At 38.1% G+C, this 125,177-nt stretch overlaps 2 protein-coding genes across 6 annotated transcripts; one reads left to right on the plus strand and one right to left on the minus strand.

The window, feature by feature from the left end:
• Positions 1–7,873: 7,873 nt before the first annotated feature.
• Positions 7,874–115,877, plus strand: RALGPS1 (Ral GEF with PH domain and SH3 binding motif 1; the record flags this gene model as incomplete). 5 transcript variants are annotated; one of them, XM_082008919.1, is made up of 19 exons in its annotated part: positions 7,874–7,939; positions 11,046–11,153; positions 14,699–14,749; positions 19,663–19,746; positions 20,247–20,336; positions 21,962–22,054; positions 24,152–24,278; positions 79,408–79,545; positions 81,263–81,356; positions 92,902–92,969; positions 106,452–106,578; positions 107,454–107,605; positions 108,856–108,907; positions 109,197–109,289; positions 112,537–112,642; positions 113,453–113,545; positions 113,710–113,815; positions 114,965–115,056; positions 115,848–115,877. In XM_082008919.1, 19 exons carry the CDS (start codon positions 7,883–7,885, stop codon positions 115,875–115,877), a joined length of 1,761 nt encoding a protein of 586 aa, XP_081865045.1. The 5 variants fall into 5 exon arrangements, with proteins under 5 accessions (XP_081865045.1, XP_081865041.1, XP_081865042.1 ...); XM_082008915.1 differs by having other exon boundaries at positions 7,883–7,939; positions 109,197–109,277; XM_082008916.1 differs by having other exon boundaries at positions 7,883–7,939; positions 109,197–109,277; positions 113,734–113,815.
• Positions 35,117–45,978, minus strand: ANGPTL2 (angiopoietin like 2; the record flags this gene model as incomplete). The annotated part of the gene is made up of 4 exons (XM_082009204.1): positions 35,117–35,316; positions 35,833–36,103; positions 36,342–36,535; positions 45,171–45,978. The coding sequence occupies 4 exons, from the start codon at positions 45,976–45,978 to the stop codon at positions 35,117–35,119; spliced, it is 1,473 nt and encodes a 490-aa protein (XP_081865330.1).
• Positions 115,878–125,177: the final 9,300 nt, after the last annotated feature.

Raw genomic sequence — 125,177 nt, forward strand, 5'->3', positions numbered from 1 at the left:
ATTTGGACTGTTGTAGGGCAACCTGGCTATGACAGAGGAATCTGTGGCAGTCTGGTGTAACATGTGACTAGTCAAGTACAGCATGTCATAGAAGTGTGACCTGAGCTTCAGATGTTGTTGTTAACCTGCTGTTAGGTATAATTCAAAACAGTTGTGTGTTCATAAAACCCGAAGACTTTGGGATCTGGATTCTTAAGCTGTTTCTTAAACTCATCACAGCAGCTGCTTCTCTCCTCATGATAGAACTCATTCGAGTGTACATGTTCTAGAGGGGTGGAAGTAGCAGAGTTGAGACAATTTTAGTAAGAGAAGTCAACTTTGAATCTGCTTTTTCATGAGCTAGTCTTGATTCATTGGCATCTGTTGGGAGGTGCTGCAAAAATCAGTTTTTCAGCCCCTTTGCTCAGGAATCATAGAATCATTAAGGTTTGAAAAGATGTCCAAGATCATCAGATCCAACTGTCAACACAATACCACCATGCCCACTAAACCATGTCCCGAAGTGCCACATCTACATGTTTTTTGAACACCTTCAGTGATGGTGACTCCACTACTTCCTTGGGCAGCCTGTTCCAGTGCTTGAATGAGCACTTCAGTGATTTCAGTTTGTAGTCAGCTAAATCAGTGGTGTTAACACACAGTTAATCCACAGATCCTTAATAATATTTATAGTGCTTTTGGTTAAAATTCTATTTAAATCTATTGAAGATTGACAGGTCTAGTGATCCTAAATCAGGGACACACTTATGTTGCTATTTCTGCTCAACTTCTGTATTTGTGCTGGTAGTATAACAATGACTGGTATAAGTTGCTGCACTAAACTTTGGAGTGCTGTTTCCCTTCAAAAGGTGTATCGTTATTAGATCTTGTCATAGCCCAATATAGGGATTTGTATACTAAATTATAAATATTATTTATGTTATATTTTCATTATTATTCTTTATCTATAGTAAGAAGTTTCTCATGAAACTACTAAATTGATCATAGCATATTTTATCTATAGGTGGTAGTGTTGCCTAAAGCATTATGAAATATATTAGGGACTTTGCCGTGAAATGGATACTGAAAATAAACAAGACAGTTTTTGCTTAGGAGGATCTTTAGTCATATAAATGTAATGACTTTTAAATTTTCTATAGCATAATTGCTTTTTTCTTACTTAAACTGTTAGCAAGCAATTATTATTTAAGTCCTTTTGAATACTTCAGAATTTTTCATGTTGTTCAGAATGGCCACCAAGGTCTAATGTTGAATAATTTCAAAAGGACCTTTGAAATTAAAAGAGCTTTTTCATATAAAGCATTGGGACTACGTAGACAACGCAACTGTCCAGTCTTATATGTGTGTTTGTGCATGCATTGTATGCCATGAAAGGGCTCAGAATGGCATGCAAAAGATTGCTGTTTTCTGAAGGAAATGGGGTTCACATGGACCATTCCTGCTTTTACTATAGGAGATGTGGTCCTTTTCTTCTCCACTTTGCAGAAATCCTATGTGAGGGGTTGAGAAACGGGGTTTGAGAGGTGATACTGAAACAGGACAGCAGCACTCAGGAAAGTGAAGATGTGATGTAGTGTTTGAATGTACTAAACTTTTGGGAGGGGATGCTGCCAGTCAAAAATTATTTTACACCAGTGTTGTTCAGTGCTTCTGAGGTTTGTGCATTAACTCTTCTCTAGATTAGCAAGTATCCACATAGCACTCAGCAGCTGCTCCTTCAAAAGATTTAAATAAATTCTCTAAAAATCCGTCCAGACTGGCTCGCTCTGTCACTGCAATGACAAAACAGCTGTAAATTGCTGAGACTCAGAAGAAATCTGAAAAGTTCCTTTTTTTTCTTCTTTTTTTAATATTAAAATTATGATACTAAACAAAAGAAGCTTAACAGTGGGGAAAAAAGGTATGTAAATAGATATGGAGAACAAGCAACACATGGTTTTAGATACCTTGATGCTAATTGTGTTTTTCTCTCTATTTAGCAATAACACAACAAGATGAGACTTTCTCTCCCCTTTTAGGAGCCCCTGGGCTGTAGCTGGATGTGATGTAGATGGTGATACAAGTTTCACATCAGGGGCTGAATGCAATAACCACATTATTGTTTCATCCTGTTTTTATAAAACGGTCCCATTTTCCTCTTCCAGTACGTTAACTGTGCTAACATATTCTCATTTGTACTCTACGCCCACAGTATCTGAGTATGACTTTGTTCATGGTTCATCAAGGAAAGAAACATTCTAATGGTGAACATCTGGAGGAATAGTTTTGGAATGAAGAAAGAGGAAAATGAGTGCAATGATGAAAAACAATTCAGAATTGAATACGGAGTTCTATATGGTCTATTGTAAATGTACCTTAGGTTGTGGCAATTGCCAGTGAAGTGGAATAGTATATTTTTGATCTTGCTGGAGGTCGAAAGCAAGATGCTTTCAGTATTCTTCAGTCCCTTATCTTGGTCGATGACAGCTAACCATTCTTATATTTGATACCAAATTCTGGAAGGCATGTCCTCTGAGGAATGGCTGAGGACTCTGGGTTTGTCTAGTTTGGAGAAAAGGAGGCTGAGGGGTGACCTTATTGGTCTCTACAGCTTCCTGAGGAGAGGATGTGGAGATGGAGGTCCTGATCGCTTGTCCCTGGTATCCAAGGACAGGATGCATGGGAATGACTCAATGTTGAGTCAAGGGAGGTTCAGACTAGATATTCGGAAATGTTTCTTTGCCAAGAGGGTGATCAAACAGTGGAACAGCCTTCCTAGAGAGGTGGTCAATACCCCAAGCCTTCAGTGTTGAAGAGGCTTTTAGACAACGCCCTTAATAGCATGCTTTAACTTTCGGTCGTCCCTGAAATGGTCAGGCAGTTGCACTAGATGATCATTGTAGGTCCCTTCCAACTGGAACTATTCGATTCTAAATTTGTTAGAAAGAGCCCAAACAGGGCCCTAGTGCTCTTTGTCTTCTCTGAACCAGTTGTGCAGCTAACTTAAGCTTAAGAAAGACCAGTTATGTTCTTAAAAGCATGCTACAGCTGTCAGCTCAAGACTCGGTGATATGGGGAAACCCATAATGAACTAATGAAAGCAGTTGGTAAATGGGATTTGAAATTAGCTAGGATAGTTAACTTTTGGAGCCCAGAATGGCTGTACCAACTCTGATCAAAAGCCTGTCTAGCTGAATATTTTTTCCTCCAACAAGAAAATGAGTAAGAACGATGGTCATCAGTGGTTGCTTACATCATTATTCTCATATTTGCTGAGAGCAGTGTGAACAGTTAGTAACTTCCCCAGATAGCTCTGCTAGCACTCAGAAATTAGGGCACAGGGGCTTCTTTGGCCAGAGGTGGTTATCTGTGCTTAAGAGCCTTTTAGTGACTTTCTTGTGACTTGGATAACCAGTAATGAGAATGCACTTTGGGTTATTGTAACTGGATCACATGTGTATTAGTAACAGAAATGTAAAGTTTGCATTTCTGCTTTCAGAGAATGTCAGTTCTGTGTCGTAGATGACAAAACTTAACAAATGCTGGTAAAATAATGGCTATAGGGGTTACTTTCGTGCTCAGTTTTGATGGTGGTGTGTTGGGTTTTGTTTTTGTTTTTTCCAGTTTAGTTGTTCTTGCACTGTCTTCACTTTTGCTTCAGAGAGAACTACACATCTAAATGGGTTTGTTAAGTTGGCAAAGAAGAATACAAAACCTCTGGTGGTATGTATGTTTGCTTTGGTATCCAGTTTGCTTCTGGCAATCTATGAATGAGATCTACTGCAATGAATCTATGAACCTTCCGTACAAACAGATAAGGGGTTTTCTTTGTTTTGTTTTTTTTAGCACTGTTTGTATAATGCATCATTTTAATGATTAACCTGAGCAAGTTGAAAGAATTTTTAAGAAGCAAAAGCTATGAAAAGAAGTTATATGTAATTTTAGTGACTTTTTACCTTTTAATGCCAACATATCGGACCTTTGATAATTTTCAGAATTTCAGAAATTTCTTTTTAATCTTGTTGGAGTGAAATATTTTAAGTATGGGGGAGCAGCTTTTATATCCATTATTTTTAATGTCTTTGTATGTCATTTGACAACCTTTTGTTACAGTAGGCTTAGTAGTAACTCCAGTGTTACTTAATTTGCAGAGTAATACCTTTTTGTGATAGCAGGTGTAGAAACACTTCAGATTTCATAATAATAGTATATTACTATAAGGTGATTTCATAAGAATAAAAACTTTTTTGGATTTATCTTTAAAAGATAACTGCTTTCTGACTTTTCTCAAGGCAGCAAAATAAATGAGAATGTAGAGAAGCCTTTTTTTTTCATAGGAGATGTGAGTTTTGGAGAAACCTGTGCACACAAGGAAGAACAGTGCGTTTTTAATGCTTGTGTTTATGTTTGAAACCTTCAGGGGGGAAAAAAAATCTATTTTGGTCCTTTTTAGAATGGAAGTATCTAACCTTGCAAGCTTTTTCTATGTACTAAATGTTGAAAGGCAAAAGTATGTTAGTGCTTTTGGTTTCAGATATTAAAGCACTTCTTGTCTCTTTTTGGTTAATGAACATTAAAACTTGGAGTAAAACTGAGCTTGGACAGGATACAAGATCACATATGGGATTTTTCTTTCCCCTTTCAGAGCATTTTTGAGCCCCCGCACACTGGAAAGCCTAGTCAGAAAGGCGGAGGAGACAAGAATATTTTTGTGACCTTGATGTAAATGCCACGTTTTAAAGAAATTACATAATGAAAATTGCTTTCCACTTCAGTATCTCTAAGGACTATTAACAGGAGCAGCTCCAGACCTAGAAATAGTTTGCAGTCTGTTAGTGCTCAAAATATGAGCTAACTTTATCAGGACACAAGATAAAGGAAATTGCTTCTTGACTAGTTTAACTGAGGAGATTTTGCCATCATTTGCAACACAGTTACTGATTTGTTTTCCATGATGCCCGTGAGATCGTGGGGCGAGTTGTTTGTCATGGAAGGGCTCGTAGGGATGACAGGTGGGGTGAAGACCTCATCTTTCTCAGGGAAGTAAAATGAGAGGTTATTTTTATTCTCATCTGTTTGCTTTTCCACTGTTTTCCTGGTTTTGTAATCAGTGTTGTGGGAAAGAGTGAGGACACAAAGGGAGATTGTGGCAGTATCGCTAGTTGCATCCTTGAGCAACTGCAGATTTTGCTAAAAGAGTACACGTGAAGCAGTCTGTGGCAGTGGTTGCCATGGGCTTCATCTGTGTGTGCTGTGGGGAGTGATGAAACAACCACACTGTTCTCTTCATTCAGACTGAATCAGAGCTTCAGCTGACTTCATAATTCTGTAAGCAGTTCTTGGTTTTTGTGTGTGCACATGCTTATACATGTGCAGAGACACACATGAATAGTTCTGCTTTTAGTAAGTATGTGCATGCTGTATCCGAAAAATTTTTACTAGCTGTCTCCTAGCAGCATGTTTAAATTGTGTGTAAACTTTCTGCAACATTGGCAGTTCTTTGCACAGTGACATAGGGCCACATGGTGTCTGTATTTTAACCTGTCCCTAGCAGCCTACTTAGGTTTAATAATTAGAAATAGTCAGGCAGTTAGTTTTCACCCCATGGGTGAAAAAGAAAAGAAGTTCTTTCTTTTGATGAGACAGGTTTTTGGGTTCAGCAGTCTCTCCTGCGCAACCCTGCAGATCTGAACTGCATTAGCTTTTTTTTATACCCATCTTAGCAAGCTTTCATTAAAGGTTCCATTTGGATTATTGGATCTGAATCTTGCAAAGCATTGCTTACCTGACAAAGCGAGAGGCAGACCCCATACTAAGACCTTCTCTATAAAGGATGTTAGCAGTGGGTCATGTTGAATGCTGTAACCTCAGTAAGGCTTGTAAACATTCATGGCTGTGCCCTTGTTCGCTTAATCAGCCATTTCATTGTAGTTCTAACAGTTTGTTAATGTATTTCTGTAAGATTATTTACGACTAAGTCTTAGATTTGAGACTATGTGGACTTTGGTTCATGAGTGAATGAACTTCAAATATATCATTATAATATATCATTAACTGACAAAATTTTCAGTTATTAAGATAAAAGCGTAACGTGAATGTTTGAAGGACTGTGGCAGGTACTGTGTCATTGTGCTAATTGTCATTGGACCATTAAGGAAGCTTTAACCTGTTAAGCTAGTAGTTAATATGGATGCCCAAAGTATGCCAAATACGGCCTGTGAAGCCTGTTTTTGCTGTGTTTGAGAGTAGAATTTGAATTTTGGTTTTGGATTTTACTTCCATTTCAGATACAGAGAATGCTTGTCCCCAGACAGTATCTTCTAGAGGAACAATGAATTAATTCTTAAGTTCTGCAGCAATCATCAGAGGTCCAGTGTGAGGGAGGAACCAGTCATATCCATCGGTGACAATTTTTTAAGTGACATGGAAAAGCCTTCTGAGCAATTTTTTGAATTGGCCAGCCTTACGGTCAAATTTTTCTTTGCTGTGTAGATTTGAAAACAAAATTGCTTAGGATTCCCTTCACTTCCTTTTACATAAAATTTTGACCAAAAGGAATGTTTTTGTGCCTGGAAGTATTTGTTGTCATTGGGTAAGTGATTTTGTTTAAAAATACATGTGTAATTCTTCTATGAGTAATCTTGGTATCTGAATTAAGTCTATAATCATGTCAGTTGTTCTCATTTTAGTTGTGCCTATTTATGTACAATTTTTATTTTTTCTGAATGAGATGCAATTTAATTAGATTTGTGGAATTATATATCCACCTATGTCCATATGGTGCATATTCTTTAGTGTATAATAATTAACATATATCGAGATAAATATTTATAAATACTTAATACTTAAGTTTGTTGAATACGCATGAATATGGTGTCTTGTAATTATTTGTGCTTTATTTCAAGATCGATGGTTTTCTTAGATATGCGTATTAACTGTTGTGATCAATGACTGTTATTTCAGAAGTGCAAATTTTTTTTAAATTTTATTTTTAGTTTTCATTAAACACTTTGTAAATCTGGGACAGATTATTTGATCCAAGTGGGTAGAGGCAGCTTCTTTGTGGTACCACATACTCAGATTTTTTACGGTTCAGTCTCTTGGTTTCTGGAGGAAGCTTAAGGTATATTACATATGTGAAGTCCTAAACCAGTTTTGAACTGCATCTGTCTGCTTAACCCAGTTTGGAAAAACTCTCATTTCAGACAGTGCTGTTGCTGGATTAGCCAAGATTTTTGAGATTCATCCTTCCAACTAAGAAGGATGATGTTGGCTGGTTCTCTTCTCTGGAAAACTTCAGTTATTTGGGGCCTGACATAAAATGCTTTCAGGCTCACCTGATTGTATAGATATTAGTGGAGGCCTAAGCAGCTGCAAATAGGAGTTGCGCGTTGGAAAGAGACAATGGGACTTGAATTAGTCTCATAACCGGTGATTTAAGTGATGAGCAGGGAAAAGTGAGGAAGCACCATTTTTTCAGTCAGTTAATAGCTAGGATTTCTTACTTTAATATACGTTATCGTAACCCGCAGTTTCTGGATGAATACTGCATAGCATGGACTTCATATAAAATGTAATTCAACATAAATGACAAATAATACACTTCCCCTCCTCCCCCCGCCTTTCTTGAGTCGATTGGAATTGGGGATAAGGCTTTAGTGATACTCAGTTGTACTCCTTCACACTTGGTAGCTGAAAGAGAAAAGAGAATCTATCTTCTAAGATCACCTTGTTTCTGAAGTTCTTTTCTCTGAGAAAGAACAATGAAATCTCTTGTATTGTTGTTTTTTCTTTTTAAATTTATTTATTTGCACAAAAACATTTGCTTTGCAGGAATTCTGTTTTCATAATGCTGTCTCAGCAGTGCTGGATGAGCTGAAACTTCCTGTGTCTTGAGGAGAGCATGTATAAAAGGAATGACCTCATGGCCAATGTTATGGTCACCTCCGCCACTCCAGAGGTACAGTTCCTTGTTTTTTGTTAGCTCCTGTATCAAAATGGAAATTTTAGCTTGTTTCAACTTTTGCAGAAGCCCTTTCCACTACCAGTCATGTCAGTCCTTCTTACAAATGGTGTAGTATTTGACAACAGAGTAATTTTAGAACACTACATGGTTTTGAGTGTTCACAGCCTACTTTTGTATTGTTGCTCAAAATGATGGTTACTCATTTAGGTTATTTCTAAATAGCATTTTTGACCTGTAACTCCATAACTTAGAGCAGCTGTTTATTATTAACGAGTTAAGAGCAATGTAACATACCATCTAAATGGAGCCAGTCATAATCCAGTTGAATTTTTTTGGAATTTACTAGTCTATTAGTAAGAAAGTGCTCTATAAGATTTCTGTTAATTTTAACCCTTTGGAGACCAGGCAGCTCTGTCATGCTGTTTTGAAAAACTGCCTTGTTCTGTTTTGAGCTGCTGTGCACAGCTAACAGCCTGTGTTTGTAGGTCCAGTACAGCCAACTGAGGACTGTTTGGGAATTAGTTAACTTACTGAGTTTTTCTGGGTTTTTTTGCATTCATGTAATATTATGACAAAATATTATAAATCAGCTACAGTAAAGCTTGACCAGTAAAGCACACGTTTTAAATGTATGATTGAAGGTACTTTTTGCTTTTTAAAAAGGTAACATTTTGATGAAATCCTCCCCTGGGTGAAAAATTCCACTTCTTCATGTCTTGAGACAGCTGAAGATCTGTGTGAAGCAAGTTTTTTCCGTTGTAGTGGTGCTTTTTGCACATATAACTTGATCCTATCAAAGTAGTTGTCCTGATTTTCATGAAACAAATCATCTGTGAGCTGATCTTTAAAAATCTTATAACAAAAAAAAAAGTAATATAGCTGTGCCATGCAGAAGATCATTTTCTCAAACATAGCATAAATACCCTCAGCCTAACAAAAATAAGTTTTTCATTCTCTCAGGATGAGGGACATTTTGAACTGGGTATGCAAACACACAATTTTGAAATTCCTCTTCAAAATAATTAAAGAAGACTTTCACATACCATTTTCTCAGAACAGAAATACCTGTCATAGATCAGAGAATAAGAAGTCTCCAGGATCAAACCAAAGATTCTTCTAATCCATTATTCTGCCTCTGATATTGGCCAACAGCAAATGCCTGAAGAAGAGCGTAAGACCAGTGCAAGCACAGGAAACATCCCTCTGGTACCATCGTGGCCACAGATGTTTGCAAAACAGGGACTTCCTAAGGAGAAGGTCCTGTTAGCTATCTCGCAATGTATTTGTCTTCCATAAATTTACCTAGTCCCCTGTTGGAATCTGTGTAATCTTTTACTTTATACAGAATCCCGTAACAAGCTGGTTTTCAGCTTAACTGGATGCTGTGTGAAGACCTGTATCCTTTCATTCATTTAAAACCCATCTCTGATTTTAACTGATAGCCCCTTTCCCTGGTATTAGATGAGGCAAAGAGAGAACGTTCCCATCTTTCCTCTTGCTCACTTGGTTGATTATTGTACTTCCTCCCCACAACCCACTGCCTCTCTTCCAGGTTGAAGATGTCTAGCATAGCCAGTCTTCCTTTGTAAAGAAGCCATTCCATATCTGTGATCATCCTTGTTGTCTTGTTCTGAAACTTTTCCAGTTCATTGATATACCTTCTAAGATGGAGTCTAATACTGCATATGTATTCCAAGTTTGGGTGCACCATGGATTTATAAAGGAGCGTATTTATACTTTGTTATGTATTTTTATCTTTTCCTTTTCCAGACTTACCAAATCTTGTGAAATCCCTTCTCAGTTTTCCATTGCCAGGTTTTGGTTTTTTACCACATTGAAAAATAAAATGAAGATCCATAGTTGTCAACAAATTGTCACCTTATTGCTCAGTCTTTTCCAGGTTGCTGAACATATAATAATCATCACTTATCCATGCACAATTCTCTGCTGATTCACATATTCTCAGTGCTTGTAACTACTGTCTTGTAACTACTTATTTGTCATTGCAAGCATAGTCTCTATGATAGGGCTGCATAGTTTCCTTAATGTCTTTGGAGTGAGGAACCCTGTCAAAAATCTTTTGGAAGTCCAGCAAGACTGTGTTAATCATGTTCCTTTACCCACATGTCTGTAGATACTGAGGCAGTGCTTCTACTTGTAGATAGTAACTTGGCAATTTCCTGATACAGCATACTTATCTGTGTTTCTACTAATTCCCCTTTATTCTCTTCTTGGGTTTGCCCAGGACAAATGTCAGGCTTCCTAATTGGTAGTTCCCCAGATACTTTGCAGAGGTGGGGAGTGTGTGGAATCAGCATCTCATTTACCACCTTCTAGTTCTTTGCTGCTAAGTCAGTTTTAGGTGAGAATTACATGTCACAGTTAGTTAAGATGCCAAAACATCTTGTTTTGACAAGTGTTCTTCTATCAAACAAATAACCTCAGTGAGGTAAGGGCTTAAGATTTTACATGCATATATTTTTATTCAGAATGTCATTTTAAGATAAGAGATAGAAAAAATAATGCTGTTAATCACATTATTCCTGAAGAAAGGAAAATAAGCCTGCATCCGAGCCCAAGGACAGAAACTTCAAAAGGAAGGCAAGGCACTAATTTTTTAAGCAAGACACAGTATTATTCCACAGTACCTTGGAGCTAACATTGGGTTAAATTTCAGGATGTGTCAGTTTTTCCTTTTTTATTTTGTTATGTTATGGATAGAGCAATGTGATTTGGATCTGCCCACTCTTTACCTTTCATATCTGATTGAAAAATTTCCATTGAATAAGAATCTTCAAAATCCCGACACATTTCCTGTTGTGGGACAGCTCTTTTATCTAGTCTATAATTTAAAAAATTTCTTTCTAGAGCTGGAAATTTCATAGAGCTAAAATTGTATGTCACTATAGCTTTTGTAGAAGCAAGTTAGTTGGAAACATTCCTGAACAGTGCTAAATTAAATTTTATAATTCAGTGTCTGAAGCTTTTTGAAGTTCATACATTTTCTTATAATTTCTTAATGTTTTTGCACATACTTATTTCCTGAATTTGACGTGAAATTCATCATTCTGCAGATAAGCCTACTGTTTTTTCTTTGTAGGGTAGTAGCAGCTCAGATTCTCTGGAAGGGCGAAGTTCAGATTATGCCAATAAAAGCTACGATGCAGTTGTATTTGATGTGTTGAAAGTAACTCCTGAGGAGTTTGCTGTAAGTAGAAATGTTATTTTTGCATTTAAGCGTGCATACTATTCAGGGCTTGCAGGACATTAAATAATACGTAAAACTTTTTTCTTAAAATATTTTAAATGAACTTCCAATGTTCTTGAAAACAAATTTCTGATTATATAAACTTTAACAAAATAAACATGTCTTGGGATTTCATCATTCAGTACTGACGTGACACAGCATATTTGTTTTTCTGTGTAAAGCCATTGGAAATTTTCTAGTGTTTTAGAAGACCCTAGCATAGGTTTCAAGATGTTAGCTATCCACAGTTGGATTAATTTTTTTATATTGAAGCCACATATACTCATCTTCTCTGCTAAAACATCAGTTTCTCAGAAAAATCAGTTTCTTAAAAGCAGGAAAGAAGCTTGTAGAGAGGAAGCAATTTGCATTCCTTAATAACAGATTTTCAGTACTAAAAAGAAAGCAGAACTGCAGTTTTGGCAGAAGTTCAATCCAGTTCTTGTGCTTGGTCCCTTGTTTTTAATTTATATCTTTATGTGCTGGGGAACATGAAGGAGTGAGGTTGAAAGCTATTGAACCTAGTTCAATGTTTTCATTAATATTCTGGGCATCAAAATTATGTTTTCCTCATTTGGTGTAAGACCGTTCAATACCCATTCACAAAAAAAGTCCTAGAGGTATGCCTACATTGTTCCTTTAAGTTTGTAACTTTGGAACAAATTCTGATTAGTCTTTTTTAACACTAATACAGAGTATACAAATGAGAGCTGTTAGGTGAAAATATAAAAATACTTGGTTGGCAAATCTGCATCAGCTCAGTTAAAAAATGGCCTTGATGCTTTTGCTTTTATTCATCCAAGTTCAGATGATCCATGGCCAAGGACTACCTTCAGAAATGAACAGGGCCACAATTTAGACAGGCCTGTAAAATCACACAAAAATAGAGATGTCTAATTCATCAGAGGAGACTGAATATTAAGTCCAAAGAGAGCCCAGAACATAGTGTGTAGTCTGCACCAGCAGAAAGGAATTTGTGGTGATCTCAGAACTGATAAACGATAAAAACTGAAACATAAAATGATCAAGTCAAGGTAAGGTTGCTTGTAACTTACAACTCATCAGTTTTCTCTTATGTTCATAATTCCTACTGCTGTTGGTTTGAGACGGAAGTTGTGGATGAGGGTCTTGATTTAATGGTGCACTTTAAAAACGCACACATATGCACACGCACACACACCCTTATGTCATTGTAACATATCTTTCAACTCTGAAGTCCAAACTTCCATAAGTTGCTTTTCTCTTTCCAGTTCCACCCGTAGCCATGAACCAACCAACCAAATGAACAAAACACCCACCAATCCCCAAAGAAACAAAAAATTGAAATGCGTATCTGTAGGACTGACAGTGAGGCTTGTAAAAGAACATATGTAAACCCTAGTGGTAGGGCTGTTTGGAGTTGGTTGGTTTGTTGGTGTTGATTTTAATATGGTCACACAAACTTTTAACACCAAGGCTTTCTTAGCTAGAGTAGCTATTCTCCTTGTGCCACATTAAAACCTTTTCACTGGTTTACCCTGATCCTCTTTTTTTAACAGCTCAAGTAATGTTTACTGCTTCTGTTCTGTCCAGAGAAGCAGGTAATTTCTTTTTCTGGTAAATAATAGCAACTAGTAAATTTTACATACCATTCCTCGTTACTGAAGACTGTAGTTGAAACAGTTCACTTGGGGAGAATGAAAAAGCCACAGGTTTGTGTTTACTGTAGTCAGTACAATTTGGTTACTGGACATTAGGGCAGAGATCTATAGAAGATGGGATTGCTGTATTGAATATAAATGTTTGGAGAAGGGGAATGGAGCCAAGTTAAGGTCACTTCCAAACGTAGTGTGTTGTATTCCTTTATAAAATTCAGAAGCAGCAGAGGAGAACTTACCTGGTGGTAATCACATGTAGAAGGAAAAGACCAGCAGCTTGACAATACTGCTGAATTTTATTTTAACCTTTTTGGTGATTTTTATTGAACCTGTGTATTGTTGAAACAGTTACTAATTCTTGCTGAAAAGTTCTTTATTAATGTCACTTAATATGGCTTATAGCCAGCTTTTGGGAGGCTCTGCTGTGCATCTTATTACAAGATGGTCAAGAAGTTGCAAAAAGTCATTTGTGACTCTAGTTTTTCTAGGAGCAGGATGAGATCTTAGTGAACATTTGAGTTTGTAAATACCCAAACATTATGCAGAAGTATAAATAGCAAAATTGAGTGCTGCTAAGTGTTCAACTAGGGCTTTGTGGCAAAATCTTTAAATTAGCATAGTATAAAAGCAAGAGAGAGTCAGAGAGTGTAAATTAACCATTTATGGAAGGAAATTTTTTTTCATGTCTGTCAAATTTTATGGGTATCTAACTTTTCTAAGCTCATGTCTGAGGAATCATACTGATAGTAGAAACCTTATTAAAATTATATTAAAATAGATAGGACAAGGAGTAATGGTTTTAAACTAACAGAGGGCAGATTTCGACTAGGTATAAGGAAGAATTTTTTCCCAGTGAGGGTGGTAAAACACTGGAACAGGTTGCCCAGAGAGGTGGTAGACACCCCATCGCTGGAAACATTCAAGGTCAGGTTGGACAGGGTTCTGTGCAACCTGATCCGGTTGAAGGTGTCCCTGCTCACTGCAGGGGGGTTGGACTAGATGACCTTTGAAAGTCCCTTACAACCCAAACGATTCTATGATTCTTAATCGGTGTAATCAAGTGAGCACTTTGAGAGAGAGGATTAGCAAGTTTTTGCTATTTTGGGTTTAGCATAACAAAATGGCCATCAGAAGAAGAAAGTGTCAAAAGAATGCTTTTACACATTAAATCATGTAAGTTACAAAGTTCAAAGCTCTGTAGGTTTATACACTCACAGTATAATTGAAGTACCTATTGGTTAAGCATAATTGACGTAACTTAGAAATATATAATGTCATCCGATCACTGAAGCAATTCAAGTACCTTATCACTCAGATACTAAAAGTGTTCTACAAATGCTTTTTTTCAAAATCATTGTCTTTGAAACCGTGTTACAATGTCTTAGCAGGGCATAGTCATCAGTGACTGAAAATCTGTCTATGACCCCTTTAAAGCATATTCCAATCATAACTAATTAACACATCATAATGCTTTACTGTATTTCAACCTAGTGAATATAAAATATATGCTGCTTTCTGTGTAAAAGGTAAGTAATTCTTCCTGCTGTTTCTGTTACGCCAATAAAAGGCCCAAACATTAAGACTCTCAAACACAGGTTTTTCCTCTTAGACTGCTGCAAGTACTGAAAACCTTCACTTAGGTACAGCTGGCAAAATGTAAGAGAATATCATGACATGTTACCACTCAGGATGGTAGAGTTTCTGCTTGTGGTGTGCCAAACTGGATAGGGGAAGCCCAATTCAGGACTGGTCACTTCTGGTCTATGGAGAAAATGTGACTCTGTGGTTTGTAGTTACTAAAGGGCAGATGTAAATACATGATTGTTAGCTCTTCATATTACATTTTTTCAAATTTTATCTTTATTGCAGAGCCAGATTACATTAATGGATATGCCAGTATTTAAAGCTATACAGCCTGAGGTAGGTTTTCTTAAACTATCTGTTTACGTCTTTGGAATTCAGTGCCTGAGGAAATGTAACCATTTAAATAATGCTTTTTTGTTCAGAAATACTCAGCTTCTTGCACTGCACTAATATTTTTCTAGGCTTATTCCTTGTTAGCACTGTGAATCTGTAACCCAGCCCGATTTACTTTGATTTGTCATCTATTACCGAAAGAGATGACTCTGCTTTTCTGGAAGCCTTCCTGTCCTGCTTTGTATTGAGTGTTTCTTCAGGGTAGATTTATCAGATGTTAAAATTATCTACTCTTTCTTCTACTCCTATTTTTCAGTTCACATCTGATTTCAGAGTTTGACTTATGCCTTTAATCATAACCTGTGTTTTAGGCTGCACCTGCCACTTGGTAAACTTTTTATTTGGTACTATCATGTTTAAGATTCAATTTTGAGGGAATAAATCATCCCAAACCCTTAAAAGTCAATGTATTAGTGTCCTTTAATTTTTTTAACCTTTTAAGAAAGAAACTTGAGGCCTGTTGAGAAAAAGCAATCAAACTTAACATAGACATTTGAAAATCAGAACTAAGAACTTCAAAAATAAAGAATGAAGGTAGTTATTAGAACATGTTAAATTTGTGTAAAAGTGATATGTTATCTCGGTATTTTGAGGGTTTATTTTCTGCAAAAGGTCCAAGAACTGTGTGCTTCCAGCTTCAAGTTCTTTAATATAAGAACGTCTCCTTAGATCCATTATGGTTTATTGTCTTCATGTGCCTAGGTGGAATATCATGAATACATGAAGGGGAAGACCTCCTGTAATACTATCAAAAGTGAATTTTTGATAACATCAGAAAGGGCAGTCCAGTTTAGAAGGTTCTTAGTATAAGATAAATCCATCTAATTTGGTCACTAACAAAACAACTCATTGTATATTACAGTGGTTCAGAGAGATTATCATCCTTCTATTTTGAGAAAGTATAGGAAGGAAAATAAAAATTAATCTATCTGGTGTCTGGCCTTCCTGTCAGATAAATGAATTTTGTTTCAAGAACACCAAGACAGTTTTGTGGCTGAAAACTCTTTCATGCATCTGAAATTTTATGTGTTCTCCACGCAGTCGGGAGTCTTTACTGTGGGGGGGAAAAAAAAAGACAAATGAACAATGCAATAAGAAACCAGCAATACCTGTAGAAAAATCCATTAACCCAAAAATATCAGTATTTACAAATAGATATATAGATACTTTTTCAAGAGAAAATTTTGCTAAGAAAAAACATCAGTTAGATGGCGGTTTCACCAAAATGGAGATTTAACCAAAAGCAGAGGTAATGTGATACTCTGAAGAGATGAATGAATACAAAATAGAGTAGAGTAGATGTTCATATTTAAAGTGAATTTCATTTGCTTTAATTGCTATGAAACATTTGTGCCATAGAATTTTGTAGTAGAACAAAATACTGATTTGCCATTCTTTTCCTTTGTCATTCCTTCATTTCGCCTTTTGGAAATAAAATTTCCTGAAGTGCTACTCTGATTGGCAGATATATGTAACTTAGTGAGAAATGATCAGAAAAAACCCTAACAGTATTTTCAGCGTCTGCTAGAATACAGGTCTGTGTATAAGTAGCACTTCCCATAAACTATTAGTTTTTAATTGTATTTTCTGACTTTCATCTTATTGGAATTACCAATACATAATTTAATTGTTTGTTTGCCAAAAATAAACAACTGTTTCTGTCCTGAAATTCTGCCATCTGTAGGACTAGGTTTCAAAGCAAGATACAGTCTGTGTCTTTGTCATCTACCTGTCTCTTGTTATTAGGTAAGTTATTAGACCAAGAAGGTTAAAATTATCTGGTCGGATCAAATATCAATGTATACTCTGTCTGCATTTGTTTGAGGCCTGGTATCCTTTTAAATTAAGTTGGTGTATTCGTTCTTCTGTGTCCATAAGCTTGGATACGCTTTGATAAACTACTCCTTTTGAGACCTGCAGGGTTTCACCTAGGTGACTGGCTCTTGCATTGTTGATGGGCAAATGGTTGTCTGCCTGCCGTTTTACACCAGAACTCTACCTTGTCAGAGTCTTGCTTTGGTGTCCTTGGAGGAAGGAAAGGACCAATATTCTGACTGAAACCTGTGCTTCATGATGTACTCATTTTATTACGTCACTGGGTATGATGAAGGCAGAGCTATGGTCCCTACTTTTCCTTTCATTCTTGCTGGTGCAATGTGGTCGTGATTGCCCTGCAAAATCAGCTTTTGTACGCAGGAAGTGGTGGTAAATACACTGGTATGTGAATAAGAGTGAATACTTCCAGTTTCTTGTGCTGGAGAGGGGGCGTGAAGAAAGCATGGAGAGGTTGAAATGGTTTGCTGGATGTTTCATAGCTAAGTTCCAGGGCAGAACTGTGTGCAGAGAGGGTTTCCTTAGTCAGCAACCATTGGACTAGCTGCCTTAGTGAGTTATCTATTGCTGAATTTTGTGTTTGGCGGAATAGCGTTGTATTTTCTTTGGGTTTTAGTCTTTAGCATAAGCTTATACGTGGATGGTAAGACATAAGATTTTAGAGTTCTGGTTGCCAAGCCTTATCTTAAACACGCAAACGTCCTTTAAACCTAGCATTTGCTGAGGCTTTTTTCTTCTTTTCAGTTGATCCATTACTGAAAAACATATCTGCATGTTATTTTGCAAGAGTTCAGTAAGAAGATGTCTGATTAACAATTCTTTGTTCTTCAGCAGGAGTAACTATGCTTACATTCTAGATTTCTATGTAACTTCATTTAGTCTTTTTGTCAAAGTCCTGGAAACTGCAATCTCCACAAATTTCAGCATTTTCTTGCACACTTGAAAGTTTCTTGTGACTGTGTGCACTGAGGAAATTGCCTGCATCCTTCCATACAAAAAGATGAAGTGTAATACTAGAACACAGTACGCTTTAGCCGTATAAAAAAATTCAGCAGGGGCACGTGGGACCACTTACTCTTATCAACCTTCCTATTCAGTCCAAATTTTAAACCTAGGCAAATGATTTTACCATGCGCAGGATTTTCCATTGTTGCTCACTAGGCCTCTGGCAACTGCTTAATATCCTTAGGTTACTGACCTCTTCCTTTTCTGATAAATGTAAATTTTGCTGTCACTAGTAGAGTGACTGAGATTTTTCCACATAAACATGTAATTTCCAGACTCTTAAGACAAGACGTGCACCAATCATGTGGAGAATCTGTGTCTTGACACATGCAAATTGGCATTTTTATTTGCAGAAGGCTTAAATGCTGGAAGATTGGGATACAAAATGCGTTTGGAACTGGAAATGCTTTTCCTGGTGCTCACACAGGAACATGCAGACCTCTACATCTCGAGAGCATTCAGTTTATCAGAATGTACAAAATGCTTTTCAGAGGCAGAATTCTCTTTTGCTGACTCTGCCTTTTCATGTGAAGGCATCTAAAGTTGATAGCATATATTTGGGAAGTTGAGCAACATTTTGATTGAAACTGAAATTTGTGGTTCTAAAAACATGAGTGATTTAGAACTGGTGTTACGGAGAAGTCATTCCCAATATGTATGTATCTACCACTTGTTAGATCTGAATATAGACTGTATAGATATGTGATAACTTTGAATCTGTAATTAAAATCAGGCTGTCTAAATATATTTGGAACTACTTGAAATAACTATTGGAAAATGGACACTTTCTGGCTAAATAAAATTTGTAATTGTACTTTCAAATTTCTTTTGATGCATAATTTAATACAGTTTATGTAGAAAATAATTAATCTGCTTTTTAGCTCTTTTTTACTTTATACTTCCCACATAGGAATTTCTACTATTTATTTTGCAGCTTAGGTGAAAGATTTTTTTTTGCCATAGAACACTGGTATTTTATTATGCATTGAAATGGATGAGTTGTGGTAACGGGTATACTACAGAATTTGTCATTTTTTTCTTATTATTTCGAACTGGGTTGACTTTGAAGTAATCCCTGTAATGAAAGAGCACTCAAAAATTCTTTTCATTTACTATGACTGAACTATGCAGCCTACTGGCAACGTTTTGCTTTATTAGCACCAAAATACTAATCTCAGTGTTTAAGTACATGCTACACTCAGCCAAGTCTGGCTAAACTCTTGTGGCTTAAAAAACAGCCAAAAGAAAAAATCAAACCCCAAAAGAAAACAAAGACTTCAAACCCCAACCTTCTGAGCGGAAGACCTTCCCATTTAACACTGTTGCTGTCCAGCCTTTTCAAATGATAGATTCTCTCAGTCTGAGTATCATGTACGGAGATTTCAGGGTTTTTTTAAGTTAGTTTGTAACTACTGTAAACAATAACATTACCGTTCCAAAATTGTGTTCTTCAAATGCTTTAGCTCTCACATTTTAATAAAAAATAATTAAAGAATGAATATGCCAAACTGTGGTGTATTCATGGAAGTTTTACTAACTGTAATAATGAGGATGACATTCAGGAATAAGAGCTAGGTTACCACCTCTAGTTGCACAACTGAATTTTGTGGTCTTTAAGTGCTTCTAATATTGCTTATTGATATGTTTAGCTTCAGTTCTGAACCAGGTGAGATTATATAAGCCTGTCTTGCTCATACTAGGGAATCCTGGACTGAAATAATCAATGCAGAATGCAACTTGAGACATCAATTGTGGCTAATTGCTTGGTCTCTCTGTACCTGAATATTAATAATGATGTCTGTTTTTTTCCTAGTATCGGGAGAATATATGAATCACATCATTCATGTACATCAGGAAAACACAGAAGTGTTTGGTTAGCCTAGCTGTCATCGAATAGGTTTCTTGGATTGGTTTTAGTAGTTATCCAATAGATGCTTCTATCATGTATCAGTTTTTACACTTTTAAATGTTTTTAAACATTACTGATTTTTAAGGCAATTCTTAATTGTGTTTCCTAGGAACTAGCCAGCTGTGGATGGAATAAGAAAGAAAAACATATCCTCGCTCCAAATATTGTTGCCTTTACTAGGAGGTTTAACCAGGTAAATGATTTGATTACTGGGATGAACAAGTACTGTTTGATAGTTGTCTTTGAGTATAAAGTTAAATAGAACTACTCCTATGAATTAAAACTTAATCACATTTTTCTAAATTATTAAGATTTTAAAATGGCAGTTCCTGTTTTCAATTGCTTTGTCCACATTTTTGGTTTGTTCCTCTAGACCATTGGTTCCTGATCATTAGTTCCTATTAATTTTTGCTGATGTGTCATGGTATAACATTAGCAACTCTTTCCTTCTTTTTCTGTGTTTCACATGCTCATTCAGTTATCTTAGTGATGCCTCACTTGTCTACCTAATTCATCTATCGAGTGGTAATGCTTTTGGGTAACTGCAGCTGTACAGATGAGAATTCATGGCATCAGAACTCTTATCTTCCTTTACCCTGTTTTCTCCCTGGAGCATCATGAAAGTTTACCAATACTTCATATAAGAAAGTCCTTTTTTGTAAATAAATTCAGTTGTATGTGTTTACTTTATAGGTCAGTTTTTGGGTTGTACGAGAAATACTAACAGCACAGACCTTAAAAATAAGAGCAGAAATATTGAGCCATTTTGTGAAAATAGCTAAAGTAAGTGCAAATTTCTTGTACTATCATTCAAAATCTTACTTCCTTTTTGTTTGTTTCTGCACTACTTCTATGAACCATTATTGGATTGCAGAGGGTAATGTTCACTTTTAGCATATCCACTATGTTGTACCACGTGAATAAGGTATGACATCTATTGTTTTTACTTGGTTAAATGAAACTACTCAGTTCAGTGTGACTCGTCTTGCACCTTCGCCTAACGAATTTAAATGTAGTTTGTCCTGTTGGTGGCCAGCTATGTGTTGTCAACACTGAACATGGTTGTAAACTCTTCTGTTTTTTGTCCTCCCCTATTCAAACTTATCTTTTATGAGAAAAAATTTCTTGCTTCTAAAAACAGCTATTGTGAGACTTACTCTCTTATTCTGTATTCCTACTTTTAACATGTAGTTGCTGGTATAAAGTACAACCATTAAAGCTCAGTTATTTTAATCAATTTGAGTACTGCATTTTACAAATAATTCTTTACTTTAAAAAAAAGTATTTGTTTTAAAAAATACATTTCTGCTTCATGACCTGTGGTCATTCTGTTTGTATGACCCTGTGTGACACTTAGTAATGTTAGTAAGAAGACAGCCCTTGGATCAAAGCCCTGAGTGCTAATCTTGTACATGCAAAATTGCTTGTTTGTGTAGGTAATTAGAATAACATTTTCGATGGAATACAAAATAATTTTTTTGGTACTGTGAATATTTCCAGTCAGTTTACTTAGCAGTTTTGTGCTTATGCAGAAGAGAATGTGTCTGAATATGTTCCTGCCACAAATGAATAGTCCAAGTATTAGGAGAATGGTCAACTTAGAGGTGCTAGGTTGTTCTTAGAAATGAGTTTGTTTTCTTTTCCCCCCGCAAAAAGGAAAACACTGTCTTCTCTTTTTTTTTTTTTTCTTTTTCCTTTCCTCTTTTCCTTCAGTAAAATCCAGATCTTCCTTAAATGCTCTGGAGCAATGAGTAAATTGATCATTCAAGGATGAACCCAGCCTCTTTTTAAGATTTACAAGGAAGCTACATGACAGTAGTTCTCACTTTTCTATCTTTCTGGAACTGTCTTGTAGGAAACTTTATGAGACAGGTTTATTCCTAAGTATTACGTCTTTTGAGATCAATATGTTCTGAGTAATTGCCAATACAGGATAAATTTAAAGTGCGTTGAAGTGAGGAAAATTTGTCCTGTAAAATGGATTACAAAATTAAAAGGTATATTAATTCTGAAACAGTCATCAGCATCTTTGGTTGATGTTTTTGGTTTGATTAAATGTTTCATTTCCAAAATACAGTCATTTTCAAGAACAATGCGTCAAATAATTTTTTTTCCTTTTTTCTGTTCCTGAAGGAACAGCCTTAGAAAATAACAAATTCAAACAAAACACAGTTTGTATTCTCATAACTGAAATGCCTATTGTTTTGAGGGGTATATTTGGAAAATTTTCAACTTTTAAAGTGGTCTTAAGAATTTTGCATATTGACAGTGTTGGATAATGTTGTCTGCAATCATTGATGAAAACTTTGTATTTTATTATTGAAAAAATTCACATTAATGCAATTTTGAGATTAATTAATTCTGTTTCCCGTTTCGATGTGCTAAAAGTTATTATTCCCTTTTTTCAGAAGCTTCTAGAACTCAATAACCTTCATTCTCTTATGTCTGTGGTGTCAGCACTGCAAAGTGCGCCTATCTTCAGACTGACCAAAACCTGGGCTGTAAGTTATTCCTTGATCGTTGTCTTTTCTGTCTCATTTGAATTCAGAGGTTTTCTGAACTCTTCTGAACTGTCAAATTGCATGCTTGATAAGAAGATTCTTCATATTCTTGTTTTTGTGATACCATCAGAGCAGAAGTAGTGATCTGTTACATGTTTTGTGAAAGCAGAGATTAAATGGCGTATTTTTAAACAGTCATTTTTCCTGTGAGAGTTTCCTGTTTTCCTGTCTGTTCTAGAAGCCATTGATTATATGCTCAAGACTACTTTAGTTGATAAATAATCTTAGAAGACCCTTGTATAGAGTGCGTATCAGTATCCCATTATCCAAATCATTGTGTGTGTCATTAATACGTTGCCTAAAAGGAAAGGAAGAAAAAAGACCTATTACAAATATAGAAACATTAAGTGGTTATTGTACAATGCATTTCAGTTTTCATTTATTTTAGAAATTAAAAGCATTGATAATTCAATTTTCAGAAATTCAGTCTCTTGAAAGCGGGATTTCTCATTTAAATTTACTGTAAGTTTTGCTATTTAAGTGGAATACACAATTATAATGTAGTGCTGCTGTATGTAATCTTTAAATATACAAAGGCTTAGGTAATTCTCATTAAGTTAGTATTCCACCCAATGTGGATCACTTTAAGTGTTCAGAACTGATAAATAAAGATGGCTATAATTAACTCTTTTACCCAAGTTTATTATCTCTTTAAAATGCCTGTAACTTTTTTTATGGTTTGACTGCTCAGACTTAGGCTATAGTCTAATAAAAATGTAAGTGGCTCCTGTTTTGAGCAGCTTCATGAAGTTCGAACTTAAATAGGGCAGTCGCTCATGTGTGAAACGGAGTGTGTGAATAGTTCGTTGCAGGACTTGGACCTAAAGAGGTATAAGACTCTTGGTAGGCACTGTAGTTCAAAAATACAGTGCAGTGCAGAGTTAGGGCCTCAAGGAATTCTCAATGCTGTTTAGAAAGAAAACAGCAAAATGATTCTGAAATCTTTTCACTCTTGCACCTTTTATGTTACTTTTTATTAACAGCTGTTATTTAACTATGATGTGGTTAGCACTGTTCCAGAGTTGCAAAGGGCCTCAGGGCTTTCATTTACTATGCTGTTTTAATGATGACTCCTGTAAAGCCCATCCTGTTCTGAGCAAGACTGAAGCAAGCAGTTAGCTTATGCATATCCATTGCAGTATTTTTTATAACAATGGGCAGACTCACAGTTCTCTCAAAACAGAACAGCTAGGCTTATGAGCTCTGTAGTACAAGAACTGGAATTTTACAGAGGAAGAGGTGTATTAAGAAATCTGCTATGGAATAGTTGCCTATTGTCAGAATCAAGAAAGTCCAAGCCGGGATACAGTGGCATAATTCTCCACTCATTCTGACTCAGCTGGCTTTCAAAATAATTTTTAAAATATTGCTGGTGTGTCTAAAAACAGCTGAAATAGGGAATGTGTTTTTATAGCTGCAGTTGCATATTTTGTATTTACTTTCCAATCTTCTGTCACTTTAGGATCTTTTGCATTGCTAAATATTTTTCTGATTGTCTGTATTAAGTCCAGTAATAGAAAACAGAGATTTAAGTATCATGATGATTTACTTTCCTTATACTTTTTTCCAAAAAGTTTTTTCATGCTTTTAATAAGACACTGTTGAAATAGCACAATTTGCATTTATTTAGAGCATTTTCCATTGATATTTCTACTTTCAAATTCAAAAGGATTTTTGGCAATTCTGATAAACTATGTGAATGTTGGTGACTGTACAGTAACGTATACTTTTCCTGTAAAACTTTAATATTGCTGAGGTTATTTAAAACTCTGAGGTAGTGGTATGTGGATCCTTGATAAACTATTCAGAAATAATAATTGTATTTGTTCATAGCTTAAGACTTATAGTGAATTGCTTTTTTTTCTTTACAGGTAGCATGTTTTCAAACATTGTGCTGGTTTGGGTGATGATGATGAATTTAATCTTAACTTGACTATGCTTGCCTTTACTGTGGCTGATTCAACAAATTATTATTTGTTGTCGTCTTTGTGCGGATTAGCCTTTTAAAATTTTATGTTCTTTTTTTTCCCTGTATAGCTTTTGAGTCGCAAAGACAAGACCACCTTTGAGAAGTTAGACTATTTGCTGTCTAAGGAAGATAATTATAAAAGAACACGAGAGTACATCAGAAGCTTAAAAATGGTTCCTACTATTCCATATTTAGGTGAGTGTGACCAATTACCTTATTTATCTGTAGCTCGTTTTGACTGACAAGCACTAATGTAGCATGTTGTGCACCTGAAGAACACTACATATAGAAGGTATGGTTCACTTCATATTTAGAAAAATTAGGTCTGGTGGAGATTTTTAAGCTATACACTGTCTAGGATCTCAAACTTATAGAAGTTTTGTGCATTACTGACATCTGAAACTACAAGTATGTCTTTATTCACTGTCCTTTTGATGTCTTCAGAATTTACAAGAGCATGGGGTTTCAGAAGTGCCTCCAGGTACAGCATGATTTAAGACCTTGTTCCTGTAGCTTACATTTTTGCTGGACTGTGTTTTCAGTCTCTAAACTGTAGGTATTAGTTTATGTCAGTTTCTTGTAAATACTCTGAAAAGAGGTACAAACTGAATAGTCAATTGAGTTGATTAACTTGTCTTTTCAGTATTCCCTTGTATTACTGATGTAGACACACTATATCATTATTTCCCCAACAGCTCTTCAACTCACAATTCCCGCTCATTACTGAACTGTGCTAGCATTCCTGAGGAACACTGCACAAACCAGGTTCCTGTTAAACAAGGCCATTCAGATACTGGAATGTCTTTCTAGTGATGGGTTTTTAAAAGAAAAGAGTTAATCTAAGAAGTATTTAAGTTTGGAATTTCCATCACAGATATTCAGCACAAGTCACTAGTGTTTGACAAAGTTACAAGCAACAGAATACACCATAAAGAGATGTCTTAAGCATTTTAAAGTATTGGTATAACCACAAACTCCACTTCTAATGCAACTTTTTTCCTCATCTAACATCGTTCTGCCTTGTGCTTCAGCCACATGAACTCCACAAAATCAAATGTGAAACACACCTTTACCTAAGATACTAGGAATGGCTGTTATTCCTGACATAGGAATTCCAGTTAATGATCTACAGTTACAGCCACACATATGAGAAGAAAATTGTAAGTATTCTAGGAGTGATACATAACAGTTCTTAGAGAACCATGTTGTATTCCAGAAAGCTTCTCATCGTTGTGATAATTCTCACTTAGCATGAGCAAACCAGACGTATTCATAGAATTTCAAAAATATATATGAGTAAAACTCTTGACTTTTTGCATAGGCTTTTTAGCACCATGAGCTTATTTGTAGTCTTAAAGTATTCAGGGACTACAAAAAAAACCCGTTTATGTGGATGTGTAAGCACTCAAAATAATCAGTAGCTTAATGCAATAGGTTTTTTAGAATCTTCATCCCTTTGGCTTTTTTTGCTGCTTATTCTGTTGATTTAGTGCATATACTTCAGCAGAAATCCATGATACCTCGTACTGTGTTTATTTTAAATGGTTTGGAGATAGGGTTTTTTTGGGTGTTCTTTTGTTCACCTACTGTCCCCATTCCCCAAGCAAGGGGTAGAGATCCATAAAGGAAAGACCCTTTCCAAATTGTCATTTGCAGACCTGCTTTCATTCTTCACCAGGAGACTGTTAGAGAAGAAAACAGATGCACCAAGCCTTGTTGTCAAATATATTGTCATGGAAAACCTAATTTAGAAGCTGAAAAGGCAGTTAATTAGTTTAGGATGTAAAGGATATGAACAGTTGCTGGGACTATTTTACTTACTGTGTGTGTATTTATGAAGTGGAAGACTAAAATTTTCATGCATTTTTGTACTATTTGTATACAACTGTCCTGCCAGTTAGTCTATTAAGCTGTTTTCATCCTTCTTTGAAGGAATGGTTTGATCCTGGTCAAGATTAAAATCATAAAATGCTATATGTTTTCTCCTAATCTTCTCTTAAAGGTGGTTTGCACAGGTCCAAAAAGGCTATGTCTACATGATATACCAGAGCTTACCGCCATTCATTTCAAGCATATTCAAAATTGTCATCTGGACGGACTTCTCATATCATGCAACCTCTTTGCATTAAGCCTTTCTGCGTGACAGCTGTTTTGTTAGTGCTTACTACTAAGATGGTTGCTTTTGTATTGGTTTTGTGTTTATGCTGCTTTTTGTCTGTTTCTGTTTTGGCTGAAGAATAGAAGTCTTGGTAGCCTTAAAGATCACTGAAAGTAGAATTTTGTTTCTTCCTTGTGGGACTTTCTTGTTAGATGTGCATGAAATATACCTTATTCTTTATCTGCATCTGTAGTGAACTGTAATTATCTGTGATGCATAGGTCTGGAGAGCATTTCTAGATGGAAGTTTAAGGGGAAACAAGGTCCTGTTTTTTCTGATGATCCTTAATGATTTTTTGTAAGGATAGGGACTGTATGTTCTGCATGGATGAGATACATGCCTGATAAGAATTGTCCCAGGTACCCCCCTATATTCTTGTACTCCAGCATCAACTGTAGTGCTGCTATAGCATTCTAATAGTTTCTTAATGTAACTCATTTTCTGTTTATGTTGTGCAATTGAGGTACATTGGCAAGCCCTGTAAGGTTCTAACTCTTGGATCCCTGAGGATTCCTGGACCCAGATTAGGTGCTGCTGTGGCCTAGAGGGAAGATTTTATAAAACTTCAATGGTAGCTGAGCTAGGTCTTAAGCCCCAGAGTTTATTACACAACATGAACGTGCAGTAGGAGAACTTTAAACAATTTTCATGCAGAAAGTTGGAATAATTGCTTAAAATTTGTACTTAGTTTACAAGAAGTATATAAGAATTAAAAAAAAAAAGTATTTGTTTTATAAAGTAGAAATAATAGGGTCTATTTAAGTTGCTTTCTTTTAATCTCAGAAACAATTTTTGGTGATATTAGCAAGTATGAGATGTGTGAAGACTATATGCTGGATTCTAGAGAAAAAGTTTTTGAAAACTTTGGTGTATGGCCACAACAAAACCAGAAGTCTGAACAGGAGACCATATCTTCACAGGCATATAGGTATTTAACAGTCTTCAGAAAGTATCAGAGAGTAAGACACATGATGTATTTCTGAGGACCTGCCTGAATGTTGCTTTTACTCATACTTTTTCTTCTCTACTGTCCTAAAGCATTAGATTATCTACTACATTAAGAAGGTGTGCAAATCATTTAAAAGTAAGACTTTCAGCAAAGACAAAAAATGATGTTCTGTCATTGGTAATAATGTGCAGATTTTGAAAAATCTGTCCAATTTGCATTACCAAACAGAACTTGTAGAAAAATAAAAAACAGGAAAGGGTTTTCATGAACACTGTTTTTGTACACATCTTTTATTCTCTGACGGAAACGAGTATTTCTCTCAGATGCTAAATAAATATATGTGTAGCTTAAATTGAAGATGTATTAAAAGAGACCTATGGTTAAAACGCTGTCCATACTCTCCTTTTTCTTTTGTGACATATTTGACAAACTGGTTTTTTGTCTGTATTTCACCTGGGAATATTCTTGCATGTAGGTTGTCATTGGTGAGTGTGGTCCAAGTGGTTTTGAGACTTTCTGCATTCTCTGGCCTGCTTAGTCTCCACAGGGAGCACCAGACCTCTCCTGTCAGAGTGAGCCATTTGTGACTAAGGTTTATCAGTGGGAAAACTGAGGTTTTGTTTCTGTTAAATCCTTCACTTTGCTACTAAGATGGTAAACAAAGTACTCTAAAAGTAGAAAAATCTTTTCAGAGTTTTTCTTTTATCACAGAAGGTCTGATTCAGATTCAATTTGAATTCAGAAAAAAAATCAGGGGGGAAAAAAAATCAGAATTCAGAAAAGATTAAAAAAAGCAGATGGCCTCAAGAAGTTTTTAGTTTATTTTGTGAAGAAACTACATTATATATTCATACAATGAAATATTTTCTGGCTTTATTAGTAATTTATGATGATGCTAAGCTGGAGCTAAAAAGGATAAATGTTTTTAAATCACTGAACCTGGGTAACTAGAGCTCAAGAATTCTGCATAGGCTTCCTGGGCCAGAATTTCTGTCTTTATATTGTTGACCCTCAGTGCCTCAATGGACTTCTCTTCAATGGAGTCATGCACTCTCTCTTTAAACACATGTAAACTGCTTGCATCCTCAGCACCCAGCTGGGAAAGATTTCCTCAGCTCTGTCCAGTATCACATGCCAGTGCTTGATTTGAACATGGCATTTTCTGCCTTCACTAGATAAACCCTACCTTGTTCTTTGTGCAATTTCTTGAGGCTACATCTGACATTGTGGACTTCAGTCATTATCTCTGTTGTCCTAACACTAAATCTTCAGTTACCTCTCTTCCAAAAGGAAGAGTTCTCAGATTACTTGGCTCATGGCTTAGATAGGTGTACTCTTCACTGGGTAAAAAACTAGCTGGATGGCCGAGCCCAGAGAGTTTTTGTGAACAGAGTTAAGTCCAGTTGGCGGCTGGTCACAAGGGGTGTTCCCCAGGGCTCAGTTTTGGGGCCAGTCTTCTTTAATATCTTTATCAATGATGTGGATGAGGGAATTGAGTGCTCTCTCAGTAAGTTTGCAGATGACACCAAATTGCGTGGGAGTGTTGATCTGCTCAAGGATAAGAAGGCTCTGCAGAGGGATCCGGACAGGCTGGATCGATGGGCCAAGGTCAATTGTATGAGGTATTAACAAGGCCACATGCCGGGTCCTTGCACTTCGGTATCAACAACCCCATGCAATGCTGTTTCCCTGTGCCTGGGGAAAAGTGGCTGGAGAGCTGCCCAGCGGAAAAGGTCCTGGGGGGGTGCTGGTCGACAGCCGGCTGAACATGAGCCAGCATTGTGGCCAGGTGGCCAAGATGACCAACAGCGTCTTGGCCTGTATGAGAAACAGTGTGGCCAGCAGCAGTAGGGCAGTGATTGTGCCCCCGTACTCGGCACTGGTGAAGCCACACCTTGAATACTGTGTTCAGTTTTGGGTCCCTCGCTACAAGAAGGACATTGAGTTGCTGGAGTGTCCAGAGAAGGGCAATGAACATGATGAGGGGTCTGGAGAACAAGTCTTATGAGGAGTGCCTGAGGGAACTGGGATTGTTTAGTGTGGAGGAGGCTGAGGGGAGACGTTATCGCTCTCTACAACTACCTGAAAGCGGGTTGTAGTGTGGTGGGTGTTGGTCTCTTTTCCCATGTAACTAGCAATAGGACAAGAGAAAATGGCCTCAAGTTGCACCATGAGAGGTTTAGACTGGGTATTAGGAAAAATTTCTTTACTGAGTTGTCAAGCATTGGAACAGGCTGCCCAGGGAAGTGGTGGAGTCACCATCACTGGAGGTGTTCAAAAAACGTGTGGATGTGGCACTTCGGGACATGGTTTGGTGGGCATGGTGGTGTTGGGTTGCAGGTTGGACTTGATGATCTTAAAGGTCTTTTCCAACCTTAATGATTCTATGATTCTACTTGATCATGCCTTGTACAGATGCCACTTGGCATCCTTGAGAACCTTCTGTGTCGACATTTCAGTTCTGTGTCTCTTTTTTTTTAGGGGAAGAGTGTGCACATGGACTGCATACAAAATTCAAGATAAAAGTGCATGTTAGATTTAGACGGTGACTTCAGAAAGTTTTTTGAGTTCTGCTTAATTCCTAACATTCTGTTAGCTCAAAGTTTAGTAGCAATCAAAAAAGCAAGTTGTTTTCAGGAACTGTTTATTGTAGTCCCAAGATCTTGCTGTTGTTGGCAATTATTTGCTCTTTTTGTTTTATATGGAAAATCAGGACTTCTTTTTTCCCTGTATGTATCGCTGTCTCTAGATTTTTCATCTTCTGTCTTACTGTCCTAGCAGTCTGTCTCATAAATCCTTCTCCAGTTCTTCTCAGACAGCCCTTCTCTTTTCTCCCCTCAATTAGTTAGTATCATCAGCAGATATTTTTCCATTGTTTACTCCCTTTTTCAGGTCACTTATGAATATGTTGAACAGCATGAGTCTCAGCACAAATTCCTATGGATAACAGTCAGCACTTATGTAAATATTTCTTATTAAATAAATTTGACAGCCATACCTAAAAAAATGTGTTGAAAAATTGGTATGAGTTATTGAAACTTCTTTGAAAATAATTTCAGGTTTGAAGGAATGCTGAGCTTAGCAAAAGAGAATATTCAAATGGAACTTGTTTCAGTGAATAAGTATCTTCTCAGGGGAGACAATATTAGGTATGTAAAATCTTCTTTCATCTGTCCGCTTAATAGAACAAGTAGACTAATAGATCTATGTTAGGAGTAAATAGTGAACACTGAGAGTGATGAAGCCTCTGAAGATTTGCAGAGTTCATGGGGCTCCTGTTTCATGCTGTAAAGACTATTGTCTCTCACTGCAAGACAGTTAGTTAGTTATGGGATATCAGTTCTCATTCCATCTGGGGCAGTCTAAGATTATGTCTGAGATGCGCTGGAGAATGTGCTTGTGAGTAAACAACTGCTTAAGCTGACCACATACCCTGGATTATAGAATTGGCTCACAGCCTTGTGTAAGAAACGCTTTAGTAGTATCCAGTTATTGGAATATCACTCCAAGTTTTAATTAAATTTAAAATTAAAATATTTCTGAAATGAACAAAAATGTTACAAGCCTAATAAAAGACGTAGGTAATGGAAGTGAAGGGAAAAAATCTGCATGTTACTGAGTTACAGGATTGAATCTGAAATTCTTGATAGTGTCTAGCCCAACCTTTTTTAGACTTCCTAGCCTCCTGCATGTGTTGTACCTCAGGTTTCGTACATGACAGAGGGCCTCTTCCTGGTGATTGCAGAGACTAAGCAGTGTTGCTGCTTTCCCCGATTCCTAAGAGATGCAGTTGAACCTTTGTGTAACCAGATCAATACAGGAGACAACAACTGGTGTGTTTACAACCTCAAGCTATAACACGAGAGATTAATATATTCCTTACTATGTTTAAAACTGCTATGTTAAAACATCCAACAAGTTGTTTTCTTTTCAGACAGATCTTCCAAGTTTAAAAAAAAGAAATAGAAGAGAGAGAGAAAGGAAAAAAATAATGAGATTGGCAATGCTGTGGTCTGGACTGTTACAAGCATTTAGCCACAGTGTGATCCAAGAAAAAATAGCAGTCAGATTGTTTTGAAAATTAATGGGTGCAGTGATTAGCTACAGCTTTTTGCAGTCTTCACTGTAGGTGATCTTAGGTTGTATCTGTATGTTACAGAAAAGACAGATGGGTATGTTCTCTTAAAATGTGCACATTTCACTGAGTTGTGATGTTTTGTTTTGTTGTTTTTTTCCTTGGAATGTAACAGTGGGGATAATGCTGACAACTTTGATAATAGAACAGTTTCAGGGAAGAACTCTTATGATATATGTGTATAAGAGAATAGCAAGTTGTCTGCTGAAGTAACTTAAATCTTGTGAGATAGCCTTTTGTCTAAATGCTATAGATGGAGCCCCACTATTTAGTTCCTGATACACAGGTAATGTATTAGTTAACAGCATTTTCTTTACTGCTCTGAAAAAGGTAGAGGTATTTCAAAAAGTCAAAAGAGCAACCTAAGTTTTTAGGAGGTTTGTAGTTGCAGGACTATTTATACAGTACTTCTTGAAATGAAGGAGAATTGAAGCTGTTAGAACTTTTCTCCATTGTGCTGCAGTTCCCTCCTTGTGCATAAACTTGCCTGATATGCTTTTGCATATGATGGGAAAATGTTTTGTATGTGGTTTTTACAGTGTAGTGTTGTCAGAGATGTACTTCTGGGAAGTGATGAAACAAGAATGCTACTGAAAAAATTGTAAATAATTAGAGAAACGGGGAAAAAACTAAGACCTTTCACAGTTTATAGTAGTGAAATGGTAGATCTAGTGCAAACTGAGTTCAGTAGTGTGAATTTGAAAAAAAAATAGGTATAGTGAAATTTTGCAGATCTGTGATTCTGCCAGTGTACTTGCCAATAACTTTCTTCACTGTATAAGTTCCAAATTCCATATGTTTAATTGTTTTTGATGTGTCAGCCTCTGGGTTTGTTTAAGATTATTTTATGCAATTTTATGCAAAAAAAGCTACATTAAACATTGGGATGTGGGGGCTTTGTGTGGGGTTTTTGTTTGGTTTTTTGTTTGTTTTTTTTTGTAGAGAGCTGATCTGTCAAAGCCTTAGCTAAATTATGAAATAATGATATGGTCCTTATTGTTGTCCTACTTTGATGGTCCGCACTGAGCTAAGCAGAGTTCCAGTTGGTAAATGCCTTTCTTGAATAGAATCTGTGTAGTAACATAAACAGCTTTTTCCAATGCCTTTAATTTCAGTAAATGTGTACGCTTAAAACGTTGCCCTACAACACTTCTGTGAAGTATATTATTATGATGTAAATATGACTTTTTAGATATGATAGGAAATGAATTGTTAGGTACAATTGGATGTATATTCTTGTCCATTTGGATCTTTTCTGCATCCTTTCCTCTCCCTCCTTCCCACCCCCAGTTGGTATGAATATGTCAGGTATCCTCAGTTCTTCTTTGTCAGCCAGCTGAGCCACAGTTCTTGTTGTGAACATCACTCTTGGCCAATGATAGAACAGCACAATATGCACAATGGATGCCTGAGGTTCTCTGTATCCCTCCGCTAAGCCAAGCATGGAGTAGCACTTGGAACAGTATCTTGAAGTTGCTATCTTCATAAAGCTTCTGATGGTCCTTTTCATGCAACCTGTGAGTGCAGGGAGGTAATGTTCATAGTGGGCATGTTTTAAGAGTGGGCAAATGCTCCAGAGTAGTAGCATGAAGTTCTTCCAAACTAATATAAATATGGCTAATGCATCGTTTGTTTTTCTGCACCTGTATCTTAGTCCATGGGTTATGTGTGTGCTCTACCTGGATATGCTGTTGGAAGCATGTTACAGAAGGAGCGCAAGAAGAGGATGGATTTTGAACGTGACCTAAGGATATTGTTATGCTAAAGTATTTTTGCAAAAGTTTGATTATCTAGCTACAGACATAGAAGAAGCTGAATGTGCATACACACCATGCCCATTGAAGAAGCCATAAGTGACTCTTCTAAGGTAGGCATCAGTCTACCAGTATGTGATTACTTCTGACAAAATTAGTGGTTAGTTGTAGATATCAGCAGGAATTTTACTGCCTTAATGCTACAATCCTAATTGTTAGAGCACTATGGCCAGGCTGTAGAGCCAGTAGATGCGTTTAATATTTCTTACGTAAAAATTGTTTTCCAGAGTCTGGTAGATAAACCAGTGGAAGATAAAGCTTGAATACTGTTCAAAAATTTTGTGGCTTTCATATGACCTACAAAAAGTTCTTCCTCCTTGGGATGTGTGGAAATTTAGCATTTTTCTCAGCTGAAAATTGCTTTGCTTTTGATGTTGCAATATTTAGACACTTCACACATGTTAATAGTAGTTGTGTATCAGAGCTGATTTGAGTCATGAGGCAGAGTGGGTGAAATGAAGTAATTATCTATTCTTTGCTATGAGTAATCTGAACTAAAACCGTATGAAATCTGAACATGTCAAAATAACGTTGCTTTATTAAAGGATTACAATATTACGAGAGTAATCGAATATATTAAAAACCCTACTTTCAGTTATATACAACACATGCTACGTGACACGTCAGTTTAATGCACATCATATTGTAAAGAAGTGATGAGGTAATAAGGAGAAAAGTGTGCGAGCACACGCACGCAAATGCACAGTAAATATCTTACAGGCTTACTGAAAAATATATTGAACTTCTAGAGGCTGCTGCTCTCCCTCTTATATGCATTCTTTAACTTATACTTTTCGTAGTAGTTGCTGTTTTGAAATGGGTGTTACAACAATCTGTTCTAGAAACCTACCTCAGAAGAATATTAGAATTATCCCAGTCAGTATTTCATAGTTGTGACTGACCTCTAAACATAGATGAGTAAATCTATTTAATAATTTTACAGTAATATAGTATAATTGTGAAATATGGTAAATATAACTTCTCTTGGCTACAGGTAACTTCTTTATATAATTTTCATCTACTGGATAAGGATATTAAATAGCTTATATAGTGGTATCCATCATTTGCCTGCAAAGTTGGATAGTCCCTTTAATTTTTATCCAGCCATTTCTGATATGGAGGCTACACAGCACGTTATGACTGGAGTCAGGTACAAAATACTGTGACAATTGTTGTGTAGTATAACATGTTGGCTATACAGCACATTATATCTGTTGTAAATCTGGATTAATTTCCATATGCAGGTAGCTACTTAATTTTGGTAAGAAAAATCATTAGTGTTTCTAATCTAAATTATTTGAATCAAATGTGAATTCTGATTTATAGGAGCAGATTATTAAAATGCTCAAAGTGAAGGGGAAAGACAGGATTTATCACGACAATAATGGTTTGAGTATCTGCTCTCAAAATCAAATTACATAGTACTAACTTTATTCATTGCAGTTAACAAAGATTAAATTAGAATAATCACACTAATGTACATATACCAGCTACACAGTTCAAAGGATATGATTTCCTGTGTCAAATGATTGATCATAATAATAATAATAATAATAAAAACCTCTTGCTGTACAGTTTGTAGTATTTCCTGTATTTGATAATATTTATACATAATGTAACATAAAAAATATTTAAATGTTGTGGCAGTATTTTTGCCATCCAAATTTAATTTACAGGGAATAAAACCCAGAAGTTTATCTACAGTCCATCTAAACTGCCAGTTGTAAAAGGCTTAATATAACTACTACTAGTACTAAGAGGTGTTCTGAATGTTACGTCATTTCAGTTCCTTTTTTCCTTCAGCTCTTTTTTTTCCTGGAATGATTCTTGGAAATATAATATACAAGCCCTCACATCTTAGCAATAAATGTACAATATGTTACATTCCTCGTTTCTGAAAAGATAATTTCATATAACAATATTATAGTTTTACATGTTTTTTTCAGAACAAGAAAACAAACCAAGAGAAGAATTGTTTCAGTGGAATGTGTTGGGGTTAGGTCTTATCATCATAACAACTTTCTTTAGTGAATATGATCCCCCCCGGAATTCAGCCCAGTAAACACCATCCTGGTACCGACTGCGGTAGTGTCCTCCACGGTACCAAACTCCATTGAGATTTGAATGAGCACATGCATTGTACCACCATCCTCCTTTCTGGTAATGAGCACAATTACCTGTAAGAGAAAATTCCTATTCAGTCTTAGGAGCAAATGAAGAATCTTACAGCAAGCAAGCCAAGTACAAAACTTTTTTTTTTTTTTAAACTACATGTTTAACATGTAGATACCATGTGGTACAAGGTGAATTTAGGCTTTTTCAGGACCCAGCTCTGTAGTTAGGTTCTATAGATAGGCTCATTTAGTGTTACTCTCCCTTGCTGGATTATTTGTTAGCATATTTTACAGACCTTTGTTTAGTATAAATGATAAATATTTCAATGAGAATTTTTGTTTCAGTGTTAGTATGTATAAGGCTTGACGCATTAGTTTTTGCTTCATAAATTACTAATTGACAAATCTGAAAACGCTTTGTTTTGTTTGGGGTTTTTTTTTGGTGTGTATCACCATAAGTACTTTTCTTTTTTTTTTTTAAAAAAGGGAGGAATAAAAGCCGGGGTGGGGGGAACGGACGACGGGATGACAGACACGGGACAGGACTGTGAAGCAAGGCAACTGAAAGGGACTTTGTACCTGTGTATACATCATGGTCCCGATCCAGTGTGGTGAACTGTTTACCATTGTGCCAAGTGAAAGAATCTCCTGCATTGCCATTGTAGCGTCCTAATCTCAACTTGTAATATTCGCTTTCTGGCTCCAGTCTGAAGCTAGCATACTCAGCAAATACTTTTCGACCTGACCAGTCTTCCATTGTTATGAGCAGTTTGTAGTTGCCTTGATTTGTTAACCAATAAATATTTTCTAATCCGAGCCAATATTCTCCATCTATGTTACCAAATCCTTGCTGTAAAGGAAGCAGGAGAAGCATGTTAATATTGTGCATCTGTTTTAGTGGTAAATCTGAGTGTATTCTTAAGTAGAAAACCACAGTAACTTATTTTATAGAGACTGCCTTCTGGAAGGGTAACACAGAAGTTCCTTTTCAAGTAAGCTCTTGGCCAGACTCTAAAATCACCCTTTAAATTAACTTTACCAATGATTTTTAGAGCATAGAAAACATTAAACTGCTCACTTGTCCTAACCTTGTATGTCTCCCAGTTCCTGAAAAAGTTGACAGACCCATCCAGCCGTCTCTGAATGACTGTCCAGCCACCAGGGTCATGCCGTTGATCACACCAGACCTGCATAAGCCGATTTGTGTTTTCTGGTTTTACAAGATAGATGGAGCTTGTATCATGGCCATCTTCTAATGCTTGTAGACAGTCTCTCCAGGGCCCTGTGTCAAAACAGAAGGACTCCGCATCAAAATGCAGTTGAGCATATTTTTAATGCAGAGCGGTATTTGAATTGGTAGCTTTTTACAGTAGATTTGTTTCTGCTCAGTAGTGCATTTGTCTTTCCTCTTATTGAATGTACAGTGTCTACTAAGTGTTTTCAAGCAGGATTTGTTTTTTATAACTTTATTTCTGGAATATTTTGCAATGAATTACTGACAAAGGTAAATTTAAAAAAAAATTTATTTAAGGCAACTGCACTTATTGATTATACCTTCAAAGAAACAAAATATGAATGACTCAATAGATATATTAGTATTAATATATTTCCTTTAGAAAACAAAATGGTAAGTTTGACTTTGTCTGTCTCTGAGAAATTCATCTTAGATCCTAAAAAATGTAATTGACACAGACATTAACAATGGAACTGGCAATATAAATTAAGAAATCTAGGTGTTACTGTTGTTACCCTAACAAATGATAAGACAAAATAGAAATTGAGATCTGTAACATGGAGTGCCCACTCCATGGGTGGGTGAGTGAAATTGTAGATAAATGCGAAGACTTTTAAAATAGTTCGCATTCACAGAAATTAAAAATAATTACAGCTCTCCTATTTTCAGAAGGAGAATGCATTTTTTTTTCTTTGAGTTTAGCAGAGTCCATAAAGAGCTTACTCTTTTTGAAAGTATCTTACATTCATGATTTTTGAAGAAATTTTTCTCCAGTGGGAAGATAGTTAGATTCCATTTTAATGAGGCTGATAAACTTAGATATAAATTATTAGAAGTCTGTGATGATATCTGCAGATAAGACTCCCCCAGCTGCTTTGCTGCTAATCCTCATGTTGCCGAAGTGGAGTGAAGCCAACAAGAATCCTCAGGATTAGAGACCTTTGACTGATTTCCCTCCTGCCCCACCCCAAAGAGGAAGGCTTGTCAGATCTTCTCGTGAGGAGTCTTATTGAAGGATATGTTGCTATCAAGAGTACTTTCTCTTTTAAATTGTTTCAGTTCATCTACCCTTTTTCATAATTCTCTGTCCAACACTGGTAATTGGTAGAGCTACCCTTGTACCCAGTAAATGAGTTAGCAATAAATTAGTTTTATAGAACCAACCTCAGCGTTTTGAGGGGTTGGCATTGTTTTGGTCTTTTTTAACTAGTTAACCAAAAGTGATTGTACCAGGAGGCAATCTTAGTTTTTGGCCTACACTGTGGTGTTCTTGTTTCCTTAGTCATAATCACAGACTGTACCTAGAGTGCTGCCTATAAGTCCTTTCTCTGTTTATTTATGTGAGGCTCTTTGTACTCTGTAGCAGCTTAATTTCAGTGCTTTCTGTAAATACATATGGACTGTATATCAACCAGAACTCTATCTGCATAGGCACTGAGCCCTTCACAGATCTCTGAGTGATACAAAATTGGTATTTCAAAGGCCAACTTGATTCTTATTCAAGGTGATTAGATGATAATATGTGATTCAGATTTATTTACTGCTTGTTCTACTGTTCTTAGTGCATTTTCTATCAATTAGTGGACTTTTTTTTTTCCCAATGTCACATTTGCCACCTTCCATTCCTTACATACTAAAGCAATTTTGGGGGAGAGATTACACAGTAGTTAACTGTTTCGTATTCAGTTTCCTTTAGAACTCTTGGGGAATGTGCTTTACTCTTTGCAGTTAGTATTCGCTTCTTTCATTGGCTTTATAACCTCTTCTACCGACATTTCAGTTTGAGATAAATCCTGCAGAGTATCCTCCTTGTCACTAACTTAGTTAACACAGGAACCTCAAAGTGTCCCCTCAGTGAATACTCATGTCAAAATTAATTTAGATTTTCTGTTGCCTTAATTGTTCCGAGTACATATTTTTATCTTTCCCGATAAACTTTTTAGTCAGGCTTCCTGTTCCTGATGTGTTTGAAATCATATTTATTATGCCCTTTTTTCCTTTTGCAAGTCGTTCTTAACATTTTAATGTGTATTTAAACCTGGCAGAAAGTATGTTCTTTTCTTATTTCCTCATTTGGACATGACCTTAGTGCTTTGAATGATGTCGTCTGTCTTACAATACTGCTCTCTTACCAAGCTGCTTAACCATGACAAGATTTCCTGGTCCTCTCAAAGTCTTTTTTTTTTTTTTTTTTTTTTTTTTTTTATGGATGGTTCTGAATTTCCAATAGGGTGTCTTTAGATAGTCTCTACAGTGCTTGAAAACATTCTACCTTTTCAGTTAACACTGAAACACTTCTAGTTTGTATGTTGGTGTTAGAATATTCTGTTCTTTTGTGTCATTTGTGTCTCCAAGTTTCTGGTAAACCGTTATATCAACTCTTGCTAAAACTCCAACTTTCTAGTTCTTCTATCTTTTTTCATGTTTCGTTTGGTTTTTTTTAAGTGGTAGTAATTGTTTAGAAGCATATATATGTTTGGCTTGGCCCCGCATATATATATAGGCCTAATATTTCTGTGCCCTGTTTAAACAATCTGTTTTTCAGATTATATTTCAGCATTTCTTACTTGAATTTTGTCCACTGCTCCTATCTAAAGATTTTACTTGATGGTACAAAAACTGCATTGCTTCACCTAAAGGATGTATCAGTTTGAACCATCTGATTCATTAAGCCATAATTATCAGTATGAATATATGTTGTCTGTCATGTTATTATGTATGTTTATTTTTGTATACAACTAATGCCTTTTTTGAAAAAGTGTGTGACCACATAAAATTAGCATATACTATGTTAATATTGCATTAACCTTAGCATTACTGTTTGCTGTTTATTATTTAACTATTTAACTGTATTTTTTATAATGCAGCATGGGGTTAAAATATTTACCAGCAAGTTTTATCTGGTAGAGTATAAAAAAACTGGTTTGTGTGCATGTTTCTCTAGGAATAATGTCTTCTATAGCAATTGCACAAGAAAACCTACATTTCATAAATGGTATAACTAGCTACTAAATGTTTTGTTCCTAGAAAAATATTTGTTGATTTGTTGGATAAGGATGATGAATCATATTCATTCAGTTTTCATGTTCAGCTTTCATTTGTCTTGAGTCTAGTCATCTTCCAACGTTGCACTGGCAAATTTATACAAAGCAGAATATTTTGATAAGGTATTCATGTAAGTCTGTTTTGTACAGAAGATGTAGCGGTGTTTTACCTAATAGTGTTTGTCCTGTTGTGTGCAGAATTCTATGCTCTAATAAATTGTTGTTTCTGATCTGCTTGAATTATTGACCCTGTGGACTAAACTTTTTGATGTTATAAACTAAATCCCATTGTAGATAAACCACATCTGCTTTTTCCATTGGCATATTAAAGCTTGTAGTTGTTAAGCATTAATGTATGCAAAGTTGTTGGGGTTTGGTGTGTCATGGCCCGACATCCCACCCCAAACCTCTGGGTAATAACTCCAAGAAAGGAGGAGTTGTTAGTGTCACGGATAAACCATTTCATCCTGAAGTCTTTTATTAGGCTTTTAGCTCTTTCAAGCAAGTCTAAGGAGCAATGCTCCTAAATAGGACTGTAGAAATTTTACTTGGAATTCATATTTTGCTTAGTAAAATGGAGTAAAATACAATTATAGTTATTTTGAACAGCAATTGTGTACACTTTCTCAATAGCATACGTGCCGCTGTTGGGAGAAAAGATCTATCCTTTTACTAGATCCGTCCTGTAATTAGTGTTTTTGTAATAATAAGGTGTAAATCTTCCTTCTGATGTATTAGCATGCTTCACCAACAAGGGTCATCTTATCTTCCCTTGAAAAAGTGAGAGCATCCTGTCTTTCGGATAGGTAGTTTTGATAAAATCACCTCTAGGGAGTCAAGCAGACCTTTGAGGAGTAGTACCTTTGTAATCTGAACAATGCCTGTTCACTGGCACAAACACATCAAAAATACTTTTGTAGTACTGGATGTATAGGATGGAGGCACAGCTCTGTAATGAAGAGACCGCACATTTATGTCGCATAAAGAGCAGAATAGGTTTTGATAACTGATTGTGAGAGGTGTATTGTATTGCTTTGGACTTGCACCCATCTGTGCCAAGTTGAAGATTGCAAAATAAGTTTTTAAAATTGTGTCTGTAATTTTGCTAACCCAAACCACACGATTACTCTTCCCAGCCCTGTTTCTTTGTCTTGTATCTCCTTAATTTCTGACTTCCACAGCCATTAATTCCGTTTGGATTCTTAAAAAATTTTTCTAACCATATTTTATTTCTTGACGTTAACCTCAACAATTAAGTTGTACTAAAAATACTTTCTCAATTTTTTTTTTAACATGTAATTAAAAAAAAGGGGGGGAGGGAAAGGGTCTGGGATTATGATAGAATAATAGAATCTTTGGGTTGGAAGAGACCTTTGAAGGCCATCTAGTCTAACCCCCCTGCAGTGAGCAGGGACATCTTCAACTCAATCAAGTTGCTCAGAGCCCTGTCCAACCTGACCTGGGATGTTTCCAGGGATGGGGCATCGACCACCTCTCTGGGCAACCTGTTCCAGTGTTTCACCACCCTCATTGTGAAAAATTTCTTCCTTATATCTAGTCTAAATCTACCCTCTTTTAGTTTAAAACTATTACCCCTTGACCTTTCACTACAGGTCCTGCTAAAAAGTCTGTCCCCGTCTTTCTTACAGGCTCCCTTTAATTCCTGGCCGGCTGCAGTAAGGTCTCCCCAGAGCCTTCTCTGCTCCAGGCTGAACACCTCCAGCTCTCCCAGCCTGTCCTCACAGCAGAGCTGTTCCAGCCCTCTGATTGTTTTTGTGGCCTCCTCTGGCCCCACTCCAACAGGTCCATGTAATTGCTCTTATGAATTAGAGATTCACCTAATTTTGCTTTGCACTGGTATTTTCACACTGCATTATGTTTTACAGAAACGAGACGTCGTTATTTCAAGCTCTTACATTTGATGAGATTCAGTAATCGTACATAGTGCTTCATGGGGAACTGGAAGTTTGGCTCCAAGTCACTTTTAATTAATTTAAAATCATTAACGCAAATAAAAGGGAAATATAAGATTTGTTTTTAAAAAGTGAAGTAACTTAGGTCTCACTTTTTACACAGATTATGTGCATAATTAACTTAAATGTTGTTTGGTTTTTTGACACTTGTTGCCTACCTCTGACAGTGATTTACCATCTTCCAGATATCTGTTTGGAGAAGAACACAGCAGATAAAAAATATATAGCAAGTTTTTGGAATTTGTTAAGGATAGGTTTTTCATACATACCTAAAATAGAGAAAGCCAAAAACCACAGGATATATTGTGTTTGAACCTAGTAAGTATGGAAGAACTGACTGAAAACGTGAAATGGAAAGCAGTGTAGGCGATCTTGATCGTGAAATAATGGAGGCCACAATTCTTAAGAAAGGAAAGTGGAAAGCAAAATAAAGACAATGAACTTCAACATAACGGACTTCAGCAAATTCAGACAGCATGCAAAGAAATGCTTTAGACAATTAGTCCAAGCAAAGAGTTTAGAAGTTAAAGAGTCTCTGAGGACGCTGCAATGGATTTTGCTGTTGTAGAAGATGGATAGGGAAAATGATAAGAAACTGACCTGGCTAAATCATGACCTTTCCTGTAGCTTTAAAACATGAAGAAAGCTCATACAAAGTAGATGCTAGCTCAAAGTATTAGGCATGGCTGGTTGTTTCTGGGGTGTGTTTGTTTTTATCAAAACAGTAACCACCACCACCCCCCCAACCCAACAGCGTGGACAAAATGTACAAAATCAAACAAAGCTACTGACAGTAGTAAGAATCTCTAGGTCTCAGTAAGTGTAGGATCAAGGGAAAATATTGATCTGCTACTTTGTGAGGAAGGAGAGCTGTTGACAGATTAAACTGAGAAGGCATTTAATATTTTTTCTTCCATTTGCTTCAGTTTTCATTGCACAGGATCAGATGGTTAGTACAGCCAGGAGCTTTGGCAAAGGTTGAGAACTGAAGGATTGGATAAAATATAGGTGAATTTTTTTTTTTCTAGTGTCTGGGCAGTTGTGGTGGGTTTTGTTTGTTTGGTGGGGTGTTGGTTGTGGGTATGGGGAGTGGGGGTGTATTTTTGTGGGTTTTTCCTAGTTCATTCCAGACACATTGCTGAAGCATGATTTATGGCATTGATTGTGAGGAGGGATTTAGTTTGAGATGTGCTTTGTGAGTGGAGAACATTTTGGAGGATGAGGAAAAGGTATTAGTGTTCCTTGCCCAAAAAGAAAGGTGGGGAGAGGGGAGGAGGATACCCTGGAAAGGAAAGGTTAAATAGCTTAACTTCAGTTGCCAGAAACTTGCTTGAGCAAATCAAACTGCTGCAAACAAGAAAATAAGGAGAGGAATTAATATTATAATGGATTTGTGCAGAAGAAATGTGAAACTTCTTTTTCTGATAAGTTATGTAGATAAAGGAGAAGTAGCAGATGTCAAATCTGATCTTAGAATCATGGACTTTGGAAGGGACCTTTGGAGATCAAAATGAAAAATAGCTGTATAAGCATTATTTCCTCAGGTGAGGATCTAGGGCTTCTACAGGGTTGCAAGCTGGTCATGAGTCAATGTTTTTCTTTGGAAAAAAAGAAAATGTTTTATGAGGATAGATCAACGAAAGTACTATGCACATGAAGTAACTTTTCTATTCTACTGTGTGATCGTAAAGCCTTAGCTCCAGTTTGGGTACTTGCAAGCACAAGGAGGATGTTGACCAATTACTGAGTTTTCAGAAGAGTGTAACAGGAAGGGGAAAGGTCTTAAAGGAATGCTTGAAAGATATTTCACTTACAGAAAGATGGGAAATACTGTATGAAGCTTGAACCAATTTTGAGTTCAAAGTTAAAATGTAATTATTAAAGAGGTCGCCCTGTAGTTAGTGTATTGCTTTAAAGAAATTGTAATAGACCTGATTTTCTCCTGATTTTTTTTTTTTTTTTTTTACCTAGAACATTAGAGTCATGGTATTTTTGACTGAGGTTATCCATGCCACAATGCAAGCTTTGGTGAGTTCATCTCTGGCAATACTGTGAAGTAACTGCTTTGTAGCAAAGTGTTAGAGATGGAGACTGTGTTTTAGAGAAACACCTCTTAAGTTTCTTTCATTGTGGGTATTTCCATGGAGAAAGAAGTTGTGGGGTTTTTTGGTTTTGTTTTTTTAAAATGTGGCAGTTGCATTATTTGATAATTCTAAAGAGTTTGACGATGTCATTTACAATATGTTGCAAATAGCCTTGAAATGCTATTGCACCTGAGTGCAGGTCATGTGCCTTACTGTGTTTAATCTTCATTTCAGATGTCTCTGGGTCCCCTATCTTTTTTTCTGAAGCAAGTATATGTTGCCCACACACTGAAGGACAGATTTCTCTTGTATGGGACTCATAATACTTGAACTATTTTTTGAACTTTATGGGACCATAGGTGAAACTGGATTCTTTACCTGTTATTTCTTTATCATATAGATCAATTGATCTCTAATGCAATTTCGGATGCCTCTAATCTTGCTTATGGCAGAACTCCTAAGACTCTTAATGAGGGCTGTGTAATATCCGCTACTATTCCACCACTTGCTTCCCTTTGCTCCTGTCTTAGAGCACAAGTGCCCTGTGTGAGGTACAGAGCAGATACATAATTCATTTTTAAGTTGCACAGCACAAAAATTACCATATGCTAGATCACCAAACTTGTAATAACTTCATAAACGTTTACACAAAAAGTGTCAAACCCCATCAGATGTCCTGGAGACCTCAGCACAGGGAAGACATGAACCTGTTGGAGAGGGTCCATAGGAGGCCACAAAAACAATCAGAGGGATGGAACACCTCTTCTATGAGGAATGGCTGAGAGAGTTGGGGTTGTTCAGCCTGGAGAAGAGAAAGCTCCGGGGAGACCTTACTGCAGCCTTCCAGTACTTGAAAGGGGCTTATAAGAAAGACGGGGACAGACATTTTAGCAGGGCCTGTTGCGATAGGACAAGGGGTAATGGTTTTAAACTGAAAGAGGATAGACTTAGACTAGGTATAAGGAAGAATTTTTTTATGATGAGGGTGGTGAAACACTGGAACAGGTTGCCCAGAGAGCTGGTAGACACCTTATCCCTGGAAACACTCCAGATCAGGTTGGATGAGGCTCTCTGCAACCTGATCGAGTTGAAGATGTCCCTGCTCACTGCAGGGGGGTTGGACTAGATGACCTTTGAAGGTCCTTTCCAACCCAAAGATTCTATGAATTCTAGCAGTTTGGTCTTGGGCACAGGTAAATAAATTTTAGACGATTGACTGTTGATTAGTAAGATTTTTCTGCAGCTCCTTTATCTCATATATCTCCTATAAATGGTGGGTTTGTCTTGGCAAAGTAACATGAGAAAAATCTGTGGGGCTAGTGTGTCTGAATCTGCTAGACATTCAGAATTCTTTTTTTTTTGCTTTCTTTCTGTGCTTGTACTACAACACGTATATTAAAAATACACAAGATAGATACACAGACAACGTCAGATCTAAAAAATTTCAATTAGTTCAAAATAATTAATTTGGATTTATTTTGCTGAATAAATAATTCTGTGTGCATATTCGATACTACAATTAAAACATTGCCCGCTGCATGTTAGTATAAACTAATGTAGACATATCAATAATACTACTTACCAGATGGTTTATCAGTTGAAGTCGGAATACTAGTAACTGCAGGCATGGTTGGTAAGGTAGGTGGCAGAATCTTTAAGTTCTGATCACTCTGAATCTCATTAGTAGATATCTGGTTAATAATGCGATTGTAAGTAGGAGGCTGGTACACTTTATTTGGTGGCTGTGGAGTTTGTGGCAGTGGCTTTATAGATGGCATTCTTTGACAGTGTTCTTCCAGTTGGGCAATTATTATTGACTGATTATTGGCAATTGACATCAAATGTTGGTACTTGTGCTCTAAGTCTTTGTATTTGTTTGCAAGCTGCAACATATCTGCAGTTTGGTTCAAAATCTTATTCTCAAGTTGAGAAAGTTCTAAGGCGTTGTCACGTTTTCGGATAATTTCATGTAGTAACTGCATATAGAGTTGTGTGACACGAGAATTCATATTTCTGCTCTCTTTTCTTAAGAGTTTAACCTCATTAACAATCCCACCGTCCACCTCTACCAGTTGCTGGAGAGTTTCTATTTGTCTCTTTTGTTTAAGTAGTTCACTGTTAAGTAACTGTAATTCTTGTTTATTTACCCTGTTTTCAAGTAGAACTTCAGGTTCCTTAGAATTAACACAAATGGCACCTGTCACTCTCTGTTGAGGTACAATAAAAGTGTAAGTGCATCTGTCCTGTGTGTCACTGGAACGCTTATATCTGTTCATATAAATGAATTCTTGTTCTGTATCCTCATCATTGCCTTCAAATTCCTGTGCTTTGCTTGCAGTAGCTCCCACAACAGCTGTTAGCATTAAACAGATGAATGTTGTTGTCATCATGATACTCTAGTTCTGGTCAAATATTCTTCCACAAAGAACTTTTAAAAATCTGTTTTAAAATAAATTTAACAGTAAGTAACAAATAGGAAATCAATGCAAATTTAAAACCGATAATCTGTTCTAAAACTTACAAAATATTACATAGTAACTAGTATGTCTATGTACAAATGAGCTATTTTTCTTGTCTGGTATGAACTTACGTTGGCTAAAGGGGACATCGTGGGGAATAGTTGTATCGTTCTATGGCCAGAACTGTAGTTGCTAGTTTTATCTAAAGCCTGTCAGGAACCACAAGAAACTAAGTAATAAATACTAGGATGTGAAGAATCCTTTCTTCCAGGCAAGTACTACAAAAGTTCCAAGATTGGTGTTTTCATTTAAATATTAATCACGTTTTCATTTCTTACCGTTAGACATAGAACTTTTAAATGTAAACAGAATGTAAGTTAATATGTGCTGCTAAAAGTTCTAAAAATATCAAACAGCTCATTTGCAGTATTTTATAACTACATGTGTATTGCAGGAGATATAGCTTAGATGAAATGTAACAATTTTAATTTAGTCTTTAAGAATTATAAATTAAAAACTCTAGTTCCCAATATCATAGACAGTAAAACCTGTTGTTCTTCCTGACTAATAAAGTTTACAACTAAAATATTTATTGTGATTCTCACTGGAGACATTGTCTTTTACACTCAGCCTTGTCATTCCACTGCATAGTCTCTTCTTGGAAGGGATAAAACACATGCATATGTGCATGGTGGACAAAGATGACTCCCAACTATTAAGTTTATTGACATACTGCAGCAGTACCCTTTTGGTGAAATTACACTAAATTAGTTCTCAGAGCAGATTCATATTCAAGGTGGACATCTGAGGCCATCACAATCTCTTAAAAAATAAGTCAAAACCGGAACTTTATAGGCAAGTCATCTTGGAAACATGAGCTTAGCATTGTCACTACTGCCAGGAATGCCCTTGTCATAAACCACTCTTATCAGCTGGTTGAACACCACTTTGATATTGTGTATTTCTAACAGCTTTTTGTTTTTGAATTTTAATAGGCATGTGTATATATAACCTAGATTTCTTAAAATAAATACAATGGGAGGAAAGAATATAGTATGGAGCTTTTTCAGTCTATAAAGCCTGCTTGATACTTTTTAAAACCAAGGTGGAATTACCATCATATTTTTCTTTGCTCGTAAAACATTTCACATGGAATAACCATTCAGTGTTTAAATAACTGTCACCTCACTGCTTGGTCGCCATTAGTGCAACGAAATTTTTTCAATTACATGAAATGATGATAGTAACAACTGTGAGAAACTGGAATGAGTGCAGCTGAGTGCAACTAACATGGAGAGCCAGAGGCTGGCAGACATGATGTATGAGGAGCAGCAGAAAGAACTAGGTTTCTTTAGCCTCCAGAAGAAAAGGTGAAGGAGACATCTTACTGCTGTCTTCAACTACTTAATGAGGTTTTTGTAGAGAAGACGGATTCTTGGAAGTGCACAGTGAAAGAAAGTATAATGGTCAACGGATACAAATTGCCTCAGGAAAAATTCATTTTGGGTTTTAGAAAAAAAGAATTTCATAATGAGGGTGACCAAGGACTGAAGCAGCCACCCAAAGAGGTAGTGGAATCTCATTCCTGGAAATACAGAAAGTTTTGATTTAGGCAAAGCTCTGAGCAGTCTGATCTAATGTTGAAATTAACCTTGCTTTGTGAGAAGAGGGTGGGGTCCCATCCAGTCTGAATTCTTCTATGATTCTAGGTCGCTGCTGACTTTTAAGAAATTTTTTTAGACTTTCAAAATAATCATGCATATGCATGCTTAAATAATTATTCATAGTGAGAAGAGATACAGTTGTCAGTCACATTTTTCTGTTGGTTTGAAATAAACCATAGAAGTGTCTGTAAATGCTTCTGTAAATTATTCAAACAGAAGTGACCAGGACTTAATCCTTCTTTCAGTTTTTGGATACATATTTTTGCCTCAGTCTCTTATTTGGAATAAACTCATTTTCATTTTGCAAATGGAAAGGAATTGTGCTGTACAGAACTTGCCAAGAATCTTGAAAACTTGTCAGATAAAAGTTTTGAGTTTGACATGGTTTCTGTGAGGAAAGGAATGTTACTTGGAGCCCTGAAAAACAGGGAACATAAATTCACCCCAGACAGCTTTAACTTGCATGATCAGCATTTGCACAGCAGGTCACATTTGGAAACTCTGGCAGTTTTCCAGGTCTCACATTTCTGCACAGATGGACTCTTTTGGCAACTGTGTCTCACATATAGGTGTAAAATGGGTTTTATTTCACTGTTTGAATTGAAATATCTTTTTTTTCCCCCTAAATAACTGTAATTATTGTGACCACTAAAAAGAAACTAATTTTTTCCTCAGAGTTCACTTATGTCTTTGTTACAGCATCTCATGTCTTTAACTGAGCACACAATTTGGGATGCACATTCTTTTCCAGACTGAAGAAATAGAGAGCAACATATCACAGTTTGATTTTTCTCCAATTTTTTTAATAACGGTTTAAGAAAAAAATGAAACAGTTATCAGCCTCATCTTAACATATCAGTTGATATGTTGACATCTTTCAAAATAGACTAGACTGTTTCAGTTGGAAGGGACCTACAATGATCATCTCCTCCAACTGCCTGACCAATTCAGGGCTAACCAAGTTCAAGCATGCTATTAAAGGCATTGTCCAAATGCCTCTGAAACACTGACAGGCGTGGGGCATCGACTACCTCTCTAGGAAGCCTATTCCAGTGTTTGACCACTGTTTGCAGAAGGTAAGCCATCAGTGAATGGCATCAGCATGATTAGACTGTGCTGAAATGCTTCTGTCTCATGATCTTGCCTGCATGTCACCTTTTCTAAGGTGTTCTTCCTATAAGAAAAAACATTGGAAGGAAAAGACCATTGGTAAGAGAAAGCTCCTTGACAAACAGAAACAAGAACCGTACTGTCTTCAGATGTCCTTCTTCTTGCAGAGTCTGTTTATGACGGGATCTCTTAAGTCTTTTATTGCCTTCCTTACTTTTAACTTGTTCAGTTAAAAAAAAAACAGTGTTCAGAACGAGGCCTATTTGTTGCATATTGTGATGGACTGCATAACATAGAAAGCATTTCTTCCTTTCTGCAGTTGGATTCAAATGAAGTTCATTACCAACATGCTTGTTTGAACAACCCTCAATGATTAATCTTTCAGGGAGAAAAAAGCTTCATGGAGGATAGTGGGAAGGGAAACCAGAGAAACAATTTTAAGGAAGGATTTATTTAATGCTTTTTAATATCTGCCTCTTCTTCTTTAGTAGGAGAACATCAGATTCTTAGGACATCAGAATTCCTTCCCGTGGGAGAGGAAGATCTTATTTATTTGATGTCTAGCACACTAGTTTTCAGTTTTCTTCTGTTGTACTTTTGCCAAATAATTGCTCATACTCTTTGTACTTAACTAGTGCCGTTGCTTGCTGATAACTCAGTTCTTCCTATTTCTCTGGCTCAACCCCCTCTTCCTTTCTCCCTCTCCCAGTAGCTCTTCTGGAGTAGTCTGGGAGGGAACAATGTTACTGGGGCCATATTTGTCCACAGAGCAAAATTCCGCTTGGTTAGCTGTAGATTTTTCAACATCACCATTGCACAAAACTACATATAAGCATAAAACACATACAAAAGCATGTGTGCAGGTTTGGCACAAATTTTCTTAATTACTAGAAATACAGTGTGTCTGTCTTTTATCCTTGTGCACATTGACAAAACTTAAACAAGCAAGCATACAAACAAAAACCAGAGGTGAAAGAAGCATGCCTAAAAAGAAAGATATGTGTCATTTTAATTAAATATGAAATAGAATTTCTAATTAGAAAAAGTATGGAAGTTTGAATTAATTTCATTTCTAGATTCTGGCTGTTCAAGACTTGTGTACTCATAAAGGCACTTTTAATGGGAGTTGAGTTGGGACAAAGTTGCCCTAGTGCAGATGCACCTAAAACCAATTTTGTGTATTTTTGCCCTACTTGGCAGTATACATTATTCAGGCAAAATAATTCTTTTTTTTCCTGTTTGTCTTGTACCAGTATAACTGCATCTGTATGAAAACTTTTCTTGGCATTTTTGTGTGGTTTATAATCATAGTATTTTTCATACTCCTAGCCAGCATAAACACTTTGGTTAGAATTTCAGTTTGTAGACTAAATGTTGGCCTATCTCTGTATATAAATGGAAGTAGGTAATAATAATTTGGCTTTTTTGCTCATTCATTGTTTGACCAACTGAGGATGTTCCCATGATCTTGTAAAAAAAAAAACTTTCTGAAAGGGATATGAGATGTTTCATCATTTGACTGTTTTTTCCTTTTCCTTAAAGGGAAAAAGGAAATAAAATCTTTCTTTGGCTTTGCTTTGAAATATTTTTCTGTCTTGTACACTGTCTTGCTTATATGGGACTTTTGGTTAGTCAAAATATTTTGTTATGAGTATCTTGAAATTTGTATGTGATAATTCAAAAAGGTTAAAGCATTTTACCATCTAAAATTATACAGGTGTTTCACATCCTATAGTTTAATCACTGTCGTGATCCTGAAATGATAAAGGTAAAAATATCTCTATGTGCAAAGTATTACTGTTTGGCAAATGTTAACTTTTTTACATCAGCTTACCTTAAGAGGAAACATTAAAGGTAGCAGCATCAGCACTATGGCCTTTTTTTTTTTTTAGCTACTTATAACAGAAAACACATTTAATTGTGGCCATTCCAACATGTATACATTTTTTCTTTATTTATTGGTTCTGATGCTATGCTTCAGAGGATCTCATTTTTACAAAATAGACTGGTTAACTATTTCTTTCAGATTTTTGTGAAATATTTAACGTATTCTTGGGATTTTTGTGTACAAAAGAGAACAAAGGTATGTTTGCATCAGGTGAAAAGTATTACTTGTGATAACATAAAAGTATCATTAAGCTTATCTGAAAATACTACCAGTATCCTTTCAATGATATTGCTGGGTTTTGTTGGATGACATTTGTTCATAATTTAGGCATTTGCAGTATTACTCTGGAAAGAAAAGTATTTATGAAAGCCTGAGTATATATTGTCAACACTGTTGCGTCTACGTCTAAAATGATTTTGCAATGTTGAGTCTTTCAACCATTGAGAGACTGGCATCTTGCCTCTGGGAGTTTATATTATGTTCTTTTTACACCCACACTTCCTCAGTGTTCTGCAGAAAAAAGAGCTGAGACCATAGGAAGACCACTAGATGGTGGCTGAGGACTGAACTTTATTATGCTTTACTTTGGATTGCAAGTCAGTTTAAAGAGGAAATGTTTTTGGCATCACCTGTACTATAGCATTTTGAAGAACTACAAAAGCAAAATAATGATCTGTGTAAATCTTGTGTGGAAAACCATAACTAAGACGAACGTGGAAAATAATGGCCTGGATTTCATACCAGAATATAAATTTTGTATATTAAATTGCATGGTATGGGTTACTCCTACAGCTACAGAATATAAAAGAACCCAGTAGGTACAAGCAGTAGAATTGCCTCCTGCTGCTGCTGCTCTTGTTTTTCTGTATGTAGTAAACTGTTATTAAGCCAGAGGACTTGTAGGTATGAAAGTGTGATGCACTGAGCTATATAAATGCAGCTTTTGTACAAGTGATACGTGACACTGTGTCTACCCTTGGAGCCTGCTTTACAGAGAAGGCAATTTTCTGTGCTAAAACTAGGATGTTACAGAAGAGGATTTCTGGGGACTTCAGTAACTATTTGAGTCATAAAATCATTCAGGTTGGAAAAGACCTTTAAGATTGAGTCCAACTGTAAACCTAGCACTGCCAAGTCCACCACTAAACCCTGTCCTTAAGCACCACATCTACACATCTTTTAAATACTTCCAGGGATGGTGACTCAACCACTTCCCTGGGCAGCCTGTTCCAATGCTTAACAACCCTTCGGTGAAGACATTTTTCTCAATATCCAATCTAAACCTTTCCTGCCAACTTGAGGCCATATTGATTGTTACCTGGGAGAAGAGACTGATACCCACCTTGCTACAACCTCCTTTCACGTAGTTGTGGAGAACAATAAGGTCTCCCCTCGGCCTCCTTTTCTCCAGGCTAAACAACCCCAGTTTCTTCAGCTGCCCCTCACAAGACTTGTGTACTGGACCCTTCACCAGCTTTGTTGCCCTTCTTTGGACACATTCCAGCACCTCAATGTCTTTCTTGTAGTGAGAGGCCCAACACTGAACACAGTATTTGAGGTGTGGCCTTGCCAGTGCCATGTACAGGGGCATGATCACTTTCCTAGTCCTGCTGGCTAAACTATTTCTGATACAGGCCAGGATGCTGTTGGCCACCTGGGCACACTGCTGGCTCATATTCAGATGTCTGTCAACTAGCACCCCCAGGTCCTTTTCTGCCAGGCAGCTCTCCAGCCACTCTTCCCCCAAGCCTCTAGCATTTCGTGGGGTGGTTGTGACCGAAGCGTAGGACCTGGCTCTGAGCCTTATTGAAACTCATGCAGTTGGCTGTGGCCCATCAATCCAGCCTGTCCAGATCCCTCTGCAGAGCCTTCCTAGCCTCGAGCAGATCAACACTCCCACCCAACTTGGCGTCATCTGCATACTTACTGGGGAGCACTCGATCCCCTCATCCAGATCATCGACAAAAATATTAAACAGAACTGGCCCCAATACCGAGCCCTGGGGAACACCACTTGTGACTGGCTGCCAGCTGGATTTAAATCCATTCACCACAACTCTCTGGCCCAGCCAGCCAGTTTTTTACCCAGCAAAGAGTACACCCTTCCAAGCCATGAGCAGCCAGTTTCTCCAGGAGTATACTGTGGGAAACGGTGTCAAAGGCTTTACTAAAGTCCAGGTAAACAACATCCACAGCCTTTCCCTCATCCACTAAGTGGGTCACCTTGTCACAGAAGGAGATCAGGCCAGTCAAGCAGGACCTGCCTTTCATATACCCATGCTGACTGGGGCCTGATCACCTGGGCCTGGTTACCTGGGTGTACTGTATGTGCTGCGTGATGATGATCTGTTCCATGACCTTCCCTGGCACTGAGGTCAGACTGACAGGCCTGTAGTTCCCTGGATCCTCCTTACAGCCCTTCTGGTAGATGGGTGTTCAAATTTGCCAACATCTAGTCAACTGGGACCTCCTAGTTAGCCAGGACTGCTGATAAATGATTGAAAGTGGCTTGGTGAGCAGTTCCAACAGCTCCCTCAACACTGAATTGCAGCATAATTGAATTTATTGCAAAGATAATCTAATTAAGAAAAAACACTACCAACTTGGTTTGAGGAGCTAATAAATCAGAACCTGGTATAGGATGAAGATACAGCAATTCTCACTTCAGAAAGTTAGATTTTTAGTGGCTTGTATGTTGCAGCGTGGGAAATAAGGAGACATTTTTAGTTTATTTAGCTTCAGTTATGATAATAATTGTAAACAAGGTGAAGAAGTAGGTTTCCTATGTGACTTTTTACACTTAAGCAGCAGTACTCAGTAAGCTGTCAAAACAAAATCAGATTCTCCATTTATATTACTGTATCTTTGGGACAACTGTTGTTTTTACAAAAAACTGCTACCATTTTCTGTCATTGTCACTCAGCCTCCCTAAAAAGGCTCCCAGAGTATTGCATCCCTTAGAAAGTTAGTTCCAGAATTTGGGGGCTTATTTTTTATTATTTCACTCTATTTTCTGTCCATAGTTTTATGTATGTGTTTTGGTTTTTTGTAATAGGTGACTTCCATTAAAGAGTGGATAGGCAAGGTCCAACACTCACAATTTATTCCCATCCTTGTAAATTGCTCTGACTGAAGGACTTGTAGTCTAGAGGCTGAATTGTTAAGAGTGTGTGTAGTTCTTACATGCCAGAATTGAATGCACCATAATTAAATTGATCTTTCGGAGACTTTAAGAAATACCCAGATATATGAAAAATCATAGAAGGATGAGATACACACTTTTTGCATGATACTGATATTTTCCAACATTTCCCTGTACGGTTGTTTTGACTTAGAAGAAAAATGTAGCAGTGATATCCTATATACAGATGAGTTTATTTTGCTGCGCTAAATTGCTCTGTTACAAAATTCAGTTCTGTAAGTTAATCACTTGTGTGCTGGTCATATTTAATATAATGAGGCTAGCAGTCATTTGATTGGCTGGCTTTTCCTACATACCTTTTGTGCTATGGTACCTTTTGTGCAGATTCCTTGAGCATTTAGACGTATAAATGAAGGCACGTTCACAGAAGGCACAGTGTTAGCCATTACAGCATTTATTCTTGAAGAGATGCGCTATTTTATTTGATTGTGAATTCACACATAATTTGATAATTGTTCATTCTAAAGAAGAAACATGAAAAACTAGCAGCAAATCTTCACTGCTTTAGTACTTTCATCTTTGATATTAAAATGGGTTTTTAGATTAGTGCAGTTTTACATTTTAATTGGATTATAAAAGCAGTTGGAGCAAGAGTGTCAAAAATGTAAAATCCTACTTTAAAAAGATCTGAGGGTTTGGTTTTGGGTTTTGTTAACAAACGTTAGTTTTTGCTTCTGCAGAGTCCTTTGATAGTCGATGTTTGTGGACTTACAGTTAGCTGGCATGTTCCAGGCACCAGGCCAGTAATATGATCTGGATTTCACAACACTATTGTGATAAGGGAGAGATGCATGAATTTTCTGAAGCTTCTTTCTTTCTTACTTACTCCCTGCACCTTTTCTCAGAGCTCATGCTCTGTTCTTGTTCCTTCTCCCAAGCATTCTCTTGCACGGAATTCTATTAATCCATCCTCTCAATTTTTCAGGTAGTCTTCATATTTAATACGCTTTATTAATTTTTGCTCTTTTCTAAGGAGTGGGACTGCCCCTGGTACAGGTTGTCTTTTAGAATTAACTCATGTAGTTTGATTTATAGATGAAGAGTACTGCTGTGACAAATGTGAACACTGATTTTTTCAGTTTTGTAAAAGGAAACAGCAATTCACAGTGAAAATACAGTACAGTAGTATGCATGCCACATGTATTAGGAAAAGCTTTAAAGTTTTGTTTGAAGTTTTAAGTAAATATAATAGGGGATAGGGAAAGGCTGACACATGCAGTTTCAGTTATGAAAACATGATGTAAAACTAAGTTGAAAAATTTGACTCCAAACTTATGGGGGGAATGATTTTCACAGAATCATTAAGGTTGGAAAAGACCTTTAATATCGTCAAGTCCAACCATTAACCCAACACCACCATGCCCACTAAACCACGTCTCTAATTGCCTTTCAGTTTTTTGCCACTAGTTACTTGATTCCATTGTTAGCAGTGCCACACTGACAGGAATTAATTGCTTTAGATACTTTTTTTATAATGAATTCTATATTCAGCTTTTCTGTCCACTTAAAATTGTGGTGAAATTTTGGTTCAAGCACTAGTTTGTTCTTCTTAAAAGGAAATACTTTTTTCACTGAGGGGAATGGATGATTAAAGCAACACTTCAGCATGAGAGTATCTTAATTAGCTCTTGGAGAACTTTTGTTGTGAAATACTATTAAGTGCTGCAAGAAACTTCAAAAGATATATATATATATATCTTTTGCTACTATGTAAGTTTTTTTCAAGTTTTGGCAAAAGGTAGCTTTTTTAATTACAAGAACTACAAATTTTTCATTCTGGATTACCAAGAATTTTAGTCATGTTGTTTGTGGATTGTTCTTTGTGTTTTACTAAAGTTCTGTCATAGATGTGGAATGTAATTGTTGAAAAAGAGCACTGCTTTTGTTTTTACTTCCCTTAACAGCAGCCTCACCTGATTTTTACTTAATCCAGTCACTACCAAAAAGTTCTCATACTGTGTGTGCTTATATGTGTGCATGCACATTGTACATAATAACCTTAAACAGATCCTCATTCAATAAGTGCCTCATTTTGCCCAGGAAAAATAGTAGTTAGATCATATAGTAAATACTTAATGCTTACACAAAGGTACTTATAAATGCAGGAATCTTTTTTAAATTACATTTTTTTGCAAGATCTTACAATTACTTATTTTATAGACTATTAAAGTTCCAGGAACTTTTATATCTTCTTGATCAGACATGAATGTAAGAAAGACTGAATGGAGATTTCATAATTTTTAATACAGGTAGTCCTTTCAAAAAGTTATCATAGTAATTAGTATGTTCTAGAAAGTTTGTTGAAAGGCATATGCATTTTCAGCAAGTTTGAGGAAGCATGAAGCCCAAAGTTACATGCAGAATTAAATAAAATAAAGATTGCATATTCTTGAAAATAGCAGCAAGAAGGCTTTTCACTGCCTGGCATCACAAAATCTCTCAACTATCTTTACAACTATATTTTAGTATTTGGTTTTGGGGGTTTTTTGTGTTGGTTGGGTGTTTTTGGTGTGGGATTTTTTTAAAATTTATTTTTTTAAAAAGGAAAAACCAGGTTTGCTGCTTTATGTTAAGGAGCAGTAATATCTTTGACAAGCTTACAGTCACTCCTATGATAGTCCGGCTGGCTGGCTTTGCAAACCAGTCAGTCTTTGGAGCCCGGACATACAAAAACAGCTGCATTCTTTAAACGCAATCCATCTGTACTATCCATTCTTACCCCGTCTCCTTTGGCTTCTTTCTTCAGTCCTTAGCGTGCTTTCGTCAAAGGCTTTCAGAACAGCTCGTCCAGAGGAGTTGTGACATCTCATTTAGCTGATGGTATCGAAAGCGTAACTCTTCGGTGACCTGCAGCCTACCGCTGAAAAGCTTTGTATGCTGTACTGAAGTTAAGACAAGGAAATAACTAGGTGATCTGCAAAATTCTTTCTTCTTCGTTTTTCTTCCTCAAGACTTTTCACAGCTTGAGTACCCAGGCTAAGCCACACATCCGCACCGTGCTGCTGTGGAGGCGCAGGAAGACTTTCTCTTGGTGGAAGGGGAGAACGCGGCGTTCCGGTTTTAAAGCTTGGAATCCGTCATTTCATGCGAGGCTGAGCAGCCTTACTTGAACTTCAGCTCCTTTGTGGTAGGCTTACATCCTGGTCGGAAAAAAAAAAGGCAAGCCTGCAACCAGCTGACAAGTTCTGGTTGGGTAGGCTCGCTGCGCCCTCCCACAAGCACCGGGGATCCACCAGCGGCGGCCGCCCTCGGGCCCCGCCGCCGGCGGCGGGGCTGGCCGGGCCCGCCCGCGCGCCGTGACCTCACGGCTGGCGGAGCGGGGTGGCCGCTGCGCGGGCGGCGCGCGAGGGAGCTGGGGGTTACCCTCGGCGTTTCGTAACGGATTTACTGTTTTTGAGGTGCGGGTTTGTACGCTGGTTTCTCTAACTGAAACTTTGTCGTGAGTCGTGAGCTCTTGTTCGTTGTACTACAAAGGAGTAAAAACGACGCAGCGAAGCAGCTGCGCTGCTGTTGGTTCGGTCGTTGGTGGTAGTCCGAGAGGAAAGCTGCGCATCTGCTGCGTGTAAAGCCGGCGATCTTTAGAGTGAGGAAGAAATTCTGGTGACTCTGTTAGAGGAATGTGGCTTTGATCTTTTAGATCAAATGAGATGTCAGAATGCGTAACTGCATGGGATTCGTCCCCAAAATGTCGGGGGCGCAGGGAGGAGGGCTACTTCCTGCTTAGGGATCTTTTCACACTGTGCTTGCTGATGTAGAGAGGTGAATTATTTTTCGTCCGAGGCACTGGTCTCTACTGGCTTTTACTGAATGGTCCTCTTTAAAGTTAAAAGAGAGAAATACAGTAAGGCAGCTTTATTCAGAGTAACGCTTATATTCTCCGTTTTCACCACTTCCTATGTCGTTTCTGGAAAAATGCCTAGGAAACGGCATGTTCCCAGAAGTAAAGGAAAATAAAATGGTCCAAATACAAGCAAGCTCTTAAAATAATCTAATCAGATTGAAAATCCATAGTTTGGCAGACCACCAGTTCATTTTTTAATGTTTACTTCTTGCTTGTGTTAATAATGTAAAGCATGTTTCTCATTTGATTGCTGTGAAATATTATTTCCCTAGAACCTTTCTAAAAATTTACTTTTACAGAACTTCCTGTGTGTAGAATACTTTTGGTTATTAGCTATTACCTCTGGTTTTAAAAAAGATTTTTTGAATTGATGTAAAATTTGTCTTTAGGATGTTGTTATAATTTGCTGGGAATCTTGCAAAGAAATTGATCAAAATTAAAAGTGAAACTTCACTATATAAAAGTGTTCAATTTTTTAGCTACTTTTTATCAACAATTAGCAAACCAAACTTATTTCACTGTCATTATATGTCATAGCCATATTTATAAATCATCTATAACCACTTTTAAGTTCTTTAGAAAGCTATACCATATTGAAAGAATGTATTTGTTCATAGTTCTTCCAGCAGTTTTAAAGATCTTTGGCTTTTGAAGGAACTGAGGAAACCTGTAGGAGAACACTTAGATTAATCAAAGGACAAATAAAGAGCTTTGAAGATACTGGATTAAAACAAACTCTGTTTCTGTTCAAGTTAAAACATGGACAAATAGTGGCTATTTTAATAATACGTTACTCCCATCATAAAAATGAATGTCTACTACGTCAGAAAAAAACAAGTCTAAATATATTACAGCAGTAATTCAGTATGCCTTAGACTTTTAAAGTTTCTTCTACCTTTACTGTATGGCCTGGGATTCCTGCAGGGAATATTAGCACCTCTTACTAGGTACTGTCGTTATGTTATCATTATTTTCTAATTTAATTCAAAAACTTACTCCTTTCTATATCTAAAGAGAGAGGACACAAAACCAGGGACTGATGTGGTCACTTCAGTGCTATTAAAGTAGTGTAGACTGGATACTCGTGATTAAAGTGGTCCAAAGCTTTTCCAATACACTAGTTTTATACTGAAAAATCTGGTTTAATTGAAACCAGAATGTGATAATTCTATTCATTTTTGACAGATTTAGCAATAGGCCCATTAAATTTTGTTCCAGCTTGCCTATGATTCACACTCTGATTTCCAAGGGGCCTTTTCAGCCTACAAATATAGAGAGCTCCTCAAAGGAGGGGAGCGGGGCATAGGAAGAGTGAAGGGGGCGGGTTGCCATGAGTGTTTGCCAAGCTAGGGAGGTGGCTATTTCCTGTGCTGATCAATTTCTCAAATTGGTGACTACTTACAGACTTAGGAAGGTGGTTCGCGACCTAGATTATTACTTGAGTTGGGTACTTCATTTTCATTTAAAAATAAGCATTTTCAGGTTCTGTGCTTTGTAAAAAAATACAGGTTTCTAACCTGCTCTGATGCCCTGGAGCACCAGAGTTCTTGGAAACATAAGATTACCCAAGGATCAAGTTCTTTATTTAGGAACATACTTATATATCATCTATAACCACTTTTAAGTTCTTTAACATATACTTAAGCTCCATTGATTTTAGGGCACTTAAATAAGTGCAGTTAAACACCTAAAAATTTTATCCAATGAAGGAGACTAAATAGAGACTTCTCTTGTGGTGTGTTAATGTTCTCTCACAGGTAATCGTGTTAGAAATAAAAGTATTTGAAAGATCAAAAATAAGGGAAAATAGCCAAACCCTCCTTCTTTGATTGGCATCTTTTGTGAATAAGAAACAACATATTATTTCACAGGTCAACCTTCTGATTAAGTGCTGAGTGCTTTTTTTTTTTCTTTTTAAAGCTGTTTAAATAGCCTGTTCCTGGAAGCTTTTGTATACGGGTCATTCCAAATTGTGAATGACAAAGCTTTCTTATTTCTTCAGTCTGTTGCAGTTTTGTCTACTGGGAAAAATAAAGTTGTGACAACTAGATAGGATACAGGGAGCTTTTACTAGGCTGTGCCAGGTGTTCAAAGGATACCTGAATTGTTTGGATAACCCTAGGTGAGAAAAATGGGATTAGCCTTCATGTGGGCATTCTGCTTGGACCAAACGGTAATGCCTTTTCCTTGGATTTGTAATGCGTGGAGGTCATTGCTTTTGTTAAAGGCTTTAGGTGGAATGGTGTTACTTTCAAAACATTTCATTGTTGTTCATCATGCTTTTCATACTGAGAATCTCAGAGATCAGCTTATATTTAAATCCATGACTGTAGAATAACAGATCCTACTAATAGTAGGATACTAATAGCCAGTTATTTCTGGCTGTGAAAACTGACAGTTGTCTTCACCAGAGTAATTCAATCAGCAAGGAGTGATCTAATGTTAGACTTGGCTTTGACCACTAGTGAAAATACTGTAAAACAGCTGGTCATAGAAGTTAACTCTGAGTCAGTGATCAGAAGCTCAAGTTAAACAAAGTAGATAAGAACGTGCCAATCTTAAAAAGGCAAACTTTGAGAAATCAAACTTACTAGTTTTTCAGACGGTGTGCAGTTCAATTGCTGAATTAATTTGCCAAAAGATCTTTTGAAACCAAAAATGAAAAAAAAAAGCGTGCGTGTGTAGGAATAGCAGGAAAAAAAGATGGACAGATTCAGAGAAGAAACATTGTAGAGAAAAAATACCACCCAGACTTAAACACCAAAGTGTTTATACAAGATCTATCTCAGGAAGTCCTTAAACCATGGCTCACTGCTGATAGGAAGCTACATCTGGGAAACAGCTATTGTACCTTTGCCTTTTTCCAGTATTCTTTTTTGAAGCATCCTCTGTTTTCTGACACCAGATAACATAATTTTAAAAATGTTTAAATGAATCACTATTACAATATTTAACCTTCTATAATACATTTTTCTTGATTCATGGGAAAAGCATTAGGAAATAGTTGGGTTTTGGGGGAAAATGAAAAAAAAAAAACAACTGGCAGTACTCGAGAGAGAATCTGATTTGTTCAGAGGGAAAGGTTTGCAAAGGAAGCTCCAGAGAGCTTCAGAATTTTTTGGACTGTTTCAGTGGATAAGAGAATGATTTCCACCAGTCAGAGGTGATGGGCATAAATTCCTGAACGTAATTGCAGCTGAATTACTGATAACATTTTCTTTCGCAAACTGTTTTTTTTAAAAGTTGCTTGGTTTATGCTGATCTTACTTGTCTGTTTTTCTATATTAGGCTTCATTGCTACAGTGACAAAGTTGGAATGATTAATTCCAGTGGTCCCTTAGGGTGAGGTTATTCAGGAAATACCATGGGATTGCTTCCTCCTTTTAGTTTTGGGATGGCTAAGTTTGAAGCAGTAATAATGCTTTATTTCTTCCATTAGGCGTAGATGAGAGGAATGGCTGAAAGTGAGTTAGTAGTTGTGTTAAACAGGTTCTTTGATGTTCCAGGTGATAATGACTTTCTGAGCAGTCTCAAATGTTTACAGATGCTCTTGAGTGGCCTTTTGCATTAGCAGCCTTGCTTCGAAAAGATTTTCTTTTGAGGCTACCAGTGTGCTTGAGTGAAGAAGAGCAAAATTTGCCTGATATATAAGGAAAGGCTGAGAGAACTGGGTTTGTTCGGCCTTGAGAAAAGAAGTATTATGAGCATGTTTTGGTATTTAAAGGGTGGCTGCAAAGATGGAGACTCTGTTTTTACAAGGAGTCACATGGAAAAGACTAGGGTTAATGGGTACAAATTACTCCCGGGGAGATTGGACGGGAGAGGAAAATTTTTCACAGTGAGAACGATCAGCCATTGGAATAGTCTCCCCAGGGAAGTGGTGGATTCCCCAACATTGGACACTTTTTAAGATTCAGCTGGATGGGCTGCTGGGCCATCTTGTCATTGTATTACTTTCATTTCCTTTAAAACTTGTGAATTTTTAACCATGCTGAAATGTCACTATAGAAGCACTAGTATTTCTGGCTGTCTCTGCCAAACATTAGTAGAAAATGCTTGTCATACTGAGTCACTATTAAATTCCTTGTATTCCTAACAAGACTGATGTTACATTAGTTTAGTTTAATTTAAAGTCTTTTTGGAGAACAGGACTCTATACAAAATTAACACTTCCATGGCAGACCTGAGAAACCATGGGAAGGTTAATGAAGTTTGAAAAGTCTGTATCTGTATTGCTCACAGAACTAATACCACTGCAATTAAAAGCATTGGCACTTTTCTTAGTGACATGTCTTCTTCCACAGAAAGATTCTTTCTTTTCCTTTATTTCTAGAAAAAAAAATCAAAACTGTATAGAACAATGTTAAATATGAAAAATGAAGTGCAATTTAATGGTTTAAGTTAGCAGACTGCTCTGCATGAGGTAAATGTTTTAGTGTTGAACTTTTGATTAAAGAAGCAAATTACAATTGTTATTCTGCTTAGCGGATGAAACTCAGGAAAAGAAAAACTTCCATCCAAAACTACTCAGTGGATTAAACTTAATTCACAAATAGTCGGGGGAAGACTAAAGCCACATTTTTTACTACTTTATTATTTGGTGAAAAGTAATTAATTAACTTCAAACTTACTCTCTCTTTAATAGTTGTTAATATTTAAAAGAATTGAGGAGTTAGATTGAATAGTTTGAGACACATGTACTCATGTTGTTCTTTGGCTTTGTTCTTTTTTTCTTATGACTCAGGACACAAAATAGATATGACTGAGAAAGAAAAGCATAAGCATTACACAATAACATTTGTGGATAGAGCTATAATAAGGAACAGGCCGTTGTCACACACTTGGACCAGGGAAAAGGCTGATTATTTCTAAACTTATCCAAGAACTAAAATGCTCACAGCGTCCAGTTTACCAGTGTTCTCAGAGAAAACTTCAGTGAAAAAAAGTCAGTTTTTTCTGTTTTATACATCCAGTGAATCTTCAGTAAGCTGCCTTATATTTATTTTCCCTTCTTCTGTTTGTTTATTGTAATCTTTCTCTTTTAACATATCATGACACTGCAGTATAGCATCTAGTATAAGATACTTTTGAACATCTCAGAATAATTAAAGATCTGCATTTCATCACGAACAAATGTATGCAGGTTGTTAGGGTAGAGTGAATGAGCAAAAATGCTTAGTAGAATGGAAGCAAGCTATTATACGGCTAATAGAGTTTTCTAAAGACTAATTTACTTTTTAAAAATATTCCATTATAGAGGTAATAGACAAGAAAGCAGCTGCTCTTGTATGTATGAAACAGATGTGGGCTTCAGGCTTAAATATCAGGTGGCTGTATGAATATTTCCTTATTTCTTACAGATCTCATTAATGGGAGAGCTCTAACTCAAGAACTAAGTCGGGTCTAGATACATGATACACTTTGTGTGGCCATAGTAAGGCCAGAAACAATTTGATGAACGGCCCAAGTAGTATTATTGATTTGATGCATCTTTTTTGTTTATGTAGGTCTCTGTTAAATGTTATTTTTTGGCTTTTCAGCTGATTACAGCTTTTCTGTAACAAAACACATGCACTTTATTACAAGATGCATATTTTCTATTCTTTGACTCTGAGAACGGAGAGGGAAGTTTAGTGTGGGATTGGATTTTGACTAACCTAGACCTGTAGAGCAAAAGGGGTAGACTAGTATTTAATTTCCTACTTAGATTCTTTTTAGTGCTGTTCTTGCAGATTTTGTGAAAAGAATTTTGATTCCTTTTCAATGCACACATCAAAAGTAGAATTAATGTCATTGTGTTAAGAAAGAGTATGTTCTTGTACTGTGCAGTTATTTTGTTTGCATGTGCTGAAATGATTTCCCATGGCATACTTAGGTTTTACCTAAATATACATTTTACAAATAGCATTTTTCACCTTCATATTACTGTAAAAAATTACCGTATTTAGTAAGGGTATAATCTGCTAAAACGTCTGTTGCAATTGATATTCTCTGTCTAGATTTCTGTGAGGATGCATGTAGTACAGTACGCAGGCCAGTTCCATAGCCACACCAGCAAGTTACAGGGGATAGGAAAAAAATGATAGAAAATGGGGCCTCTGGAGGTCATCTGGTTCAATCTCCAACTCAATGCAGGGCTAACTTAAGAACTGGATTAGGTTACTCAAGACCTTGTGCAGCTGAGTTTTGTAAACCTCCAGAGATGGGGATTTACAGCCTTTCTGGACAATGGTGTAGTGCTTGACCCCTTTTAAAGTGATTTTTCTGGGGAGTGGTTGTTTTCTGTTGTTGCTTTTTTTTTTCTTTTCCCTGTTCTAATTGGAATTTCCATTGCTGCAGCTTGTGTTAGTTGCTTCTTGTCCTGTCACAGTGCATCTCTGAGAAAAATCTGTCTCTGTTCTCTACAAGTCTCCCCCACACCCCTTTTTGTCAGGGAAATAACCACAGTTACATTGCGCGCCTCTGGCCCCGTCTCTTCTCCAGCCTACACAAGCCCAGTTCCTTAGGCCTGTTCTCATCCGTCAAGTGTTCCTGCTCCCAGGCCGTCTTTGTGGTCCCGTGCTGGCCTCTCTGCAGTCTAACGTCTGCCCTGCGCCGGGGTGCGGCAGGACTGTACCGCAGCATTCCGGATGCAGCCTCATCGCTGCCGAGGGGATACAAAAAACCTGTCTTTAAAACCTTTTTGAAAATCGACTCTATTCTGTTTTGTTGCCACCTCTGTGCAGATAGTAACATTGCATTTGATAAGAAGGCACACTACTAAGCAACATTTCCTGCAAATGGCATGTTATAATCTACCTTAAAAATAAAGTTAAAATTGTAATGTTGCTTTCTTAAAAGTCATAGGTGGCTAGAGAGTTACTTTTCTCCTTATAGGTCAGATCAGGGATATCTAAACAGTTGATATACTCAATTCAGCAGCAAGGGCTTAAATAGGTGTGGCAGCTTCTGAGAAGGCAGTGTGATCTGAACCCTTCTCTTCTTCTGGAGCTGGTGAACATTACTTCTTTTTTTAGGCATAGAAGGAGCCAAAAGAAACAGGGCAGTATAGGAGATGCTCTTGGCAGAGGGTGGAATTAAAAGTTGTATCAGTGCTGGAATTCTGTTCTGTTTTTTGTTGAATGAATGCTTGATTTTAAAGACAGTCATGCTTTTCAAGGGACTTGTTTAGGAATAATGTAGTTGCTCATTATCTACCGTTGTTGAAGCTATTGCACATACTATAATAATGACAGTGTAGGTTCCATTACTATTGTTGTCCATTTTTAAAAATACATTTGCCATTACTGTAACTGTTGGTTGGAACAAATCTTCTAATACTTTATGGAAGTATTGTCTTTTTTAAAAACATAGTTATAAACTGATTTTAGATTGTGTTCTGACAGATAACAGACTACAAGTACTTTTTTTTGAACTAATTGTACGTAATACCATTTGTTGTTTGCAATTGCATCTTCTTGTTTGCCATGAAATAATTTTCAGAACATTCGCTCCAGTTATTGAATTAGTTGGAGTTTTATGTTGGATTAATGGAGGTAGAGTTGTATATTAGAATTATGCTATGCACAGATGTTAACATTGACACAGTTTTTGAACCCATGAAGTACATTTGCCTGAATGATCCCTAAGTTTTATTCAGGTAAATGCAGTCTACACTGAAAACTTACTGAAGTAGTTACTCCAGTGAATGTCTCAATTAGGATGTGATCATTCTTGAAGAATGCTGGGCCTGTAATACACTATCTGTTCCAGAGTAAATATTGCAAAGTAGTTTGTCTATGCTTTCCAGGTATAGACAAGCCCAGAGTGGTAATGTGGCCGTCCAATACTGTTTTCTGGTTCTGAAAAGAGGGAAGAATGATGTTTGTATAGCAAGCATATGCATGATTATTGGTATGAGAACTTAGTTTGATTCAATTAAGAAATTACATATGATCTAGAAAACAGCCTGGTACCTAACATCTTCGGGGTTTTGTTTGATACATTGCTATTTCAAGTCAAAAAATATTGCATGCCTATATGCTATGCATACTGTGCTTTTTGCTCAGCATAAGATGTAACACTTTCAGGTACAATGTTGGTGTTAATTATCTCTAATTAAAACAGTTATTAACACATTCTTACTTATTCACCAGACTAGCTTTACAATTTATTTAAAAGTGTATCCTACCAACATCAAATTTGAATTTTGTTAGTTGATGTTGCAAAGGTTAATTGAGCCAAAATAAGTTGCTCTCTCTAGTTGTACATTTTTGCTCAATTTTGCTTATATCTCATTATAAAAGAGATTGCTTGAAAAACTTGTGTTATTCACAGTTAAAATCAGTGTCGGTTGTCTGCTTGTACATGCATAGCCTTGCTACAACAAATTAGTCCGTATAACTGCTGTACTCCAAACTGTCCTACAATAATAGGTGTATAGGAATTTATCACATTTATCATAGAATAATAGAGTTGTAGCTGGAAGGGGTCCCTGGAGATGATGTGATCCAACCTTCTGTTGAAAGCGGGGCCATAGGTTAGGTTATCCAAGGTCTTATCAAGACATATCTTGAATATTTCCAGCAAGGGAAGTTGCACTCCTCCTCTGGGGAACCTATGCCAATATTTAATTGTTCTCACAGTGATGAATTTTCACTTACATGCAGACAGAATTTCCCCCATCACCTCTTGTCCTGTTGCTGTGTATCACGCTGAAAAGATTATTTCCATCTTCTCTATAACTGCCTTTTAGGTACTGGAAGACTGGTTAGATCCCCTTCCTGCACCTTCACTTCTCCAGCCTGAACAAACCCAATTTCTTTAACCTTTCTTCCTATACAAGTTTTCCAACCCTGTAGTCATCTTGATGGCCATCCATGGGACCATCTCGTAATTGTTTAATGTCTCTCTTGAGACATTTTGTCATGAATGCATTTCTGTGTGCTAACATAAACAATAAATAAGATACTCACTTCAGTTAGTGTTTGTAGTATTAGTGTGGATTTTGCCGAGCAGCTTTGCTGTTTTTACAAGAAAATGTAGACAGAGACTATATTCTAAATCCTGTCCAATGAAGGCACACCAGGGAGCAGTGTTGAGATTCTGATTTAAATACACATGTGCAAACTTGCATCTGCCTCCCTATTGAAAGTGTAAATAGTAAGCAGAGGTTCTCAAGCCTATCAAGAGCTGAAAAGTTAATTAATTGTATAGTTTACAGTTTCAACATGAAAACATTTGAGGTCCATATTTTCATGTCAGACTGTTTCTGTCAACTCTCATTGTAGCTTTAAAGCAATTTAAATAACTATTTAAAACTCTAAGTAATATATTTGTAATTTATTTAAGAAAGGCATTTATTTTTAAAGTTTCCCTTTTTCCTTTGCTTATATGAGTATTGGTATAAGGAAAATTCTCTTCTTTATATGTTTTTTTAAGGTGCTTCTCATTACTTACTCTCTTCAAAAGACAGAAGTCATGTGGTTTGAAGACATAGTTGTTCTCCCTTTCATGTAGATGAATGTTCACAAAACAACAACAGTGACACAAACAACCAAAAAAAAGATTGTCAAATACAGAAAATGTACTTTCAATTCATCCTTGTGTTGAAGATACAATGTTCCAGAAAGCAATCATATTAGATACTTCCCCTCTTAGTACCTTACTAGCAACATCATTACAAGCATTGCTTTTACCTGTGTTTTTGGAAAAAAGTTTTTGTGGTATTGTGAGTATTCACACTCTCATTAGACTGATGATATGCAGTGGAAGATGCCAGAGAATGGCAGCAATAGCTGTTTTGGAACTTGGAACTGTATAAGTAAAAATTATACAAATCTTTTTAATTGAGAACGTTTTTTGTCTTTTTGACTCAGCCTCATTATAGTTCTGCATTTGTGCATGTGTGTGATACTGATGCTATGTTCTGGCTAGCTGGCATCAGATAGAAGTGATAAACCTGGTTGTATTCCCACCTTTACTTTCCCGTGAGTGATCCCATTCACTTGGCCACTGTGCTGGCTATGTGTATTACAAATCACATGTTGTTGCCTTGGCACAGATTTGTCTCCAGTTGTTTTTAGACTACTCCAAGTCCTACCAAGGTTAACCAGTATATACATTTGGTTTTGTAGAAAAATTTTCCAGGCCTTAGTCCATGGAAAATATCCAGTCTTCTTGCAACCAATGATACCACAAAACTGTTGGCTTTTCTGACTATGAGCTAATCTCCTAAGAATGGTGGTTTTGGTTTTACAGACTGCTGACTATAGTGATTTGGACTTTCTACCACTTAGTTAATTGATAAGTTGCTTTCTCTCTGTCCTCTGCTTTATTTAGTATGATACAACCACACTTCTGTACATGGGAAAAGGCTTTCATAAATATAGCTGACTACAAATTGGAAACATATTTTTGTCTCTTACGGTTTTCCTATCAAACCAGTGTCATTATTCAACTTTTGGCGAGAAAAAAGGGAAAATAATTACTTTCTGTACGTTCCCTTTTGTTATGCATGCCAGTTACTGCGTGTCTTGTAGACACTGCTTCCTGTTACTAAAAGAGTGCTCTATACCCAGACATCCATGTTACACTGCAGCATATGTGTGTTCAGGGACGTCTGGGCTGGGAATATCTTTAGAAAGTGTATGTGATGATAAGTAGGGAACTATATTTGTTCATTAAAACATGTAGCTTTTTTTTTTTCCTCCTCTTAATAGCATGTGTTTGTCGTCGTCACAGTAACAGTACAATTTACCAAACAAATGTGGAATATTATTATAGTCCTTGACCAAAATGCTAAGAACAACAAATTGAAGTCCCCAGGCTAATGCAAAATACTTCCCTGTTAGCTAATCATTCTTTGTTGCAAAGTAGTGAATGTCTTGACTAACAAAAATACCATACAGCAGCTGTTTCCGAACTTATTTGCATTTTTAGAATTGCACAGACCCTTAGCAGAGCATTATGCACTAAAGTATTTGAAGTATACAGTAGTAGTGTGCTTTAACCACTTAATTTTGTGTTTGTTAGCCCTACTATTTCACAGGATAGTTTTATATCCATTATAAAAAAGAGTAAAAAATGAAAAAAAGACCCCAGAAAAAGACACAATTGAGAATGGTGTTTTGAATCTTTATCTGCACTGTTTTTTTACGATCAGTTTTGCAGCTGTGTATTTGTCAGACAATTTTAGGTACTGTAAGTTTTTTATTATTCCTTGTGCCTGCAAATTGTCGTAAACCTCCAAAAGTGATTTGAAATTCTTAATTGTTAAGAATAAATGGTGCTGCTACTTCTACAGGCTGCACATCGTTACATATTTTCGATAAGGACTGTAACCACTACTTTTGTTAAGTCTTCCTGGTCATAATATTTATATTTCATGAGGTCTTTCTGACACGGAAGTACTATCTCTGTTACTGAACTTGTGGAAAATAGAGCGTAACAATAACTTGCCCAGGTCAAAGAAATCTGTGACAGAACAGAAAATTTGAACACAGATTTTCTGACTTCCAGGCAAATGCTTTAAAAAACAGAGTTCCATTTGTTTCTGCTACTGCGGTTTAAAGTAATACCATCCCAGCTTTTCTCACTGGTATAACTTTGTACATGTGATTTATTGGGCTGAAAGTATTTTGTCTTTCATAGCATGTTACGTCAGTCTTTCTTAATGAGGAACAAGTCACACACTATAGCTGTTTGTGAAAATTTTAAAGCTTACATGCTTGAGCTGAGGTTCATCAGAACTGGGTGAGGCTGCCATTGATTTTGGAAGGTTTGGGATTATTTTTCTAAAGAGCACTTTGTTAGTACCCATCAACTCAAAGTATGCTTATTTGTTATCTGCTTCAGTGCTATTTTCTCTTTCTCAGAAGCCTTGAGTATTGAATAAAGAAATAATAGGAGAAGCTTAACTGTGAATCAAGATGCAAATATACAGACTTAAGCTTGCAACCTGCTGAACACTGCAGTTCTCCATAAATACTTTTTCAATAAAATTTAGCCTTAGAAGTTGTTGTCTGGTGGATGAGCACTCAAAATGCACGATCTGGGTGGCATTGACTACTACATTTCAAGGTCACTTTTTTTGTTGTACTTCATTTTCCCTGCCTTTAAACTGTCAGTAATATTACTGCTTTGTTTGAGCTCTGCAATAAAAATTTAAGAGCTAGGTATTATAGTTCATTTTGCTAATTTTAAAATACTCAGCCCCCTTTACACAGTGTGATTTCCATTGATAAATTTAGTTCTGGATTATTAGGTTATGCTTTTTCCTTAGTCTGTGTTATTATTTCCATGATACCATAAACTAATGAATACTGTGTTGTCTGCATACAATGCCCAGCTGCAAAATTAGTTCTAGTAACAATGGAGAAAAGTCAGTATCACTGGAAAATGTTTTGCTTGAGGAAGCAGCTGCCCATGAGCTCACCCTCTGGATAATATCCTGATGGCTTCACATCTTAGAGAGCTTTTTTCAGTGCACAGTAGCACGAATCTAAGCCAAGGTTTGAAAAGCTAGTGCTGTGTGTTTTCTTTGGCATATGGCAACCCTGAGCCTTTCGTTTGAGAAGGTCTTAGTCTTTTGCTGAAGGGAGTAATTTGTGGTTCCTCTGAGCAAAATAAACTCATTCTCATCATTGCTATTATCACGTCATATATGTGGAAGAGTGCAAAATGCCACTGCCCAGATGAAGGCTGGTAACACTAAAAAAAAAAAAATCATAAAAACCTAATCATCCTTCCTGCTTTAAAAGGAGGGATGGAGAGGTACACCATTGAAAATGTGTAGCTTGATGTGTATTTACAAAGAGTATGTTCTCTTACATTCCAGCATGTTACATTCAGTTTGATTTTGTATTGGCATCCATCAGTTTGGTTTCTTTCTTCCTGTACTCCACTATCCACAGAAAGCCCATTTCTGTACCCTTTTATTTGGCATTTATAGGACCTATGCTAACGCCCGCATCCTTTTTGTTGCTCATGTGTCTCACTGGTCCTCATCTGTGTATTTTCCTGGAAATTTTACAGTTTGTCCTGAGGAAATGCTTACAACTACTGATACAGATCAAGAGGGTGTTGATATCAACGAGAAGAGCTGCAAACTTGCTCAAAATTGCTAGAAAGTAGCCTCGAACCAGGCTGCCATATGGCATGTTGCAGTGTAGAGGCTCTGAGCAAATAGAAGTTTTACACCCTTTAACTGCATTTTGATGTGCCACTTGACAAGAGCAGACAGTGAAGAGCTGTGATGTGGAATCTAATTCTAGGTAGGATCTCCAGGTCATGGAGAAGTCTTGGTGACTCAGTCTGGTTTTACTCCACATCAGACTGCTACAGAGCCATTCCAATACTGGGGAAATTTGGGTTCATTCCTTCATTCTGATGTGTAAGGAGGCTGGTCCATGTTGGCAGTGCGTAAAGGTTAGTAATTCTCGTGTGTTGGATGATAGCTGAAGCAGCTCCCAGTATGTTTGGACCCTCCTTTAATAGGTAAGAGCTGAAAGTAGGAATTGGGGTTTGGGTGGTTGGTTTTTCCCCCCCCTAAAATGTAAGTAAGACTGGGATATGGAAGTAAAGCAGATATAAGCAGGGCTTACGTGTACCCATAACTTTCAAAGGACAAAGGAAAAGCTGGTGTTGCTGATCTTGACAAACCTGTAGGAAATTGTCTTCTAAACAGATGAAGATTTTTTTCCTTTTTTTTTCATTTTTTTCTTTTTTTCACTTTTTTTTCCCTCTGCTTTTGTATACACTTTGTTAATCCAAGCATTCTTATAAACAGCAAAGACCAGTCAGATCCAAACCAAGAAACCAGAAAGGAGAGTCAGAGAATGGAATGAGCATACAGGAGAGGCTTGTGCTGTGTTCAGGCCACACTGGGGAAAACCTTGTGCCCAAAGGAGAGATGGTTTCTTCTAGGTTATTTTTTTAACAGTCAAGCTCAGATCATTCAGTGGGTTACTTACGGCGTGGATGTATATGCGGTTCACTCACTGACTTGGCAGAGACTGCTAGTCTTCCTGCAAAGCTGAGGAAATATGGGGATGTGGGAACTAGGCAGCATGTAAGGTATAATAAGTGGAAAGAATAATGATGTAGGATTTTTAACATAAAGGTGGCAGCAAGCACCAGCAACCACTAGAAAGAACTCTTGTTATAGTTATCAGTAGGCAATCTATTGGGGAATTTACTGTAATCTCTTAGATTTAAAATGTTGTCTACAACAATGTATAAATGTACAAAACTAACCATGCTGTCCTTTTCAGCTAATATTCTTAAGTTAAATTCTGATTTTCCAGGCGTGTGCACAGAGACAAAAGTATACTACCACAGGTAAGTTAACAGAGCTGTACTCAAAGCATACAGAGAAAGCAAACTCAATCACTCCCTCTTTCTTTAAATGTCACTCACCTTTTGGCTTGGGATATTATTGTAGTTGAGAGAAGTAGAAGCATATCAGCATACTTAATCCATAGGTCCAGAACCCCAAACTACTAATAGAGATTACAAAATTGGAGGGTATTTTTGTTAGAAAATAGAACAAATAAAACAGTTATTGAAAACATACATAACTTTTAATTATACACAGTTATGTCTTTCTAGAGATAGAAACATGTAGAGATGGAAATGAAGACAATTCAGAATAGTTTTTAGAAGATACGTTTTGGGAGAATAGCAACTAGAATTGGAGGGGGGAGGGGCTAAAACCGGGCTCACTAGAGTTGAACCTAGGGGTAGGTTCAACATGCCAGAGTTGAAATCTATAGCCCGGCTCAGGTGCATCTACACCAATGCACGCAGCATGGGCACCAAACAGGAGGAGCTGGAAGCCATTGTGCAGCGCGACAGCTATGACGTAGTTGCCATCACAGAAACATGGTGGGATGCTTCTCATGACTGGAGTGCTGCAATGGATGGCTATAAGCTCTTCCGAAGGGATAGAATGGGAAGGAGAGGCGGTGGGGTGGCTCTGTATGTTAGGGAGTGTTTTGATTGCATAGAAATCGAAGATTGTGAAGACCAAGTAGAGTGCTTGTGGGTAAGGATGAGGGGGAAGGCCAATGAGGCAGACATCCTGCTGGGAGTCTGTTACAGGCCACCCAACCAGGATGAAGAGACGGATGAGACATTCTATAAGCGACTGGCGGAGGTCTCGCATTCGCTGGCCCTTGTTCTTGTGGGGGACTTCAACCTACCGGACATCTGCTGGAAGTATAACACGGCAGAGAGGAAACAGTCTAGGAGGTTCCTGGAGTGTGTGGAGGATAACTTCCTGATGCAGCTGGTGAGTGAGCCCACCAGGGGAGGTGCCTTGCTGGACCTGCTGTTTACAAACAGAGAAGGACTGGTGAGAGATGTGGTGGTCGGAGGCCATCTTGGGCTTAGCGACCATGACATGATAGAATTCTCAGTTGTGAGTGAAGTAAGGAGACGACTCAGCAAAACTGCTATCATGGACTTCCGGAGGGCAGACTTTGGCCTGTTCAGGTCACTGGTTGAGAGAGTCCCTTGGGAGACAGTCCTGAAGGACAAAGGGGTCCAGGAAGGCTGGACAGTCTTCAAGAAGGAAATCTTAAAGGTGCAGGAGCAGGCGGTCCCCATGTGCTGTAAGAAGAGCTGGCGGGGAAGGCGACCGGCCTGGCTGAACAGGGAGATTTTGCTGGGACTCAGGGAAAAGAGGAGAGTTTATCACCTCTGGAAGAAGGGGAAGGCAACTCATGAAGAGTACAAAGATCTCGTTAGGTCAAGCAGGGACAAAATTAGAAAGGCAAAAGCCCAGCTAGAGCTCAGTCTGGCCACAGTCGTAAAGGATAATAAAAAATGTTTTTACAAATATATTAACAACAAAAAGAGAGGCAAGGAGAATCTCCATCCCCTACTGGATATGGCGGGGAACATTGTCTCCAAGGACGAGGACAAGGCTGAGGTACTTAATGCCTTCTTCGCCTCAGTCTTTAATAGCCAGTCCAGGTATCCACAGGATATTCAGCCCCCTGAGCTGGAAGACGGGGATGGAGAGCACAATGTACTCCTCATAATCCAGGAGGAAGCAGTCAAGGACATGCTAAGCCACCTGGACACCCACAAGTCTATGGGGCCTGATGGGATCCACCCGAGAGTACTGAGAGAGCTGGCGGAGGAGCTTGCCAAGCCACTCTCCATCGTTTATCAGCAGTCCTGGTTAACAGGGGAGGTCCCAGAAGACTGGAGGCTTGCCAATGTGACACCCGTCTACAAGAAAGGCCGGAAGGAGGATCGTGGGAACTACAGGCCTGTCAGCCTGACCTCTGTTCCAGGGAAGATTATGGAGCGGTTGGTTTTGAGAGTGCTCACAGGGCATCTGCAGGACAGCCAAAGGATCAGGCCCAGCCAGCATGGGTTCATGAAAGGCAGGTCCTGCTTGACCAACCTGATCTCCTTCTATGACCAGGTGACCCGCCTAGTGGATGAGGGAAAGGCTGTGGACGTTGTCTACCTGGACTTTAGTAAAGCCTTTGACAGCGTCTCCCACAGCATTCTCCTGGAGAAACTGGCGGCTCGAGGCTTAGACGGGTTTACTCTTCGCTGGGTGAGGAACTGGCTGGATGGCCGAGCCCAGAGAGTTGTGGTGAATGGCGTTAAATCCGGCTGGCGGCCGGTCACAAGCGGTGTTCCCCAGGGCTCGGTTCTGGGACCAGTCTTGTTCAATATCTTTATAGATGATCTGGATGAGGGAATTGAGTGCTCCCTCAGTAAGTTTGCAGATGACACCAAGCTGAGTGGGAGTGTTGATCTGCTGGAGGGTAGGAGGGCTCTGCAGAGGGATCTGGACAGGCTGGATCGATGGGCAGAGGCCAACTGTATGAGGTTTAATAAGGCCAAGTGCAGGGTCCTGCACTTTGGCCACAACAACCCCATGCAATGCTACAGGCTTGGGGAGGAGTGGCTGGAGAGCAGCCCGGCGGAAGGGGACCTGGGGGTGCTGGTTGACAGCCGGCTGAATATGAGCCGGCAGTGTGCCCAGGTGGCCAAGAAGGCCAACAGCGTCCTGGCCTGTATCAGGAATAGTGTGGCCAGCAGGAGTAGGGAAGTGATTGTGCCCCTGTACTCGGCACTGGTGAGGCCGCACCTTGAATACTGTGTTCAGTTTTGGGGCCCTCACTACAAGAAGGATGTTGAGGTGCTGGAGCTCATCCAGAGAAGGGCAACGAAGCTGGTGAGGGGTCTGGAGCACATGTCTTATGAGGAGCGGCTGAGGGAACTGGGGTTGTTTAGTCTGGAGAAGAGGAGGCTGAGGGGAGACCTTATCGCTCTCTACAACTACCTGAAAGGGGGTTGTGGCGATGAGGGTGTTGGTCTCTTCTCCCAAGTAACTAGTGATAGGACAAGAGGAAATGGCCTCAAGTTGCGCCAGGGGAGGTTTAGATTGGATATTAGGAAAAATTTCTTCACTGAGAGGGTGGTCAGGCATTGGAACAGGCTGCCCAGGGAGGTGGTGGAGTCGCCATCCCTGGAAGTGTTCAAAAAACGTGTGGATGTGGCACTTCAGGACATGGTTTAGGGGACATGGTGGTTCTGGATTAATGGTTGGACTTGATGATCTTAAAGGTCCTTTCCAACCTAGTGATTCTGTGATTCTGTGATTCTGTGAATAAATACCTCAGGTTGCTCTTAAACTGAAAGCGTTAAGATAGCTTGAGTCATGAACCTCTCCTTTATGAACTACACACATATCTATGAGATACATTACTTCAAGAGAGAGCATTTTTAATATGTGAAGAAAATTTTTAAAGGACTGGTCTGGGCCATTGGAGGAAGTTAAAATAGACTGTAAAACTTGACCTGATTTCTAAGCATCTTTTGTTTTGTTTTGTTTTCACTCCACTGTGACTGGAAATCCCAGTTGATTTATATGTTCTGTAGTTAATCCAACTCTATTCCACTCATTTACAAGGACTAAGCATCCTTTTTTGTTCTGATAGGGTCATCAAATTACCTTTGGCCACTTGGAGCACTCTTATTAATCGTGTGAGTGGGCCTGACAGGGATATAGTTCATTCTTAGTCCAAATTCAGAGATTGGTAGGGGCTTGAGAGAGAGTTTAGTCATGACCTTATGGTTTCCTAGCAAAGCACTAACAGTTCTTAGTGAACTCAGTTTGTTCTTGCTTATCACTGCCTGTTTGTTTCTTCATTTTCAATGGCAGTTCATATAACTTATTCACACATTCCTCCCTAAGCAGTGGAAGAATTTTGCAGAATGTGTGAATGAAGACTAAAAACTAAAAAATTAGGTAGGCACTTGCAGCCTGGCTAATGCTGGACATAATCCCCTGTGACCCAATGAGCCACTTATTTCTCAAGGTGGCAGAGATCTGAAGAAGGAGATATGTAGCAAGCACAGCATTAGTGAGAAGTCTTGCAAGGGATTTCCATAAAGTATTCCTAAGTCTCAGAGCAGAAACATTAATGGAGATGTGCAAAATTCCATGGGAATGGAATCTGAGCTATAAAACAATGTAATAGTGAAGTATGGGCTGTATTCAACATATGAATGAGATTTTGCTCATGCAGTTACTCAGTACTTAGTAGAATCCTACAAAATTGCCAGGTCTGTCTCTTTTTTCATAAACTATAAAGAAGAAAACCCTAGTAAGCCACATGGCTTTTCCTCAATGTGCTAGACTATTGCTGGTGGTCTGTAACTTATAGCTCTACGTAATATTAATGAGGCATTACTAGAAAACCCATAAGAACATTTTAATTTCAGGAAAGAATTTCTGTTTTCCCAGAAGGAAATCTTATTTCCAAGGTTTTGGTTTTTTGGGGTTTTTTTTGTCAGAGTAAATTTGAGGCAGTTGCTACCAGGAGATTACATGGAAATTATTTGTTTTCACTGCGTAAACTTAATACACTTCCAAAGATTTGATTATTATCAGTATTTAGTGCAAGCATACTGAAATTCTTCCTGGAGTGTGTTGCTTATGTGTGCTCCATGCATTTCATTGTAGTGGCTTTCTTTCCCTTTTAAAAAATTGTGCTTCACTAGCATAGTTGCATTTCCTGTTGTTTTAATAGCTGGAATTTATTGAAAAAAATTAATGTTCTAAAGCTAGAACAGTGAAAGTGAGCCAGATAGCTATTTTCTTGACACTAAGAGTGCTCTTTCAAGGCAGGACAAGAAAATGTGGCATGGAGGGGGAGTCATTAATTATAAACATGCTCAAAAAAAACCAGTATGAAAAATCTAATGTGCAGCATAAAAATTACCATATTTCCACAAGTTATTTTCCTGCTGAAAAGAATGTTCCTTTCTTTGCAACAAAGAAGCACTAACTTCCCTGCACAGCTTGTAGAATAGTTTAGGAATATATTAAATGAAAGTCTGCCTTATAGCTGACCCTAAACGTTTGAGCAATCCTTTAAAGAGAAATCAGACTGAGATAATGTTTTTGACGTACTGTAGCAATGGCTGCAGTGATCCCTGAACAGAGCACATACAGTGATTTCTGTTCAGTCTATGTGAATACAGTGTTCACAGCAGACTCAGTACATTTTGTACAGCATTTTCTCCCTGCATTCATAAAGGGTTTCCCTTCCAGGTCCACTGAGGTCAGTAAGAGTTTTGTGAATGACATCTGAGACCGGAAGATTATGCTCTCTGTCTTTTTAACTAAATTACAGAACTAAAAACTAGCAGCCCTTAACCAGGCAAAGACCTGTGTGATACTTGTTTTTTCTACTGCATATCATCTTACAGAGAATTTTCTGAATACTGACTTATGAAAAATATTTAATCTGTATATCATGCGTGCTTTCAAAAGATTCTGCATTTACGTAACCCTCCTTGTGAAGCTTTGGAAGTAAGAATATCTCTTTCAAGGAAAGAATTTGGGATTTATATATTAGGATCTTCATGCTGGCTCCAACAGAGGTGGAAGAGCAAATAACACGGGATTATCAAGTCTTTTAGACCTCTTGGCAATCGGGTACTGGGAATATGAGTCCCAAGACTTGGACAATCTAGAATAACTTGCAGTCTGAGCAAAATAGGCTCACACAAACATTTTTTCTCTAATGGTTATTTTATTTTGGGCTGCTTGCCAACTTAAGAGTAACTAAAACCATCTTTTGTGTGTATCTTCTGAACTAGTGTAACAGCTATAAAATTGCAATGCTTTTGTAGTCATCACTTAAATAAATGGTAAAAAGATATTCCTGCAAAGCTATGGTTGTTTTTGGAAAGGATAAAATGTGCCAGGTTCCATCCTCCCTGTAGAGCTTCACAGGCAGATTCTGTCTGAGACCGTCCTGCACATGTCTATGAGATGGACTGAAATGCTGTGCTGTTGTTACAGATTACAACACAGTTTTCCTACAGAACTGAAATTTTATCATGCGTTGCTGAGGAAGTTCTCAGCTGAGTTTGATGGAATGGATCTCATTGGGTGGAATAGAAAACAACAGTGAGCAATCAGGAGGTTACCAATGCCTTGAGACCAAAGTCATTTACTTATGCCAGAGAATTTTGATAGTGGGTTGCCTGTGTTCATCTTTTAACAGATTTGCTGAAAAGCCAGAAATGTTAGTGTGTGTCAAGTTCTCAGGCCGACTTACTTTTTTCTTCTTGAAAAGGTTTTGTGAAACTGATTAAATCTTCTACTTTATGTTGTTTTTTAGAAGATGCAATTTTTCTCTTTTTACTTAGTTTTTTAAACTGGTAATTTTAATGCTGTAGAAGAACCTGTGTCAGGTTCTAGATTTCACCCATTAATCAGATGAGAAATTTTTGTTCTGTGCATCAGAGTGTGTTAGTGCATTTACTTTTGTGCAATAGAATTTCCCATTTCTTAGTCTCCTAATTTTATTTGGTAGCAAAATGAAGGACAGTTATCTAGCCCTGTGGGTCAAATTCATTATTTTTTCCTACACATTTTGTTGTCGGGGAGGGGAGGCTTATAAAGCAGACAGGCCATATTCTGCGCAGAGGTGCCCAGCAAAAGCACAAGAGGCAACAGTCAGAAGTTGTAACGTGGGAAATTACAACTAGATATTTAAAAAAAGAAAAAAATATTATTAGAATGGTTAAGGAGCACTGGATTAAGTTGATCAGACAGTCTCGATCCGTAAACTTTATTCTTGTTTAAGTCATCACATAATCAAAACCTAAATAGCAATAGAAACCTGCGTCTTCTAGCAAACACAGCCTGGAGCCTCAGCCAAAACATGCAGTAAAATCTTAATGCAGTAAAATCTTAATGTAGTAAATAGCGGCAGACCCAGAAGGCACTACAGTGCAGTGCTAAACTCTATTCATTGTGGCTAGAGGCTGTTGTGCTTGTTGTCAGCTCCATGCAGACTGCCTGGACCATCATCAGTGGTTTGTGGCAGCTGTCACTCTTTCTTTTTTTAGTGTCCTTGTTGTGGTCCTGCAAATTACTTTACAGTAGACTTTAGCCTATATAAGTATACATGAGCAAAATCTTTTCTGTCCTTTCTTTAAGAGGTGTCATAGAATGCAAGCGTGAATTATGGAATTTTTCAACACGCAAATCCCAAGCTCTCCTTTTTTTAATGGGCCCAGATCACAATAGGGGTAAATAGTTGCTGGCGGTCATATTCATTAAAAATTGTGCAACTATTTCTTTTTGAAACATTAAATCAATTGGTTGATTGATTTGTTTGTTTCAGGAATTTATCTCTTGGATTTAATCTACATTGATTCTGCATATCCCGCTTCAGGCAGCATTATGGAGAATGAACAAAGATCCAATCAAATGAACAATATTCTCCGAATAATAGCTGATCTGCAAGTCTCCTGTAACTATGGTTGGTAAACTTTGTTATACCTATTAAGCCTTAACTAAAATTTCTTTAGTGAAAACATTGTGAAAGCACATTTGGCCCTGTGTAAAGGCAACACAAGAGGCTAACATTGGTAGAGTTGAACACTAGTAACTTATGTAGCTTCCAGTTCTGTGCAGTTTCAATCTTACCAGTAAATTAGGCAAATAAATAAGTTAGGCAACTAATAAATTGTAAGAGCTATAACAGAAGTTGTGCAGAGTTTACTGCTGCATGTGGGCTACAAATGACATGCTCTCAAGTACAGCTATTGCATTTGTGTTATATTCTGTTTCCACCAGAGGCAGTCAGAAAGAATTATCTTACTATCTTTCCTTTCCTTTGCAGTAGATATGATGTCTTTGGAGCATGGAGTGTGTTAATTGCATTGTCATTTTATTGTTAGTATCCTGATGATATGTTTACAAAACGAAATACAAAACGAAATACAAATTTTAACAGTTGTTAAATTGTGTGTTAAGCTTTTCCACATACCTCACATGTTGATGAAGTGAGGAACTCGAGGGGACTACTTCTTTTTGTTAACAAGACTTTACTCTGAAATACTCGTTTCTGCAATTCTAGCCTGTTAGTGAAGCCCTGTGTTAAGAAATGTGCTGGTTTTGGGGTCTTAACAAATACTCAGTGTAGTGTTGGTGATCTAACATGACTTTTCATTGCATCAACATGAAACAAGCTGGAAAACCTTGAAAGCAGCTATACAATTCAATAGATTCAGAAAATTTAAATGCTAGAGTTTCAGAGAGTTTTGAATAGAAAAAAATTAAATGTTAGATTGTGAGAAAATGAGGTGAGAAATTACTTGTGTATGCTTAAGTATCCAGCCCTTGTCCTTTGTTGTCAACTTCAGTGTTATGAAGTATTTAAAGGTAGGGACTAGGCATAATAATGTATGATTCTGAATAGCTAGATTATTCAGCTATCATGTTCTTATTGTGAGTTTCATTTTGTCTTTGAATACTTTTAATGACAAAGAAACCTCGTTATTTCACGGGCCTTTTCCTTTTTACAGTTTTGGTGGCTTCCTGCAATGCTATGCATTAATTTTGAGTGCTTTTGTTAAAATCAGAATGAAAATTAAAATACGGCCTTGAAGAAACAATATTCTGGAACAATCGATGCCTTTAAAACAGTTGTTTTTATGAGAGCATAAAAGTTAAATTAGATACTAGAAGGCATGTTCCTGTCCATGTGCCATGTGTCAAAGGATTTTTCTGTCATTCTGAACTCAGTGTCTGTCTTTCTTGGTATTCAGCATTCCTCAGTCTTCAGTATTGAAGAATTTAAAGTCTCTTCACTTCATGTTCATATGAGAATCAGTAACAGCCACGGCTGCAGGCTTTAATTTCCCCCAGAAAGTGAGCACAAAATTCAAGCAGGGTTTGCAGCAAGTAACTCTTTCCTACTTGTGAGATAGCATGTAATAAAATCCACTGGCTTTCATGATCATGAAAGGCAACTGTGTTTTCTTTAAGAACTGATCATCACTTTTGCTCAATCAAATCTTCGACATCTTCTTAGAGACAAAATAATATTTCTACCTGATTTATTCTTTAGGAAGGTTCAGATTCTCTGTTTCAATTAAGATAACCAGAAAAAAACCCTGAAAGAATACTTAATTTTGGATTATGTGAATGTTCATCTTTTTTTTTTTTTTTTTGCTTGTTTGAATATTCCACAGATCATCTTACAACACTGCCCCATGTGCAAAAATATTTGAAGTCTGTCCGTTACATTGAAGAGCTTCAGAAATTTGTAGAAGATGACAATTTTAAGTAAGTACTGTTCTTTTCTTCAGGTTTTGGGGAATTTAATGGAAAGATCACTTGGCTGTTAGTTGGATTAAGAGTTGAACAAAAAATTGTTGACTGAAGATGTTTTTGGGTTTGTCTGGTGTTCTTAATATTTTAGTAATGGAGCTGATAATACCAGGATGCCTGAGTAAAATCCAGAATGATAGTCTTCCTTCATGACTCTTAACTAGATTTCCAAAATGAAATATCTTTTTAAAAGTTAAAAGCAGATGAAAATCTAGTCTTTATTCTATTACATGATGGTTGTATTCCGGGAATTTTGTTCAGGAACCCTAAAGCCATCTCCAAGATGTCCACCATTGACTCTATGCTATTGTAAATAATATATAAAAAACATCTTCCCATTTCAAACTATTATTTTTAATAAGCTGGTACTTAAGATACAAACTTGATGATTTTGGGGGTTTCAGCATGTTAAAGCAATGCTTACAAAAAGAGGTGGAGAAGAGCTCACCCACACAATGGTGTGAAATAGACACCATAGAGCACATTGGTCAATATGTGAATGTGCTTCAGTTAAAGGAGGTGATAATCCCTAGCCAATAATTCTGAAAGAACTAGCACATTAAATCATAGGTCTAGCAGCCAAGGTTTTAAATAACTTAACCAAGGTAGGTGCAATGCTATATAATTAACTATTGACAAATACAGTATCTCTGTTTACAGTGGTATATACTTGACTATTGACAAATATAGTAACTCTGTTTAGGTGAGCAGAATTAAAAGTATTCAAGGCAACCAGATGTTCAGTAATATGATGGTGGTATGAAAGATTTTATAGTATGTTCTGGAGAGCAAGGTTGCTGATGAACTACTTCAAAACCAGTCTTGTTGCCAGTTTTATTAAGTACTTCAGTTAAGAACTTTGTCTTGGCATTTTGGGTATATAGATCATATGCTAATAAAACAGTGTTGGAAGGGTTCATCGAAGTAGAAGATTGTTTAGATATCACAACGGAAGAATCAGGTGGCCTGATGACTAAAATGATAGTCACACAAAAATCAAAATATTATAGATTTATTCTAACAATAATTTGTGATCAGCCATATGATCAAATGTCTGTCAGAAGTGAGATACATCCATGAAGAGATAAATTCATCCCTACTCCCGATCAAATATAGTGTTTCTATAAAAAATTAAGTTGTTAATACTGCTTCGAAAGGAGCTGGTGAGACCTTATGTGGAGTACTGTGCGCAATTCTGGCCATCCATGCTTAGAGTGGGTTTAAAAAATTCTGGTGCAATTAGGTGAATAAAGTCTGTCTTGTAACACCAGACATAAAGAATTAGGTTTGGCTTTAGCCTAGAAGAGGAGAAGTTTAGGTAATAGAATCACTATGTATAAACACAATTGGGAGAAAATAGGGAGGGTAAAGAGCAATTTAAACTAAATTGTAATGGTAGTACAAGGAAAAAAGAATAAAAAAATTTAGAAGCTAAATGTTGAAATATGGTTCCTAACCATCAGAGTAATGGAATTCTGGCACGGCTTCTTAATTGGAGTAGAGAGACAAATAATTAAATAATTTTAAGTTGAAACTTGATCAACTTGAAAAGTTAATGAAATGAAGGCTACCAGTTAGCGTTTGTGAAAAGAAAAGAGCAAATCCAGTGAATCAGAAGACATGTGTGTAACCAGTGTGGGGTCATGTACATATGAGCATAAAGAATGACCTACCCTAACCATTCTACATTACTCTGCAATTATAGCTGATATTGCTGGCATACAGATGCAAAATCCTACTGAGACAGTTCAGGAAAAAAAGGTGTCACCATAACGGAGACAAAAACCCACATGTTTGAGCATAGCATGAGTCAAGTGATTTGTCTTTTCTCTTTGATTTTGAACATAACTACCAAAACTGTTCCACTTAGCTCTGGTTCAGGCCACTGTGCGCACAGTACTATTCCTCAGCCAAATCTGTCGATACAGATTCTTGTGATAAATGTGTGTGGAACTTTGCTTTTCCTGAGAGAATAATTCTAAAAGTAAAACCATTCAGACAAGGTATTCTTTTGGAACTTCTCCAAGTACTTCTCCAAGAACTTCTCCATCACAGAAACATGGTGGGATGCTTCTCATGACTGGAGTGCTGCAATGGATGGTTATAAGCTCTTCCAAAGGGATAGGCAGGGAAGGAGAGGTGGTGGGGTGGCTCTGTATGTTAGGGAGTGTTTTGATTGCATAGAAATCGAAGATTGTGAAGACCAAGTAGAGTGCTTGTGGGTAAGGATGAGGGGGAAGGCCAATGAGGCAGATATCCTGCTGAGAGTCTGTTACAGGCCACCCAACCAGGATGACGAGACAGATGAGACATTCCATAAGCGACTGGCGGAGGTCTCGCATTCGCTGGCCCTTGTTCTTGTGGGCAACTTCAACCTACCGGACATCTGCTGGAAGTATAACACGGCAGAGAGGAAACAGTCTAGGAGGTTCCTGGAGTGTGTCTTCCTGACACAGCTGGTGAGTGGGCCCACCAGGGGAGGTGCCTTACTGGACCTGCTGTTTACAAACAGAGAAGGACTGGTGAGAGATGTGGTGGTCGGAGGCCGTCTTGGGCTTAGCGACCACGACATGATAGAATTCTCAGTTGTGAGGGAAGTAAGGAGAGGGGTCAGCAAAACTGCTATCATGGACTTCCGGAGGGCAGACTTTGGCCTGTTCAGGTCGCTGATTGAGAGAGTCCCTTGGGAGACAGTCCTGAAGGACAAAGGGGTCCAGGAAGACCAGGTCCAAGTCTTCAAGAAGGAAATCTTAAAGGCGCAGGAGCAGGCGGTCCCCATGTGCCGTAAGAAGAGCTGGCGGGGAAGGCGACCAGCCTGGCTGAACAGGGAGATTTTGCTGGGACTCAGGGAAAAGAGGAGAGTTTATCACCTCTGGAAGAAGGGGCAGGCAACTCACGAAGAATACAAGGATCTTGTTAGGTCAAGCACAGGGACAAAATTAGAAAGGCAAAAGCCCAGCTAGAGCTCAGTCTGGCCACAGTCGTAAAGGATAATAAAAAATGTTTTTACAAATATATTAACAACAAAAAGAGAGGCAAGGAGAATCTCCATCCCCTACTGGATATGGCGGGGAACATTGTCTCCAAGGACGAGGACAAGGCTGAGGTACTTAATGCCTTCTTTGCCTCAGTCTTTAATAGCCAGTCCAGGTATCCACAGGGTATTCAGCCCCCTGAGCTGGAAGATGGGGATGGAGAGCACAATGTACTCCTCATAATCCAAGAGGAAGCAGTCAAGGACATACTAAACCACCTGGACACCCACAAGTCTATGGGGCTTGATGGGATCCACCCGAGAGTACTGAGAGCGCTGGCGGAGGAGCTTGCCAAGCCACTCTCCATCATTTATCAGCAGTCCTGGTTAACAGGGGAGGTCCCAGAAGACTGGAGGCTTGCCAATGTGATGCCCGTCTACAAGAAAGGCCAGAAGGAGGATCGTGGGAACTACAGGCCTGTCAGCCTGACCTCCATACGGGGGAAGATCATGGAGCGGTTCGTCTTGAGAGTGCTCACAGGGCATGTGCAGGACAACCAAGGGATCAGGCCCAGCCAGCATGGGTTCATGAAAGGCAGGTCCTGCTTGACCAACCTGATCTCCTTCTATGACCAGGTGACCCGCCTAGTGGATGAGGGAAAGACTGTGGACGTTGTCTACCTGGACTTTAGTAAAGCCTTTGACAGCGTCTCCCACAGCATTCTCCTGGAGAAACTGGCGGCTCGTGGCTTAGACGGGTTTACTCTTCGCTGGGTGAGGAACTGGCTGGATGGCCGAGCCCAGAGAGTTGTGGTGAACGGCGTTAAATCTGGCTGGCGGCCGGTCACAAGCGGTGTTCCCCAGGGCTCGGTTCTGGGGCCGGTCTTGTTCAATATCTTTATAGATGATCTGGATGAGGGAATTGAGTGCTCCCTCAGTAAGTTTGCAGATGACACCAAGCTGAGTGGGAGTGTTGATCTGCTGGAGGGTAGGAGGGCTCTGCAGAGGGATCTGGACAGGCTGGATCGATGGGCAGAGGCCAACTGTATGAGGTTTAATAAGGCCAAGTGCAGGGTCCTGCACTTTGGCCACAACAACCCCATGCAATGCTACAGGCTTGGGGAGGAGTGGCTGGAGAGCAGCCCGGCGGAAAGGGACCTGGGGGTGCTGGTTGACAGCCGGCTGAACATGAGCCAGCAGTGTGTCCAGGTGGCCAAGAAGGCCAACAGCATCCTGGCCTGTATCAGGAATAGTGTGGCCAGCAGGAGCAGGGAAGTGATCGTGCCCCTGTACTCGGCACTGGTGAGGCCGCACCTTGAATCCTGTGTTCAGTTTTGGGCCCCTCACTGCAAGAAGGATGTTGAGGTGCTGGAGCGTGTCCAGAGAAGGGCAACAAAGCTGGTGAGGGGTCTGGAGCACAAGTCTTATGAGGAGCAGCTGAGGGAACTGGGGTTGTTTAGTCTGGAGAAGAGGAGGCTGAGAGGAGACCTCATCGCTCTCTATAACTACCTGAAAGGGGGTTGTGGCGACGAGGGTGTTGGTCTCTTCTCCCAAGTAACTAGTGATAGGACAAGAGGAAATGGCCTCAAGTTGCACCAGGGGAGGTTTAGATTGGATATTAGGAAAAATTTCTTCACTGAGAGGGTGGTCAGGCATTGGAACAGGCTGCCCAGGGAGGTGGTGGAGTCGCCATCTCTGGAAGTGTTCAAAAAACGTGTGGATGTGGCGCTTCAGGACATGGTTTAGGGGACATGGTGGTGCTGGATTAATGGTTGGACTTGATGATCTTGAAGGTCCTTTCCAACCTAGTGATTCTGTGATTCTGTGTGATTCTGTGATTATCAGGACATACTTGAAATAGAAAGAAAACATCAAAAATGTGTCCCCTTGCTTAGGGTAAACTTCAGCAAAAGAAACTGAAATAGCATGGGGTAGTTCACTGCAAAAGATCATACTTGGCTGTGGTTTGATAGGTTTGGGCTTTTGTGTCTGGTTGATCACCGATACTAAGAATAGTGATGTTTGTGAAGGAAAATTATTTGGAAAAAAAGAATGTGTTTCTGTGATGTTTTTGTAGCAAAATTTGTTTGCTTCATGGAATTAGAATCCCTGCGAGAGTGCTCATGGCAGGATCATACAGAGTATGTGTATGTTCTTCCTTTTCTCAGTCTTATGTCATTGTATACATTTCACAAATAAAGGTGCGTTGTGCAGCAGATGCACATTGAACATTAGCATTGTGCATAGCCCTTTGAAAAGGTCAAGACTTGTGTTAAGGGTAGTCTTGTGATTTAAATCTCAGTGTTAAAATTTAACAAAAAATTATTTGCTAATTTTCCACATCCATGCTTCATTAAAGTTGCCAATATAGAGCAAAATTAAACTGAGTAGCAATTGGTAAAGGTGAAGAATGGTATAGGCCCCTGGATTGGATTCAAAAAACGGGTCATGTTGCTTCATTTGATTTTTAGATGGAGTTTCCTGATGATGCATCAACGTTAACATTATATATACACTAGCTTTCATGAACTGTATTATCTTAGGAAAAATAGATTAAGCAAGTGGTTTCTGTACGTATATGACACTGTAACATAACGTTTGGAAAAACTGCAAGTCATGAGTAATTCCAGTTTAAATTTGAAAATCATTTTAACTTCAGCAGCAGCCTTGCTGATAATGCTGGAAGGTATTCGATGTATCTTAAAAGATCATTTAGTACTTTTTCTTTTGATTTAGTTATTTGTGAGAATATTTCAATCAAATTTAGCAGTTTTCTCTCTAGGCTTCATTATAGCAAGGAAGAACTGCGCGGAAGTCACAAGAGGTATTGCCAAGAGGGAAAGATTTGATTCTTAGCATAGTAAAGTTGCTGCAGTTTGTATATATTGGAGAACTTTGACCTTTTTCTACCATGTTTGTTTCATCAGAATAAAGCTTTAAATTAAAGTCTGTATTCATCAGAACTCATCTCAGCTACCCTTAAAGAGAACTCTCGTTCCTCTTCCATCTTTGTATGTGATAAGAAGTTTTTGGATTTTGTTTTGAATATTTCATTTCACATTTTCCTCTCAGTTTTCCCTAGTGGATCTTTAGTTTCATTGCATTATCTGGTCCCGTGCCAGAAGAAACTGTAAGCCTTAAAAAGGCAAAGAGTGCTAAGTTTTTACAGTGAGAAAGAATCTCTGCTCTCCTTCTCTTTCCAGTGACTGCTCTTTTTGAGCCAGGGAGAGCATTAGTGTATTTTGAAGAGACATATGCTTGACCTTTGGCAGGAAGAACAGAACAATCTCAGTACCAGGCTGTCAGGGAGAGAAGCTTAGATAGTTGCCCTAAAATGTATTGGCAGGATCCCAACACACGTTTCGCCAAATGAGAACCTCAATTACACTGAAAAGGAAAATTTGGCAGCCACTTTACATAAACAAAGCTTTTCTCTACCATTTTTTGTGCCAGTCCAATTGCTTACTTTAGATTTGTGCTTGTCAGCAAGTAGGAACACTCCAGAAAACCCCTGACAATGATGTCATATCCTAAAAATAATAGATCTTTTTGCTCAGCCCATATGCTTTTCTCTGCAGAAGCTGAGAAATTACAACATATGCTAGTTAGAAGACTAAGGGGGCAAAAATAGGACCTAAAGCATCAGGATTCCCTCCTGTTAAACCCAAAATGTATTGCTAATCATTGTTATCTCAGGGCATCACTGGCAGCCAGTGGGCTTCAGAGATACCATGATGCAGTTGCTGCAGGATCTTCTTCCTCCGCCAGGAGTGCAAGACGAGTGCTTGTCCCCAGGTACGCGGTTTTCCCTGAGCTAGACAGTGCTATCCAAACATTGCGGTACTGTGCTGCATCCTTTCCTAACCTGCCATGCCTTGCAGCAGTTCCAAAACTAGTTTTTTTGCTGACCTTTTTGTATCATTAGGTCAGGCCTGGTATTCTCCACAGTTGTTCTTTGAGTAAAGCTGGTTTGAAGACTATTATTTGTGTGACAATGTTATCTGGACAGAGCAATCAGGTTTGGAATCCTATTCTGTAGGCTGCTATCTATACATATAGTTCAGTTCTTTAGAGCATATTAGGCAAGACACTGATATTCCAATATACTGATAAGATGATTTACAGAAAGATCAGTTCAAATTTAGATTCAGATAGACAAGATGTTATGGGAAAGCATCCGAGAGAAATCAATACGCAATTAAAACGTTATACTGACTCCTAATAATGATGGTGCTATAAAAGTGGCAGCTGCACCATTCTGTTCTCAGTCTTACGCTAGCAGGAATTGTATGGCAGATGCTTAAAAAATATTAGTACTTGTAACAGTGAACCTTGGCCACAGTCCGTCTTAAATGGGCCTCCCAGGCAGCTATACTCCCCGGACCTTTTCCACCAAGAATTGTTGTCAAAGGCAGAGGTAGGGGGAACCTTCACTGTTAGTCTGAGATTTCTATTGATCCAGTGGCCATGTGGATCAATAGCTATAGTTGTGACTTGGCTGCCTCTTCCACAGGACATTCTCAGGGACAGTGAAGCTTCCAGAAACTGTTGGACCTACTGTTTAAGTGCTACGCAGGCAGCCCAAAATGTTCCAGATATGTCAGACCCATTTTGCCTCATACACAAATACTGGTCAGAAATGCCCTGAGTGACAGCTTTGAGGACTGCACTGCCTTATTGCAACTTAGATCTTCCTTGTCTCAAGAAAGATGAGTAAGTTTTGTTCAGCCTCCTCAAGGAGCAGCTAAATTTCTTTTTCATGTAAGGCTATTCTCTGTCTTCACTCTCGTGCTTAATATTAGGAAAACTCAGTAAAGTAGCTTTTCTGTCCTATCAGTAGTTTCATCCTGTACTGGAGAGCATACTCCTATGAAACAAAACTATGTTCAAGACTGGCTACCTATTTTATTTTCTGCATTATGTAATGTTCCTCTTTTCTTGCTTGTCAGGAAGGTTACTCTTAAATGAGCTATATGGCAGCACTCAGTAGCAGAGTGTTATTTAAGACTAGGTTGGGATAGAGGTCTGACTTACTTTACAGAGCATGCCAGTCTAACACGTGAGTATCAGCCTTTTAAAAAAAAAAAAGAAATTGTTTACATCATCTTTTTGCTATCCAAGAACAAAGCCTTCACATACTGTCCCTATGCCTTGTTCTTTAAAAGCTTTGTCTTAATTCCCAAAGGTAAATTGGTGGCTTGTTAATTCAGTAATGTGATGGGGTTTTTTTCCCCTCTCTAGAGGTTTTACTTCTAGTTTTCAATTTGCCATAGTTTGTTAATACCAACTCCTTGAGTTTGGAATTTCAGTTTCTAGTGGGCAGTTTCTGAGGTTGATATCTAGGATTTATCCTGCCATGTCTCTTAGCTGAACTATTGCTGTATAATTTTGGAATGTTGAAATTTCATACGTCAGCACTTAGACCTTGCACTAAGACTAGGCTTCCTCGCCCTGGTAAAGCAAAGATTTTGTTTTTGAGAAGAATTCCTGAGGAAAAAAAACTCCTAACAGTGCTGTGATATTGGATGAATATAGTGACTTAGAAGATGAATTTCTGATCATATACAGATGCGAACACAAAAAAGAGCATGTCTTTATGAGTTATGAGTGGTTTATTAGGCATGGTGGAACAAAGGTAGTTTTTTACTTCTAGTAATAGTAGTGAATATCATTGGGGACAGCGAGCTGTGAGAATATGATTTGGTATGTGATGGATATGAATGATGAATGTTGGTTCTAAGCACATCAGGTGTCAAAGTCTGCACAGACCTATTGATAGTATCACATTAAGCATCTGAGGGACCAGAGATTCTGGTACTCAGTGAGTACGATTTGGGAGACATTGCTCGTGCTACTGGCATAAGTATATGCACACGTAGCAAGGTGAGAGCAGATGAGCATGTGTGTGCACGCATGTAACCTGTGCTTCTCAGTGGAAAATGCAGTGTCAGAGGAATTGTAAAAATGAATTTGGGTCGTGACAAACAAGCCAAGACTGGTTGAAACTGTACTGACTGTCCGTATCTCCTCTTTGAAAGAAAAATGTTTTTTATTGTTTCCAGCCTTCTGGGGGAGAGAGGGAAGAGGAGAAAAGGTGGTCCAGGAATGACATCTCATTGTTAGAATATATTCTCTTTTCTCACAATTTATTTTAAATATGTTGTTAAACATGTCAGTATGAGTATTTTATGTTTACCAAAACTCAAATTTAGACTCATATTTATTGGTTGTTCTTTTAATACATCCTGTATTTTCCTAAGTTGAGTAGTTAAATTTCATTTTTGTTATTTTGAAAACATTGCAGAATTCTGGCATTGTTGAAGTAAATGACCAAACTGTCAGAGACTTGGGAAGGGCTAAGATTTCAAAGTGTACTTTAACATAACCAAACAGATAAACAACATTATCTAACTTCACATTTTCTAGAGAGATGACTGCTGGAGAGTGATGTAATCTCATTTTATAGCACTGAAGAGTCACTTGTTGCTTTGTCAGTGAACTTCTAAGTGCAGCACATGCCACGGGTGCTTTCTAGATTGTATAATGATACCATGCCTCATTCTAAAACCTTGTTAAAAGCATAAAATTGTTAGGTTTTGCGTTCTGCTGTTATTGCCCCTTTTTCTTCTTTACAAGAATATTTTTAAACAGAAAGAGAGAAATACTATAGTACAAGTAGTTGCATGGAAGGTGGTCTTACTTGCTTTTGTCAGATGTTCTGGTCACTAAAGATGGTGTAAGAATGCTCTTGCCTTAAATCTGATAGCAGGTCATGGCACTTCCGCTTATGTACGTATTCATGCTGTTTTTCAAACATGCGAGAGTTGTGCTGGGTCCTGGAGCTTGATACATAGTGAGCTAATTAAGTTGATGGAAAACATAAAGTTGGACAAGTGGTTTGTGGCCTTCTCAGATATGTGAGGTAGTCCTCTCACAATTGCTCTGAAAAACACCTGATTCTGTAAATTATTATCTGAAATGATAGACTGGACCTGCTTAATGTGCACAATTCAGTTCAGCATGCTTAAAAGTCTAGTCTGTAATCCTTACTTACAGATGTAAACTCCTTTTACTCTAACAAAGCAAGAAATTTTCAGGAAGAATGTGTTACAAATCACATAATTGTAAAATGGAGAAGCTATTTGCTTACATGGACTGAATTGCAGTCATATCTTTTTGCAGTGGGCTTACTAGACAAATGTTTCCAGAGTGACCACATAAACTGTGTCTGTTGCCACAGGGGACGAATAAAACTCAATAATTTATTTGATAACAGGATAAGGAAAGAACATCAGAAATTAGTTCCTTAAAGCTGGCAGAAACGAAAACATGCAGTTATCACATGTGGGGAAGGATAGGTAACAGCTCCCTTGTATAGACAGAAATAGAACAGCAGTTGTGGAAAATTGATGGGTTAGCAAGAGAAGGGTTGTCTGCTTCTCTCTGGAGAACAATTGTGTGAAACAGGTTGAAATGAGTGTTCTGTTTTGCATAAGGACTTTGGTTTGTCAAGTATGAGCTAACCCACTATAATGAACTTAATACCCAAATTTCTAAGTATCTGTAAATAGCACAGTTCTGCAGGAGATTCTTAAAACCAAGATTTTTTTTTTTTTTAAAAGCTTTCTGTGCAAAAATCAAGCTCACAGCATGGGAGCAATCAACCTCTAATATAGTGAGGAACAGGTCAGATGATGATCAAAATGAACAAAGGAGTAACTACTGTGCAAGGGATGCAACAGGAACATTTCTGCAGGCATGGAAGATAAATTCACACAGTAGGGCCCTATTTACAGGGAAAGACTTCATTAAGGTTTTTTTGCCATTTTGTCATACTGAAAGGAATTCCCATATGATTAACATTTGAATTGTGCACTGAGTTATTTTATTGTAACTTTCTCATTGTTGGCTTCTAGGAGAGGCACATTGCCACTTCCTGGTCATGGAAGTCACATTGACAGAAAGAAGAGATAATCTGGAAAGGAATGATTCATTACCTACTAGAAATATGTTACTTTGGCTAGTTAAAAGAATCTAGTACTATCAGAAGAATAGAAGTTCTAAAACATGAAAAGGGACCATAGGTTTGTTGACGAACTTCACACTAAAACGTAGTTGACAATGCTTGAATACTGTGGAGAATGGACTGGAAGGTGTTCCCCATAAAACTCTGTATATATGAAAGACAAGGTAGTAAGGAAAGTGATAGTGAAGCCATACGTGATATTTTGAAATGCTGTCATAAATTTACTAACTTTTTGAGGGTTTTTAATGTTTTTACACTGATGGGGAATATAAAATACCAATTTCCATATCTGTTTTCATAGACTTACCTCAGTTTCTTTCTTGGATTAACAGGTAGTGACTTTAAAAAAATTGTTTTGTTACGTAACAAAATAAGTAACTACACTTCCAACAAAGTAGAATTCCTGCTTATCACTGCCAAAACAATTAATTTCTTCAGTTTCTTTCAACTTTTATTGAGAAATTTTTTTTGTTAATTTCTCTAAAAACTTGTTTTTCCAGATTATCATTAAGAATTGAGCCAGGTAACAGCTCTCCTCGACTGGTTTCCTCCAAAGAAGATCTTGCAGGTATAAAACTTCATTTGAAAATTTGAGTAAGGAAATAATTTTAATTACAGAAATTCTCCACTGAAGAATATGGGAAAACCCATTTTATATCAGAGGGTTTTTGGAGGACGTAATCAGTTTCAAGTATGGGCTTTTGTTGCAGTTACAGAATTATCTTGTAAGGGCTGTCAGAGAATTGATCCTTTTCCATGCATATGCCCAGCTTTAGCACATCCTTGGTCCAGAACATCACTCCTCTGGTAGTTGTAAAAGATCTGATTTTTACTGCAAATTTCTACATAGCCAGCTTGTACTTAGGTTAGCACTGTTCTTTGTCTTAAATAATTTTCTTCCTTTATGATATTCACCATCAGAAGTTCTTAACAGTAACAAATTCTATCCCACATATCAAGATTGATTTCACACATACCAGCATTCATTTTACTAGGCGAAACAAATCCATTGATCTTATATGAAAGAAAACAATGTGATTTCGGAAATAAGACTTAATTTGCAGAGGTTGTAGAGAAGGGATGTACAGTTATTTGCCTTTCTGGAGAACAGCTTTACCTGGATGGCAAAGAGGAGCATTTTTAAGATGATTTATTAGTAGCTTTCATATTTTTAATAAGTAGCGTAAAACCTATTGGGTTGAGATGAAAAACCTATCTACAGTACAGTACATCTAAAGTTAATCTCTGGAATTCACCAGTGCAGATTTCCAAGGTTGTCAGTATTGATACCAAGTCTTTCACTAACCTCGTTACCATATCGGAGTCTACTGAGGGACCATGATTCCCTCAGTAAAATACAGTAGTATTGCTGTGAGCTCCTTTGTCCAGAAGTCAGACCTGGTAATTCGGAGGTATTATTAGTAGCATGAGTCATCCATAAAGATTGCTGATGTGTGTATAAATAATTACAATTCAAGGGATAACACAGGGTGTTTGCTAGCCTTGGAACAGAAATTAGATTGTGTGATTTTTTTACAAATGCTTGCATTTTCATCATTATTTAAAAAGTGAAGAAGGAGGAGCACTCTTTCAGTACAAATGAATCAATGCAGTGAATAACATAGGAAATTCTCCTTTCAGGTTTCTTTGTGAACTAAGACATAAATTTGAGACAATTTCATTTTGTGAAGTGGGAGGACAAAAGTTCTGTAATAGCTTTTAGCAACACTTAGAAAACTAGCGTACCATCCATAAGTTGACCAAAACAAATCTGCTATACCAACACAGTTTATTTCTATGAACAGACTAAACCAACATCACACTACGTGAAATGTACTTACTACTATAGGAGCCATCATCTCAAAAGCTGTTCTGTGTTAATCTCTTAAATCTGAATGGCCAGTTTTCTGTCTCATTATGTTAAACCATGTATGAATGTAAAAATCCAAGGGGTCCAGACCACATCTGACAAGCAATTTCATTTGGCATTCAAAATGTCTTTTATTCTCACCAAATGAGAGAGAGACAAAGTGAATGAAAGAGAGAAAGAAAAAGGAAAAAGATGCTAAATATGAAAGGAAAAAAATAAATATGGGTGTTTTTCCTCTGCCTCCCAGCTCTTCATGTTGGGTGCTGTGAAACCCTTTCTAAGTGTCAAATGGACAGTCTTTTATAGGGAACGTCTTGTTTGTCTCAGGATCATGAATGCTATTCCCAGAGTCAGCTAAACATTTGGTCTGGTCTTCAGTCCATACAGTTCTAAGGACAAAAGAATAAAATCTACAGAAATAATAATTTGGAAGAAAACATTTCTTCAGGAAGGTGCTGTCCCTCTCCCCTCTCAATGCTCACTATTATTAATTGCTGTTTGAAATATAAGGTAGTAGTTCACAGGAGGAATTTTTTTTTTTAACTAAGTAAGTTCAAAAGAAGTTCTTAATTAACACTTTCTTTGTACGGACATGTGTATCGGGTCTGGCTGGGATGGAGTTAACTTTTCCCATAGCAACTGTCATAGTGCTGTGCTTTCTATTTGTAGCTCGGAAGGTTGATAAGGCTACTATGTGTAGGCTTGTAAGGCTGTGGTGTTTTGGCTGCTGCTGAGCAGTGCTCACATCACATTTGTCTCTCCAAACCCACCCCCACCAAAAAAGGCCAGTAGGCTGAGGGTGGGCAAGAGTTTGTGAGGGGACATAGCCAGGACAGCTGACCCAAGCTGACCTGAGTGCTATTCTGTACCATATGATGTGCTCAGCAATAAAAGCTAAGAGAACTTGGCGAGGGGGGGCATTCGTTATTAAGGTGTTTGTCTTCCAAAGCAACCACTACAAGGCCCTTCTTCCCAGCCTGTGGCTGGATGTTGCCTGCTGATGGGAAGTAGAGGATAAATTCTTTTTTGTTTACTTTTGCTTCTGCATGCAGCTTTTGATTTTCTTTATTAAACTGCTTCTATCTTGACCCACAAGGTTTTTTTATCTTATTTTCTCCCACCCTGTCCTGCAGAGGAGGAGGAGTGATAGAGGGACTTGGTGGGCACTTGGCAGCCAGCCAATGTCAACCCACCACATCATGTAATATTTGATTTTGCTTTTGTGAGAATTTGCTTTTTCATACTTGAAACTTACAACTAAGTCATTGCCCCTCATATGTTTATACCTTACATATGTAAAGCAGACATCCAAGTGAACTTTTTTGTTTTCTGGCTTTCACTTTGTATTGCTCACGTTTAAATGCTTTACAGTAGCGTCTTGATGTTAACCTTTCATTAGGTTGATTGTACAAGTTCTAACTTCAGTTGTAGCAGCATAATATGTGATCATCACCAATACCCTGTAATTCTTAATTGAAGGCTTAGACTTTATTAGAGCTGTAATGGAAGGGAATTAAAAATACAGTTCCAAAGCTGGAAACAAGAACTTTGAACTCTCCTGAGCCAGGCAGGTAATATGGCTTTATACTGAAGTGAGCTCAGCTGGAGTCCACAAATGTTGATCGGGACGATGTTCAGTAGTACCTGCTCAATTGACTATGCGATCGTGTGGTATCTGGCAGTATTAGGAGAGGGTGAACGATTCGCTCTGAATCTGTAGTGCCTCTATATGCTCTATAAGGTTGCTTTATTCAGAATGAGAATAAATATGCCTTGAAACCAAGTCTTGAGTCATTCCTATTGCTCCATTTTTCTGTTAGTATTTCCTTCAAAAGCTTGACACAGTTGTGGACTGCTGTATTTCTTGCTCAGATGGAGTTCTCACTTAGTGCCAGTTAGACAATGAATGCCACCAGCATTTTGTAATACCCACATGAATTTTTCAGTGATCTGCACCTGTGTGGCTGCAAAAATGCTACTAAAGGGAATCCAATATACTTTACTGAAAAAAACCAAATTAATTCCTGGAGAAGGTTAGTTAAGTAAGTTAGCATGAATTCAAATTGAAATTTAACTAAGCATGAAGGCAATAATTTATTGTTTATTTCACAACATTAATAAATAGAAATATAGACAAATGTTAGTCTGAGTAATCCCGAGCTAACATACCCAAGTATCAGTAATAAGATATTTTACCATGCAGAATTAAAAATAGCACATTCAAAGGTATTCAAGGTAACTACATTTGGATTCAGATTATAGTTTGAGGTTGTTTCCACTTCAGCCATTGTGTGCCAGGAGTAAATCCTTTGCCGTCATTAAGGTGATAAAAGATGATCTCAAAATAGTTTAGGCAGTAGTTTAATGTTCCAATCAATAGTTTAAGGCATAGGAGTCTGAATACAGTGATTTTACGGTAAAATAAAGGTTCTTGGCTCATAAGGGCCGTTGTCAGTGCAGTTCTCCTGATAGTCAAAAAGTTACTAATAGCAGTAAGTCTAGTTGAGTTCTGCCTGTGACATAGTGCCTTATTATAGGTTGCTGTGTGTTTCCAAATGTGGAGAAAAAGCTTGATATCACAGTAATAATTCCAGAGTCTATAGTGGACTTAAGTGCAGGGGATAGTGTCATCTTCATGTCCTAAAGTATAATTACTTGTGTTGATGATGGAAATGGATTTTCCTTCCCAGCATTGTGACTTTATCTTCTACCCAACCTCAGTTTTCTCTCTTTCAAAAGCAGATTAACAGTATACTTCACCTGGGGACATTATGGGTTTATTTTTTTCCCCTTAAAGTATCTTTGTGAGGGTGAGGCTCAATAAAAAGAGTTAAATCCTTCAGTATTTCTGTTTGCAAAGTACTGGAGAAAACCATGTGTCCATTTTCCACTTTGGTTGCCAACTGGTTTTCCCGTAAATTCAAACAGGAGGCAGACTTCTGATTAAAGTTAAATGTCTCACGACGAGCTATGTTTGGTATATTAGTGGCTAAGATGGTCTCATTTAGTTAGCAAATGCATATATAACTGTGATTAGTGCTTTCACAGGAAGATTTCATGCCTTCCATAATGCTGCAGAGGTTCTTGTCTCTTGCAAGTAGCATTTAAAAAGGAGCTTTAAACAGTTTAGTTGAATGCATTCAGGAACTGTGTGATTCACACAACTTCCTTGGCAGCAACTTAAGCCTGTTCATTCTGCCTTGCTATGGTTTGAGGAGGAGAGAATGTAGCTGGAGAGCTTATAGTCTGCTAACTGTTCACAGTTTCCAGTTGAATTAGCTGTAAAAGACATCTGTGTTCCTGCACTGTTGGCTAGGAGGTGCCCAGCATTTATGGTACAGCTATTAGAGAGATTGTTTTGGAAGGTATAACTCAATACATTTTCCCAGAAAAAAAAAAAATATTTAATGTAATACATGGTTAATAAGTTATCCTTCTAAGCAACTGAAGTTCCTTAGAATTTGCACACCAAGTGTAGCTCAGTATAGAAAACTTTATGCATGTTCTTTATCATCTTAATGTTATTTTGAAAAGTTCAGGGTGCAGTACTAATCAGAACATAGAAAATGATTGCTCATTCTCTGAAATACACCATCCTGTCTTGGAAAACAATATAAAAAGATAATATAATTTTAAAATAAGTACCATATCCAGAAATATTCAGAATATCCAGAAAATTCTATCTAATAATAAGTGACTCAAAGACTGGTCTTCATGATTCTGTGATTTTTAACGAACCCCTTCATTAAAGTTAGCATTTAGGAGTCCTTTTTAGCAACAGCCAGGCCTCAGCTGTGGGCAGCCCTTATTTTGGGGGTTTTGTTATGCAACAGTCAGGGATGGACCCTCACCCCCTCCTTTTTTTTTCTTTTTTTTTTTTCCAAGAAGGTCTTGGTATAATTCTTGAAAGGAGAATAAGTAGACCAGAGGTTTCATGTTACCACCCTACGAGGAATCCAGAGTAATTAATCTGAAACGTGTGTTCTCTTTTTTGTGCTGAGTCCATTCAGCTTTAAGAGTTGCTAAAGAACTTCTAATATTTATTTTAATTAATTAGAAGCAGTAGATTATCGAATGTAAAGTATGTGATATCTAGGAGCTGAAAATGTAGAAACAAAAGGAAGAAGTACTGGGATGTTTGCACATTTGTAACCCTCTGGAAGTAGGTATACTGCAGTAGTGACATCTGTACAGAAGTCCCAGCATTTTAGAATAAAAAAAACCCCATGCCATTATTTTCCATGTAAACACTGAGTTGACATTTAGTTTTGCCATTTGTTTTACTGGTTGCTTTGGCAACTAATAAATAGTTTGTACTAAGTGCTTTAGCAGCCAATCGTTCTGTGGAAATGAGGATTGTCTAATCCTCCAGCAAGTGCTTGGTTATTGCTTCATGTGCATAGTGTCTGCTTTTCTTACACTGTACTTAAGGTAGAAATGGAAGAACTACGTTTTCTTCCCAAAAGTTTACAGACCATCCAGAAAACTTTGCTCTTTAGTTTCAAACTTATACTCATTTCCAATCTCTTCCTCAGTGATTTCCCTACAAATTTTTATAACTCATTTGTTATAAAATTTCTTTCTGAAAGAAATTAATACAAGACAAATGTGTGGGGTTCACATGTTGTTATCAACCACTAAATCCATCCAGAATTAGTGTGTTGTGGTTTTTTTCTTAACAGACCAAAGCTTCACAAAATCTAGAAGAATATTCTGTCACTTTCTGTGACATCCTTACCAAACAAGTCTCTTTAATGTCCTAGTTTACTGCCAAGCTATTACTCCCTAGGAATGTTAAGAATATATAAAACAGCCAGAGGACAAGGGGCTTTTCTGTTTTTTGGGGGGTTTTTTTCCCCTTTTTTCAAAGCAGTCACCTGAAATAATTTCTGCAAAAAGTTATTTTTTGATGGATTGGTTAATGTATTTTGTTGGACCCAAATTTCAGAGTTTTCCTGCAGCTCTTCTCTCACAATGGGTATGTCTTCACTGCCAGTATGGATGTCATCCAAGCTCAGGCACTACCCTGCCAATCCAGCTGCAAGAAATTCAACATTTTTGCTGAAGTTTAAGTAAAGGTCTTGCACATTCCACTGGTGCAGTATAAGTAACACAAATGCTGACAATTAATGAGTCCATAAAAGTAACACCTGAAATTGAAAGTATCATCGTATTCAGTAAGCATTTGAAGGAAATGCACTTAAGCGCACTTACAGTGCAGTCAGAAGTACATTAGAAACATGGTTAGTTGTAGTTGATCTTGATGGAGTGGCACAGACAAAGGTGCCCCAGGTTTCTGGAGCACTTGTCTGGTTTGCTGTTGTCCTTGCTAACTATATTAAACTTGTGATCTTGCCTGTACTATAATTTCATCTAGCACTACATTATTAACATACTTCTACAGTCCTACTTTTGAAGATACTGGATTGAGTACTACTGGGCAAACTCCTCAAGGCTCCATTTTGTACGTTTTGACACTTCATGTATTAACATCAACAAACTCCTCTCTGTGTCCACATCACTTAATTGATCCCCTTCTGGCAACTATAGCAAAAAATGTAAGCCAGAATTGAACAGTCCAAGAAGATTGAACTACTTCCTCACACATGCATGCAGGTTTTTCGTAACAGCCATGGAGTTGCCCCTGCCTAAGCTGTACTTGCCCATTAAGGACATTATTGTCCTGAGATAACAACCCAGCATGATTCACTGTTACGCTTAAATTTATGGGAAAAGAAAGTGTAAGTTAATATGCTCATGTGATTGAGAGTTCTCCTTTTCATAATTGTTGTTATTGATCGACATTACAAAAGATTGACATACATGTAAGTGTTTATTCCCTTGCTGCAAGCCATGCTTTTGGAATTAACCTTTAAATTAGTGGATTTTGTTAATGCAAATTTGAACATAAAGCAAAGACTACATCAAAGGAGGACCATACTGTGTATCTATTCCAAGCATTCTTGGCACCATTAGGTGGTAGCATTTGTAAAAAACAAAACCAAAAAAACCTTGCCAAACTATTCTTGTTACAAATTTGAGGAGATATATATGAGACAGTAAGGACTATGAAGAAACATCTTCTAATAAATTGCCTAATAAGTGTATTCTGGAGTCCTGTAAGCATAAAATAGATTCTAAAAAATAGGACCTGGAAGTAAAGTGAAGCAAAAGAATACCATGTACTCCAGGCCTGTCTCTCTCAATCTCTTGTTTTTTGTTCGCTTGTTTAAGAAATTTGGGATGGGAGGTTACTTGCACAAAGTCAATCAGTTGAGTTTGAGGGAGAAAAGAAATGTTCATATCATGGCTTTTTTTGAATTACTAAATTAAGAAGTTTGTTGTTAGACTTCTTGAAGCTGTTTTCTGATTATTTAGGACAGCAAATCCGTACATTTCACCTGAAAATCCAATGAAGGCTGTAATAAAGGAAGGATCATTGAGAAGTAGAAGGGAATCGAGAAAAAAGAACAAGCTATAGCTGGATAAGTGGACAATAGAAATTAAAGAAACTGAGAATGATTTCAAGGAAAATGTAAATAGATAGCAAGATGTTCTTTACACATATTAGAAGACACTTGAGAAAATCAGTTCATCTGGACTGTCAGTGAAAGAAAAACACATAGAGAAGGAAAATTTATTGGCAGCAATCTTAATCATGTTTTCTACTGAATGTTTCCCTAGACTTGACATACTCTTCTTAAATGCAAAAAATGAAAAGAGAATGAGGATTTGTGGAAGATGAAAAATATGAAGTCTGGAATGAAACAGTGAATTAATCCTTTTCGTCCTGTGATATTTCTAGAATTAGAAATTCTTGATTACCGAAGTAGGCAGATTAATGTTCTATACCAGTTATTATCCTTAGGGTAAAAAAAAAAAAAAAGCACTGCAGAATAAGGTTTCCGAATTAGTTTTTATAAATGTATCTGTAGAGTGGAGGTGAAGATTAGAACAGGATATTAATTACAGCAACAGGGATCATGTGGCAGAAATACAAAATCCCATTTATGTTCCCTTTACTCCCAGGGCATGGTATTAGAAATAGTTTATAGTCCTTTTGAAAAAAAAGAGTACTTTCATTCAATAACCAAAATAATCTTCCTGACCTCTGCAGCAATGGACCTTTGCATACAGAGCAGGCGGACTTCAATTTGTTTGACCAAAACACACTGTTTGTTTGTTTGTGGGCTTTTGTGGGGCTTGGGGGAGCACAGAGAGGTGCAGCTAAAGACTCTGATTCTTGTTGTTGCTTTGCTCTTGTCTGAGAAGCAGCCATAACATACATGTCTCTTGCATGTTGTATGCATTAATAAGCTTTAGTTCAATTGTAAAGCATTACTCTGAAAATTAAAACTATGCTTTTACAATAGCCGTCATTCTAGGTTGGTTTTGGGGGGGGGGGGTTGCGTCATTCTTGATTCTGTGCACAAAATTCTTCTTAAGTTCTTTATTATGTGTTTTGTAAGTAGGTCTTTCTATTTGAAGTTTTAATTATCACCCACTGACTTTGGTTACAATGGCAACAGAACAGTAAAAATTTACAGTGAAGATTTAACTAGAGAGTCTGTGGCTTGGAATGTCTTTATTAAGTTTTAGAGACAGAGCTGGTAAGTATCAGTTTTACTTCTTAGCTGCTCACCAAAAAATAGTAAATAGTTGAGACTTTTTTACCTTCCTGAAAAATCACTCCGTTTTTCAGCATATAGTATGCAACTCATTTTCAGTTTTCTTTTTGGATGCCTAATATTGGTTTACTGATAGATTTTTAGTGGACAGAAATTGTGAACTGTAACTCCTTCACCCTGTTGCTTTTTTTAAAAACTCTGGAGACTGTAAATGTTCACATGTTCTACTGAAGGATTGCAAAAGTAACATTCATTTATAACATTTGAAGGATTATTCATGGAAAAATTATGCAAAGGAAAAAACAGTGAGATCCTTTGGGATATGTGTAAACTTTTCCAAATGTTCTTGACACAGATCTCTGAACAGCACTCAGCTTACTCTTATGAAGTTGTCTCACGTTCCCTAACGCAAACAAATTTTTAATAATGTTTTAGGATTTTTATACATTATTTTTGTGCATGTCAGCATAGTCTTGAAAATGATGCTGAGAATAATGAAAACCAAACTAACCCTTGTTCATGCCAGCTGACTGGAAAATCCTACTAAGAGTGCTTTGTCTCCATGAAAGGCAAAATAACAGAATAGCAATCATGGTAACAGTATGCACTAGGAGAGGAGCCAGCAGAGTAAAGAGGAGAGTTAGCAGTAGCAGATGACTTCACTTATTGGAAAAAAAGGGGCAAAATAACTCAATCTCAAATGAATTTAAATACTGGAATTTTGTTATCAGCAGTATCAAGCATAGCTTTCCCAGCTAATTGCTCAGCAGTCTGGTATGTCCATAAACATCCCTCGGTCTGTGCAGTTTTCATCAGTATCTCACCACTTACCCTCTTTGGCATCCTTCTTGGCACAGGCTCTCTTGTCTCTTACCCCTTTACAGAAATGAGGTCATCTCCCCTGTGCCCCATAACTCATGCTGACACCCTCTGCACCCCAGACTTCTTGCTGAACTGAGTGTACCCTGCAGCACAGGTCCTGTCTAACAGGAACTCTGAACCTCACAGTTCTTCGTAGAGATTTTGACAGCAGAGCAGGTGCAAAGACTTTGTAAAGGTTTTTAAGCTCAGATTTATTTTTACCTTAGCACAGGGTTAACAGAACCAAACTGCATATATTTCCTTCTCTTGCCTTGGAGATGAGGAAGATGCAGAACTGCATAGAAAATGGCCGCTCCAGACAGTGGTACCAACACAGCTGATATTTCTGTCTTCATCTTATCCCACTTATCCCTTCTGTTTTCTGTCATCATGATCTTCACTAAAGACACTTAACTAGGAATTAGTGTAAGTCCATTACTTCCTTCACAGGACTGATGAAAGCAATTTTGATTGCCATGTATAATAGCAAGGAAGCCAGGCTGGAGCTGTTGGCTTAAGTTGTAAGGCTCCTATACCTATTTCCACAAGTTCTGTCACCCTTGACACGTTTCACCTTAGCCGGGCAGTATTTTAACCTGAACTAAAGTCTGATTCTATAATCTTACTTTCAATCTGAGATATGCAGTCCTTTTAGACACCTTTTCTGTTCTGAAGCTGTCAAGGTAATAAAAGCTTGTGCTAAAATCAGGTTATAATGACCAGTCTTTAAATATTTTTGTGATGTATTCATATTAGTGCAAATTTCACTCTATGCTTCTAAAACGGGGGTCTAATTTAAAAAAAAAAAAGGGGAGTGTAAAGTGAAAACTCCCAAAGAACTATTTTTGTTGTTAGACAACATCTCTTAATTTTTTATATGTTTTGATAGCAATACCATTTGAACCTATAAATAGTTTAAAATACCTGGAGTCAAATCCAGCTGACTTTGATTTTGTAATGGCTTGATTGTGTCAGCACAAAATTATTATTTTGCTGTTCTTTCTCTAGATAAAATAATTTTGGTGCAGTCGCCATGTTTATTTCAATAAACATTGTCTTAGAATGAAATTAATCAAATGGTCTTACTGCTTTCAGCTCTGTGACTCTCCATGGTGAGAAACTTAAAACTTTAAACTCTTATGTATTAGAAAATTTAACAGTTGTTATGACAAGTGACATAGTGTTTGTGTGAAAAAGCGCTGCACCATACTGGTACTCATTTAAGGCTGTGCCTTCAGACTGCTACTCTTTCACAGGCTGTAGTTTCAACAGTTTGTTAAACACAATGCTTCAGTAACTCTCAGTGAACTGTAATGTCATCCCCTTAAAAGGACTTAATGTAAATCAGGATTTAGAACTGGCACCAGAGGGAAAGAGCTGAATGACACAACAGGAAGCAATAGAAAACTGAACCAATCCTGTAGCCAAATTAAGGGACAGGTAGTGACTTAATGCATTGCAAGGTGTGATGGTAACCTCAGAGTGGTCACATTAACACTGAAGTTTATACTGAGCTTCCAATGTTGTCTTACAGCCCAAATGCAACAAAATTTTAATTTAAAATGCAGCAGAACATTGTACTCTGTCCTCTTCTGACCACCCAGCCATATGGTTCTGGCTGAATCTCTGGAGCAAGTAATGATTAAAAGTGCTTTTTTTAAAAAAATTGCATGTGGCCTTCAAGCATAAGACCTTCTCTGAAGCCACATATGCTGGTGGCTCATGCTACTGGTGTCATGTTTCACAGTTTTTCAATTGTGTGATTGTAGCAAAGACAGGCAGGCAAAAATGCTGTCCTATATAAGATCGTATACAGCAATAAGGTAGAAAACAGGATTACAAACTGTTTCCTCTTTCTGTTCTCCCACTAAATTGATGCTCTGGTGAATAATATTACTGAAGGTTCCTCTAATGAACTCGTCTCCTCTCTGCCTATTGCTAGAAGCGGTTTCCTCTTTCTGCTTGTCTTGAGACTCCTTTCATTGTTAATTAAACAGCACAATGAACGGTTTGCTCAAATGTGCGGAACACACTGTGGATGAGATTCTTCCCCTGACTGCGAGGGAGCAACCTTTGCAATTCTTCGTAGCAGTGACCCAGTTCATAGTGAAATCCCTGAGTCTAGGCTATGGGGAAATAAAAATACAAGTGATTTGGAATTAATTCCTGTATTTCATACAACTTTGTATAAGTCTATATTGCAGAGTGGGTATTGACAGTAAAGCATCTTGTATCTATTTGTATTATTTTTTGTCCTCTTACTAGGACAAACTCCTTACTGGTTCTCCTGTTTCTTGCCTCTCATGAATCCTCAGTTCAAGGCAGAAGAAATTGATTAATAACTTCGGTGCCTGGGGAGAGATGGAGTCACCTATATAACAGATAGAATCATAGAATATTTCAAGTTGGAAGGGACCCATAAGAATCATCGAGTCCAACTCCCTGCTCCTTGCAGGACTACCTAACACTAAATTATATTACTAAGAGCATTGTCCAGACTCTCCTTGTATTCTGGCAGGCTTGGTGACATGACCACTTCCCTGGGCACTCTGTTCCAGTGATCAGCCACCCTCTAAGAACCATTTCTGTTAGGAGTATACCTTCACATCCTGTTGTCAAACTGTGCCCTGGAATGCTGGGGTTTTGGTTGTTTGTTTTTCTCTTTCTGTTTATCACTAATTTGAGGCCAGACACTTTAGTAAGGATTAGGATTCTGATGATAGTTGTGTGTGGCTTTTCACATCACAAAGTTGCTGTCTCTGTTGGCCTCTTAACGGGTGGTTTTAGCTTAGAGGCCAGGAGCTGATTAAGGTTAAGATCAGTGGAGCCTCCAAGACGTGGTTCCTGTAATGTAGTGGAAGTCTGTTTCACTGCTGCCTGAGCTGAGATAGATACGGGGCAGACGGCCACTTCCATGACCACTGTTCCCACTTCTGTCACAAGTACCAATGCCACAACTAAATGTTTAAAAGTGAAATCTCAACTATTTATTGTGAAGCCAATAATAGCCGTGCATTCACTAAGGGTGATGATAGGCCATGTTGTTCTCCACTGTATTGCAAAGTTCATTGACAGCCTTTTGCAGACAGCATCAAGGAACTGGAACAAGAACAGCTTGTCCATGTTTTCCGTGAGGCCTCATAAAACCTGTAAAACAAGAGGAAGAATAACTGCAGTGAGACATCTCTAGAGCTTATAGATGATTGAGAAGTAATGCATCTGTCTGGTCATTAGATACATGAAGAGCCCCTGCTTTCTCTTACATGCTCAAGCTGTGAGTCAGTATGAGCAGATTGTTTACAGTTTATTCACAACATGGAGTTGTGAGTAAAATTCAAAACATATGTGAGCATTCCTGCTCACACCCGAAGTACAAACTGACTTCATGGCTCTGCGTATTACTCTCTGGCACATCCAGCTGTTGTAAGGGTGCCAAGCCTTTTTGTAGGAGATCATTGTTAAAAGTATGTGCAAAGCTGTTTTAAAAATTACTTCCAGGCAGTTCAAGAATATAGAGATGAATTCATAACAGAAATGAATGGTGTAACCCTAGTGTGCAAGAAACAGTTCTTCGGAAATGTTGCCTTTTGGTTATCTGTAGCAATTCATTTTAATCAGAGGTTAAACACCCCAGCCCATGAAATTTCTGGGTTTTGCATCAGTTCAATGTTAAATGATCTCCATCTTTCAGGTCCATCTGACGTGTCTGCTATTATGAAATTCAGCAGGAGACCCACGTGTCCTGATGCCTCAGTAGCAGCAAGTCTACCTACACCTCCTGTACCAAGGCACAGGAAGAGTCACAGCCTGGGAAACAAGTGGGTACTCCAAGCTCTCTCACGCTCAGGCAATTTCATGCATCACAAAAGGTTTAAGATAGCAGCAGAACACTCTGGTGTTTGTCCCTTCCATTTCTTGTATTGCAAGAGTGCCTCAGACTTTACTGTGTATTCTCTGGGTTTTCTCTTGATGCTTTGTTATTTTTGCTGATGCTATTCTGTGCTAGTGCCAGAGGTTGGCAGTACTCGAAAGCTGTGTATCTACTTTGGTCTGTGGATTCCTGGTGTGCATAACTGATTTTTTTTTTCTTTTGTTTTTTAAACATCTTGCTAATATATCTACAGAAACTTACCAGCTGCTTGGTACACCTTATCATTCAGGGAAGTTGTGACCTATTGCACTGTCTTACCTGGGTAATATGGATTAGAAACATTTTTCTCTACCATTTACGCAGCTAAGTGAGAGCACCTGCTCCCCAGCTAAGGTTTTGGCATCTACCAAATTTCACAATTAACAGGTTAGGGAAAAAGTTGATGTAGCTTGTGTAAGGTCATAGAGTGTTGATGTGTTAGTTCAGCAGTGGCTTCGCTGGGGTCTGCTTTTTTTGTTGTTCTACCTTTGCCTCCACCTCTGGTGCTCAGGTTTTGTACAGAGAGGAGTCAAAAACACTTAAAACTTCCCATCTGTAGAAATTGAATAATTGTTACTTACAAAGACCACTAAAATCTGAAACTTATTTTGGTAGTCAAGGAGCATTTGTGCAGCAGAGGGAAAGTGTGATCAGTACCATTTAACTGACTGCTGCTTAATAACCTACTGGTAAGGTAGAGTCTGAGTGGAAATATCGGGAGCCAAGGCTTGCTTTTAGATGACATAAGAGGGCTTTTGCATTTTTCTCTTTCCAATTTTCCAGCATGATGTGTCAGTTCAGTGTAGTGGAGAGCAAAAGCGCCACCTTCCCGACGGAGAAGCCGCGCCATCTCCTGGATGACAGCGTCCTGGAGTCGCACAGCCCGGCCCGCAGCCATGCACTGAACTCGCTTTTCAGCAATGGCCTTTCCATAGGTAGAGTCTGTGTGGGGAACTGACATTCCTGCTTTTCTGTCCCAGGGCTCTGGAAACTCACAGAGATACCCAAAAGCAGGGAATTAGGATGATCATTAGCTCCTGTGCAAAGACCGGTCCCTTTCATGGAAGAAAGTAGGTCAGAACTGCTACTCTGCTACCTGTCAACTTTTCTCAGTTACCTACTGATGGTTTTGCTAAAAGTGGCACGAAGGAAGGTTGTCTTTGTATATGCTCTGTATGTGACACAGACTCTTTGTCAGGTTTCACCAGGGGAAAAAAGTGATACTGAAAACTGGATATATATTTTGAAAGCTACCTTCTCACAAAGAAAACTTTAATTTTAATGATATATTTTAGAAGATGGGAGAATAGTTTAGCTGTGCTCTCTGAGACTTCAAAAAAAACCATAAAATGAACTTGCGAAAGAGGATGATAACAATTACATGATGGTGTTATAATAATTATAATAAAAAGTGATCAAGAATCTGTGTTCTAAGCAAGAGAAAGCCGCCTTTTAAGTGACTCTGGCTATTTCTAGAACAGGAAATAGACTGTGAAGGATAGCAGGTTACCTGACCAAGAAGAGTTCAACACCGAGATGATCACTGAACTTCTGAAAATACAGTCACAGCTCACTGTGTTATACTGAGCATCAGAAGATCAGTCCTGGGCAAATTGAAACTGTGAACTAAATAGCTGTGCCAGGGAAGGAGGGACAATTCAGTCATGGGCTTGGAGGAGAAATAGGGACTATCATCGTGAATACCATCGTGTTGATTTGTTAGGGCTTCTAGTAGCAGTGTAGAGCTGGCATATCATCTGTTACAGGTGTGCTTGCTAGTTGAAAACAAACAATGATATCACGTCTAATAACTTTAATTGACTTAGAGATGTTGTGATAGAAATAGTCTTACAAAGTAACTGGATTTTGTGTTCCTGAAGTGTTCGGCTTTTTAAGGAAAAGCAGCATAATGAAACTTAAAGTAACATGTAGATATCTGTATTTAAACACAGTAGTAACAATGACTTTGTTCATCAGTGAGATACTATAAATGGGAAGGCTCATGTATGCCTCTTCCAATTTTAGATTTGATCACGAACTCTAAGGACTCCAGCTTTGAAACATGATTTGAGTAAGCAACTTCCATGGTATTATGTAAAGATTATTCTGGTCATCCACATACATTGGCTTTGTATTTTCCCTTCAGTGGTTTTCTTACTCCTTCTCTCTACTACTCTTTTTCTAGATAGCAGTGAAAGCTCAGAATTTAGTGAGGACCTGCCGTCAGGGCTTGAAAGGTGAGTTAGTCTTCATGTACACTCACTGAGCACTCTGCAGACTTAGCTAAGAAATTCACGAATGATCCCCGACATAGGTAAGCCCTAAATCGATAGTTATTTTTATCAAATTACTGAGTAGTTAGGAAAAAATGGTAAACTTTTTCCAATAAAGCACTGTAAAGCTATTGTGGTTTTCTTCCCATTGACCTGAAAAGTTTGGGAACTATCTCTCTCATGTTTACCTAACCCTAACTGTTGAAGTCTCAGACTAGAATTTCCCTCATCAGATACCTGCATTCACCAACAGGGGTCGTTTATATGCCACGCTGGGGCCTAACTGGAGGGTACCAGTCCGGAATTCTCCTAGGAGTCGGAGCTGTGTCTACAGGTACAGTTCAGGGTCTGCCTTGCTCAGTGTATGGTGCTAAACTTTCATTTGGGTCTCTACGCTTTCCTAGTGTAACGTATTTTGTGTACAAGAGTATCAACTCATGGGAGTCTTCCCCTCCTGCTTGTAAAAGTTCCTACCAATGCTAAAGTAGTGATATGGCCCATTCAGATGAAATTCAGTTTAGCTATTGATTTAACTAATTATATGTGGCTTCCATATTGCAGAAAATTACTGTTTATTTTGGGTTTTATGATATTATAGAAGCAGGTTTGTCATAAAGGACATCTTTGCCTTCAGTGACAAATAATGTTAGAAGGATACCTTCTTGACCTTTTCTCACAATTTATTTCCTGATTTGAAGGACAGCTACCCATAACATCTGTTTGTGTCAGAGAGCTATAGTATGATGTGTTGATTTTGTACAGTACAGAGGTGTTACTTTGGACCCTGAGTACCTGACCTGGACTTGATAAATTCTGTGGTAGTGGGAAGTGAAGAAGTATATATGAACAGTAAAGAAAATAGGGCCCTGAAACAGTATTCTGCAAATACTGAGATTTAGTTGGCGTTTAAATCCAGTCAGTTTTTATTTTGTATAAATTAGTTTGATTCAGCCATTGTAGAAATGTTGATATAATATGTAAATGTAAGCACAAACATTTTGCTTGAGTGGGTGACATCTGTTAGCAGCACAAGTTAGAAGTTTGACAGGAATAAAAATACATACATTATAAATAAGTAAAGGAATAAATTTGTGGATTTCTTTCAAAAATGTATACAAGCTAGAAATATAAAATATAAGAAGATAAAATTGTGAAAAGCATATTAAATCCACAAATAAGAATTATTCCCTTAAATACATTTCTTAAGTTTATCCACCATCAAGTAATTCTAATGCTTGCGTTCATTCTTACTTTTCTGAAATTTTAGAATCATAGAATCTTTGGGCTGGAAGGGACCTTTAAAGGCCAGCCCCCCTGCAGTGAGCAGGGATATCATCAACTAGAACAGGTTACTTGGAGCCTCATCCAACTTCACCTTGAATAATTCCAGGGATGGGGCATCAACCACATCTCTGGGCAACCTGGGCCAGTGTTTCACCACCCTCGTTGTGAAAAATCTCTTCCTTATATCTTGTCTAAGTCTGCCCTCTTCTAGTTTAAAACCATTACCTCTTGTCCTGTCACAACAGGTCCTGCTAAAAAGTCTGTCCCTATCTTTCCTATAGGCCCCCTTTAAGTACTGGAAGGCTGCAGTATTGTCTCTCTGGAGCCTTCTCTTCTCCAGGCTGAACAACCCCAACTCTCTCATCCTGTCCTCACAGCAGAGCTGTTCCATTCCTCTGATCATTTTTGTGGCCCTCCTCTGGACCTGCTCCAACAGGTCCATGTCTCTCCTGTGCTGAGGGTTCCACAGCTGGACACAGTACTCCAGGTGGGGTCTCACCAGAGTGGAGTAGAGGGGCAGAGTCACCTCCCTCGACCTGCTGGCCACGCTGCTTTTGATGCAGCCCAGGATACGGTTGGCCTTCTGGGCTGCGAGCACACATTGCTGGTTCATGTCCAGCTTTTCATCCACCAGTACCCCCAAGCCCTTCTCGGCAGGGCTGTTCTCAATCCCTTCATCCCCCAGCCTGTACTGATACTGGGGGTTGCTCGACCCAGGTGCAGGACCCTGCACTTGGCCTTGTTCAACCTCATGAGGTTCACATGGGCCCACTCCTCGAGCTTGTCCAGGTCCCTCTGGATGGCATCCTGTCGGATGCACCACTCAGCTTGGTGAAATCTGCAAACTTGCTGAGGGTGCCCTTGATCACACTGCCTATGTCATTAATGAAGATATTAAAGAGTACTGGTTCCAATGCAGACCCCTGAGGGACACCACTTGTCACCAATCTCTATCTGGACATTGAGCTGTTGACCACTACCCTCAGGGTGCAACTGTCCAATCAATTCCTCATCCACCGAAGTGTCCACCTATCAAATCCATGTCTCTCCAATTTAGAGAGAAGGATGTTGTGGGGGTTCCTGTCAAAGGCCTTACAGAAGTCCAGATAGACAACATCGGTAGCTCTTCCCTTGTCCACTGATGCGGTCACTCCACCCCAGAAGGCCGCTAGGTTGGTCAGGCAGGCCTTGCCTTTGGTGAAGCTATGCTGACTATCTCGAATCACCTCCGTGTCCTCCCTGTTCCTTAGCACAGCTTCTAGGAGGATCTGCTCCATGATCTTCCCAGGCACAGAGGTGAGGCTGAATCTTCTACTGCTTGTATCAGAAAACTAGAATTGGCAAGAGTGTACTAATGGCTAATGTGTATATTAGCACAGACAAGGCACTTCCATTTAATCAAAGAAGATGCATCTGCCAGTTTGAAGTGCTCTTTCTCGCATAGGTGGTGGTACTGTGTGTATCACTTGCACCAGCGTGTGTTTATATGACACCATCATCATACTTGCTCACAGACAGAACAGTGTTCCTTTCACAGCTGAATGTGATCATACACATGTCGTTTTCCTTGTATTCATTATTAGACGTGATTTAGTTGGCTCTTGTAAACTTCATTGGCCCTTATTTTTATAAGAATATTAGGGCTGTGATCACATGGCAGTGCAGAGAGGTTAGCAGCAGATAATTCTAACAGATCATCACCTACCAATCAGTCTTTGGTTCTTATGATCTTAATGGCTGTTCACATTTCTAACTTAGCCTGTACCTGGGTTCTTTCAATTGTAGCACTTTTTCAGTATTGTATATGGGAAGCTCTATGTTCGTCCTGGAAAAGGAAAAAATATTTTAATCACTGTACAATAAATTTTTTGGCATTGTTATATAGCTTTCCCAACTTTTTTGCAATTAGCCAAGGTATTTTTCTACATTGTTTTTTGATAGCTAAAGTTTATTTTAAAATAAAACTACATTTGTGGGAGCTTTTATTGACAAAATTTTAAGCCATAAATTTCCAGAAATCCAGATAATTTCTGTAGTTTACCAGAATAAAATAGAAAATTGCTTGGGTTTGGGCCTCAATATTTATTCTGTTTTATTTTTTTCATGTCTAAGACCACAGAATAGAACCTTTTGTTCATTTGCTATTTTTCAAAGGTCCTGTTTCCTATTTGATATCTAGGTCTGGAAAGTACATACAGATGATACAATATATGTAAGAATGCAGAAAAAATATATTTAGAGCTTAATTATATTTCTTGCTGCTTCTCCTTGTCTGCTCAAATGCATATGGCAATGTTTTATCTCTCCAGCCCAACAGGGCCTTGCAGCTGCACGTGGGGTAATTCCACGGGAGTCATTACCATGGAAGGGCCATTAAGAAGAAAAACATTGCTCAAAGAAGGCAAGAAACCTACTGTAAGTGATTCTAATTCTTCCTGTGATTCTAATTCGGTAGTGGCTGTTTTAATTTCCAGGATTAGATTAAACCTGCAGCTTGATGCCACACAAAAAAATGTTCCTTGTTATTACCAGTTGTAAAATCATTTTCTGTTCAAAGTTTTAACTGAATTATAACAAGGTTGTAACCTTTATATGTCATTTGATCTACAGCAGTTTTGTTTCTCCCTGCATTTGCAAGTAATGCCTCTAGGTTGTGACAGCAGAGCAAGAGTGAAGCAGCTTTATAAATTAGCTTGCATTTCTGTGAGGGCAGAAATTTAGTATTGTGGTGAAATGGAAGGCTGCAGGGCATCCACCCATAGCACCAAAGTCGAGGTAATTCATACTTAGCCTAAATTCACAGGTTTCACATGGTTCTGGTCCTACACATTTGGTAATTTTTTGTTTTCTGTAGAGTGCATTGATATATTTTATGGGCAGCCTTAGTGTTTAGTGCTAAAAGATTTGAAGGATTGCAGAGATGTCATCTCAGTAAATTTTATTGATCAAACGCAGAACTCCTAAGATCTGTCCAGTAGAAGGCAGCACACTTACTTTGCTCTGAAGCAATCAGGCCTGATATTTTTATGAGATACCCAAGTAAGATCTATTGTATTCACAGCCAGCCGTCCAAATTTAGGTAGCTGATCTGATTTTCACCAGGAGACACTCTTTATCTAACTCTGCATTCCTTGCTTCTGAAATTAACCACTTGCTTGTGAATAGATTTTTGAAATGTCGGAGATATGCAGAGGTTTTTCCTAATTTTTTTCCTTTATGATTCAGCTCTCCTCATGGACTAGATACTGGGTTATGCTTTCAGGATCAACTCTTCTGTACTTTGGAGCAAAATCTTTAAGAGGCACTGAAAGAAAACATGTAAGCTTTAAATTTGTTCTAAAAAAAAAAAAATTAAGATCTGGAAGGGTGTTTGAAGTGTACTTGGCTGTTCCAGGCTAAGTCATATGTCTGCACATCATCTACAGTCAGAAGTTAATCGCTAGTACAGTCTCAGCTGTGACTGACTTGTCTATCTCTTCCAGTATAAATCTACACCTGGTAAAAAAGTCTCCATTGTTGGCTGGATGGTGACACTGCCTGACGACCCTGAGCATCCTGATATTTTCCAACTAAATAACCCTGACAAAGGTAGATGTTGCAGGATAGACATTGTCTGCATTATATTTCTGTGACAGGAAGTAGATTAATCTCTATTAATGAGTTTGTAGATTACAGAATTTGCAGTGGCACTCACTCAAATACGATTGGAGAGGGAGACTTTCAATATAGAATTTTAAATGGAGGGTACAAATGAAATTGAAGGTATTTCTATAATATGCTGTGGTGTTTCTGTGGTGCCTACAGAGATGTTGCTGTATCTTGACAGTTACTGTAAATTTTGCAGAAATTGCCCAGCCAGTATGAGATTGCTGCATGTCCATGTGTCCATGTGCCTGTGTACCCTGATCTCCAAGTTTCTGAATAGCTTTCTTAAAATTGGTCAATATCAAATCTTGATTTACACTGAGGCCAATTAAAATATTATGAAAATTCTTCAAACATCAAACATTTACCAAAGAAAGCCTGTTAAGTAATTATTAATTACTTTTTAATAATTAATTTTGAAGTGCCATAACTTTGCCATAACTTCTCCATCTTGATTAAACTTAAAAAACTTCAAAAGATCAGAAAGCCCCTGGACTTACTTTCCCCTTTTAGTGGTTACGTAAAGATTTTTGAGGCTTCCTTCAATTCTCACATTTTCAACTTTGGCGCTGGACATACATTTGCATCTCCTGTGCAAAGTGCATCTCTTGGCTGCTAACTAAAATGCAAGAAGTATTTGATTGCAGGAAACAATTTACAGAATAACGAGGCATAGAGGAAACTCACAATAGGACATCGAAGAAAACTAAGTTCACAAATATTAAAAATATTCATACAAAGTTTGGAAGTAACCACAACATGGTTAAGGTCTTAATGAGGAGAAAGACAGGAGTAAATTGGATGTGACCTAAGTGATCTTTTCTGTGGCTGTAATTTGGCCTCTCTGCTTGTAAAATCCTTTAAGCTTTGCAGGCCACATGTGTTCTCATACTGCCTTCACCCAAAGATTGTTGGATAACATGCCTCACTGACATGGTCTTACATGTTATGAGCACCATCCTGTTTGAGCATTTGAGGTGCAAATTAATTTAACAGTTTACTTCATGACTTTGGCTTCTGCACAGGAATTAGAATCCCTTGAAACTACATGTCTCTGCAAATTTAGAGCCTTTGATTTTCTTATTTTTTTAGGCAATGTTTACAAGTTCCAGACTGGTTCAAGGTTTCATGCAATACTATGGCATAAGCATTTGGATGATGCATGCAAAAGCAACAAGCCTCAGGTAAGGTTATGAAATTTATTTCTACCTACTTTTTCATATTTTCCAGAAAATCCTTACTAGGAAGGATACCTCTTTTCAGTCTGTGTGCACACACAGTCCTGTGGGGACAGACATTAACTCCTCATTTTGTACAGTGATACAATTTTTCAATAGGAAGAATAAAAATTATTTAAAACTACAGATTTCACACCTAATCAGGATTTGTGCAGGTCTAGCTATAGGTTTGATTACCTTAACAGCATATAACCTCTACACTCACTGCTTCAAGTGAGGTAACCCCATCTTTACTTCAGAATGGGCTTTCTCATAGCCAAAGAAAGCAAACATGCTAGTAGCATTTACTCCAGTGACTGGGTCTACAAGTGCCATTGAAGAGAGTGTCCTATAAAATGCTATGTTTGTCCTTTATATAGCAGCCTCAGTCTTCTCTTGAGGAAAATGTTCATTCTTACAAGGATTTCCAAAGGTTATATTAATAGGATTATAAGACCTAAAACAGGATGCAACTCGAGACTCTTCTTTACACACACACATCACACCCCCCCCATGCATTCTGATGACTTTTTAGAATACTTTGGCTGGATTTGGCTCATGAAGAAAAAATCATTTGAGTTTTTATCTTTCCTTTCAGTTCTGGGGTTAGTCCTCTTTTGGGCCTGTTTGGGAGCAATTACACTTTTCACACTGGATAATAAATGATTAGCCCACTCTGTTTTGTAACCTTGCAGTTTCCCAATGCCATAGTAGGCTGAGGAACATTACACTGCTGAATAATTTACATTCTCTTCCAGGTACCTGCCAATTTAATGTCATTCGAATAATTTGCTCTCCTACCTGGTGCGACTTCAAGTGCCAAATTGAAGAAAGAGGCTCCTTGTTCTCTAAGGAGGAAGAGGAGAATGGATTTCCTGACATGAGCCAGCCACAAATATTTCAGCACTTTCCTATGTAACTTGAAAGTGATTCTGGCACAGCTTTTAAAAGCAGAAAGTGAATGTTGTCCTTAGGACTAGTTATAGTCTCATGCACTGAGTGAAAGCTGACAAGTGAGATGGACAGAAGATTAATCCTGACTCCTGCAGGATTCTAGAGCCCTCAACTTTTTGTGGTCGGAGACTGCCATGAACTGATGTTTGAGCACAAACTGAGCATCATGTCTTCTGCCTATTCTTTTTTAAACGGTTCTTTTTATTGTTAAGCTGCTTTGTGTGACTGAAGAATATTTGGCCCATGTTGGGTTTCAATTCTTTCTAACGCATAGAATGATTGACAGTGTTAACTTGCTGCAAAGTATCAATTAGAATAGAAAATTGTGGAACAACATTTTTATAATCTAAGTGCACTGAGTTGCTTCGCAATGTGGCTGCCTCAGATTTTGTATCAAATCTCTGGACAATTCTGCTGTCCACTTTTGAGCTATTTGGGAAAAATGTATTTTGGCACAGGATGGTTGGTTTTCTTTTCATTCAGTTATGTTACTCAGGAATGCCCTGACAATGGATTTAAGGCTGTTTAAATTTATGTTGTGCTAAAGATAGTCTTTCATTCTCTTACTAGTATGATAGTTGCTTACAAGTTTGTTTGGGTTTTTTTCAGTCTGAATGTTGTTCATCTTAATCTTGTGGTGCAGGGAAGCATGTAATTAGGTATTATGTACCACATGGCCCTGGCTCCTCAGAATGATTCCATGTCATTGTTTCTGTTCTTTATGTGGATGACTCAGCTCCACTCAGTTCCGGTACATGATGCACCCTTATGACATATAGTACTGGCACATGGTACTGCTATTATGAAATGATGGCAATGAAATCTAGGCAAGACTGTCTGACAGTGAAGCAAGTACAAAGAAGCTTCCACACCAGTGTCCAGAGAACAAAAAAAAAAACATGTAACTGAGCCTTCTCCTCTGAAAGATTTCTCTACATCCATAGCTGTATCCCTGCTGTGCCCTAGTACTCCTGTGACCAGTTTTTATCTGTTCCCGTGCTAAGTTCAGCGCTTTTTCTGTTTGAAACTCTTTTGCCATAAGGCATCAGTATTCAGACTTCATCAGTCACAAGAAAACCTCTTCTGAGTTTCCTAACACTGCATAGAGAGATTTGTGAGCCAACCTGTAGCTTACAAAGCATGAAAAAAATGGAAGTCAGTTTAATTGGACAGAACATATATTAGAACAAGCTCCCTGGAATTAGGAGCATTTATTCTGTGGGCTTGCATGATTTTCTAAATTTTGATTTTGAAACTTCTCTAATAACAACAAAAATACCTGTATTGTTAAATGTAGGTCAGCTGTAACTTTTGTATTATTTTAAGTGTTCATGTTACAATCCTGAGAATGAAGCCTAGTACGTACCAGCTTTTCAAGAAAAACAGTTTCTGATGATAATTGCATTTAGATCCTGGGACATGTGAAAGTGTATGTAAAGTTGACAAAGTTTCTTTGATAACTCAGGAGTTGTGTGAAGAGAGCAGTAATGCAAAATACATTTATACCTTTTTTTTTCCTTTTTTGCTAAGTTAAGACAACTTTGAACTAGGGAAATCATCAGTATCTGTGAGAGCAGAGCATCCACTGCCATTAGAGACAGTGTAGAAGGTTTTGAATGTGGTAAAATCCTGTCACCAGTAAATGACTTCAGACTGTTAGAATATGATATAATCTGAATTATTCTGCACCTGTGGACTTCTGTGATTAGTTATCAATAAGATTATTCATGAAGATGTGTTATGTGGACTGCCATTTTAATGACTGTACCACCTATGACCATGTGTATTGTGTGTTATTAGCATTCATAGGGTTTGAACCATGTGCAGAATGGTGACCAAAATGATGACACACTAACTAAAACAGGACTGTTCAAGTCAAGAGGTTTTTTTAAAGTTAGGTTACTAGTAGTGCTTTCCCCTTAAAAGGGAATAACCAGATCTGTCTTAAATAGAAGCTAACTTTAAAATGGAATGGTTATTGGCCTGAAATGTACATACATTAGAAGCATGTGAATACCTACCCATTTCTAATGTGATGTAGTGGAAGTGAACACCAATGAGGACTCATGAAATTTTTTCCAGTATATTGCAATTAAAATAAACTACTGGATGTGGTAACAACTTTCAGTTATGTTTAACAAGCCTCCCTTGAAAAGAACAGTAACTGCTCACTGATACAGTAGCAATAGAATGAGCCTGTACACACTCAGAATTTGAAGGCTTTTAGAATTTAAGGGAATCTAAAGCGTTATAGAAGTTATTGTATGTACAAGAGGTAGAGTGTTCTAGCCTTCAAAAATATACTTTTACTCAAAATTATGAGCCAGAGGGCCTGTTGCAGAAGTTACAAAAGGGTCCATTTTCACTTGCTTGTAAAACAGATTCCCAACAAGGAGGGAGGCATCTTTGCCTGAAACCATGATGTGCCCAAAACAGTGTGGCATGAATGAGAGGCAGTATTTATGAATTTTTCTTAGACTCAGTCATTTGTCACTGACAGAAGATGGATCTGTGGAGAAATTAAACCCATAAATCGTACTCAATCCTCAAACTCAAATCCTACTCAAGACCTTGGAATTTGGAAATATGTCACAATTAATTTGAATTCTCTCATACTACTATCATTTGAATGTAAAAAGCATTACACAGAACATAGCAAATGGTACTTTTACACAAGTCAAGTAAACATCTTTTTAGTATAGCACAATTGTGAAATTGCTGCACAGTATAAAAAAAAATCAGAACGCTAGCAGTGTAAGAATATTACTAAAACATCTTAAACTAATTTAAATGCGTTTTAAAGTATTAAACAGTTTGTCACTGCTGATTTGAGTTTTTATGTTGTCATTTGGTACCATTTGCTGTCACCTGGTACTGTTAATGTGAAAGCTGCTATTGATACACAACATATTGCATATCAGTACTGATTAATGCAGCATTTTCACAAAAATATCACAAACCATACAAGTTTTCATCCACCAAAGAGAATAACTGCAATAGTTGTAAAAATAAATATTATCTCAGAATTACTATTTTTTCAGAATTGTGAACATATAAAACATATGTAGGCAATATTATTAATTTATTAATGTGCAATTTTGATACAATTCAGTGCCAGAATGCATGTTTTTCCAAATAGCACTAAACCGAGGCAAAGAAAGTAGTTTCCGTATTGCGACTTGTCACATTATAATGTAAACCAGTTTCAACATTTTGGTTTCTTTTGTGTGAAAACTGTTGCACTATTTTTGGCTGTATTTTCCAGCAGTCCACTGCATGCCATTTGTGTAAGGATTCTTTCTATAATTCTTGTGAACTGTCTCACCTATAATAACCAGGCCATTGGAATCTAGGTTTTTGGCAAAGTATTTTGTTACCTCAGTCTTGTATCAAGTAGCTGTATTTTTCAGTTTGTTACATTGATAATGATTGTTTCACTAATTAAATACTTTAATGTAAAAAAAAAGTTTGTTTACTTCAACAGCAAATGCATTTGGTTGTAAGTTTAAAAATGTGTAGAGTATGTATGCTGTTAACAATAAAATATTCTGAAAAAAGATCCAGTAGAGGTATATAAAGAACATTTTAGCTGAAAGGCAGAAAGCATATTTTATTGTGAATGAATGGTATATACAGTTGAAAAGACTTACGCTGCACAGTGTTCTAGCCATTTAATAGTGTAAATACAACAAGAATCCAAATTTCTAACAGGAAATTGAAAAACCCTCCAAATTTGCAGTTCTTTCAAGTGGGATTTGGAAAGTCCAAAGAAGTAGAGACAAACCTATCTTGTTTTCCTAAGAAGTTTATTTTATCACTGTCAAACTTGCATGTTGACTTGGATAGCAAGGTAAAATTCTTTGCACTTACCATTAAACTTCATTTACACACTTGGATTCTCAACTCCACCCACTGAAAGTGACAGAAAAAAAAAAATTAATCCACTAATAAAATGATCTGCCCTGCATTACAGAGTTTATCAGTGCAGACATGGGTAATAATATCTTCCGATATTAAAATCTGAAATTTCCTTTCTGACTCCAGTGATGAAATCAAGGTTCAGTCAGAACCTTGAAACACTGAGCACAGCTGACAGGGATAGCCTAGCAATCTGATGTTCAGTATAAGTTTTACTTGGAAAAGATCAACATGGATCCCCAGGTGTAAGAAATCAGGAAAGGAAGGCAAGAGACCAGCACAGCTGACGGAGACCTGGTGGTCAAACTGAAGGGCAAGAAGGAAATGCACAGGCAGTGGAAGAAAGGACAAGTGCCCTGGGAAGAGTGTAGGGATGCTCCCCAGTTGTGTAGGGATGGGGTCAGGAATGCCAAGGCACAGCTGGAGCTGAACTTGGCAAGGGATGTCAAGAATAATAAGAAGGGCTTCTACAGGTATGTCAGCCAGAAAACATGACTGGCAAACTAGTAACAATGGAAGAGGAGAAGGCTGAGGTACTCAACAACTGCTTTGCATCAGTCTTCACTGGCAGTGTCTCTTCCCACAACTCTCAAGGGGATGGACTGCAAGACGGACACTGGAGGAGCAAAGTCCCTCCCACTGTAAGAGAAGATAACATTTGTGACCACCTGAGGAAGCTGAACATGCGCAAGTCTATGGGACCTGATGAGATGCAGCCCAGAGTCCTGAGAGAATTGGCTGATGTAGTTGCCAAGCCACTCTCCATGATACTTGAAAAGTCATGGGAGTCAGGTGAAGCCCTCAGCAACGGGAAAAAGGGAAACATTACACTCATCTTTAAAAAGGGTAGCAAGGAGGACCCTGGGAACTACTGACCTGTCAGCCTCACCTCTGTGCCTGGGAAGATCATGGAGCAGATCCTCCTAGAAGCTGTGCTAAGGCACAGGGAGGACATGGAGGTGATTCGAGATAGTCAGCATAGCTTCACCAAAGGCAAGGCCTGCCTGACCAACCTAGCGGCCTTCTGGGGTGGAGTGACCGCATCAGTGGACAAGGGAAGAGCTACCGACGTCGTCTATCTGGACTTCTGTAAGGCCTTTGACAGGAACCCCCACAACATCCTTCTCTCTAAATTGGAGAGACATGGATTCGATAGGTGGACACTTCGGTGGATGAGGAATTGATTGGACAGTTGCACCCTGAGGGTAGTGGTCAACAGCTCAATGTCCAGATAGAGATTGGTGACAAGTGGTGTCCCTCAGGGGTCTGCATTGGAACCAGTACTCTTTAATATCTTCATTAATGACATAGGCAGTGTGATCAAGGGCACCCTCAGCAAGTTTGCAGATTTCACCAAGCTGAGTGGTGCATCCGACAGGATGCCATCCAGAGGGACCTGGACAAGCTCGAGGAGTGGGCCCATGTGAACCTCATGAGGTTGAACAAGGCCAAGTGCAGGGTCCTGCACCTGGGTCGAGCAACCCCCAGTATCAGTACAGGCTGGGGGATGAAGGGATTGAGAACAGCCCTGCCGAGAAGGGCTTGGGGGTACTGGTGGATGAAAAGCTGGACATGAACCAGCAATGTGCGCTCGCAGCCCAGAAGGCCAACCGTATCCTGGGCTGCATCAAAAGCGGCGTGGCCAGCAGGTCGAGGGAGGTGACTCTGCCCCTCTACTCCACTCTGGTGAGACCTCACCTGGAGTACTGTGTCCAGCTGTGGAACCCTCAGCACAGGAGAGACATGGACCTGTTGGAGCAGGTCCAGAGGAGGGCCACAAAAATGATCAGAGGAATGGAACACCTTTGCTGAGGTCAATTGTATGAGGTTTAATAAGGCCACGTGCTGGGTCCTGCACTTGGGTCACAACAGCCCCATGCAATGCTTCAGGCTTGGGGAGGAGCGGCTGGAGAGCTGCCCAGCAGTAAAGGACCTGGGGGTGCTGGTTGAAAGCTGGCTGAATATGAGATCACAGTGTGCCCAGGTGGCCAAGAAGGCCAACAGCATGCTGGCCTGTATCAGAAATAGTGTGGCCAGCAGGACTAGGGAAGTGATCGTGCCCCTGTATTCAGCACTGGTGAGGCCGCACCTCAAATCCTTTGTTCAGTTTTGGGCCCCTCACTACAAGACAGACACTGAGTTGCTGGAGCGTGTCCAGAGAAGGGCAACGAACATGATGAGGGGTCTGGAGAACAAGTCTTATGAGGAGTGGCTGAGGGAACTGGGATTGTTCAATGTGGAGAAGAGGAGGCTGAGGGGAGCCCTCATCGCTCTCTACAACTACCTGAAAGGGGGTTGTGGTGAGGTGGGTGTTGGTCTCTTCTCCCAAGTAACCAGCGATAGAACGAGAGGAAATGGCCTCAAGTTGCACCATGAGAGGTTTAGACTGGATATTAGGAAAAAATATTTTACTGAGAGAGTTGTCAAACATTGGAACAGGCTGCCCAGGGAGGTGGTAGAGTCACCATCACTGGAATTGTTCAAAAAACATGTAGGTGTGTCACTTCAGGACATGGTTTAGTGGGCATGGTGGTGTTGGGTTGCAGGTTGGACTTGATGATCTTAAAGGTCTTTTCCAACCTTAACGATTCTGTGATTCCTATGAGGAGAGGCTGACAGAGTTAGCGTTTTTGAGCCTGGAGAAGAGAAGGCTCCAGGGAGACCTTATTGCAGCCTTCCAGTACTTAAAGGTGGCTTATAAGAAAAATGGGGACAGACTTTTTAGCAGGGCCTGTAGTGATTGGACAAGGGGTAATGGTTTTGAACTAAAAGAAGGTGGTAGATTCAGACTAGATACAAGGAGGAATTTTTTTATGATGAGGGTGGTGAAATCCTGGCCCAAGTTGCTCAGAGAGGCGGTAGATGCCTCATCCCTGGAAACATTCAAGGTCAGGTTTGATGAGGTTCTGAGCAACCTGATCTAGTTGATGATGTCCCTGCTCACTGCAGGGGGAGTTGGACTAGGTGACCTTTAAAGGTCCCTTCCAACCCAAACCATTCTATGATTCCCCACCAAAGTAAATAAGCTCTCCATTATGACTCGTGAAGAAGGTGCTTTAATGTCTGCAGGAACATAATTTCATGAGCAGTTTCCCAAGAGAGACATTAAGTGTTACCTGATGTGAAGGTGAGAGCAAAACAAGCTCACATAAAATGGCTACCTTTAAAGCTGAAAAAGAAAGTACATAGCCCTTTCCGGAAATGGACTCCTTTTTTTCCTTTTATCCCCCAGAAACAGCAAGACTGTTTCAAGACTTCTTTTATTACTTTGTAGTCTTCGAAATCACTTGGATCTATACAATTTTCCTCCAGGATCACATCCAGTGTTTCACTGAAAATATTTTATAGAGGAAGCATCAATAAAGGTCTCTTACATCTACAAATGGTTCTTTTCACTGATAGCATGAGTTTCAATGGGAAAATTGATTGGAATTCCTCTCCTTCCCATAGGCAACAGCATAGAAAATAACCAACTGAGCACATTAGGAAGGAAAAGCACCAATCACTATATTCCAGGTTGCCATTATTATTGTTATAGAGGCAAATTGCAGGGGAGAAAGAGGACTACTTTCTGCATTGCAGTTTTTCACTATAAGGTAACATGGTTTTGTGATACAACACCCAAAGATGAGTACTGAAGAGTTCATTAAATGCTTGTTATGTCCAAGCTGCTTGTTTTGTAACCTGGGAGAGATAAGAAGTTCATTCCTACTTTAAATGTCAGGTTGTGCTAGGTATGTAAGTGATGGCACTGGTAAATTGCATTATTTTTTTTCTGCAATCAGTAAGGGTTTTTGTGGTATTTCCATAGCTGTGATCTATTACTATGAACATTTGTTTATCAAATTCTGAAAATATACCTGGCCTTTCCTTAGAGGGAGTGTAAAGAAAAAAGAAAAGTCTACATGTCTCAGTAGACCTCAGATGTGAGAGCAAGTCAGATAAGCATATTAGGAAGGATGAAAACACCCATTTTGCATCAACTAAGACACAGTTGTGCATAAGAAAGTGCAGATAGTAATGAATTGGAGGAAGTGTGCTTTCTATTTCTGGACTTTGTCTGTAGCCATGCTTTTACTGCCAGAAATCAGCTTTTCAGCTTTAAGGAAGAGTAGATTGTGTTCCAAGTGATTAGTTGCTTCAGGTGATTCATGCTTTGGGTTTGCAAGCATGATGTAACTGAACATAAAGCAAACAAGAAAGGTCAGAGGACAAATAGATGTGTTCTATTGTATGTATAGAGAAAAGACTATCCAATTCTGCAGAATAGAAAAAGTAAACAACCAGCTAGATAAATTATTTTACATATGATTTGTTAATTGATACCACTATCTTAATAAAAAGATAAATGCAATTTTTGAACACATAGGAACACCCTAGAACCCTGGAAACACTAGAAGTTAGTTGTAGCAAAATAGTTACCATGTCTCGTAATAATACAAAACTATTGTTGTTAACCTCTTTGACACAAAGACAATGAATGTATGCCTTGTCTTTTAGAGGGTAATGTCATACTCTTTCATGGGGCAAAGAGACAAAAAAAAAGGAAAGCAAGGGAAAGGGAGGGCAACTAGCTGGTGCAGAAACAAGTAGGTGAAGGTTAAAAAAAAACAAAACAAACCACACCACTTCCTTTTAGATTACAAGATGTTCTTTGCTGTTTTCAAGTACAGCATACTTGGAAGTCCAGCTAGTCCTGTCTGCATTGTTTAGTAGTGCAATTGTTTTAATTCTTTCAACAGTTAGGAAAGGGGGGAGGAGTAGTTTTTATGTCACCTACGAGCCTCAAGGAGGGTACATTTGTAACTGCTGAGGTGACTTGATCTTCAGATCCTGAGGGTGAGTGCAGGTGGCAGAGTAAAAGCATGTTTTAGCACAGGTACTGAGTTATAAAAGTTATTTATTTAGTCAGTCATCAAAACCACCATTTTTTCCAGACTTTTTTTGGGATCACTGTGTGAAGCTGAGCACCTTGTATGTTGTATCTGAGAGATAATATAGTATACTGTTTTGAATAGAGTGTTTGTTTTCTACAGAAGCATCACATGTACTGAACCCCTCCACAACCAGAGACAACTAGGTCCTAGAGCAACACAAACAAGGATGTTTGCATTACAGTTCAGATTTGAAACTAATTTTAAAAAACTAATGTAAGATGATGAAGACAGTAAGGTAACACACAATTAAATTCCTCTTTTCAGTAGTTAAGTTTCTGG

The sequence above is a fragment of the Phaethon aethereus genome, assembly GCF_964289735.1.
Source record: "Phaethon aethereus genome assembly, chromosome: 20".
NCBI classification, from domain to species: Eukaryota; Metazoa; Chordata; class Aves; order Phaethontiformes; family Phaethontidae; genus Phaethon; species Phaethon aethereus.